This window comes from Medicago sativa, chromosome 1 (assembly GCF_051527215.1).
Source record: "Medicago sativa cultivar Bolivia chromosome 1, Bolivia_mono, whole genome shotgun sequence".
Lineage (NCBI taxonomy): Eukaryota > Viridiplantae > Streptophyta > Magnoliopsida > Fabales > Fabaceae > Medicago > Medicago sativa.
Genome location: NC_140749.1, coordinates 78,843,311 through 78,983,279, shown reverse-complemented (window position 1 = coordinate 78,983,279; position 139,969 = coordinate 78,843,311). Strand labels below are relative to the sequence as shown.

At 32.6% G+C, this 139,969-nt stretch overlaps 9 protein-coding genes and 5 long non-coding RNA genes across 18 annotated transcripts; 8 read left to right on the top strand and 6 right to left on the bottom strand.

Annotated features, from left to right (window-relative positions):
- Nucleotides 1-30,152: 30,152 nt before the first annotated feature.
- On the bottom strand, nucleotides 30,153-38,397 carry LOC146957830 (uncharacterized). The gene is made up of 6 exons (XM_085739416.1): nucleotides 38,278-38,397; nucleotides 37,958-38,063; nucleotides 37,807-37,874; nucleotides 32,946-32,992; nucleotides 32,695-32,853; nucleotides 30,153-30,638 (listed from the first exon to the last, which is right to left on the bottom strand). The coding sequence occupies exons 2-6, from the start codon at nucleotides 38,008-38,010 to the stop codon at nucleotides 30,621-30,623; spliced, it is 345 nt and encodes a 114-aa protein (XP_085595542.1). The 5' UTR covers nucleotides 38,011-38,063; nucleotides 38,278-38,397; the 3' UTR covers nucleotides 30,153-30,620.
- Nucleotides 38,398-43,087: 4,690 nt separating this feature from the next.
- LOC146957829 (Transducin/WD40 repeat-like superfamily protein) lies at nucleotides 43,088-49,945 on the bottom strand. Its single transcript, XM_085739404.1, has 8 exons — nucleotides 49,772-49,945; nucleotides 49,475-49,540; nucleotides 49,281-49,370; nucleotides 48,245-48,377; nucleotides 45,839-45,957; nucleotides 45,384-45,451; nucleotides 44,766-44,814; nucleotides 43,088-44,279 (listed from the first exon to the last, which is right to left on the bottom strand). The coding sequence occupies exons 1-8, from the start codon at nucleotides 49,826-49,828 to the stop codon at nucleotides 43,251-43,253; spliced, it is 1,611 nt and encodes a 536-aa protein (XP_085595530.1). The 5' UTR covers nucleotides 49,829-49,945; the 3' UTR covers nucleotides 43,088-43,250.
- Nucleotides 49,946-53,050: 3,105 nt separating this feature from the next.
- Nucleotides 53,051-57,252, top strand: LOC146957828 (uncharacterized). The gene is made up of 4 exons (XR_015024224.1): nucleotides 53,051-53,663; nucleotides 53,792-55,273; nucleotides 55,777-55,860; nucleotides 56,589-57,252. It is a non-coding gene; the product is annotated as an uncharacterized LOC146957828 (long non-coding RNA).
- Nucleotides 57,253-61,597: 4,345 nt separating this feature from the next.
- On the top strand, nucleotides 61,598-65,366 carry LOC146957827 (uncharacterized). Its single transcript, XR_015024222.1, has 2 exons — nucleotides 61,598-61,649; nucleotides 63,478-65,366. It is a non-coding gene; the product is annotated as an uncharacterized LOC146957827 (long non-coding RNA).
- A 2,298-nt stretch (nucleotides 65,367-67,664) lies between these two features.
- PHF1 (phosphate transporter traffic facilitator1) lies at nucleotides 67,665-73,079 on the top strand. Its single transcript, XM_085739370.1, has 10 exons — nucleotides 67,665-68,063; nucleotides 68,913-69,013; nucleotides 69,715-69,847; nucleotides 69,964-70,055; nucleotides 70,303-70,402; nucleotides 70,517-70,589; nucleotides 70,711-70,831; nucleotides 71,711-71,830; nucleotides 72,017-72,087; nucleotides 72,658-73,079. Exons 1-10 carry the CDS (start codon nucleotides 67,887-67,889, stop codon nucleotides 72,846-72,848), a joined length of 1,179 nt encoding a protein of 392 aa, XP_085595496.1. The 5' UTR covers nucleotides 67,665-67,886; the 3' UTR covers nucleotides 72,849-73,079.
- Nucleotides 73,080-73,818: 739 nt separating this feature from the next.
- Nucleotides 73,819-74,832, top strand: LOC146957825 (uncharacterized). The gene has a single exon (XM_085751176.1). It carries the CDS (start codon nucleotides 73,819-73,821, stop codon nucleotides 74,830-74,832), a length of 1,014 nt encoding a protein of 337 aa, XP_085607302.1.
- A 4,601-nt stretch (nucleotides 74,833-79,433) lies between these two features.
- On the top strand, nucleotides 79,434-86,257 carry SEX4 (dual specificity protein phosphatase (DsPTP1) family protein). The gene is made up of 14 exons (XM_085739394.1): nucleotides 79,434-79,554; nucleotides 79,629-79,731; nucleotides 79,841-79,885; nucleotides 80,830-80,935; nucleotides 81,424-81,500; nucleotides 81,597-81,673; nucleotides 81,779-81,859; nucleotides 82,261-82,393; nucleotides 83,196-83,255; nucleotides 83,752-83,808; nucleotides 84,254-84,349; nucleotides 84,723-84,782; nucleotides 85,407-85,514; nucleotides 85,783-86,257. The coding sequence occupies exons 1-14, from the start codon at nucleotides 79,523-79,525 to the stop codon at nucleotides 85,912-85,914; spliced, it is 1,167 nt and encodes a 388-aa protein (XP_085595520.1). The 5' UTR covers nucleotides 79,434-79,522; the 3' UTR covers nucleotides 85,915-86,257.
- Nucleotides 86,258-90,084: 3,827 nt separating this feature from the next.
- On the bottom strand, nucleotides 90,085-91,929 carry LOC146957823 (uncharacterized). 2 transcript variants are annotated; one of them, XR_015020069.1, is made up of 4 exons: nucleotides 91,423-91,929; nucleotides 90,609-90,703; nucleotides 90,447-90,516; nucleotides 90,085-90,339 (listed from the first exon to the last, which is right to left on the bottom strand). It is a non-coding gene; the product is annotated as an uncharacterized LOC146957823 (long non-coding RNA). The 2 variants fall into 2 exon arrangements; XR_015020054.1 differs by lacking the exon at nucleotides 91,423-91,929 and adding an exon at nucleotides 90,975-91,013.
- Nucleotides 91,930-92,747: 818 nt separating this feature from the next.
- Nucleotides 92,748-94,592, bottom strand: LOC146957822 (uncharacterized). 2 transcript variants are annotated; one of them, XR_015020030.1, is made up of 4 exons: nucleotides 94,086-94,592; nucleotides 93,272-93,366; nucleotides 93,110-93,179; nucleotides 92,748-93,002 (listed from the first exon to the last, which is right to left on the bottom strand). It is a non-coding gene; the product is annotated as an uncharacterized LOC146957822 (long non-coding RNA). The 2 variants fall into 2 exon arrangements; XR_015020018.1 differs by lacking the exon at nucleotides 94,086-94,592 and adding an exon at nucleotides 93,638-93,676.
- Nucleotides 94,593-95,194: 602 nt separating this feature from the next.
- LOC146957821 (UDP-Glycosyltransferase superfamily protein) lies at nucleotides 95,195-104,964 on the top strand. The gene is made up of 14 exons (XM_085739361.1): nucleotides 95,195-95,877; nucleotides 97,635-97,721; nucleotides 97,953-98,056; nucleotides 98,248-98,298; nucleotides 100,035-100,206; nucleotides 100,338-100,658; nucleotides 101,038-101,241; nucleotides 101,334-101,840; nucleotides 101,996-102,205; nucleotides 102,655-102,843; nucleotides 103,183-103,355; nucleotides 103,670-103,822; nucleotides 103,936-104,017; nucleotides 104,088-104,964. The coding sequence occupies exons 1-14, from the start codon at nucleotides 95,404-95,406 to the stop codon at nucleotides 104,475-104,477; spliced, it is 3,117 nt and encodes a 1,038-aa protein (XP_085595487.1). The 5' UTR covers nucleotides 95,195-95,403; the 3' UTR covers nucleotides 104,478-104,964.
- A 1,515-nt stretch (nucleotides 104,965-106,479) lies between these two features.
- LOC146957820 (uncharacterized) lies at nucleotides 106,480-107,615 on the bottom strand. Its single transcript, XM_085751170.1, has 2 exons — nucleotides 107,202-107,615; nucleotides 106,480-106,485 (listed from the first exon to the last, which is right to left on the bottom strand). Exons 1-2 carry the CDS (start codon nucleotides 107,613-107,615, stop codon nucleotides 106,480-106,482), a joined length of 420 nt encoding a protein of 139 aa, XP_085607296.1.
- Nucleotides 107,616-114,748: 7,133 nt separating this feature from the next.
- LOC146957819 (DNA binding protein) lies at nucleotides 114,749-118,186 on the top strand. 2 transcript variants are annotated; one of them, XM_085739351.1, is made up of 5 exons: nucleotides 114,749-114,852; nucleotides 115,153-115,325; nucleotides 116,190-117,363; nucleotides 117,690-117,799; nucleotides 117,919-118,186. In XM_085739351.1, the coding sequence occupies exons 2-5, from the start codon at nucleotides 115,189-115,191 to the stop codon at nucleotides 118,025-118,027; spliced, it is 1,530 nt and encodes a 509-aa protein (XP_085595477.1). In that variant the 5' UTR covers nucleotides 114,749-114,852; nucleotides 115,153-115,188; the 3' UTR covers nucleotides 118,028-118,186. The 2 variants fall into 2 exon arrangements, with proteins under 2 accessions (XP_085595477.1, XP_085595472.1); XM_085739346.1 differs by lacking the exon at nucleotides 114,749-114,852 and having other exon boundaries at nucleotides 115,136-115,325.
- A 3,150-nt stretch (nucleotides 118,187-121,336) lies between these two features.
- Nucleotides 121,337-125,930, top strand: LOC146957818 (histidine kinase CKI1-like). Its single transcript, XM_085739336.1, has 7 exons — nucleotides 121,337-121,372; nucleotides 121,476-121,712; nucleotides 121,829-122,476; nucleotides 123,095-123,461; nucleotides 123,567-124,150; nucleotides 124,230-125,327; nucleotides 125,463-125,930. Exons 1-7 carry the CDS (start codon nucleotides 121,337-121,339, stop codon nucleotides 125,655-125,657), a joined length of 3,165 nt encoding a protein of 1,054 aa, XP_085595462.1. The 3' UTR covers nucleotides 125,658-125,930.
- Nucleotides 125,931-130,638: 4,708 nt separating this feature from the next.
- Nucleotides 130,639-133,886, bottom strand: LOC146957817 (uncharacterized). Of its 2 annotated transcripts, none has more exons than XR_015024120.1 (2): nucleotides 132,893-133,886; nucleotides 130,639-132,734 (listed from the first exon to the last, which is right to left on the bottom strand). It is a non-coding gene; the product is annotated as an uncharacterized LOC146957817 (long non-coding RNA). The 2 variants fall into 2 exon arrangements; XR_015024121.1 differs by having other exon boundaries at nucleotides 130,639-132,503.
- Nucleotides 133,887-139,969: the final 6,083 nt, after the last annotated feature.

Genomic DNA, 139,969 nt, shown 5'->3' with positions numbered 1-139,969 from the left:
CAGTTGGTGTCTAGGTGCTCTGATACGTAACGGGATGGGGCTTGCTTTTACTTCTATTCCTTACGTGTCTCTTTTATGAACTAATTTATGAGATTTTTTCAATAAGGCCTGCGTGCCAAGACTTTTAAATGTTGAACTATTTTCCGCTGCAATAGTTTAAGATTTTTCATGATGTTGAATTTGAAGGATAATTATTATTATCCATTTTATGATTTAAATGAAGTATGTGACATTCCGTTGTGATCAAAATACTCTGATTTTAAATGAAATTTTTATGTTGGGAAAACGGGGTGTTACATTTAGGAGGGAAAAATGCTAGGGAATAGGGTAAATTAGGGAAACATGTTTACTAACCAAGTCTAGCTTTTATAATAAAGGATATATATGAAACAAAACATAAGAGATCAAGAAAGGAGATGAAACATAGTTAGATTTTGTTGTGTTATTTGTAACCTTCAAGCAGTGCAAGGCTAAGTGAGTTTGTGCATCAATTTCCATTGTTAAGTCTAAACTGTTTTGACGTAAAAATGATGGCAGGAGAGGATAATGGGAATGCAGTCATTAATATTGAAAGTTTCGTAAGTTAACATGAGAAGAGGATATGGTTTAAAAGTTTGTAGGGGGTTGCTAATCGAATTGGCATTAACTACGTTTTCAATTGTCATTAAAAGTGTGTTATTTGTTTTCAATTGCATTAAAAGTGTGTTATTCGTTTTCAATTAGCATTAACTAAGTTATATGAGAGAAAATGAGGAGTTTGAGAATAGAGATCGAATCAACGGGTGAGATTAGATTAGCGGCATTAACTACGTTTTCAATTGTCATTAAAAGTGTGTTATTCGTTTTCAATTGCATTAAAAGTGTGTTATTCGTTTTCAATTAGCATTAACTAAGTTATATGAGAGAAAATGAGGAGTTTGAGATTAGAGATCAAATCAACGGGTGAGATTAAATTAGCATGTTTAGGAGGGAAAAATGCTAGGGAATAGGGTAAATTAGGGCAACATGTTTACTAACCAAGTCTAGCTTTTATAATAAAGGATAAAAGGAACGGTAGGGTTTAAAAATAATGATTAAGGAAGATGTATTCTTTTTTTTGTAGTGGTTGGGGTTTGAACCGCGGACCTTGCATATTTTATGCGTTGTCCCAACCAACTGAGCTAAGTTCACGAGGATAAAGAAGATGTATTCTAATAGTGTCAATTTTATTTTCCTCAAAAAAAAAAAAAGCGTCAAATAATAACCGGGGCTCTAGTTTTTTTTTTTTTTAGGGGAGTTGTTAAGAAAGTAATATAAAGCATATAGATCTTTCTAGGGGTGTATTTTCTTATGCAATTTTGTCGAAAGCAGGGTCAAAATCCTTTATGGCATTGATACCAAAATTAGATCATCCACATGAGTTGAATGATCTCATTTGTTTGGTGGGTTTCACGCATAAGGTTCTCTCGAAAATAAGAGTATGAGCTTTAGATATAGAAATTAAGGATGAATGTAACAGTTGTTAGCGAGTACTTCATAATTTGATAGATTCTTTTCTTCATTCTTTTCCTTATATCATTTGCTTCTTTTTGGTTATGTTTAATTCTCTAGCTATATATCAATAGTACACTATGCTAATTCTAATATGTTGCATGATGTTTTTTTTTTTTTTTAATTCAGTTTGGCGCATATAGCACAATATTGTCTGCAAAATTTATGCGAGATGACAAAGGGATAAGCAAGGGGTTTGTTTGTGTCTGTTTCTCTACCGGAGGTCGTTAACTCTAAACAGTTTTAATGGTATAAGTTGAGTTGCTTTGAATTTGTAAGCCACTAAGGTGGTGTTAGTGTAATAGACTTGGAGAGGCATGAGACTTTAAACAATTGAGTATTGGAGGTTCAACTATGAAGAGTTGTGTTTCTTTTAATTTTATTATGTTGTATGATGAAAGCAATTTTTAAACACTCTTCTGCATAAAGACTATAATGAGGAGTTTTGAAATGGTATCAATTTTAAGGGTGAACTTCTTAAGAGTTAGAAGCTATCTTTACCGTGTTCCGTTGATAAAATGTCATTTCGCTTTTTGAATAACTGGTATGGGAGTGCTGTCAAATTTAAAATGAGAATGGAAGTTTTGTTTGAACAAGGGACTCAAGATGGCTGAAGGTGCACGAAGAATTGAAGACTTTATTTAATAATAATGTTTCACCCAAAATTAATGAGAAAGATTCCTAATGTTTGGTTGCCAAGTAAAGATTCATTTTTAACTGTAAAATCGTGTTATGAATTCTTGATGCAGTCATAGATTGAGACTAAATTAGAGAGCAGGTTTGTGCAGGCTGCACAGTGATTATTATGGGCAAGCTCAATTCCATCAAAAGTGTGTGTTTTTGGGTGGAAATTGCTTCAAATGAAGAATTCCAGACTATAGCAAAGATGAATTATTACATCAACAAAGTTGTGTTTTGTGCTTTGCAAATCATAGACAATTTTGAAGCATATATTTAAGTAGTTACTGATTAGGATGACAGCTCAGGAGCTTGAACAATAATATAGTGGAAAAAATGCTAAGACATTGTCTCTCGTTTAGTTTGGTTAGTAATTACTTGGTGCATTTGGTTGGAGAAGAATGACATACTTTTTAATAGAAAGGTGGCAAATGTGTTGTCTTCGTTGTATTTAATAAGTTTTTTTTTTTACTCAGTTGTACTAGATGTAATTTTTAGTTTAAAAAAGTTAGATGTGATTTTTTTCATATAATTAATGAGTTTATATTTTTTTAATAGAAGAAATGACAGATAACTATTAAAACTCTAGCATACAAGCAAAAGGATCGGGATTCGAACCTCAATCCCGGTGTCTGGTCTAACAATTTCTGGGCTTCAGCCCCATATATAATAAAAAAAAATAAAAAAAATCAGTAGTGTAAACTAATCTTACATCAACATCCTTAAAAAAAAAATCAACATTAATATAAAAAAGTATTATTTTGCAATTATTTTTAAATTGCGGCTACAAAGTAGACTAAGTTATGCGGTGTATAATTATTAAATGAGGAGTGTTATTTGAACAATCAATTTGGTTGACAACTTACTTGACAACCATCATTTACAAAGCAAAAGTAGATACTTGCACGAAAACCAAAGCAGTAGAGAGATAAAGTAAAAAACAATATGAGTATGAGAGAGAAAGTTGTCATCAAATGGATGTTCAAATATCATTTCTCTTATTAAATTACGACGATTCAGTAAAATTTATTAGATTTGAGTGTGTAATAAATTTAGAATTTTTATGGTACATTCAACAATTCAACATGTACTAGTATATTTGGTCTTTAAATTGATAGCAAGAGTTTTATTAATAAAAAAATTGAAAAAGGAGAAATTTTATTATAAAAAAGACACTAACGGTCGGAGAAAATCTTCCTTGCACACAACCCCAACACGTCATCCTTGGACACAACAAGTAAAAATTTGACACATGTCAAAAACTTCTAAAACCAGTTCTTGCAAAAACCGGCTTAAAAAGTCTCAAAGAAAATATTTTAAAAATCCAAAAGGAAAAATAGTCTTGTTGCCATTCATTTTGAATCCTAATTACCAAGAAATATGTCTGGTTAAAGCACAGATTAAATGGTGCGATGAAACAGCTACTTATTATCTAAAAGAGAATTTTGACTATCATCTCTTTTCAAGATACGTAGTTAAAGCTGAACAACTCAGAAACAGTCTTAAAAAACTAGCAAGATAATCTATGGATGGATTAATAAACCCATTTGGAAAAATAATACCACAACCATTTATATTAAAACCTAATTATAATAATATAATTAAAATGAAAAATCAAATTAGATGGTTAAGAGAAACAGCATTCTGGTTTCTTATAATAGAAAATAATTACTCTTTATACTGGGAATATGAAAATTTTGCAAATCTTTTAAGTATAAAGATACAAGAATTCCTACATGGCTAATAAAGGACTTGGAGAAAAGATACAAGATATTTATGAAAAAATAGTTGTTTTACAAGAACGACTAGAAAAAATAGTTTCTTTTATAGAAACTTCAACAGAGTACTGGATAGATAAAGAGTTCAAAGAAAAACTCGATGAAAAATTATTTAATTTGGAAAATATTCAAAAAGAGTTAGATGAAAAACTCTGCCTAAAAATAGACGATCTAATTGATCTAATAAGCCTTTTATCTAAAAAAGATAAAAGTCTAACTTTAGAAGATCTCCAACTTCTTTTCAAGGAGGGGGATGATGAGGTAAAAGAAAAAGAAAAACCCTCGCAAGAAATACAATTTTTCGCTCCCAATTATTGAAATGGACGAAACAGAGGAAGAGATAGCTAACCAGCTACAAGAATTACAAACCCTAATGGCTACACTAGACATTAGCGAAAAGAATAAAAATATTGAAAATCCAGAAGACGGATATAAATTTGTCTATGATTTTAATTCAGAGAGTGCAGATTCAGAGAGTTCAGTAGAGAGTTTTGATGAAAATCCACAAGTAGGATTTGTTAAAACTGATAATGCAGAAACATCAGAACAAGGACGTAAAAGAGGACGCCGTGATGGTAAAGAAGAATTTATTGAACAACAGATAATACAAGAAAAAATAAATGAAAGAAAATACAAAAGTATACCACCAAAATATATTCCAATTGTAAACTCACAAAATGAAAATGATGTCCTTAATCTTGATTGTATCACAGATAGAGGGAAGGAATTAAGAGAATGGTATCGAAAACATAAAATAAATGTTCAAATAGATGTCCAACTAAAGGCCTTTGGCCCAAAAGATATTTTTAATTATCTTAAGACTAAGACATATGGAAATGTTATGAATTTTATACATGAATATCCAGATTCAGAATTACCATCTACGGGAAATGAAACTGTAGACTATATGTATGAGATCCTTAAGAAGGAATTCATAGGATATGAAAGTATCGATGCAAAGAAAGAATTACAAAACACATTAATTCACAAAATTTTTAATTTAAGAATGTGTGATATGTGCCAAATAGATCCATTTATATGTGAATTTGAAGAATATTACTATGGTATTCACCCAACAAAAAGAACAGAATATAATTTATTAAATTTATTTTATACTAAACTCCCAAGTGGATTAGGGATAAAAATGCAAGAAATGTTTGATGAAAAAACAAATAATGAAATGGGATTAGAAAATACCTTAGGGGCTAGGATAACTACACTAAAACAATGGATATCTGAACAATGCATGAATAAAATTGCTAAAAGAGAAGCAAAGATAAACTATTGTTGTGATAAACTACAAGGTAAAGTAGGAAATTATGGTTGTAAAAAACCTAGAAAAAGGAAAAGAAAGTTCTTTAGAAAAATTGACCGATCAGAATATAGGAGAAAAAAGAAATTTCCTAAGAAATTTAATAAACAAAAATATTTTAGGAGAAAGAAAAAATATCCTAAGAAGACTTCATGCCCCAAAGGCAAGAAGACATGTACATGTTGGCTATGCCATGAAGAAGGACATTATGCAAATGAATGTCCCAAGAAGAAAGAATCTAAAAAAGAAACCTTAAAACTAATCTGGCATGTAGGTTTCGAACCAATAGAATCAGATATAGATTCTGATGAGAGTAGTATTTTTGAATATACTATTGAAGAAGAATTTGAAGAATGAGTAGGAAAATCCTAAAAGAAGGAAATCCTAATTCAACATTTATTCAAGTTATATTAAATAAAAAGAAAATCATGGGTTACATTGATACTGGTGCAACCCGATGTTTTGGAAGAAAATCCATATCCAAAGGTTGGATTGAATTAAAAAAACCAAAAGAAATAATTATTGCTGACAAAACAAAACATAAGATATGGTTTGTTTTGAAAGATGTCTTTATAAAAATTGAAGATAAATATTTTTATGTAAGATCAATTTATGAACATGATTCTGGAATAGACTTGATAATAGGAAACAACTTTTTGAAGTTATATAGTCCTTTTATTCAAAAGCTTGATACTATAACATTAAAATGGTTTAATGTAAATAACCCAGAAGAAAGTGAACTTGTTACAACAAACATTATAACAAAAAATGAAATTTTAAGGGCAATAAAAGAAAATCTCAATGTACTTAGATGTATGTGGGATAAAAGAAAGTTTTACTTAACTACTGAACAAAATCTAGAATATCATCTAGATCAAGTTTGTTCTGAAAATCCATTAGATTCTATAGTAAATAAAATACAGGATTTAGTTGTTATAAAACTTAAAGATCCTAAAAAGGAAGTTAAAGTATTATACAAAATTCCTTACTCAGGAGAAGATAAGAAAGAATTTAAAAAAGAAATAGCAGAATTATTAGAAAAAGGTCTAATAAGTGCTTCTATTAGTCCACATTCAGCACCGGCTTTTTATGTTAGAAAACACAATGAGATAAAAAGAGGAAAAACTCGGATGGTGATTAATTATAAAAAACTTAATGAAATGACTATAAGTGATTCTTATAAGTTACCAAGAAAAGATTACATTTTTGAAAAAATAAGAGGATGTAATTGGTTTTCATCTTTAGATGCAAAATCTGGATATTGGCAGTTAAGGTTATCAGAAGAAACAAAACCATTAACAGCTTTTAGTTGTCCGGAAGGACATTTTGAATGGAAAGTTTTACCATTTGGTTTAAAACAAGCACCATCAATATATCAAAGATTTATGGACAATACTCTCAAAGGTCTTGATCATATTTGCTTTGTATATATCGATGATATATTAATTTTTACTAAAGGAAGTAAAGAACAACATGTTAAGGATGTTATGACTGTCCTAAACAGAATAAAAGACAGAGGAATTGTTCTATCTAGAAAAAAGTCAATACTTTTGAAACAAGAAATTGAATTCCTTGGTCTTATTATAAGAGAAGGTGGAAAACTCGATTTATCACCACATGTTCAAGAAAAAATTTTACTTTTTCCTGATCAATTAGTGGATAGAAAACAAATCCAAAGATTTTTGGGATGTTTAAATTATATTGCTAATGAAGGATTTCTACAAGATTTAGCAAATGATAGAAAAGTTTTACAGAAGAAGATATCTGAAAAAGTGTCATGGTCATGGACACAGAAAGATACTGAGGCTGTAAAATCTTTGAAAGAAAAATTAAAAGTTTTACCACAACTATACAACCCAACAGAAAATGATTTTTTGGTTGTAAATGTTGATGCGAATCAGTTTACTTGGGCTGGAGTTATGAGAGCTCTACCTAATGGTAACCAAAAATTAGGATTAAATCTCAATGGATATGTTGAGGATGAAACCCCACAACAATCCTATACCATTGTGGGCGCAACTCCACAGTTAAAATCAGATATCCCTAATGGGCGATCAGACAAAACATCAGTTTCAACTGATACAAAACTTGATTATTCAAGTAATAACATCCGAATTAAGGATAAAGATCTTGTTTTATGCAAGTATGTTTCAGGTTCTTTTAAAGATGCTGAAACAAGATATCATATCAATGAGAAAGAAACTCTTTCTTGTTTAAATGTTTTAGAAAAATGGAGAATGGATTTAATTCCATCAAGATTTCTACTAAGAACTGATTCAACTTATGCTAGCGGATTTTGGCGCTACAATTTAAAAGTTGATCATAAACAAGGAAGACTTGTTAGATGGCAAATGCGCATCCAACAATTCTATCCTTATATTCAACTAATAAAATCAGAAAACAATTGTTTTGCAGATACATTGACAAGAGAATGGAGCAAGCTCTAAAAGTTCTCTACAATAGCTTAAAGCAAAAGGATGAACAGATTGAAATCCATAGCCAAAAGCTAAAACAGCTCTCTTCAGAGAGGGGGGAAATGATTAAAATGATTGAAAGTTTAACCAAGATAATAAATGTTGAAACTCCAACAACAACAGAAGAACCAACAAAAAAGACTTTGAATGAACAACAAAGTTTTTCTTCAACATCTTCAGCGGGTTCTATGCCAGAGGAAGATATGAAAAAGTCATGGGCTGAAAAAGTTGAACAAGAAGATGAAGAGTCAAAAAATGGTCCAGACCAACCAAGCGATGCTGTCGATCCACAACCAGAAAAGAATGTGTACGTCATCTTTGATGGTCCAATGAAAGGCATCTACAACAATTGGGCAATCGCAAGCCTTCACATTAATGGCAAAAATGTCAGACACAAAGCTTATCCAACAATGGAAAAAGCAAAAGAAGCTTACAAAGCCTCCTATAAAGAAATGACCATTGCTAAAGAAATTGGCCAACCATCAAAAATGGAGTCAAAGAAAAAGATCTCAGTGGGATCTATAATAAATCTCCAGAAAGAAAAAAATAAGCCAAAAACCCTTGATGATTTCATGGGAAAGTGGAGATGGCTAGCAAACTTCAAAGAAGAGTTGGCAATTGAATGTTTTTACCCAGTTAATACCACACATGGGGTAAAAGCTAATACAGTTCCAGGAATATCCAAGGAATTGATTAAAGAATTTTATGACTATGGAATGCTTAAGACCGTGTATCTTGAAGAAGGAGAAGGTCGCAGGTTCCATGAATTGGCTGATCTTCCAAAAGAAATTGGTGATACAGCAAAAAGATTTAATGACTTCCTTGCTAAAGGAAGGGAAATATATCTCCAGTTTGAACAAACCTATCCATGGTTTTTTGAAGAAAACAATTTTATGGCTGTAAAACCAAGAACAGTCATCAAAATAGGAATATCAAATAAAACTTATCTACCTCCAAATTCAGAAAGTATTGGTTGGACAGTAGATTCGTTCATTTATCAAATGAAACGTTTTTACGATAATCTTATTAGATATGGTTCTACCATTATTAATTATAAGGTCCTCTATACTACAGAAACCTGTCTTATGGTCTGTGATTCGAAGAAGAAGGTTTCAGAGGAACACCTCAAGCAGACACTTCATTATGAAGAACTATTCTCAAGATTTGAGAATTCTCTTTACCAAATTCCAGATGAAGTGCAACAGGAGTGTTGCCAATATTTTTCAAAATACAAAGGGCACTCATGTAAATGGTGTGCAAAGGGGAAAGTGTCGGCAGAAGAAGACAAGATACCGACAATCACAGATAAGGCAAAAGAAAAAGTCTAGACACGCGTCATGTAAATGACCGTAGGAAAAAAGATGTAATAATGGAACCTTATCATCTGAGTCAGATGGGGTCCATTTAGTTGAAAATCTTATCACCTTATGTGATAATGCTTTTACTTTTTCCTTTGCGTGTTTTGTTTGTTTTTCTTTTGAGCTGGAAGGAAAGTGACATGTGACCTACTCTGTAAGTCCTTTCCTCCTATAAATAAGAGCCTCGATGCTCACTTGTAAGATACAACTAAAATCAATGAAGTAAGTACCTTTAGTTTGTGGGAAAGAACTTCGCAGGATTAGGTTGTCATAAGAAAAAATTTTAAGTTTTTAATATCAATAATCGAAAGATTATTTCAAGTTCCACCAATAATCGAAAGATTATTTCAAATTCCAAAGGATCGAAAGATCAGAATCATCAAAAATCCAAGACGAAGTCAGGTATGATTTTAAATAATTTAAATATTTTATAATTTTTACATTTCATAATGGAATTTAGCATGAAAAAAGAAGGTTCATCTGGTTTTATAGCAGATGTATTAATAGATCATATAGAAAAGGTAGATTTTACCTTAAAACCTGAAGAAAATTTCAAACAAAAAAGTATTTTTTCCTTGATAAAAGAAAAATTATCCAGAGAAAACATACTAAAATATGGAATGATGGTAGGAGAAGTTGCCATACCAATGGAATCAACAGACGGATCTGTTGTAATATCCTTAATTGATAACGAACAAATTAATAATAGACTAAAACATCTATCGTTAGAAAAAAGACAGAAGATAGGATATATTCATATATCAACTATTCAAATAATCATAAAAAGTACTTTTATGAAAGGAATAGATGCAGAACTAGAACTTCTTATCGAAGATGCTAGGATGAATGAAAAACATTCACTAATAACCCAAGGTGAGGGAAATTTAAAGTGTGGAAAATTAAAATTTGACATAAATCTACAGATAGGTTTAAGTTTAAATGATATAGATCTAGACAGATCTCTAGTAATTCATTATAAACTTAAAGACCAAACCCTCATGAGACCAGGAAATCATCCTTTTAGTGTAAGTTATAAAATGAATTATGCATTAAGTAATTCCCATTACAGTATAGAATTTAGTGGAAAAGAAAAAATACAAATAGATGAACTATTTGCCCCACTAATAAAATTAGAATCACCAATTCTAAAACCATTAAAAAGGTCAAAATCTATTATGACTATAGAAAGAACACCTCTTCTAAAACAAGATGAAAGTACTAGTGAACCAAAGTTTCTACCAGCAAGAACTTCATTAGATAGTAATGAAAAGAGGAAGCTTAATAAAACTTTGTCAGAAATAAAAACTGAATTGTTAGGCATCAATAGAAAATTATAATGCCAGGAATAACAATAAAAAATGAGTTATGTTTATTCAGAAGAAAACTGGATAACCTAGTTAATAAAATAGAAGAAAATTTTTTAAGAATAGAAATGAAAAATACAATTTGGGGAATCCATGATCTAATGATTTTACAAATCTCATACATAGATGAAATGATAAAAGAATTAGAAGAAACAGAAAATATTTCTGTTACACAAAAAGAAAGAGCCACAACCCTGTTATGGCCATCTCAAAAATTAACTGAATTTGAACAATCTTTAGAAAAAATTATATAATGCCTGGTTTAGGTCTTATAACAGAAGTAAAACTCTTTAAAGAAAGATTAGAGAACATAGTCTCTGATATAGAATTTTATCATAGAAGAATTGTCTTAAGGCAAATACTTTTTCATTCCAAAGAATTAGTACAATACCATATAGAATATATTGAAGACTTTCTAAGAGAAATAGAAGGTTTAGAAAATCTTACAAACACACAAAAAGAAAGAGCTAAAACACTCTTAAAACCATTTCAAGGTTTAATTAAAATCGAACAAATGTTAAATCAAGTTCGAGAAAATTCCGCTGGCGACCCTGCGCCCAACCTGGTATCAGAGCCAGTATTACAATCCTAAGGGATGAAGATAAAAATGAAAATAAAAATATTATATTTTCAAAAAAGACAAAAACTTATCAAAGTCGCTCTTTTACTTAACCGACTTAGTAGAATCTTATATGAAATCAGTTAATCCTTTAACCGATTTAAAAACGCATAAACATGAATTGTCAAAATTCTATTGGCTGTGCCCAAGAGACAGGTGTTAGGCCTGTGTCTATGCAAGTGTTTCTCCTAACGGTCGTACTACAACTCTTAAAAAAAAAGTTCATACTACAATTGTTCAAGGTGGGATTCAAACTTTTTTTTAGGTTACAAAGTCAATCTTTAACAACTAAGTTGACACCTCTTGAACAAATTTTTTATTTTATTTTTGAAAAAAACTATTTCCTATCATTTAAAGAATTATAATAACAAAATACTATTTACCTCGTTTAGTATAGAAATGAAAAAGTTTTGTATGATGTTTTCTGCATGAAAATATTCACATATAATTATGTGCTTGTCTTGTGAAGGTGGTGCACGCTGCACACTCCCTAATTTCTAGTATTGATAATCATTTAGAATGTGATTTTGCTTCTCCTTGTTTGGGACACGTGTTAAATGTTTCATGTTAGGCCAGGCTTATGTCTGTTAGGTTTTCATGATGTTAATTAGATTTCACAACTCCTGCGATATAGCTCTGGGAAAAGCCAACAGATACAAGTCAGGCCTATTTTGATGTATAAATGTATGTAGTTTTCTCAAATTCTGAAATTTTGTAATTCCTCTTTCGCAATTCGATCAAAATAGACTTAGAAAAGTCTAATATATGCTCAACTTATCTAAAAATATTTAGGCTTAAATATGTAAATCGTCTTTGTGAGTTCGCGTGTTTTAGGTTTTCGTTCCTGTATCTTTTTTTGTTCTAAAACAAACCATGTAAGTTACATACGTTTTGATTTTCGTCCCTTCCATCAGCATTTGTTATAAAAACGCTGATGTGTCTAACGGTGACTGACGTCTCATTGTTTGACGTGGCAGCATAACAGGCTTATGTGTCCTTCCAGGCAAGATTACAGGGACCAAAATAAAAAACGAAAAATTACAGAGGGACGAAAATGAAAATCACTAAGTTACAAAATTTGAAATTAAAAATCCTTGATGCTTCCATCTTCTTCCTCTCTCTTCAATATTATTATTCTTCTTCTTCTGCTCAGACTCTCTTCACTGTGAAATTGTAAAGATACCATTTGTAGCTTCTCCTGACTTTGTATCTTGATTTCTCCATTCACCAAACATATACTTCATCATTTTGAGGCCAAAACTTGTCCCATTTTATGTCCTACGTCACATGAGTAATTACATGTTTATGGGAGCAAATTTAGAAAAAGGTGATAAGTTGGCTTTGAATTTTCTTTTTATTCTCGGTTGGCAAATCAAAATTTCAAACAGTCTTTAAGAAATATGATTTCTCTCAATAAAAGGAACAAACACAAATTCCCACCCATAACAAATAACCAAATGTTGTTGCGGCAACCCTGTTCCATCCTCTGTATAGTGAACTTTGTAGGATAATCAAAATCTAGTACCTAACAACATAAATCAACATAGGTTATTGGTTTTTGTGTACTGATTAGGTATAATATAAGGAATTAAATTATTTTCCTTTGTTTATGTTGTTTTTTGATTTCCAAACTGTTGAATTTGGATTTCCAAATTCTATTATCTATCGAAGTTGTTACTAGGTTGAGTCACGACCAGGTCGCTCTCTTTAAGACGTTTCGTGGCACTACCCAAAGTTGTGCAAGGTAGACTATCAACCACGCCGCCTCCAAGATAAAACAAGCCCATGCGGTTAACTACTGCACCGTAGAAAACCGTTCGAGAATTACACCTTCAAATATGGTACTAATACCACTCTTTAATACTGAAACCACTTTAATATGGTATTATTACCATTCTATTATGGTGCTAAGACCACTCAAATATGGTGTTTCCACCATTCTAACCCTTAAGTTCTTCAAACTATCAATATGGTACTATGACCACTCAAATATGGTGTTACCACCATTTCTCCTCAAATAGAATTATTGAATAATTTTTATATACTGTTAAGATCATTCTTGATTCCGACGGGACATTGTTTATTCCAAATAGGGACTATGATCTTAAAAGTACTCTTTATTCCGAAGGGACATATATTATCGAAGGGACTATGAACTTAAGACCATTCTTAATTCCGAAGGGACATTAAACCGAAAAGGGACTAGGGTCTTAAGAACACTCTTAATTCCGAAGGGACAGAAAGGAGTAGAAAAAGGAGAAGGACTTGTTAAACAAGTCGAAGGAGGGAGAAGAGAGAAAGAGTCGTCAACACAAGTCAAAAAAGGGAGAAGAGAGAAAGAGTTCCCGACAACTCAATGAAACTCTTTGGTGTGTGGAATGCACTGTGTGAGCTCTCTATTTATAGAGAAAATTCACAACTAATAAGTGAGAAACTTTGGGAACAAGTAATATGATAAACTTTGGGAACAAGTAACATATTACTTTGCGATTAAGTAATTCACATATTAGATCTAGTACAAAAATATCTTAATTGAGTACTAAAATATATTAAATTTAGTACAAAAATATATCATATTATGTACCAAAATATTTTAGCAAAACTTGGGGACTAAGAAAGCACTTTCCAATAATGATTAAATTAATTATTTAATTTATTATTTCCAAATAATAAAATATATATCAATATATAATTTTTTTTTCTCTAGTGCTTATGTACCCCTATTAATTAGAGGTACACCCCCACTATATAAACACTACTAATGTGTGTGTTCCATCCGATGTGGGACTTCCACTTTTTTCAATTCACACAACACTAGTTCTACCCCACATGGGAATTTGTGTTTAGTCTTTTTTACTCAATTTCCACACATGTTCCAACAATCCCCCACTTGAATTTAAAAAATGGTTTCAGAAATAACGTCAAAGACATCTCCATAAGATTTGCTAGTAAACAAAGGTGTCGCCTACATCTTGAACCTCTGCATAGCGAGTAAAATTCTGATTAACAAGAGTTGCTTACAACATTGAACTCTATCTCATAGATAGAACCCACACACAAACCTTTTCATAAGGTGTATTCTAAAAGCCCGTGCGTTTATGGCCTTGCACGTGTATCCCGGTTTTAACGAACGCTCTTGGTATTCTGCCCCGAATTCCATAGGAACCGGCCCTTAGTTCCACATTCGCATAGGTGAGTCTATCAAGAGTACTCCTGTAGCTATGTACTCCACTCCAAATAGAATATAGATCTCATTAAGAGTTTCTATTATCTCATCCTTCTATCGCTGCAGGAATCATGCTTTCTTACTTTTAACATAGCATGTTCTATCACTTGTGACTTGTTATTACCTATTGAACCTATTTCTTGGGATCTCCAGTCATGTAGGTCGGGTTACCATCACTTGTGACCTTTGGGCATTAGTCCCATCCTATTGGATGTGTTTAGGACTTTCTTTTTAGTAATTCCTTTCGTCAAAGGATTGACTAATTCTTTATCAGTACGTACATTATCTACTTTCACCGTTCCTTTTGAGAGTAGCTAGCTCTCTAATCCTTTATGTGTTCATGCCTTAATTATCGTCTCTAACGATTCTCAATTTTTGTAATAGCTGCAGACTATCACAATGATTTAACACTTCTGGAAACGGTTTTAACCACTAAGGGATCTCAATTAGCAAGCATCTTGTCAACTTGCTTCTCCACTAGTTTTCTCTAGTGTTCTCATCTCAGATTCATTCCATAGTGGACTGAGTCAATATCATTTGTTTTAACAAACAACTCCTCTAGTGATGCTCAATATACAAACACTAGTCGCTAAATATTCATCTGAAAGATGTTCTATTTTATATCTTGTACCATTTAAGTACAATAGGTTACTCCTAGTGAAGTAATCTTAGAGTCATAGTTTTCTTAAGGCACTTCATGACTCTTTCTATAGCATGGCAATGCTTCTCATCCGTCTACTAGTAAACTTGCACAAGAGTTTCACGACATTAGCAATGTCGGGTCTAATACATTCAGTGGCTTACCTAAGGACTGACAATGATGCTCGCATATTCTGTTTATTTAACTCCATCTCAAGTGTTCTTACACTTGGATCATAATATATGATTGCAAGTTTACGGTGAAATAATAATATTTCCTTAAGAACTTATTTTAGACCATACAAATAATTATCTAACTTACAGACCTTGTTTTCTTGTCCATGAATCGCAAAACTTTCAGGTTGTTTCATATAGATTTCTTCTTCTAGTTCACCATAAAAAGAGGCAACTTTCACATCCATTTGGAGTACTATCGAGTTATGAACGGCGGCTAAAGGGACTAGTACTCTTATGGATATGATTTTCGTGACTGGTGAATGAATGTCGAAGAAGTCTATATTTTTCTCTTTCTAAAACCTTTTGATTACAAGGAGAGCCTTGTATTTATCAACCGTTCCATCAGGTTTTAGTTCCTTTTTCCAAAATCCAAATACAACCGATTGATTTTGCAACTATGAGACAAGTCAACCAAGTGTCATGTTTTGTTAGACTCTAGAAGATTCATTTCATCGTTTATTGCTTTTTGCCATAATTCAGCATCCAATGAGGATATAACTTCTTTAAGGCTTAATGAATCTTCTTCGAATGTATAAACCAAGTTCATACTCTTTAGCATTTTTAGCTCTCTTACCTCCTCGAGGTTCTATAACATCTCGTATGATGTTTTCATAACTATTTCTAATTACATGAATGTGATTAGATATAGTGCCCCCACTAGTTCTTAATTTTTAGAAGGCCCCCACTAGTGCCCTCACTATTCTTTAGTTAAAGGGGTAAACATTTACATAGAAATCGACATCTTTTAAATTCTATGATCACTTTAACATTTAGGTCATAAAACCTATATGTTTCGTTATTTATCGCATACCCGATGAATACACATTCATAGGCTCTACTAGTGAGTTCAACTCTCTTGGGGTCCTGAAGCCAAATATAGTCCGGACAATCCCAAGTTCAAAAATAAGACAAGTTGGATTGTCTTTTCTTCAAAAATTTCTTAATTAGAATTTTTGTCCTTAGACTTGGGTACTCTATAAATTTCAATTTTCGTTATAAAAATTGAACATATCAAGCGTATCAATTTTATTTTCCAAAATTTACAGTCATCAATAAATATGATAAAATATCATTTTATCATTTCTAGTTTATGTGTCATCGAGTTCACACATATCATAATTTATTTAAGTTTTAGAGATTCATATTCTCTAAATTCATTTATATGAACTTTTGGTTCATATATCTTGACTGCAACAAATAAAATTGTCTAATTATAACGTTGGAATTAAATCCAAGTTACTCAAATTTAAAATTAAAAGCTTGTTCACGTGATAAATTTTGATATGTCACATATTAAAATCACACAACTAGTAAAATAGAAGGAGAATTTAATTTTTAACATACCATCAAAGTGCAGTCTTTTCCCACAAGAATGCATGGTACACAAGTCTCTCTTTTTTAAGTCTGAGTCAACTCAGTCTTATTCAATAGAAATCTGAAATTCAGATTCTTTCTTATTTTTATACAAAATATTTGGAAAAATATCTCATATAATTTCTAGTTAGAAACAAAATGACCGATCAGCTTTAGATAATTTGTTTCTTATCATGATGATTATATATAAACTTTACATAACCATTTCATGTTACTGTTTCAAAAGAAAACAACACGTAAGCATGTGTTGCATTCGAAAGACTTTTGAGTTCATCAAAATAAAATAGCAAACCTCACATTATTTTATTTTTCGGTCCATGCCTTTTCTAATGTTGTGTAACAAACTCGTCTTGTTTGGTTCTGTAACAAATAATTTGTTTTGTAACAAATTATTGTTTCACTATATGGCTCTGATTTCGAAACCATATTTCAAACAAATTCAACGTATTTGAATTTTTTGTGTTTGTTATTTAAAACAACAATCACTTCATCGTTTCAGTCAAAAGATGTATTTCTATAGCTTGATTTATCCTTAATGTATTTAGGGACAACTTAACCTCAATAAGTAACTTCTTCGGTAGACATAGCAGTACCAAACGTCTTAAAATTGTTGTTTTTGGATTTCCAAACTGTTGAATTTGGATTTCCAAATTCTATTATCTACCGAAGTTGTTACTAGGTTGAGTCACGACCAGGTCGCTCTCTTTAAGACGTTTCGTGGCACTACCCAAAGTTGTGCAAGGTAGACTATCAACCACGCCGCCTCCAGGATAAAACAAGCCCATGTGGTTAACTACTGCACCGTAGAAAACCGTTCGAGAATTACACCTTCAAATATGGTACTAAGACCACTCTTTAATACTGAAACCACTTTAATATGGTATTATTATCATTCTATTATGGTGCTAAGACCACTCAAATATGGTGTTTCCACCATTCTAACCCTTAAGTTCTTCAAACTATCAATATGGTACTATGACCACTCAAATATGGTGTTACCACCATTTCTCCTCAAATAGAATTATTGAATAATTTTTATATACTGTTAAGATCATTCTTGATTCCGACGGGACATTGTTTATTCCAAATAGGGACTATGATCTTAAAAGTACTCTTTATTCCGAAGGGACATATATTATCGAAGGGACTATGAACTTAAGACCATTCTTAATTCCGAAGGGACATTAAACCGAAAAGGGACTAGGGTCTTAAGAACACTCTTAATTCCGAAGGGACAGAAAGGAGTAGAAAAAGGAGAAGGACTTGTTAAACAAGTCGAAGGAGGGAGAAGAGAGAAAGAGTCGTCAACACAAGTCAAAAAAGGGAGAAGAGAGAAAGAGTTCCCGACAACTCAATGAAACTCTTTGGTGTGTGGAATGCACTGTGTGAGCTCTCTATTTATAGAGAAAATTCACAACTAATAAGTGAGAAACTTTGCGAACAAGTAATATGATAAACTTTGGGAACAAGTAACATATTACTTTGCGATTAAGTAATTCACATATTAGATCTAGTACAAAAATATCTTAATTGAGTACTAAAATATATTAAATTTAGTACAAAAATATATCATATTATGTACCAAAATATTTTAGCAAAACTTGGGGACTAAGAAAGCACTTTCCAATAATGATTAAATTAATTATTTAATTTATTATTTCCAAATAATAAAATATATATCAATATATAATTTTTTTTCTCTAGTGCTTATGTACCCCTATTAATTAGAGGTACACCCCCACTATATAAACACTACTAATGTGTGTGTTCCATCCGATGTGGGACTTCCACTTTTTTCAATTCACACAACACTAGTTCTACCCCACATGGGAATTTGTGTTTAGTCTTTTTTACTCAATTTCCACACATGTTCCAACAATCCCCCACTTGAATTTAAAAAATGGTTTCAGAAATAACGTCAAAGACGTCTCCATAAGATTTGCTAGTAAACAAAGGTGTCGCCTACATCTTGAACCTCTGCATAGCGAGTAAAATTCTGATTAACAAGAGTTGCTTACAACATTGAACTCTATCTCATAGATAGAACCCACACACAAACCTTTTCATAAGGTGTATTCTAAAAGCCCGTGCGTTTATGGCCTTGCACGTGTATCCCGGTTTTAACGAACGCTCTAGGTATTCTGCCCCGAATTCCATAGGAACCGGCCCTTAGTTCCACATTCGCATAGGTGAGTCTATCAAGAGTACTCCTGTAGCTATGTACTCCACTCCAAATAGAATATAGATCTCATTAAGAGTTTCTATTATCTCATCCTTCTATCGCTGCAGGAATCATGCTTTCTTACTTTTAACATAGCATGTTCTATCACTTGTGACTTGTTATTACCTATTGAACCTATTTCTTGGGATCTCCAGTCATGTAGGTCGGGTTACCATCACTTGTGACCTTTGGGCATTAGTCCCATCCTATTGGATGTGTTTAGGACTTTCTTTTTAGTAATTCCTTTCGTCAAAGGATTGACTAATTCTTTATCAGTACGTACATTATCTACTTTCACCGTTCCTTTTGAGAGTAGCTAGCTCTCTAATCCTTTATGTGTTCATGCCTTAATTATCGTCTCTAACGATTCTCAATTTTTGTAATAGCTGCAGACTATCACAATGATTTAACACTTCTGGAAACGGTTTTAACCACTAAGGGATCTCAATTAGCAAGCATCTTGTCAACTTGCTTCTCCACTAGTTTTCTCTAGTGTTCTCATCTCAGATTCATTCCATAGTGGACTGAGTCAATATCATTTGTTTTAACAAACAACTCCTCTAGTGATGCTCAATATACAAACACTAGTCGCTAAATATTCATCTGAAAGATGTTCTATTTTATATCTTGTACCATTTAAGTACAATAGGTTACTCCTAGTGAAGTAATCTTAGAGTCATAGTTTTCTTAAGGCACTTCATGACTCTTTCTATAGCATGGCAATGCTTCTCATCCGTCTACTAGTAAACTTGCACAAGAGTTTCACGACATTAGCAATGTCGGGTCTAATACATTCAGTGGCTTACCTAAGGACTGACAATGATGCTCGCATATTCTGTTTATTTAACTCCATCTCAAGTGTTCTTACACTTGGATCATAATATATGATTGCAAGTTTACGGTGAAATAATAATATTTCCTTAAGAACTTATTTTAGACCATACAAATAATTATCTAACTTACAGACCTTGTTTTCTTGTCCATGAATCGCAAAACTTTCAGGTTGTTTCATATAGATTTCTTCTTCTAGTTCACCATAAAAAGAGGCAACTTTCACATCCATTTGGAGTACTATCGAGTTATGAACGGCGACTAAAGGGACTAGTACTCTTATGGATATGATTTTCGTGACTGGTGAATGAATGTCGAAGAAGTCTATATTTTTCTCTTTCTAAAACCTTTTGATTACAAGGAGAGCCTTGTATTTATCAACCGTTCCATCAGGTTTTAGTTCCTTTTTCCAAAATCCAAATACAACCGATTGATTTTGCAACTATGAGACAAGTCAACCAAGTGTCATGTTTTGTTAGACTCTAGAAGATTCATTTCATTGTTTATTGCTTTTTGCCATAATTCAGCATCCAATGAGGATATAACTTCTTTAAGGCTTAATGAATCTTCTTCGAATGTATAAACCAAGTTCATACTCTTTAGCATTTTTAGCTCTCTTACCTCCTCGAGGTTCTATAACATCTCGTATGATGTTTTCATAACTATTTCTAATTACATGAATGTGATTAGATATAGTGCCCCCACTAGTTCTTAATTTTTAGAAGGCCCCCACTAGTGCCCTCACTATTCTTTAGTTAAAGGGGTAAACATTTACATAGAAATCGACATCTTTTAAATTCTATGATCACTTTAACATTTAGGTCATAAAACCTATATGTTTCGTTATTTATCGCATACCCGATGAATACACATTCATAGGCTCTACTAGTGAGTTCAACTCTCTTGGGGTCCTGAAGCCAAATATAGTCCGGACAATCCCAAGTTCAAAAATAAGACAAGTTGGATTGTCTTTTCTTCAAAAATTTCTTAATTAGAATTTTTGTCCTTAGACTTGGGTACTCTATAAATTTCAATTTTCGTTATAAAAATTGAACATATCAAGCGTATCAATTTTATTTTCCAAAATTTACAGTCATCAATAAATATGATAAAATATCATTTTATCATTTCTAGTTTATGTGTCATCGAGTTCACACATATCATAATTTATTTAAGTTTTAGAGATTCATATTCTCTAAATTCATTTATATGAACTTTTGGTTCATATATCTTGACTGCAACAAATAAAATTGTCTAATTATAACGTTGGAATTAAATCCAAGTTACTCAAATTTAAAATTAAAAGCTTGTTCACGTGATAAATTTTGATATGTCACATATTAAAATCACACAACTAGTAAAATAGAAGGAGAATTTAATTTTTAACATACCATCAAAGTGCAGTCTTTTCCCACAAGAATGCATGGTACACAAGTCTCTCTTTTTTAAGTCTGAGTCAACTCAGTCTTATTCAATAGAAATCTGAAATTCAGATTCTTTCTTATTTTTATACAAAATATTTGGGAAAATATCTCATATAATTTCTAGTTAGAAACAAAATGACCGATCAGCTTTAGATAATTTGTTTCTTATCATGATGATTATATATAAACTTTACATAACCATTTCATGTTACTGTTTCAAAAGAAAACAACACGTAAGCATGTGTTGCATTCGAAAGACTTTTGAGTTCATCAAAATAAAATAGCAAACCTCACATTATTTTATTTTTCGGTCCATGCCTTTTCTAATGTTGTGTAACAAACTCGTCTTGTTTGGTTCTGTAACAAATAATTTGTTTTGTAACAAATTATTGTTTCACTATATGGCTCTGATTTCGAAACCATATTTCAAACAAATTCAACGTATTTGAATTTTTTGTGTTTGTTATTTAAAACAACAATCACTTCATCGTTTCAGTCAAAAGATGTATTTCTATAGCTTGATTTATCCTTAATGTATTTAGGGACAACTTAACCTCAATAAGTAACTTCTTCGGTAGACATAGCAGTACCAAACGTCTTAAAATTGTTGTTTTTGGATTTCCAAACTGTTGAATTTGGATTTCCAAATTCTATTATCTACCGAAGTTGTTACTAGGTTGAGTCACGACCAGGTCGCTCTCTTTAAGACGTTTCGTGGCACTACCCAAAGTTGTGCAAGGTAGACTATCAACCACGCCGCCTCCAGGATAAAACAAGCCCATGTGGTTAACTACTGCACCGTAGAAAACCGTTCGAGAATTACACCTTCAAATATGGTACTAAGACCACTCTTTAATACTGAAACCACTTTAATATGGTATTATTACCATTCTATTATGGTGCTAAGACCACTCAAATATGGTGTTTCCACCATTCTAACCCTTAAGTTCTTCAAACTATCAATATGGTACTATGACCACTCAAATATGGTGTTACCACCATTTCTCCTCAAATAGAATTATTGAATAATTTTTATATACTGTTAAGATCATTCTTGATTCCGACGAGACATTGTTTATTCCAAATAGGGACTATGATCTTAAAAGTACTCTTTATTCCGAAGGGACATATATTATCGAAGGGACTATGAACTTAAGACCATTCTTAATTCCGAAGGGACATTAAACCGAAAAGGGACTAGGGTCTTAAGAACACTCTTAATTCCGAAGGGACAGAAAGGAGTAGAAAAAGGAGAAGGACTTGTTAAACAAGTCGAAGGAGGGAGAAGAGAGAAAGAGTCGTCAACACAAGTCAAAAAAGGGAGAAGAGAGAAAGAGTTCCCGACAACTCAATGAAACTCTTTGGTGTGTGGAATGCACTGTGTGAGCTCTCTATTTATAGAGAAAATTCACAACTAATAAGTGAGAAACTTTGGGAACAAGTAATATGAGAAACTTTGGGAACAAGTAACATATTACTTTGCGATTAAGTAATTCACATATTAGATCTAGTACAAAAATATCTTAATTGAGTACTAAAATATATTAAATTTAGTACAAAAATATATCATATTATGTACCAAAATATTTTAGCAAAACTTGGGGACTAAGAAAGCACTTTCCAATAATGATTAAATTAATTATTTAATTTATTATTTCCAAATAATAAAATATATATCAATATATAATTTTTTTTCTCTAGTGCTTATGTACCCCCATTAATTAGAGGTACACCCCCACTATATAAACACTACTAATGTGTGTGTTCCATCTGATGTGGGACTTCCACTTTTTTCAATTCACACAACACTAGTTCTACCCCACATGGGAATTTGTGTTTAGTCTTTTTTACTCAATTTCCACACATGTTCCAACAGTTTATCAATAAGTAGTTTTATGAAGGATCGTAGTTGTGTTCATATATAGTGTAGCATCAATTTATAATCCAACAGAGGTCTTTATATACATTAGGTCAATTCTGGAACTAGTAAATCTTAATATGCTTTTTCCTTCCTTTTTTTAGTTAACTTACTTAAATCCAACAAGAACTCAACAATTTTATTTAGCCATGTGAAGGAATTTAACAAATGAATATTTGATGGTGTAATATAATGTGTTTCTTAGAAGTTCATTGATAGAGTTATATATGTAGTTGTACAAATTGGAACATTTTAAGTGATGATGCAATTGGTTGAAAAAAACATGTGCTCTGGCGACTCTGTTTGCGATATTGCACTGTTCATCTATCACTTTCTAAAACATTTCATCTAACCTAGGAAACCTCCACCAACCACCACCGCCATGCCTCAATCTTCCACCCCCCCTCCAGATCCTTTCATGATTCCTTGGCCATGTCTTTATGAACCCCCTCCTAAACCAAATTCAAAGCCTAATGACCCAAAACCCCAACCTAAACCTGCTAAATCTTTTGCACAGGCCCTCACAAATGTTTGTGACATCCCAACATCACAGCTACCACAACCGATAATCAAGGGTGACAGAGTTTCAATTGCTATCCCTGATGATGATTATGTCATAGGTATGGAAACTTGCAAGCATAACTTACATGCTAGAATCATCTACCCTAAAGGTTCAACGCCCCTCTCAGTGTTCTCCTTGCGTGCTAAACTCTCTTCTCACTGGAAAGATCTTGGACGCTGGGGAGTGCAAACCATTGGAAAGGGGTATTTTGAATTTGCTTTTTCAAGTCTTGAAGACCTTAAAAGGGTCAGATCTATTGGTTCCTGGAATTTGAATCCAGGTTTCATTAAGTTCTTGTCCTGGACTTGTGATTTTAGCCCTAATACCCAGCAAAACACCTCTGCTCAGGTTTGGGTGAGGTTCCATGGAGTTCCACAGGAGTATTGGCGCAAACGCATTCTTTTTGCAATTGCTAGTGCAATAGGGGCCCCTATCTGCACAGATGCTAATGCTTCAAAACCTATTTGGGAAAGAACTTTCGGTCAATATGTAAGGATCTTGGTTGATATGGATATTTATCAACCTTTGAGAAATAAAGTTCTGGTTGAAAGAAAAGGGTACGCCTTTTTTGTTGAAGTTAGTTATGAGAATATGCCTGATTACTGCACTCATTGCAAGAAGATTGGCCATTATATAGAAATATGCAACAATGTAAGAAAAGAGGAAAGAGATGAGCCTGTCAAAGCTCCGGTGAAGAAAAAGAAACATGCTCATGTGGTTAAACATGTTCCAAAGGGGCAGGGGACAATACAGAAAACTCCAATTATCATAGCTAAAGAAGCTGAAGATATTCCCTTGGTTAGAGACCAGAACAAAGGGAAAGCTCCATTGGCAGAAGAGTATGAGAAAGAACTGATTGATTCAAACAATAACTCAGAGGTTGGAGCAGAAGATGCTGATTCAAACTCTGATGTCTCTGAGTTTGTTGACAACACTCAGTTGGAAAACATCTCTAAGGATACGTCCTCAACTGCAGATGTCTCAAAAGAGGGTGATGTAAATCAAGAGCTAGTTAACATGGAGTTCTTGAAGCATTCATGGGAAAATATAGCAGCAAATGAGGATGCAAATGCCAGATTCTTAGCAGACATTGAGAAAGACCATGAAGATGATGTTCCAATGAATGTTGCAGACTTTGAATTGGTTCTCAACAAAAAGAACAAGAAGAAGCATAGAGCAGCTCAGAACAAGACTGTGATTGTGTATGGAACCAGATCAAAGACTGGTAGATCAAAGTCTTTGAAATGAAGAGCCTCTACTGGAATGTTAGGGGTTTGGCTAACACCTCAACAAGGTTAGCTCTTAAAAGGTTACTTTCTGTAAATAAACCTGATTTCTGTTTCATTAGTGAGCCTTGGATAGATTTTGAGTCTCTTCCTAGAGGTTGGTTCACTAGACTAGGTTATAAGCTTTTTGCTATGAACAATAGAGATACTCTACAACCTAATCTTTTGTGTCTGTGCACACTGAATTTAAACCCTACCATTTTAAATACCACTGATCAACTTGTTTCCTTCTCTTTTGATTACAACAATACTACTTCTGGAATGGTGGCTATTTATGCCTCCACATGTTACATTAAAAGAAGAGAACTTTGGTCCTCCTTGCAAACCTTACACCAATCTTTCCCTTTACCATGGAGTTTTATTGGTGACTTTAACTCTATTCTGGGTGCTTTTGAGAGTAGAGGTCACTTTGCTCCCTCTAGAATTCCAATGGAAGATTTCCAGTTTTGGACTGATTCTAATCATTTTATTCACCTTCCTACTACTGGTGCTGCTTATACATGGCAAAATGGTAGAAGTGGCAGAAGATTTACTGAAAGGAGGTTGGATAGATGTATATGTAATCAACTATGGTTAGATATGTGCTCATCTATTTCAGTTTCTACTTTGTTAAGATCCTGCTCAGATCATTATCCCTTATTACTTGAGTTTGAAGCAAATCAATACAAATTCATTTCACAGTTCAAATTCCAGAAGATGTGGACCCTTCATGAAGATTGCAAAAATGTTGTAGCATCTATCTGGAACACAAATATTGTTGGTTGCCCAATGTACATTCTTTCTAGGAAGCTTCAGATGCTCAAAGTTAAGCTTAGATCTTGGAACAAGGAAACTTTTGGAAACATTCATCTCATTGTCAAAGAAGCCGAAACCAAACTTTATGACATTCAACTTCAACTTCAAACCTCAGGTTACAATGAAGCCAACATCCTTCTTGAAAAACAAGCACAAAAAAACTTAGAAATTGCCCTGAACAAAGAGGAAATTTTCTGGCAAGAAAAATCCAAAGTGAAATGGCATTTAGAAGGTGATAGAAACACTGCATATTTCCACAGAGTTACCAAAATTAAAAATACCACCAAATTAATCACATCAATCAAGGATGGTGATATTACTCTCACGGATCAATCTCTCATTGCTAATCATGCTGTCAATTATTTTAAATCTTTGTTTTGCACTAACATTGTTTTGCAGGATCACTTGCTTGTTGAAGAAGTCATCCCTCACATTGTCACAGACAACACAAATCACATTCTCACAATGCTTCCTACATCAGAAGAAATTCATAGAGTTGTGTTCTCTCTCAACAAAGATAGTGCTCCAGGTCCTGATGGCTTTGGTGCAGTTTTTTCCAAACATTTTGGGACATTGTTCAGACTGATGTTGTTAAAGTTGTTCTTCAATTCTTCACCTCAGGATGGATTATGCCTAACTTCAACTCCAACACTGTTGCTTTAATTCCAAAAACTTCAAATGCAGATGCCATGAACCAGTTCAGGCCAATTGCCATGGCCAATTTCAAATTTAAAATCATCTCCAAGATTTTAGCAGATAGATTAGCTCAAATTATGCCTGAGTTAATCTCTAAACATCAAAGAGGATTTATTCAGGGTCGAAAGATCAGAGATTGTATTCTTATAGCTTCTGAAGCCATCAACTTACTGGATACAAAGTCTTTTGGGGGGAATGTTGCTCTGAAAGTGGACATAGCCAAAGCCTTTGATACTTTGGAGTGGAGTTTTCTAATCCAAGTTTTGAAGAAGTTTGGTTTTAGTGATTTGTTCTGTGATTGGATAAAAGCTATTCTTGAGTCAGCACATCTTTCTATATCTATAAATGGATCTCAACATGGATACTTTAAATGTACTAGAGGAGTGAGGCAGGGGGATCCTCTTTCCCCATTGCTTTTTTGTATTGTTGAAGAAGTGCTCAGCAGGGGCATCACGCAGCTAGTGGAAAATGGTGAATTAGAGCTCATGTCAGGCACAAGAAGATGTAAGGTTCCATCACATACTCTTTATGCTGATGACATAATGGTTTTTTGCAAAGGGAAGCTTTCATGCATCAATGCTTTGATCAAGCTCTTTACTAGGTATGCGCAAGCTTCAGGTCAGTTTGTCAGTGCAAGCAAGTCAACAATTTTTGCTGGTTCTATTTCACAGGCTAGGATGGAAAACATTGTTGATCTTATTGGTTTCAAAATAGGTTCCCTCCCTTTCACTTATTTAGGGGTACCCATCTTTAAAGGGAAACCTAAGGCCAGGCACCTTCAGCCTATTGCAGACAAAATCAAATCAAAAATGTCATCTTGGAAAGCTTCTTTACTTTCCATAGCTGGAAGAGTTCAACTAGTGAAACCCATTATTCAAAGCATGCTTATTCATACTTTATCTGTTTATGACTGGCCAGCGTCTTTGATCAAGGATTTAGAAAAATCAATAAGAAACTTCATATGGAGTGGCAGTATTGATAAAAGAAAACTAGTCACAGTAGCTTGGAAGAAGATTTGCAAACCAACTGCTCAAGGTGGGCTTGGAATCAGATCCTTGAACAAGTTAAATCAAGTTGCTAATCTTAAATTGTGCTGGGACTTGTTTCACATGAAAGAAGATTGGGCTGAGCTTATTCTTAATAGGGTTCTTAGAAATAGAAGAATCATTTCACACCATATTTCTTCTTCAATTTGGTCTAGTATCAAGTCTGAATACAATGTGATGATAGATCATTCCAGTTGGCTTCTTGGTGATGGTACTAAGATTCTTTTTTGGACTGATAGTTGGTGTGGGCCACCTTTAAATCTGCATCTGCAGGTTGATGAAGTTGTTGATGAAACAACTTTAGTTAGTGATTACATTAATGAAACAGTTGGGCTATGTCTCATAACTTTTCAACTGATTTCCCTGTTATTTGGAATCTTGTGCAGCAAGTAACTATTTCTGTGCAATGTAAAGAAGTGGTAGTTTATCCTTCAAGATGCTTATTTATTCAAGACTTCTTCTTCTGTTCAACCTATCCATCGGGCCAAATCTATTTGGTCCCCCAACATCCCTCCTTCAAAATCATTGCTTGCCTGGAGACTTATGCAAGACAAAATTCCTGTTGATGGGAGTCTAAAGCAAAGAGGATGTGCTTTACCATCTATCTGTAATCTTTGTATGAAAGCAGAAGAAACTACATTTCACTTGTTTTTTGAATGCTCTTATGCAACTCATCTTTGGTGCTGGTTAGCCTCTGTGCTCAATCAGCCTCTTCACTTCGCAGCTTTGGAAGAAATTTGGCATCTCAGTGAGAAAGGTTGGTCCCCACAATGCAAATTAGCTATCACTGCTGCAATTATAAACATTATGTCTGCAATTTGGCATGCTAGAAACAACTGCAGGTTCCAAAATAGAAAGATTCATTGGAAAAGTGCAATGTCTCAAATCATTGTAAATGTTTCCTTGTCTGCTAGCAACTCTAATCTGCCTGCTAGTTCTGCTATGAAAGAATTCACAATTTTAAAAGCTTTTAATGTTTCAATTAATCCTCCAAAGTTGCTGTTTGTGAAAGAAGTGTTTTGGTGCCCTCCTATTGTTGGTTGGATCGAAGGAAACTGTGATGGCGCCTTTGCTGCTGGTAAGGCCTCTTGCGGTGCAATTTTTAGGAACTGTTTTGGTCATTTTTTGGGTTGTTTTGCTGAAGGGTTAAACTCTGGTAACTCTCTCTTTGCTGAGCTTATTGGTGCAATGAGATCTATCGAATTTGCTAGTTCTAAGAACTGGAGAAATTTCTGGCTAGTGACAGACTCCATGCTAGTGGTTCAAGCTTTCAGAAATCATGACATTGTTCCTTGGCAACTAAGGAACAGATGGACTAACTGTGTGAATATAACAACTAGGATGAATTTTCTTGTTTCTCATATATTCAGAGAGGGCAACGCCTGTGCAGATGCTCTTGCTAATATAGGTTTAAATTTAAGCACTTTTGTATATTATTACTCTTTGCCCTCACAAGTAAGGAGTGATTATGTTAAAAATAGGCTAGGTTGGCCTAGTTTTAGGTTTAATCACCCCTGAGAAGGTTTTGGTTTGGTCCCCCTTCTCTTTTTTTGTAACAATCTTTTTTGGAGGTATATATTTGGGGTAGTAGCACCTTGCTTCTACCTTGTTTAAAAAAAAAGTACAAATTGGAGTCTAATCTTGACTTATGAAACTGCAGTTATTTGTATATAAAATAATTGAAGACCTTCAAACCATAGTTGTTTACAAATTCAATTTCTCTTCTGGAGAAATCAATTAGCAAGAGATTGTAGACTTGAACAAAATATAGTATGATTTTATAGTATATGGAATTGCTTCATCTTGTAAGAGAGCCAAGGTTTACTGCTGTGTGGAAGTAGATTAATGTTTCTAATTATCTCAAATGCATCATGTAGTTGGTTTGTTTTAATCTTCTGTGGTTTAAGTTATGTTTTCTTGCCATTAACCTTTGATGTTTTCCATTCTCTTATTCTTCCTCTACATAGTGTTTGAAAACCTAGCTGGTTTTCCATGCACAGATTTTGGTTTTAGTATTCAAGTTATTTTTTGGTGAAAGTATCACTGCTGGAAGTGTCACTTTAGTTCCAATGTTGTACTGTTGTCCGCAAATGAAACAGAATGAGTTACCACAATGGAATGCAAGGAAATAATGTTACAGGCTCATGCAAGAAGAATATGGAAGAGAGAGGAAGAAGACACACACAGAGAGGAAGAAGATGGAAAGGTTTTTAATTTCAAATTTTGTAATTTAGTGATTTTTAATTTCGTCTCTCTGTAATTTTTCATTTTTGATTTTGGTCCCTGTAATCTTGCCTGAAAGGACACATAAGCCTGTTTTACCACGTCAAACAACTCCACGTCAGTCATTGTTTGACACATCAGCGTTTTTGTAACAGATGGTGATAGGAGGGACGAAAATCAAAACGTTTGTAACTTACAGGGTTTGTTTTAGAACAAAAAAAGATACAGGGACGAAAACCAAAAACACGCGAACTTACAGAGACGATTTACATATTTAAGCCAAATATTTATATGGCAGCCATTGTTGCTTCGATAAGCAAGATCTGCTTTCATCTCATTGGTTTCCTCTCATTTTAATGGTAAGAAACAACAGAAAATGGATAAATTAACTTATAGTGGGTGAACTTATTAGTTAATAAGCTAGTTCATTGAATGCTATGTTTGTCATAACTAGTGTTTGAAGTAAATCAAACCCAATATAAAATGACAAAAAAAAATATTTATATTAATATTTAATTTTTTTTTCAATGAAGATCTTAATGGTAAAAATGAGAGAAAATATGATAGGCCATAAATTGGCTCAAACTCTACTTGAAGTAGCATTTCAAAATATGTAATCATCTCGTGACAAAACGCCATCAGCTTGTACGATAAATTTTTTACCAAACAACTACTTTTTTTGTGTTACCCTTTCGATTCCAAGAGGAAGGGGGCTCGTAATTCAGAGTTCAACATAAAGATAACCAAACAACTACTTTAATCATACAAGTAACGAGTTTGTACGCGATAGTTTGGCATTGCCAATCGACTCTAAATAAGTACTAACAAATAAGCAATTGGGGTATTTTTTTTTTTTTAGCAATTGGGGTATTCTAAATAAACTAGTTCAAAAAATGAGGTCCAGGGGTAGTCACATTAATAAACAAAAAACGTGTTCTATGCAACAAACCAATTTGGTGCTATAAGTTCTGATAACTAGATTAAGAGTGTGGAGTAGTCTTGATTAAATCCTTGACATCCAAGTAATCATCAAATTGAATTGATATCCTGTAACAAATATTGAATAATTAATTGTAAGATTATAAAAATAAATATTAAATATCTCTATATAATATTTATTAATTATAAAAAAAAACACCATATTCCCGTTGTTTCAAGTATCTGAACATCATTCCAAGTCCATGATCTGAATTGCTCATCTCCATTCACATTTTCCCCCAAGCAGCATATAATTAAAACTCAGGGTAATACCACTACCTTATATTATTTTCCTAATCAGTATTCAAACTAACCTACTTAGACTGTAATTATACTAATTTTCTTTCCAATGTAACATGTAATTATGATAATTATAATAAATTCCAAGGGTGATGGTTCAGCTACAGTGGGTATTGGTTTTTCAATTGGTGCCGGAAGAAAGAGGCTTGTGTAATTAATATACAGCTTGCTCAACCAACAAACATGTCTCCATGTTGAGGAAGGGTTATGCAATTTAAAATTTAAAAAAAAAATCAAGTGAAATTGACAAAACTATCCTTAAATTTCAAGTGACTTTTGTCAAAATCAAGCACGGGTAGGTTGCTAACTTACATAAATATTTTTAAACATGTGTAAATTAGCATCCCCTTGAGATTCACTAGAATAGACCACCACTAGTGTTTTTGTGGAGGTGTTTTCAGCAACATGCACCTTATGGTGTATTTAACAAATTTTTAGCTATCACTTGCTAACTTACTCCATTTAAAATTGAGTGAGTGTATTTTAACAAATATCTACAATGTTGACTTACACCCACTTATTTGTTAAAAGGAGTATTTTAACGGCATGCACATGTGCATTTAACCGCTTTTTAGTTGTAACTTGTAACTTGTAAAATACTCCTTCATGAAATTTAGTGGGTGTTCATTAGCATATATTCAAGAGATATTATGTTGTGTTAAATTTCGGATGGCCCCACCCAGCCCGAGTTTCCAACCTCTTCGGTTTTTAAATTTTTCTGCATGTAAACGATACCAAATATTATGTTTAGAATTTTCCAACTGATATACGACATATAATTGCTTTGTGTATTGTCTAAGGGGGCAAATAAAAAACTAACAAATTATATGGAGGAAGTATATATTGACTCCAAGAGTAACTCAAAAGAGTTACTCCAAATCTCCACCCTTCATTTGGTTTTAATCTAACGACTTTAAAATTAATTTGAAGTTACACACCTGATCAAAATTTTCTGCTGCCATGTGCCTTAACTCCATTCTATATGCAGCTTACCCAATTGATTTTTTCACACCATCCATGCTTCTTTTGTTTGGATATAAATCAGAGCAAACATAAAAGTGATGGAGTTGCACTTCCAGGGCCTTAATTCTACACACTCATTTTTTGCCATTGATTTTTGCATTTTTCCTTTGTTTTTCATTTAGATTTCAATATTTTTGTTTGTTTGCTCTTTTGAGTTACACTTGGAGTCAAAAAGACTTACAAAGTGTTTCAATCAATCATTTATTTCCCTCATGTGACAGAAAAGTATGCAGACAACTGTAGGTTTCTGAAAAAACAAAAAGATGTTCTTCTCTGCCCTCACTTTCCTTCTAGCAAAAACTATCAGCTAACTTATCAAAAAAGAATTGGCTTAAGCTGATGAAAATTATGAGGGGCTTATTTACTAAATCTATGCATTGCATCGTTAACATCTTTCAATTCAAAATAAAAAATCCCAAATCAAGTATGTCTCACCATCCTTTCCGTCCCACACGACACAACACTGTAATCAGCGATTAATGCACAAAATTTTCAAAAACAGATTGAACGTTTTGTGGGTTAGTGCTTGTGGTGGTGGTAGTTTTTGGATCTATAGATCTATAACAGATTTAGTTGAAGTGTACCAATACTACTGTTTTGTTCATAAACTTGATTAGTCTTTAAACTTACTCTTGAAGTGATAATTACTAATAAATCACAGCCATTAACTAATAACAAAATCAAGATCATGATTTGGAGTAAGTCTTTAAACTTACTCTTGCAGTCAATATATCCCTCCTATATATAATCAGGTTTAACATGGATATTTGTACAAATGTAGTTAAAAAAACTTCATACACACCTCAATGGCAAGATACGAGAGTTTCGGAGCATTCTGTAGAAAGCTAAGGAGTATATTCCAACTGCAATTCTCAGATATTTCAACTGACAAAAATACTAGATTGTAAAAAGTGAGAAGATGTAGGCTGTCAAGAATGTCCTCCTCCTCCATGCTTAGAAACTGCATAACAAAAAAGAAATTGCATATGGGTAGCTAAATATGGAACTTATCAATGTTATCATTATAAAGGAAAAAAAGATTATGAAACTTACATGAATAGTTTCAGAACTGATAGTCAATGACTTGACATTAGAAAATCCTTTCAAGAGTGTATACAAACTGTTAAAATCTGGATGCTTACTAATGCGAAGAGTAGCTCGTTCAAGATTGGACAAGTTTGTAAACTCATATTTGCTGGGAGACAATGAAGGATCAATAATAGAAAGAACTTCAAGCAAAGGGGCATTAATTTGCAGTGGACCAATGTTAGGCGTAAAACTACTATAAATATCATTTATCTTGTTGGGGTTTTCCGTTTTATTTCTTTAGTTTTAGGGTTTGTGGTTTTTTTAGTGCATTTTTAGTTTTGTGGTTTCTCATAGTTCATTTTAATGGAAACTATGATTGATGATAAGTATAATAGTGAAAAGGAAAAGTGACTATAATGGAAATTAGTTAAATTTGTTTAATAAAGTAAATTCTTAAAAGGAATAAGTTTATTTTTTAAGGAATTAATAGGAATACATTAAATATGCATAAAAATGGAAAAAGGACCTACGATGATGATAAGTATCATAGTGAAAAGGAAAAGTGAATATAATGGAAATTAGTTAAATTTTCTTAATAAAGTAAATTCTTAAAAGGAATAAGTTAAAAAAAATTAGATTTTTTTAATAATATAACATAAATAAGTTTTACACTATATTTAACTATTTTATCATACCATAATATTTGGATTGTGTTATAAATATTTTTTCACTGTCAAAAATTCAAGAAATTTAAATTCTTTAATAGGAATAAGTTAGAGAAAAAAACATATTAAGTTTAAAAATTTAACAAAAATAATTTTTATTTTTCTAACCATAGTATAGTATTGAAGTGTATTATAAATATGTTTACACTAGTTTTATTAAACTTAATTAGATTTTGTTTTTCAATTTTTTCTTATTAAGAATAAAGATTTATAGATTTTTTTATATCAACAATTCTTTATTCCTCAATACATGGAATACAACCATTTAATAAAGTGTCATTGCTTTAAAAGTAAAATGCAACAAACTGACCTTATATTCAATTTTTTATTTTATCACATTATTATATTTGTTATCTTATCCTTTCATGATGTGTGAACAATTTTTCTAAATAAAATCAGTGTAAACATATTTATAACACACATTTTATCATATTAAGGATGCAACGAGAACGTGGTCAAGGTCACGGGTTTCAAAATAAAATCAGTGTAAACATATTTATAACACACATTTTATCATATTAAGGATGCAACGCGAACCTGGTCAAGGTCACGGGTTTCAAAATAATCATCATAAGTAGAAGCAAGCACATTTTATCACATGATTGATGAAACTCTAAGAAAATGTGTCAATAATTGCCCATTTCTCATGTCACTAACATGGTCTTCAGAGAAGTTTGGGAGTTTTGCAAAGATTTCATGGTCTAGGATTTTCCTGATAATAAATCGACTAAGCTAATATATCAATAATTATAATTAATATATGAACAATAACGAAACATTAACCATATAGAAGAAGAAAAAAAACCCTTTCACAAATTTAAATAACAATAAGAAAAAAGTGGTGGACATGGTTCTTGACAGAATTTGATATGTTCGACTACTAAACTTGTTAGCATGAATAAATATATTAATGGCATACTCATGTATTTAACATGGTCTACTGAAAAATCTAGGCAACAAAGGTTAACTTGGTGGAAAAATCTTAATTGATTTTGTTGCCATTAATAAATTTATTCATGCTAACAAGTTTAGCAGTCGAACAGATCAAATTCGGTCAAGAACCATGTCCACGACTTTTTTTTATTGTTATTTAAATTGTCTATGATTTTTAGACTCTGAAAGGGCTTTTTCTTCTTCTCTATGGTTAATGTTTCCTTATTGTTCATATATTAATTATAATTATTGATATATTAGTTAAGTCAATTTATGATCGGAAAAATTCTAGACCATGAAAATCTTTGCAAAACTCCCAAACTTCTCTCAAGACACTAAGAAATGGGCAATTATTGACACATTTTCTTAAAGTCGCATCAATCATGTGATAAAATGTGTCTGCTTCTACTTATGATGACTATTTTGAAACCCGTGACCTTGACCAGGTTTGCGTTGCATCCTTAATATGATAAAATGTGTGTTATAAATATGTTTACAGTGATTTTATTTAATAAAATTGTTCACACGTCATAAAAGGATAAGGTAACAAATATAATAACGTGATAAAATGAAAAATTAAATATAAGGTCAGTTTATTGCATTTTCTTTCTAAAGTAAAGACATTTCATTAAATACTTGTATTTCATATAGTGAGGAATAAAAAATAATTAATATAAAAAAAATTAGAAGTTTTAATTTTTGATAGGAATAAGTTGAAAATAAAATCCGATTATGTTTAATATTTTAACAAGTATAAGATTACTTTCTATTTTCTAAATAAAATTAGTGTAAACGTATAACACACTTCAATACTATGGTTAGAAAAAATATTTAAAGTCTTCGTGAGCTTAGCTTAGTTGGTATGGGCAATGCATAAACAAAAAAATATTTAAAGTCTTCGTGAGCTTAGCTTAGTTGGTATGGGCAATGCATAAACATAAAATATGCAAGGTCAGGGGTTCGAACCCGACCACCACAAAAAAATAAAAATATATATATTTAATTTAAACATGACAAAACTTATTTTTTTTAAATTTTAAACATGACAAAACTTATTCTTTTTAAATTATTAAATTTAATATGATTTTTTCTAATTTACTCCTATTAAAGAATTTAAATTTCTTGAATTTTTGACAGTGTAAAAATATTTATAACACAATCCAATATTATGGTAAGATAAAATAGTTAAATATAGTAAAACTTATTTATGTTATATTATTAAAAAAAATTGTAACTTATTCCTATTAAGAATTTACTTTATTAAGAAAATCTAACCGATTTCCATTATAATCACTTTTCCTTTTCACTATTATACTTATCATCATACTTTATTAAGAAAATCTAACTGATTTCCATTATAATCACTTTTCCTTTTCACTATTATACTTATCATCATCGTAGGTCCTTTTTCCTTTTTTTTTGCATATTTAACTTATTATTTTTTTTTGAGGAAAATTAACTTATTCCTATAAATCCCTCTAAAAGAAAAACTTATTCCCATTAAAAATTTACTTTATTAAGAAAATCTAACTAATTTCCATTATATTCACTTTTCCTTTTTACTATTAAAGCCCTTATACATATACCACCTTAGGTGTCATACACCTTTCAACACCCACACACAATTGTGACACGTGGCAAAAACATTGAAAGAAGAGAGGAGAGAAGGTGATGATGTGATATGAAATTACTAAAATATCTCTGGCACATGGGGGTGTACATGAGAGGTGTATGAAAAAGGGTGTCTACCTATCTTTTTCCTTACTGTTATACTTATCATCATAGTTTTTTTTCCATTTCTGTGCATATTTAACTTATTCATATTAATCCCTACAAAAAACTTATTCCTATTATGAATTTACTTCATTAAAAAAATATTATATTAGTTAAATTATTAAACATAATCAAATTTTGATTTCAACTAATTCCTATTAAGAATTACAAAATATGATTAGGTTTAATAATTTAACAAATTAAAGGTTTAACATATTTAATTATTTTCCTCTTACCATAGTATTGGATTGTATTACAAACATGTTCACACCGTCATAAAAGGATAAAATAACAAATATGTTCATATAATAATGTGATAAAATCGTAAATTGGAAAAGTAAATATAAGGAAAGTGAGTTGGGTTTTCTTCCAAAACTAAAGTCATTTATAAAATGGGTGTATTTCAGTGCATTGAAGAATAAAAAACTATAACGCCAAAAAAATAATTAAAAAACAATTAATAAAAAAAATATAGAAGTTAAATATTTTTTCATATTTAACTTTAATGATTAACTTTAAAAAACAGTTAAAACAAAATATGATTAACTTTAATGATTCAACATAGATAAATTTTATCATATTTAACTATTTTATCATATCATAATATTGGATTCTGTTATAAATATATTTACACTTTTATTTTGAAAAAAGGTTTACACTGTCGTAAAATGATAAAACAAGAAGTCCAATATCGTATCTCTATTAAGTTCGTTTATTTTAATATTGAAATTTAGCAGTTCATATAAACTAAATGGATCATTGATTCAAAAAAAAAAAAAAAAAAACTAACTGGATCATTGGGCATGATTGTCTTTTTATGTGAAATGTATAGTTTAAGAAAAATTAGATTGGCCTTTCAATGGATCATTAGTATGGTTATAATTATTTTAGTGAAAAGACTAATTTAAGAGAAAATAGTTTGGCAAAAAAAAAAGTTTGATTATCTTTATTACACCTCAAGTTATCCATGTCAACTGAAAGTAGAGATACTACCACGTATTGAAACATTAATTCAAAAGTAAAAGTCAATGATACAGTAGTAATAATAAAATTTAAAAGTAAAAAACAATAAAATATGTATGCAAGAGTGAAGTATTAAGCAAAAGCAAAACACAATAAACCATGTATTCATAAAGTATGCATTCTTGTAAATCTCAATTTCTAACATGAAGGCATCAAGGAAAATACAACCTAACAGTAAAAAAACTAAGCTCTATCAAATGTCTTTCTTAGTAGCGAAAAATCTAGACACATACTTCTCGATCCTCTCAACTTAATCTCAAGCAAAAAATATTATTAACAACTAAAGGGAAGAATCTCATGTATTATCATTCAAGGTTTATTGTCAATAGCTTTGATAGTTTTTATTTTAAATAACCAATTGCCCCTATAATGCTAGAAAAGGTGAATAAAACATTGTTTAAATATGATAAAAAAAAATGAGCAAATAATACCTTCTACCTTGAGAAGCTTCAAAAATCTTGTTGAACCAAGGTAAGCATAAGAAATATAGCTGGCAACACTGAAGAAGAAAATAAAACCCAGCATGACTGAAAATGGTTTAGTTAATAAAAAGAATGGAATGAATGAAGGAATTGAGAATACCTTGCACTTGGAGGGAAGTTTATGAGTTTCTTTAGGAGTGTGGAATCTTCCATTAGTGTAGATTGCACTCTGCAACTTTGATGAAGGGTTGATAGCAACAAATTTTCTGGAAAAATACATATTGTTTTAATATTAAGAGAGAGCAATAAGGTAGAAAATATGTAAGATAGAGTAGAATAAAGAACATTGGATCACAAAACATAACTTAACGAATGATGTTTGCAGAAAATTGTAGACTGAATAGTGCTATAAACAAAATTAAATAGGAATTTGAAATTGATTTAATGAATGAAATAGAAAATGAAGAAATGTGAAGGTACCAAAGTGACATGGAAGTTGAGTACCGAGTTTAAGAAGAAGAAGATACAAAGAAGTAATTAAAGAAGATGAACATGAGTGTTGAAAAGAAAAATGAGTGAGAAGGGGAACCGGAACCGGATCCTCTCATGCTCTTTATAGTCTGCCAGCTCTTAATCCAATGGCTGAGAATTACAAAGAGAAATTAATTAAAAAAGGCACTATTGAAGAGAGAGAAAGCAAAATGTGTGTGAACATAAATGAAAAATAATCAGGGTTAAATTTGTTTTTGGTCCTTATAAATATACTAATTTTTTCGTTTTATTTTCTCTAAAAAAAAATTTTTGAATTTTAGTCCCTATTAAATTTTCAATCACCACTTTTGGTCCCTTTTTTTAAGTCGATTCATGTGTAATATTTGTATTTTCTTAATGAAATTGTGCAAAAACAAATGTAATAATATAAAAAATATCTCCAAAAAATTGAATTGTTACACAAAACATGAATTAAATATGAATTTTTAACCTAAAAAAATTTAAAAGTTTATATTTAATTCATGTTTTGTCAAGAAAAAATATTTTTTTAGGAGAGATTCTTATAATATTATAAACTTTTCTTCAAATTTTTATTCAAAAATATGAATTCTACATATGAGTTTACTTAAAAGGAGAGGCCGCAAGTGAAAATGGAAAACTTTTAGGGGACTAAAAGTTGAAGAAATTTTTTAGAGAGACTTAAACCAAAAGTTTGTGTATTTATAGGGTCCAAAATCATATTTAATCTAAATAATTAAAACAAAACTAAATTAGAAGAGAGAAGAAACGAAGGAACTATAACAAACAACCAAAAAAAAATTATAATCTCAAAAATCAAATTTTCCGATCGAATCCTTCTTTCCAATACCCCTTTTCACCCATCAAAATTTTACCAACACAAAACGAAGAACCTGAAAGTGGGGAAAGGAACATCAAAGAAACTTAATGAATTTGAAGGGAATGGCGACGAGTGTGGAAGAGGTGAGCAAAGATAGGGGATAAATTTCCATAAACTGAAAGGTTATTATAAAGAGCTATGTTGGGAACTTTGTCTATGAAGTTTTAGTTATGGCTTCCAACGTTGCACCCTATTGAAGCCTGTCATCGACTGCAACAATAAAAAAAAATCAGGATGACTAAAGTTCTGAGAGGTATTTTCTGTTTGTGGTTGCTCTATTGAAGTTTCATTAATCGTGTGTCACAATCGAGGTTTCGAAGAGTGCTTTTGTCTTTAGAATTATTGTTTTCTATCGATTTGTGTGCACTTTTGTTATTGCAGGGAAGTGGAATGATGCGTTTAGCCAGTGATCTTGTAGGGTGGTTGGGTTTAGTTGAGACCACTGTTATGTAATAACTTCAAATTGAATTAATGAAATGTTGATGTTCTCATAATACTTTGAACCTTGTTGATGATTTTTCATTCACATTCATAACTAACTAAGATGGTGTATTGATATGGTATTACACATAAAAGAGTTTGTTGTGCTATTTTAACATTTTTATATCGCATTGTCTAAGTGGCTTTCTTTTATGACATGTCATTGATAATGCCTAAAATTGTCATTAGTTTAATAATTTAACTATTTTTCTTAATGACAAATATATATATATATATATATGTGTGTGTGTGTGTGTGTGTGTGTGCGCGCGCGCGCGCGTGCATGTGGTTGTGTGTGTGAGATAAATCTCCCAAAATAGTTTAAACTTATACAAATAATGAGTGCAAGAAGAACTCTAGCCAAGCGATAACATAACAAAAGGTATCCCTCCCAAAGAAACAAAAGGAAGACTAGGAACATAATCTCATAATCAACTAACCCTTAGACAAATTCGTCACATGACACTATCGATGCCACTTGGTTTATTTCATGAGTAACACTTGACTTCATGCATGTATTCCTATTGACACTTGGCTTGTTGCATGTATTCCTCGTGAGTCATGATACTTGGTTCAATGCATGGGTAACACTTGGTTTGCTGCATGTATTCTTCTTGACACGTGTTGCATGTATTCTTCATGATTCACGACGCTTGGTTCATTGCATGGGTAACACTTGGCTTGTTGCATGTATTCCTCTTGATACTTGGTTTGTTGCATGTATTCCTCAAGGTCATGACACTTGATTTATTGCATGGGTAACACTTGACTCAATGCTTGTATTCCTCTTGACATTTGGTTTGTTGCATGTATTCCTCTTTACTAAAATACCCTTATTTTTAATTATTATACTTTTATTTATTGAATTTCATTCAACTTAACTACTCTACTACTACAATTAATAAGGGTATTTTAGTAAATAATATTAATTTCATCATTGAAATCAACACAATTAATCATTTCCTTCAAACCGTGCAAAAATCTTAAACGACTATTATTTTGAAACGGACGGAGTATTTAAAAAAATGAGCAGTTTTCTTTGTAATAACATCTTCATCGTTTTATGGCATTTCTTCCTCCACATGATAAGTTATTAAGAAATAATACTTGTACAACTATTTTACGACAACTTTTGAACAACTCTTTTATACTCACATTATATTTTTACTTTTTGTCTCTTCATTTTTCTTTTTCTATTGTTTTTTTTTGCCAATAAAAAGATAGAAAAATAAGGTTGTCACAAAAGTTATTACCAAATGGTTTTATGAATAGGGAAATGTTAAATAGTGTCCTTGGGGCATTGGTTAAGATAACATAAATAGAAATAATTTATTGAAAAATAGTGAAAAGTGTTGAATTCAACTTTCTAAAAGTCAAAAAGTTTTGCTTCAAAAAAAAAGTCAAAAAGTTATAATTTTCAATGTAAAATTACTATTTTAGTTTCCTTAACCATTGCTCCGAGGGCACTGGTTAGCAAGACCCTTATAAATAGGGTCTTGTTAATGAGTGCCCCGGGGCACTCTTTAAGGATCCTAAATTTAGTAATTATTCTTTTGAAAAAAATCAACTATTACAATTTCCAATGCATTAAATACACAATTTTTCATAAAAACTTTTCATTTAAAGTTCAGAGTGTTCGGGGACACTTGTTAGCATTTCCCTTGTAAATATCATTACTTAGTTATTGTGGTTTTTTTTTTTTTTTTTTTTGTTTACAAGTTATCGTGGTTTTATCTTCCCCTAAATAAGAGGGCAGGACCGGTTCTTATTCTTCCTTACCATTTATAGATGACACTGCTCCTTCGAATTCCTTTTCAGTGTGAGCAGTTAACTTACCTTTTTGATGTACAGTCCATTTGGTTACAAGTTTTTTAAGCGAGATAAAGATCCAGCCGATCACCTACTCTTCGATTTAGAAATCGAGAGAACAACAAGAAAAAATCTCAAACAAGCCTGACTCAAAGCTATACATGGTGAATCATCCATTTTAATCACTTCAGAGTCAACAACAACCAACATAGTAGATCATAGCGTTCCTCCACTGCTACAACAACCACAAATAATGCAACCAACAAGAGCATATGGTAAAAGAATTCAAAGAAAATAAAGCAAATACATCCACAAAAATAAAAATGAGAGAAAAATAAATATTCACTAAATAAAAAATACAAAACTTGAAACAATCAAAGGTAACTGTGTTGTTCAGTTGACTCAAGTCCCTATCAACGACGCCATTTGAAAAGTTGCATTTAGTAGTATCAAAGATTACCATTATCGATCAACAGGGACTTGTTAAATGAATTGTTCACCTATTTTGATTGTTAAAATTTATGGTTATAAACACATGGTTGTTTGTTAAGTGACAAAATATAAAAGGGGATGAAACTATGAATTAATAAGTTGCGCTGGGATTGAATTTCATTATTTAGTTCTCTGATGTCTTTTCTTAATCGAATGACTGTATCTATTTCAATTATACATTCACGTATGTCCTAGATAGAAATTTAGTTATTCGCCGTTGAAAAGAAATATAGGTATTCAATAAATGACAGCTCCCCCCATGTCACCTACCTTGCTATTCAAATACTCCATCCGTTTCAAAATGAGTGTCGCTTTAGCCAAAAAAAATTGTTTCAAAATGAATGTCACTTTCGGTTTTCAATGCAATAATAACTTTTTCTTTTCAATTGTACCCTTCAATTAATACTATGTTACACTACTTCCAAAGTATTATTTTTTCTTTAATGAAAAATAAACCAATAGTTGATTAGGATAATTTGGTAAAATTGCTATGACATTTGACTACTTTATTCCATTCCTTAATATGTGTATAATTGGCTAAAGCGACACTCATTTTGAAACGGATGGAGTACTTAATATGGCAAATTGTTTAGTTGAGGTCTAGTGTTTTGAGAAGATCCGCTAATAATACTTGCTTGAGTAGTTGCACATTTACGTTGTGACTTGTGTTGTTGTTTTGGGCATGTTGAGTATTGTGCTTGAACAATTTATTATTACTAATATATTTTGATCAGACATCAGTTAAACATGCACTCAACATATCTTCAATTTCATTCAGTTGAAGAATTAACGCCAAGAATTTTGATCAGAGACATCGGCTTAACATTGTTAAATTTTAATAAGAATAAGAATGAAAATGAGTTTTTTTTTTTGTTTAAATACTATTACGTGACAGAATGGTTTACGCACAAGACTTAACATTTTTTGTAACCAAAAAAAAAAAAAAACAAGACTTACCATTTTTTTTGTGAAAGAACATAAGACATACCACTAAGTTTAGACGAATATTTTTCTAATTGAATTGAATTATTAGTGGTGTTCAGTAAAGTTTTTACGTTTTCAATTTTTCATTTATGGTTAAAGGTGTAGGAATGTTGAATGCAAAAATGAACAAGGAAATTAAAACCAAAATTTGATCTGCCTTACCTGAAAGGCAATAATAAAAATCGATTTCTAAGGCCAAAGGCTACAAATATCAAAACAACACAGCAAATACAATAAAAGACTTAGAAAAAAACATGAAAAGACAAAAACAAAACTGAATTAACTGGCCAAAATTTAGTTATGATGATGGTTTCTTATGAACAAACCGCTGTAAAGATTTTGGCAGTTCAACTCCCTCATTAGTTTTCTGTTTCTTTTTAGCTATGTTTTTCTCTTCTTGAATTTTCTGCTCCAAGTAAGGCCTCTTTGCATTGGCAATTGCATCTTGCTTTTTAGGCATTATTTTACCAGCCTTGCTTCTTCCTTTTGTTTTCTTTTTCAGTTTTTTACCCTTGACAGCTTCCACAGCAGCTTCCATCTCAGCCTCTATCTCTTGTGCAGTTAGCTTCTCTGTTTTAGAATATCTCACCGTACCGATCTTGCTGGGATCCAGCATGATTGTCTCAGGTGGAAGCTTATCAAGAAGAGATCGTATTTCCTTTTCTCTTCTCTGTTTAGGTGTTTCAAATGGGTTTGCAACCCATGAATCAAAGTTGGGTTCTCCTGCTCCTGGAATAAGGATACTAGACAAACCCATTGAATGTCCTATGCCTAGAACGTCTTCGTATGGTCGAAAAGCTAATTTTCCTATCTGGTATCCCTTAACCATTGAATGAGTCATGTACCTTGAATAGTTCTGTGCACCAGAAACATCCCTCAGAACCTGGATATATGAACCATTACCACACGCAAGCAAGCCTTTTTGACTAAACTCCAAAGTATTTGCATGGCTTGGTAATGTTTGAAAAGCCTCAAATTTCCTCAAGTCCCAAAGCTTAATTTTTTTGTCTACCCCGGCAGTAGCCATTAAGTGGCCATTTGAGTGAAATGCCAGAGCTGAGACTGGCCCTTGATGACATAGCATCTTGACAAGGGGAGACGAACTGGTTGGCTTCCACATAGTAACTGTACCGGCTGAGTGGCCTAAAGAAACAACCCCGTTGTAACGGTTTAATTCCATCACATTTGTGCGTCCTAAACCAGTTCGAAATTTCCCAGCTATTGTACCCATTGTAACATCCTGATAAAGAAGCATCCCAAATTTGTTGGTAGAAGCCAGAAGAAAATGGTTTTCCAGAAACTGAAGCCTCAACACTGAACCATGCTCCTGGAAAAAGAAAAGAAAAACACAACTCAACTCCTTAAAGATGCATCCAATATATTTAGTTTTAGGATACGATAAATGGCAACTATTTTAACTGTTTCAAGAGTTCGAAGAATTAATTAAAAATTAATGAAAAAAAGCACACTGTAGGATATGTATGCTATATGAGCCGAGTGTTCCACTAGTGGGCACTCCTCGAGCCAGTATTCAGAAAGACAATTGACGCGGAACTAATATACATTTGATCCACACATCAAAATCAGGCTTGTGAATTGAGGATAATATTACTAAAAAATTAATGCAACCTCGGATGAATGGTGGATAATACAGGAAATCAGATAACCCGTCAAATAAAAAACCCACTAGCACATATGTAACTGGATGGTTCAACTCTAAAAGACATAAATTCAGTCTCAAAGTATGCCGAGAAACATTTCTAGCATCATCAATGGCTAAGATTGAAAAATATTATACAAGCAGTTAACCAACCTTAAGGCAATGAAGCTCTGTGCCGTCCCGATTATATATGTATGGATACCTGTGAAATTTTGAAAATTTTGAAGTCACTCGACATGAAGAAGAATATGGCCCCACATATATAATATTTTACTGGGGGAAAAATATTCTAATGAACTTTTCCAAGAAAACATCAAGCCGCGAACAATCTCACAGGGTTTATATTGATTATTAAGTTTTTCATGCTACCACAAAATAAGAAAGACAAGTAAAATCATAAAAATTAATAACCCCTGTAATTGCATTTTGAACTTTGAAGTAAAAGAGGAAGCAAATGGAGTTACATAAGAAGAAACATAAAAGATACTTTAATGATGCGAAATGTGGTATTTCGGGATCTAAGACACAAAGTCGCGTACAAGTGTCAGAAAGCATGAATAACAGGCAGAGAAGTGGCATGTCATGTGCACTGAGAATTGAGATCCTCTGCCCCCAGACATTTTTTTAAGTGTAAGTAACATTCTATTTCAAATCTTCACGCATAAACTCCCTAAGCCACTCTTATTTCCCTAATTGTACTGATCCATTCTACAGAGAACAAAAACATTTATAGATAAATGGTAGAACAGCAAACCAGGAAGGAGAAATTACTTTCTCTGGGCAGCAGCAAAGAAGAGCTCATTATGTAAGAATACCACATCACGCACAGTTTCTCTTACCTGAAAAACCAAATATTAAAATCCAAGAATAATTTTACGAAGCACTCAATAAATACACAGTAACTGTAACAATTTCTCTCCGACATTAGATGTAAGGCCCATTTGTTTCCTGTGTGTGAAAAAAGTGAATTTTTTACTTAATTTTTTTTATTAAAAGTAATTATAATAATTAGATGTTTTTAAATAAAGCTCAAAAAAGTTGTTTTAGTGCTTCTCTCGGTAGCTTAAATTAGTAGCTTCTGAAGATACGCAGCTCTAAATGGTCCCGTCCAAAGAAGGCATGATGAGTATCAGTATTAAGAAGATAAAATCAAACAAACATTTTTAAACTAAACTATTAAATTATTAGTAAGTAAAACCAAACAAAGCAAGCTTGGTTAAGCGTACCTGAAGCTCCCTGATCAGGCTCAGATTCATCATGCCCATAATTGCTAGGTGGCCCTTACGACCACCAATAGCCATATACCGGCCACTTGAAGTAAAGTCTATTGTATACGGACCAAGCTCTGCAAATATATTTTGTAAAAAAAAAATACAATAAATGACAGAAGATAAGAACAAAATTGTTTCCAGTGAAGAAAGGTTATGTGCATCAGTATATTGTGTAATAAAATATTCAATAAAGAGATGCAAATCAAACTAGTACAAAGTTACTCCAAGGATAAAGTCAAAGGAAAGGAATATCATCTTTATAAAAGCATTAAAACTAGGCATATATTAAGTAGACATCAACTTTTCTGCAATAAACAATTACAACCACAGTGCTTCAACAATTTGTAGTGACATTAAAATCATCTTTTAAGTATTTTAAGTGAGGACTTATCAACAATAGGAGTCAGCATTTACGAGAAAATAACCTATGAGATGATCACTTGGTATCTTGAAAAGTATACAAACAACTACATGGAAGTTAAATTTGCTTTCAAATTCTTAAGCACTTGAACTGGTAGTGGAGGGTCTATCGCACCTTTTTGCAGCTTGATACTGGATTTTCTAACATTTGAGTACAGAAAACAAAAATAAACTCCATATAACATTCTTCTAATATCATGTGCCAAGCAATTCAAGTTATTGAAATTAGATCTACTTTAAATTCTTATGTGCTTGAATTAATCAAAAAATGTGTATCTGACCTCCAGTACAGTGGTTTGGTTTTGCAGCCAGATAACTTGGGTTCGCCATAATTTAAGAACGTAAAAGGACATTTCTATCTGTTCATTTTAAAATTTTGATATTTCATGCTGCATTTCATTTAATTGGTTAGTTAGTATTTTCCAGCGTTTATTTAAATTTATGTAGGTAACCTGTGCTCAGGCATTTATTAGGGCAAAAAAAAAAGCTTCTGTCTACTTCTAGCAGGAGCTGGGAGGCCAATGTCTGAGCACTGGTTGATCAAGAAATGAGATTTGAACCCCAAGCACTCACATTCCAACATCCAAAAGCATTGGATAAATCAACCACTCACCGAAGCGCTGGCAGAAAAACAAAAGGTCGCAACAAGCAAAGAACCAGTGGTTATCTTGAGAAATTAAAGAGAGAAAGGGGCTCTTTTCAAGGGAGGAGGCAGAGGAAAAAAGCTGGCTGGAAGGGAAGCTTAAAAACTTCATTGCTCTTTCTTTCTTTCTTTGCTTCTATTCAAACATGGTTCTAGATTTGTGAAAAACAAAAACAGCACTGTTTGTGGCTATAATGGAAAGGAGCATGATCTGCTTGCCTCTATTAAACTGATTTCTGAATGACAGCAAGAAATTGGGTAATTTGTTGTAGTTTGGAGGGTTGTTCTACAGAAAACAAGCAACAATGATAACAACCAATGTGTGTGTGTGTGTGTGTGTGTGTGAGACAGAGAGAGAGAGAGAACTACACCACATAATGAAAATCAATGAAAGGGTGACAACTTATAAGAAGAAAGAGTGCATGAGAGGACATCACGGAAAAACTGCTCACATGAGATTTTAACTTTAAGTGAATAGATATTAACTTATATATCAACAAAAATAAATGGATTGGATTTATGGGATAGGGCTATGATTAAATGTGTCAAACTTTTACACTTACACAACTTAAATAATCTGGACAATTGTAGGTATGTTAACCAATACTCCCTCCGTTTCAAAATGAGTGTCGTTTTAGCCAAAAAAAAAAAAAAAATTTGTTTCAAAATGAATGTCAAGTTCTGTTTTCAATGCAATAATAACTTTTTCTTTTCAATTGTACCCTTCAATTAATACTATATACACTACTTCCAAAGTATTATTTTTTTTCTTTAATGAAAAACAAACCAATAGTTGATTAGGATAATTTGGTAAAATAACATCTCTCTTTCTTTTAATCAATGCATTTCTTAATATGTGTGTAAAAACCTTAAACGAAATTCATTTTGAAACAGAGGGAGTATAATAATTGAATTCAAAGTCCCAGTTAAGTAGATTAATTAAGTTCATAAAAACTCTGCGCAGATGAAAAACTTCACTGATATTTGGTAGAGGCAAATGTTCATTATTATAATAATTATAATAGATAACATACCTACAATTGTCCTGATTATTTGAAAGGCAATATAAATGACTAGGAGGAAGATAATATCACACATCCAAGGTTGGATTGGTTGATTTCAATTCTACAAAAAGTTATTAAGTGCTAGAGTTGATACCCAATGTTATTGATCTTGTTTCACTCTCTCTATATGTAGACTAAAGAGAGAGAGTGAGAAACTAATATTACAAATTACAATAGAAAGATAATACATCTGACCTAACCTTAGATACTATTAACAAGCATAATTAATAGTACCTGGTAAAGTAATATCATATTGGTTCCTTGAGCTTGAGATATCTACTTCACCGGCTATTGTCTCCTGCTTAATCCTATACGTCTTTTCTATGCCTTCAGCCTCTATATAACCTCCTTCGCTGGGCATAATCCACTGCATAACCAAAATTAGAAAGCCAATACATAAAACATGTAACTATCATTATCGCTATAGCTAAATAACTAATAAAAACTGACATCAATGACCACAAGTTACACAAGATCAAACCTTTTTTCACACACTGTCACTACCAATCCTCAAAAAACGAAATCCAGTAGATCCCTTGGTTCTCAACACTAATTAAGCCGATTTAAAGTAACTCGAATCAATTTAGAATATGTAGTTACGGCATCATGAAGATCAACATAGCGTTAATATTGACAAAGGAATGTACTTAGTATAACAGGCTACCTAGAAGTTACTGAAACGGCTACATAATTCTAGAAGATGATTCACAATTGTGGGTAACTGCAAGGCTAACATCTTTGTTAACTAATCTGTTATTCTGTGTTATCATGAAAACATTCTGTGGTCGTTTGCTATTGTCATCACTCTTCATTTTATATTTCCTTAACTTGTAAAGATGTAGTATAAGGGTAGGAATGACAGTTGACTACAAAAACATCCATCTTGATCACAACCTACAAGGTTAGTTATCAGCCTTGTTTGAGTAATTATCCTTAAATTATATAAATTTGATGTTGTCAAGCTTAATAAAATTCTTTTCGTACCAATTTTCAACTTAAATTTCATGTTTATTTATCATGTAAAGTTGTGCCAGCAAACATCGAGCTTGGCCCGGCTCAACGATAATTCACCACAAAATGAAATATGCAATTAAGTATACCACATCAATTATTTTACACAAATGTATTATCATTTGTAAGCAACACCCACACGGAAACACACACACACACACTGTACAATAATTCACTGGATTATGATGCATAAAATCAAAATAAAACTAAGGATTAGTTGAATTAAACAAAAAGAAAATCTGCATTAAAAAGAACAAACCTTCTCAGCCTGAGCAGCAGCTTTAGCAGATTGTCCATATAATTTCTCTTTAGCAATTAACTGACTCTTGAGCTTTTTATCTTTTAAACCCTGCAAATCAAATTTCACAAATTAAGATTAAAAGATAAAGTTACTATCGAGCAGTGATGTTTCAATTTCAATAAACTCAGTAAACTGAAAGCTTAATTTAATACCTTTAAATTAGCAGCTTCTCCTCTGAGATACTTCTTTGACCTAAGTTCTAGTTCATCAGCAATGTCCTGCAAAACGATGTAAGGAATAATAAGAAGCATTCCGCGTCTTAATGAAATAAAGTTGAATAAAACTATGCTATAAAAATTAAAAATGAAAGCATAAAAATCACAAAATCAAATTTAACATGCGTTCAAGATGTTAAGATCCAATACATTGAAAGACATATCTCAATTTTTGAGCTTTGTGAATTCAGAAGTGATGAACCCTAGAAATTAAGCAGTGCGGAATATATATACCTGTTCGGTGGAAGGTTTGTTATTTGGAGGAGCATCGTTGTTGTGAGTTTCTTCCATCTCGCACCGGTGCAGCTGCAATCTCTTTCTGGTGGAAGACGACGGTGCACAGAGAGAGAGGGAAAGTGCGGCGGTGAAGAAGAAAGGTTTATTTGGGGTTTGAACGATATCTGCCTCCGTCTGTGTTGTGTTGTGTGACTGGTAAACGTAGGTAATTTTGGGGCAATATTGGAATATTATGCTTTTACAAGGATATATTTCTATTTTGCAGAATAGTCCCCTGCTCTGCTCTGTGAGTTGTGAGCCCTAAACTTTGGGCTTAATCTTTTTATTTTGAGAATATCTTTTCTCACCCTTTTATCCTCTTGTGGACACTCCAAATTTCTCCTTGTATTATGTTCAAATTATATATTTTGAAGTGTTTTTATACAATTGTGGAAAATAAAATTTTAAACAACTCAAAACTTGGAAATCTAGGTGTTTTTCTATTAAATTACTTTAATTCAAGTTTCAAAACCTTTCAAAAAATACAATCTTTTTTTGGTGGTGGTCGGGGTTCGAACCCCAGACCTTACATATATTATGCATTTGTCTCTACCAACTGAAACATTTTGGATTAAAAAATTTGAAACATGTTGAACCCCCAATCAGACCAAGTTTTAACAACAACAATGATCATAATTTGACACATTTTAAATTATATAATATGAAAAAATAAATTATGTGTCAATATTATATACCCCTAGCAGCCCATCATCCTCAGGCGATACATCAACCCTCTCTGAGCCTCAATAATAATTCGCTTCGTCACCCTTTCGGTTTTTCAAATCTCAAGTTGCTTGGGGCTCTGTCATGATCCTCAAAAATCCTTCATGTTGGGCTTCACGCCATTTATCAGGGGCTTTTATTGGTCAAGCATATGAATTAACATATGTTTGAGATAGCGTTACTTCACCACCAACGTGCATTCAAAACCATTTAACCGTGAGAATTCAGAAGCTAATAATTAGAGTGTTAGGTTAGACACATGTTTAATGTTGTTTCACCACTAACAAAAACACATGCTTACAATGATGTAATATATTTCAAAACTCTCTTTAGTGTGGAAATATCCTTCGTAATCAAACTTCAAGGTTCTACAAATTTGCTACATTGATCCAAGACATTGAAGATTTAACTTATCAAAATTGACATGTCCATTTTTTCACACTCTTTGAGAAGAAAATCATTGTGTTGAGTCTTTAACTAAGCTAGGTGTTTTCTCTAACATAGATCTCAAGGTCTATCATTCCTCTCCGTCCGACTCCTCAAACCTCCTCGTTACAGTAGAGTGTAGTTTATTTATGTTTCTTTCTCTTTTCTTTTTGTTTTTTCTTTGTGCTCCGTTAGCTTTGACGAAAAAAAATTGGTCGACAGTCTAACCTCCACATTACCACCGTCTAGCAGCATTTTCTTTCAACAATTACTTTTATCATAATCATTTTTTTTTTTAGGGGAACTACTTTTATCATCATGGTTATATTCAAAACTGAAATCAGTCAACTACTCAACTTTAATCAAAGTGGACTTTACAAATTTGAGTCGACATCAATTTTCACATATTCTTTCAAAAAAAAAAAAATTCAATTTTCACATATATTTAGTGTAAAAAGAATCACATAGCATAGCAAAAAGCAAAGGCTTAAACTAGTTCGTTGTACTTCACTTTGTTGTATGGTCAATTTGTCACGATGCGGCACATCTCAACGATCATTGTATAATGCCGCGTAATCTTTAACGAATATCCACACAGTTGACAATGTTTGCCGTACCAATTTATATCATCCCTTTCCACTAAACAAATCATTTCAAATATTCAAACATTTGTTTACATTAAGACTTTTTTGTTGGGATTATTATAATAAGACTTTCTTTGCTGAAGAAATAGCAAATAGCCAGAAAAATATATTTTTGTATAAACTTTTTTTAAGGGCTTTATTGTATTGTATACACATAAACACTACGTTTTTTTTATGATAACTCTAGTGGTGTCTTAAGAAAGATAATACAAGCTCATAAAATAACATTAGCTCATCTAGTATCTTTTTGGTGGTGAGCTCATCTAGTATCTAGTAGTATGACCGAAAATTTTCAACTAGAAAAAGAGGAAAAAATATTCAACTAGAAAAAGAGGAAGAAAAAAAAGGCGATTTGTTTTAGAGATTTAAAAAAAAAAAAGCGTATTTTTAAGATGATTTTGACATTTAATACGGCGATTATAACATGCGTTTGGTTTGCAAAACAGTAAGTACTGAACAGAACAATATAATGCAGAACAACACAACACAAGGCATAATAATAGAGGACAAATTTTTATGGTAATGAATAATTTCTTGTTTTATATGATTTTTGGGGGATGAAATGCTATTTTGGTGTTTTAAACAACTTGTACGTGGGACAAAAAGTTGTGCTGCGATTTGGTGAGGGACAAAAATTTCAGTTTTTGTCCTATCCCTTGCCTCCAGTTTCTTCTGTCCCTGAAACAGTTTTACAAATCAAACACTGAACAACTGGAGTTGTTTTGTCCTGTCCTTCATTTTTTAACAAATCAAGCGCACATTTTAAGGATTTTATTACAAATCAAAATCTATTTTGTGTTTAATATCATGAAAACGGGTTAAGATCCTCACCATTTATTCCATTTAGAGAGATAAAAATACATAAAAAGTTAAAAATAATTAATGATGGTGGAACCTACTTAATGATATGGCCCACCACTTATTTTTTGTGTCTCTCTCTCTCCAAATTGCAACTTCCATTTATCCTTTATTATAAAAGCTAGACTTGCTTGGCTATCATGTTTGCCCTAATCCTCCCTACTTTGCCCTAATTCCTTAGCTTTTTTCCCTCCTAAACATGTACTAATTGCTCGAGTAATCTCATCTGTTCAAGCACTTGATCACATCCGTTTATTCAAACTTGAAAAAAGTTCTCTCATTTCGTTAATGCAATTGAATGCGTATTAAAGCCTAATCAAGTCGGTCAACATTCCCCTACACTAATTGCTAATCAGAAATAACATAAACATCCCTTAGAAAATGACAATTGAAAATGTTTCACGCATACATTTTTTACTGTTTCACGCATACACTAATTCCTATCACATTATTCTACTGACATTTCAATGTTTTACGCATGCATTTTTTACACTATAATGTGCTATCCGATATAGAGTGATAGGAAGATATGCGTTTCAAGGTGAAATTTCCCTCGAATTTTACCACTAAAGTATGCACTAATCACTCTACCAATCCTTTATATCTAATGGTTGCAAACATGCTAACCCTAATTGCCAAACCCTAAACCTAATTTTTTGGCTCCAACTATTTGAAATTTGAATTTCAGATTCCCTCATATCCCTACTGCATTGGAAAGCGCGTATACATTGGAAAAACATATTGCATACTAACCGTGCTCAGTTTGTTCTCAATTTCTCTCACTAACCGTGCTCTCTCTCTCTCTCTCTCTCTCTCTCTCTCTCTCTCTCTCTCTCTCTATGTTCTTTCACTGTTCCGACCTCTTCCTGCACCCTGGTCCTCTCAATCTCCAATTCCATCATCCCCGTCTTTCTTCCACCTACCCGATTTGGTGACCGTCGTCCTCCTCCACCCCGGTCCTTTCAATCTTCGCTCTGATACTCTCCTTCGTCCTCCCACCGACCATCGATGACATGCTCCGATCCTCCTCCACCACAGATTTGTCGGCGACGACGATGGCTTCCGGCGGTGGCGGCGACTGTCATGGCAGACACAGTGAGAGAGAACGAGAGAACTATTCTCCAAAACTCAAATTCCAATATCGAAGCCGTTCCGCCGAGTTGAATCTTCGAGAACGTGTTCAACATTGCAAATATTGGGTGAGTTTTTTTTTATCATTTCCCTTTTTGATTGGAGATATTTGTTTTTATATTTGTTGGTTTACACTTCTCTAATTTTGGGTGTTGATTTATCTCTATTCTTCATGGACGCCTCTTTGTTATTGCAGAACTATCCCCGTACGGTTGCATTACTCTTTTCTAAACCATAATTTCATATCTAGGTAACCAAAGGTTGTTTGATTTAATTATATCTGCATTTTATTCTTATTTTTTTCTTCTTCATATTTTATGAGCCTTACTAACCTAATCTGAGCTTTCCTTCAACAAAAAAACCTAATCTGAACTTTGTGGCAAATACTCATTGATTTGATTATTTCAAAAAAATTTGACTTTAAAACTTCATATACAATTTTTGCATCAGTAATTTTAGTTTGAGTTAATTTCAATCAGAGTTAATGGATTGGAATTATGTTAATCAAGCCATTATTATACACACTGCTCAAACACGACTTTATTTTGAGACTTGAATTCCCCTGTTTCTTTCTCTTTAGTTCATGCCGTAGTGTATCTTTGAAAGTTGTAGATTGATCAGTTTTTGCAGCTGAGATTTAGATTGAGACTTCCATCTCTGCGTCAACTTAGTTCTCCATATTCAATTATGTATTTTCCGGCGACAAGATGTTGTCGTTAAGCAACATTTATCCAATGTCTCCGGCCCACCAGCGAATGTATCCCTCCTCTATTCAAAGTCATTCTTTTCTATGACTAATTCACATTGTGTTCTAACTTATAGATGAAGTTTTATATATTTATTCTGAATTTCTTATAAAATTGCTATTAACAACATAAAGTGGAATCAAATGAGGAAGCGATTGAGCTGCCATCTCACTGCAGCCCCAAATGAATCAATAGACCACTGTGAACGATTCTGATGACATAGAATGATGCTGCTCGGTCCATCAATCCCCCAATCATGTATGCGACATTCCCCTTAAACTATCATATTCTTTTCAACTTTCAACATTTTATATCATATATCACAACACTTATATTGCTCTATGAATAAAATAATTATATTTAACATGTGAAATTATAGACTATGAATATTTTTGCTTCAGTATCATTTGTGTCTTGGACTTTGTTTCAATTTGCTCCATCCAATTTTTATTATTTTTGTAAATGTTTATAGCAGATATCCAAAATTTGCTTATATAGTACACAATTTTGCCATTGTAGATGTGCATTTGTTTTTTTAATGAGTATACATTGCCACATGAGTTTTAGATTATCCATCGTAATCATTGTCTTCAGGAACTTACTCAGTTACACTACTCTAATGTCTTTTAATTTTTCATGTAGAAATTATCATTTTAAAAATCGATCGCGGCATCTAGAAATTATCATGTTGTGATTGAAGTTTCTTACTGTTGTGTTGCATCATCATATATATGCCTTTTTTTTTAAGAATACCTTTTAAATTATCTAATCACCGTAAAATGTTATTAGATTGAGACAATTGAGTCACATCCATCCCTTTTTGTTTTGTTTTCAATCTTATAAAGTCCTGATATGCTCATTTTTGTCAAAATTGTTTCTCCATTCGTATGATCCTGCAGAAGAGGCAGTTCTTTCCCTCACACAGAGTTCAGGTAATTAATTGTCTTAGATCTCATTGACATTTTTTATTCACCTAATGTGCTTCCTAACATGCTTGGTGTATGGACTATTTCATGTACAAGTTAATTTCTATAAGTGAATTACAAATTCTTTTGATTTGATAACCGTAGAGAACCCTTGCCTTTTCGGTTCAACATTTATCTGGCATCTCCATAAATGGATTTAATACTAAACTGTTAATCCTCATTTTGCAATTACCGTTATGGATTTAATACTAGACTGTTAATCCTCATTTTGTAATTACCATTATCATTTAGAAATTTTATTTTATTTTATCTCTAACAAACAAGAGTGCATGGGGACAATATTAACTGAAGTGCTACTGGTTTTGATGTCTTCAGGATTAATTAGATGATATATGGATTAAATCCATATAATTTGCATATTGTCTTAGCTTTAGCACTTGATATGGATTAGTAAGATAATGTATTTGATTTGTTGAGTCCATTGCTCATTTTGTTGTGTGTTGATGAAGCCCATGGCACTGGAACAAGTGTTATCAGACTGTGATAGCGAAGATGAAGTTGATGATGGAGTTGCTAACCTGGAAGATAGAAGGGTAAGCTTAAAATATATTACAAATTCTGATTTTCTTCTTTGGCTTATTTCAAAATAATGCATTTAGATTTTAGATTGTTACTTCTGGGCATGTTTTGTAGAATGAACATGGACATGTGGGTATGACTCGCAGTTTACTGATAAATGGGCAGGTTGCTCAAACTGGACCATAGTATTTAAATAGTTGTTATACTTTGTAAACAACCTTGAATAGTGGATAGGTATTGTAGCCGCTCTTTAATCTGAGTGCTAGGCACAAATTGGTCGAATTTTGTAATAAATAACGTGTGTTCTCTGTTTGCGTTTTCCATGCGTTTTTTAATTTTGCATCAGGGCTGCTGATCTAACTAACACAACATGATCACATATAGTATAGCTGTCCGGCTCTTGATTACAATGTTGAAATTATGTTGTTTCTTTTAACTTCTTAAAATTCCATGTTCATTTTGATCCTTTTCTGTTCTAGATTTATAGAAATTATCATTTTAAAAATTCATTTTAAAAATTGAATCACGACATCTACAAATAGAAATATGTAATTTGGATTTTCAATAGGAATTGGCGAAAGTTTTCTAGGGTTCTCTTTTTATATTGTCCCTCATAATTTCAATAGTTTTTTTGGTTGTGATTGAGTGTACGTCGGCAGAAATCACCACTATGTTTCTTTTGACAATTCTATGACATATCTGTTCATTTAAAATACATGTTATTCACCATCTATTTTTGCAGGTTGAATGGTTTTGCGGTAGCCAAATTGAATATTTTGAAGCTTGAATGAAGACTGATTATTAAGGCTTTGTGATCCTATTGGTTAAGTTATGTGGTTCACATATTCAATTAGAATTTCTGCTCTGCTGCTCCTGTGATTTTTGCAGTGGTTAGGATTGTTGATGTGTCTTGGAATTGGATCAAGCTGCTTAAGTGTTGTGTGGTACAATAAGTGAAATATTTCTCTGCAATCGTGGTGTCGTAGAATCAGCATACATTAGGACTTTTGCTGGTATCTTGAGATTTTTAGGGTCTGATTATTGAAGTATATGATCTGATGTTAATTGCCTTGAAGAATTCATAGCTATTGTGGAATTGAAAGCATAAAGTGATGGTCCTTATTAAGTGATTGAGGTTGGTGGTCTGCTATGGAATGCTTAAGCAGTACAGGAAATTGGTTTTCAAATTAGTCATTTAGTGACATTTTGGAATTGAATTGGTACACTTGGATTGCATCTTAGTACACTTGATTTCATTAGTCTTATATAGTGGTGTAATATGATCTAAATGTGTCTTTGGTTGCCCTTTTGAATTTGTTGGTAGTCATATGATGCACTTAAGTTAAGACCTCATAAATATATTGACTTGAATTGAAGGGAAGAAAAATTCAAAATATGTGAGTGTTCATACACCTAAGTTATTGTCTTTTTTATATTTTTTTATTATCATTCATTTACAAGTTCCATGAGATCAAGGACACCACTATATCACAACTATTTTAAGAATTGATTTATTATTTATTTTTTGTTAGTATTTGGAAGTGATTCTTCAACATAATCAAGTTTTACCTTTCTCACAAATAATCAGTTTCTTTCGTTCTTGACATATTTTAAGCAACACACGAGGAAAGCAATTTTCTAGGATCCTACTAGCTTTATTTACAAAGTTGTTTTCAATACTTATTTTTGAAAGAATTACCAATTGTTTATGTGATTGTTATTATTTTATTTTTCTATGGTAAATTTCTTCATCCAAATGTTAAGAGAACATAAAATTGCTACATATGATAAAATTGCTTCAAGTTAGAGGGTGAAATTGTAAACACTAGACTACTCGACCAAAAAAAAAGCTTTATCGTATCATGTTCAATGATAATTCAATTTTTTAATATGACTTATTTAACATCAATGTAAGTGTATATATAATATAACTTATTTGTGTCTATTGCAGTCGATATGACCCGTGCGGCAGCACGGGTAAAAAGTCTAGTTACTACCTATTAAAAGCAATTATGACCTACTTATTTCAAATATTAACACGTATCAAGGTTGATTTGATTTTAAATATTAATTATTATGTACTGTTAATGGCAATTAAGAACGTAGTTAATGGCTTGAAAACGTCGTTAATGGTGATTAAAAAAAAATCCTTTATTATAAAAGCTAGACTTGCTTGGCTATCATGTTTGCCCTAATCCTCCTTACTTTGCCCTAATTCCCTAGCTTTTTTCCCTCCTAAACATGTACTAATTGCTCGAGTAATCTCATCCGTTCAAGCACTTGATCACATCCGTTTATTCAAACTTGAAAAAAGTTCTCTCACTTCGTTAATGCAATTGAATACGTATTAAAGCCTAATCAAGTCGGTCAACATTCCCCTACACTAATTGCTAATCAGAAATAACATAAACATCCCTTAGAAAGTGGCAATTGAAAATGTTTCACGCATACATTTTTTATTGTTTCACGCATACACTAATTCCTATCACATTATTCTACTGATATTTCAATGTTTCACGTGCATTTTTTACACTATAATGTGCTATCCGATATAGAGTGATAGGAATATATGCGTTTCAAGGTGAAATTTCCCTCGAATTTTACCACTAAAGTATGCACTAATCACTCTACCAATTACTACCTATTAAAAGCAATCATGACCTACTTATTTCAAATACTAACACGTATCAAGGTTGATTCAATTTTGAATATTAATTATTATGTATTGTTAATGACAATTAAGAACGTAGTTAATGGCTTGAAAACGTCGTTAATGGCAATTAAAAACTTTTAAGTCGCATATTTTTGTATAGGAATTACTTTTAATTGTTTTTATGCATTATGCACCAATCACTCTACTGATTACTACCTATTAAAAGCAATTAACTACGTACTTATTTCAAAAATTAACACGTATCAAGGTTGATTCGATTTTGAATAATAATTATTCCGTACTGTTAAAGGCAATTAAGAACATAGTTAATGGCTTGAAAACATCGTTAATGACAATTAAAAACTTGAAAGTCGCATATTTTCGTATATGAATTACTTTTAATTGCTTTTATGCATTATGCACTAACCACTCTACCAATTACTACATATTAAAAGCAATTATGACGTACTTATTTCAAAAAATAACACGTATGAAGGTTGATTCGATTTTGAATAGTAACTATGACGTAGTGTTAATGGCAATCAAGAACGTAGTTAATGGCAATTAAAAACTTTTGAATAGTAATTATTACCAATAGAAGACTATGATTAATCACATTTGAAACTAACGAAGAGAATTGACAATTAGCTATTTAAATACCACTTAGTTGTGCTAATACAACCATTCTCGACTTTAAGCAAATTTAAGCAAATATAACTCTTCCTTGCACTTGCTAATATGGCAAACATTTTCACCCCCATTTCAGCTGTGACAGGTGGAAAGAAGGATTTGAAGTTGATTGTCCGTGTGGGCCATATATGGCTGATCTGTGATAAGGAAAATCCAGACGATATCATCTTCATGAACATGATATTGGTTGATGAAAATGTATATTATATAAATCGATTGTATAAATAAATGATCCTTTTTTCAAGTTGCCACTACGATAACATATACTATGGTTTATGTTAATGACATGCTATTTTTTGTTTAGCGAAGACGGATCCATGCCACTGTTCATAAGTTCCTGGTGCCAATGATTCAAGGAATGGTTGAAGAAGGAGGAACATATAAGCTAGAGAATGTCATGGTAGGATTTAATGAGAGGAATTACAAACTCTTGCCACACAAGCACAAACTTAATATGGAATTGGTGTAAGGCTTGGATCAAGTTTCAAAGGAGTCAATTTTTGTTTGTTTTATTTGTAATGACTATTAACAAGAGTTACTTTAAGAGATGGGTTGAATGAAAAGAAAAAAAGGGTTGATGATAACCAATGGTGAATGTGAAAATACGAATGTCACTTCAAATGTCGTTTTTATAGTATTTCGTAATGTATGATAACTAATGTAAAATGTACGGTTTTCAAACTATATTAATGTCAAGATGATATGATTAATGTAATACATTTTTATCATGTGAATATTTCATTTTTTTTTATTATTATGATATAACTTATTCGTACATATTTTAGTCGGTAGGACCCGTGCGGAGCACGGGTCAATTGTCTAGTCCTTTATTATAAAAGCTTGACTTGCTTAGCTATCATGTTTGCCCTAATTCACCCTTCTTTGCCCTAATCCCTAGCATTTTTCCCTCCTAAACATGTACTAATGACTAATCTAATCTCATCCGTTCAACCTCTATTTTCACACTTGATCACACCCGTTGATTCAAAGTCTACAAATTTTCTCTCATATTACTTAGTTAATGCAATTGAAGACGTATTTAATGCAATTAAAGTCGGTCAACAATCCCCTTCACTAATTGCTGATCAAAAGGTGTTCTTCGTACGGACATTACAATGTTTCACACATACATTTTTTTCACTTTAATTTGCTAAAGGTGAAGTTTCCCCCAAATTTTACCACTAAAGTTAAATGTTCGTTCTTCACAGTGCATGTACAAAATCAGGTTTGTTTCACTCGATGATTTAATCTTTTTCTATTTAAATAAGATGAACGGAGTCCGTAAACTTCTAAGATGAACGGAGTCCGTAAATTAAATCCGCTTTTGGTTGGATTTAATATTTTTTGTTGTTGTTTAAATCAGCTTGCAGTTGTTTTTCATTTTTTTAATACACTGTCTAACTTCTAGGATGTCGGAGAACTACAGCCATTCTTTGTTGCTGAATATTTCTACGAGCTATCGGAGCAATGGCACTTGCTAGATGGTGGTGGGAATACTCATAACGTCATGTTCAACAAATCAGTTTTTTCTTAGTGATAGTTTAAGTTTTTCTTTGAAAGAAAGAATAATTTAGTTTTTATTTTCAAATATTATCAGCTTAGCATCAGTAAAAAAATGCAAAAAAAAGTACGTAATGCGGTTTATGTTATTGTCTTTTCAGTTTAGTTTGCACTCTTTTTCGTGCCGTGGCATCTTTAATTTTCTGTTTAGTGGCAAAAAATATATTGCATCACGAAAAAAATTGATGCAAAATAAATTTGTTGTTAAATTTAATGTTTCCATTATTTACGGTAATGACACTTTTTTTTATTCTCTCCGTTTGTCTTTGTGATGTGTCTTAAGATCAAGCAATTCAGGGCTATGTGCAATTTTGTTAACAAGTATTTGTGACACCCTATTTTTTTTATGCATTATTTAGTGTGTTTTTGCGGTATTTTACTCTGAATTGACTGATAATTAAATTCTTTTCTAGAGAGTGAATTTAGGAAAAATAATGTTATATATTAGTACTATAATATCATAACAAGCTATGATAAAAATTGCAGCTTAAAATTCTACCGAATTTTGGACAGCGATTTGCTCGACTGTATAAATTTTATTACCGAAATAAATAAATAAATATATTTTTGAAACCAGAAAAAGATATATGATAGAATTGTATGATTAGTATATTATTTATAATTTTTTAAAAATAACAATATTGGATAAGAATGTACAGTAATATTGATAAGAATTAGTAACGTGGTGAAATGGCGTGGCACTATATGCATGAATTTTACTGAATTTGAAACATGAGTATATCTCTTACATTCATTTAACCAGAAAACGTGGCACTCTTTGCACCACAAAAGACTTCACTTGTTTTGCTATAAATAAGCACCTTGCACTCTTTGTTAATCACAAGCCTGCAAACACACAACTATCATTATCTATCATTATCAGAGAAGTGAAAACTCAAGGTTTATACTCTCTTTCCTTCTCTTTCTATTCTTTGTTTTTGTTTTTACTAGTTTATTCATTGTCAAACCTTTGACTACTTAGAAGACTACAAGTCCTATTCAATATCACATTCAATAACTTATTTTAGTTTGGTTTGCTTTTATTAGATCTAAAACAAGAACTTTCACCAACTTAAAGTCCTTATTTGTTCCTGAAAAATGATTTCATAGGCACATATACACTGTTGAATACCAATCTGTACCTTACATGAGTAATCTCTACATAAATCAGTTTTATTTTTTTAGCGTGAAAAACCCATGTAAAAAGAAGGCTATCTATAAAATGATGTTTTGGAACTCCAAAAGATTAGTGATCATTAGGGGTGTGCAAAAAATTCGGGGGCCCTTAACCAAACTACAACCGATCCATTCCACATTTAAAAAACCCAGTCCATTTTAGAAAAAACTTAAACCGATCCATTAGAATACAAAACCAATAAAACCGTAACCGTATAAAAAATTCTGGATTATAACCGGTTTCTCATTCACGCACATGATTCTGATACACTCACTTTCCAGTTTCGTTTCCTATTCTCAATTCTCTATTTTGATTCCCATGTAATTCCTTGAATGGTTTCTCTCTTCTGAAGAACTCGTGTCTATACAACCGGATCTGGATTTTGAAACCGTTAGCAACAACGCAGAGAGAGAAACGGCAACAACACAAAGATGTCAACAGCGACGGCGAATACGGAACACGGCAGCTGCAAATACCAAACACGGCAACCGCGACGGCAAACGCACACAGATGTAAACCGCGTAGATGGTGAAAATAGTTGACAATGCGACGCAAGGCCAAACACGCGTAGATGGCTATCGCAACGGCGAATTCACGTCGTCGGATATGGTTTTCTATGGTTTTTTTTTTTTTTTTAACTTTGAATTAAAAAACTAGTTTGAATTTTTATAAAAAAAAAAAAAAAAAACTAGGTTTCAATCATAAAAACCGAGTTTAAAAAAATTGGATTAAAACCGGTTTAATTAAAGAAACCGGTTACGAACCGGTTCTGAACCATTTCTAAACTGGTTTTGTGGTTTTTAGTGAAATGGTCTCAGGAACCAAACCAAAACCAATATATGGTTCCAATTTGGTTTGGTTTTAATCCATGCACACCCCTAGTGATCATGTTTGACATACTAATTTCTATTAAAATGAAAACATACCGTGCATGTTAATATATATAGAAGAGTAGTTATTTTCTGCATGGCTATAAATGAAATGAAATAAAATAAGATATTTCCTTATAGCTACAACAACACAGTAGAGTATTATCACTTGATTCACTAATTTAGTCAAGTTAAGATGCCTATATTTCTAGTAATAAATTGGAGCTACAGATCTGACTTATATATATTTAATTTTTCTTTTAACTAGGAGGTACTCATGTGTTTGTAAAACAAGATTAATAAATCTAAGTTAGAAATAAGTTTAAACTGTTTAGAATATTTGTTAACATAGTAGTAGCTATTAGAAGTTATTTTTAAAAGTTTTATTAGCTCATAATTATTTATGGAAGTTTTGGTTAAAACTAGTAGAAATTCATCATGTTAAAATTTCTAAAGTTATTCTTTTAAAATAAGAAAGAAAGAATAAACTGATATCACCACTTGTATTAACTAGTTCATTGTAGCTATTGGAAAAATTGTCTTTAGAATTTTTTTCAATGTTCATGCTGTTACGTTCCAAATATATAGTTAACTCTATAATTCTTAAATATTTAGCATTTAATAATTAGTGTTTATTACAATGATAGCTAGTTAAGAGATAGTTATTTTGATGAGTAATTAGGTGTTGAAGAAGGTGATTATTCAAGATTTGAAAAGCTCAAAGGTAAGGGGATATACTTTAGAGAACGCCCAAGATATATATGTATATTATCACATGAGATTAAGAAAATTTGTGTATTTAACTGTAGTATTAATCTGTTTTAAATATATATTATTAACGAGCAAATTTGATTATTTATATTATTGATTGAAATGGACAGTAAGTAGAAAGAAGAAATTCTAGAAAACATTCTAAATATTATGCATACATATATATATGATAAGTAATCAGTTAAACGTGGTATTGTAAGTATATATAATATATTTTTCTTAATTTATTTATCTTATAACTAACTCACGGTTATTATTATTAATTTTATTTGAAGAAATTTCTCTTAAGGTACATTTATGGCTTTTGAGAATTAAATTGTTAAGTTGATTGTTGATGAAAATAGTTGTGTTGAAGATTTACAAAAATAATAATTTTTGTAAAGAGTAATACAGGTTGTTTCTTATAATACGATAACGTATATAAGACTGAGGATAGGTTCGGTTGGGTCGACTACAGACCTTCTGGGGATCACATGCGTTTTGAACTCCTACCAATAGTTATTGATAGCTTCTCTAACTGGAGGAAATCATAATACCCGACGCAGTGATACCTGACTGTGCAGGACTATCTATAATAAGGTGCAGCGATCGGGCCAGAATGGTTGGAGTAGAGATTATATATCTACTCATTGCAAACAATCATGTTATGGCAGTTGAGACGGCCTTACACTCATAATAGAGGTCTCCATGGAGTAGGTTTAACCAAGATGCTACTAACAAGTCAAAACTATAACCTTTGTATTGATTATGATAAAGTGTTAAGTGATCTTTGTTTTGACTAACTTTGATGTGTGTGGTTGCCATAAATTTTTGTGTTCTCAATTGATTTATATTTTCTTGTGATTATTTAATTTCTATGTGGTTATATTAATTTTTGAAGGATTTTATAGTGAAAGAAATTACATGTATAATTTTGTTATATATCTCTTTATTTGAAAAACATTACATGTAACTATAAAATATTATATATCATCATGTAATATTATTAGCATTTAGTTAACCTTGTGTGCGAGTATTTCACCCTTACAATTTGCAGATGATGCCGGGAGAGTCACTGAATCACTCGGGAACCCGCAAGATTGAGTGTTTGGAGGAACAGGGTGACGCGGTTTGGGAGTTAGATAGGACATCCCAAACACTGACTTTCACAGGGCTGGTTAGGACAACCGAAGGAATAGGAGGTTTATTAGTGTCATCTGTCATCCATCATATTACCTTGGAGATAGTATTGCCATTAGAGAGGATGATTAGTACTTTGGGTCTTGATAGAGCTAGGGAGGATTCGACCTCTGAGAGGGCTAGGGGACCAAGGCCTCGTTTTTGCCATACCGCTCGCATTAGTGTGCGTCCCCCGGTTGTTTATCATTTTGAGGATGATCCCGAGGAGGATGGAGCAGACATGACCGTGACTGATGTGGGTGTGAGTAGACGTGGTGAAGATGAAACGGATCCCTTCGAAGACCTTGGTGTTGGTGGTGCTAATGGAGATCTCCCAAATGGTCGTTAGAAGATTTTGTCCAAATATGTAAATATTAACTTTTAGTGGGTTAGAGTTGTGGAGCTAATTCTAGTACTTAGTAAACTAAATAACTCTACGTTCATGTGACCTCCTCTTTTGTGGTAGTGGCTTCTAGGTGTCAAGAAGTATGACAGATGATTATGTTTAATTAGGTTGACTTAAGTAGGAAGTACTAACTTGCAGGTGTTGTAAAATATTTAACTACCCTGACAAGCCTGAGTATGTAAGCCTAAGGGCAAGATAATTAACGTCGTGTAGAATATATTGATGCATATTTTATATCCTTGTGTTTTATTTATTTTTATGTCATATGATCAAGAGCTAAGATTTTTTTAAAAAAAAAATGCAAGAAAGATATTTATTTAAATTAAATTTTTAGTAACCAAATTAATTTACTAGTAAAAGTAAGATTTATGAACTTAATATCTTTTTAGACACTCAAGTATTAAGACGTAACACCATTTTCTATCGTTACGGAAAATGGGGCGTTACAGTATTCAATTTTATTTTCACCAAAGGAATTGCTTTTAATTGCTTTTAGTCTCACTCGTTGCTTTTAATTGCTTTTATGCATTATGCACTAATTACTCTAACAATTACTACCTGTTAAAAGCAATTAAAACGTACTTATATCAATTTGTCACGAAAAACTTAATACACGGAGAAGTTAATCTATGCTCCAATAACAAAAAATAGCCACGAAAAATATATTAAACACATTTGTCACGCTATATGGAAAAGCTTTGCATCAATATGCACAGAAAATTTACCAACAAATATTGCATCACGAAAAAAATTGATGCAGTATATTTTTTGTTAAATTTTCTGTTTCCATTCTTTACGGTAATGACACTTTTTTTTATGCTCTCCGTTTTTCTTTATGATGTGACTTAAGATCGAGCAGTGCAGGGATATGTGCAATTTTGTTAACAGGTATTCAATTTTATTTTCGTATAGGAATTGCTTTCAATTGCTTTTAATCTCACCCGTTGATTCAATCTATATTCTCAAACTCATCATTTTCTCTCATAGAACTTACTTAATGCTAATTAAAAACGAATAACACACTTTTAATGCAATTAAAAACGAATGACACATTGTTAATGACAATTAAGAACGTAGTTAATGACTTGAAATCGTAGTTAATGGCAATTGAAAACTTTTAACCTGCATATTTTCGTATAGGAATTGCTTTTAATTGCTTTTAAAAGTGTGCACTAATTACTCTACCAATTACTACCTATTAAAAGCAATTATGACGAACTTATATCAATTGGTCACGAAAAACTTAACACACGGATAAGTTAATTGAATATGCTATATATCAAATATGCTCCAATAACAAAAAATAACCTCGAAAAATATGTTAAACACATTTGTCAAGCTATATAGAAGAGCTTTGCATCAATATGCACAGGAAATTTAGCAAAAAAAATATTGCATCAATATGCTAATCAATTACTATTGCTCTAATTGCTTTTATGGCTGCAATGAATAGTAATTATTAACAATAGAAGACTATGATCATTCACATTTGAAACTAACAAAGAGAATTGCCAATTACCTATTTAAATATCACTTAGTTGTGAGAATACAACCATTCTCTACTTTAAGCAAATATAACTGTTTCTTGCACTTGCTGATATGGCAAACATTTTCACCCCCATTTCAGCTGTGACAGATGGAAAGAAGGATTTGAAGTTGATTGTCCGTGTGGCCCATATATGGCTGATTCGTGATAAGGAAAATCCAGACGATATCATCTTCATGAACATGATATTGGTTGATGAGAAGATATATTATATAAATCGATTGTATAAATAAATGGTCCTTTTTTCAAGTTGCCACTACGATAACATATACTATGGTTTATGTTAATGACATGTTATTTTTTGTTTAGCGAGGACGGATCCATGCCACTGTTCGTAAGTTCCTGGTGCCAACGATTCAAGGAATGGTTGAAGAAGGAGGAACATATAAGCTAGAGAATGTCATGGTAGGATTTTATATGCTACCATTTCATTTTGTTATGTATAATATAAAACTTCTATGGGCTATGTATGGTTACATTATTTTCATTGATTCGATTAACTTCTACGCACGGGTCAATGGTCTAGTTTTTATAAATGGAGAGGATCTTTACCCCATGAAAACCCTAATATGAGAGTTCAAGATCTTCTCCATTTTGTATCCTCTTCATTTCCCCATGCTAGATGACCTCCTAATATGGACCCAAAACAATATCTACAAATTTATTTATTTAGGTTTATTTTGGTAGAATGATCTAAAAAATTATTATCTTCCTATATAACTACTCCCTCTGGTCACTATTATAAGCAAATTTCTACTTTTTAGATTCATTCAATAAATGACGTATGTAGTCTACAATGTAGACTACATACGTCATCTATTGAATGAACCTAAAAAGTCAAAATTTGCTTGTAATAGTGACCGGAGGGAGTACACCATAATCACAATCATTCAATCAGCGACTTCAAAGCACATGATCAAACAATAAAGTTGAGACATGTCTACCTCGTGTATATGTCATTAAATAACGCTATTACATTGTTTGTTTCATTAATCAAATCAATAAACAAAAACAAAAACAAAGCCACTATCCAACAACAACTTGCGCTCATTGACCCTCTCTCTTTCCTCTTCGGATATTTCTATATAACTTTGCATTTTACAGAACAAATTCAAATCAACGATTTTCATCAAAAAAACTTGATTTTCAGTGACCCAATTGGAAAAAGAACCGAACTTTGAATTCATATTTCAAATTTCTGAGAATTTGGATGGAGAATGATGCTGGATCACCTCAGGGTCCGGTTACTTGCGGGTCATGGATTCGGAGACCCGAAAATCTCAACCTAGTTGTTCTTGGAAGGTCCAAGCGTGGAAATTCTTGTCCTGCTTTGCTTCAGATTTTCTCCTTTGACCCTATAACCGTTTCTTTGTCTACTTCCCCTTTGGTATTCCTCTTCAATTCTCAAACTATATGTATATGTATACGTATGTGTGTAGAGAGTGAGCTATTTGAAATATTAATCTGTTTTGTGCATACCCTTTTTATTTTAAGTTTAGAAATTGTTTTTTAATGTGCTAGATTGTGTCTGTATGTTGCAGTTGTATACAGACTATGGCCATGTTTGGATAAACAACTTAACTAAACCCTTATAGCATAAATACTTATATATAAGATATTTCTATAACAAAAGATAAAATAAAGTCTAACTGTTTTATTATAAAGCAATAAGTTGTTTTGATAAGCTATTATGAAGAGCTTATAGAGATAAGTTGTAAACAGTTTATGAACATGCCATAGGCTCTCCTAATAATCTCACAAATGCTTATGCCTGTATATAACCTATAGGCTGTATCATAAGCTATTCTGGAGAGCTTGTAGATATAAGTTGAAAACAGTTTATGAACATGTCATAAGCTCTCCTAATAATCTCACAAAAGTTTATGCATGTATTTAAGCTATAAGCTGTAAGGTATTCTGGAAAACAGTTTATGAACATTTTATAAGCTCTCCTAATAATCTCATGAATGTTTATACAAGTAGGTAACCTGAAATAAGTCGATCCAAACAGGTCCTATGTAGAGTGATGCATATGCAAAAAGATTTATTTTGTGCATTCCCTTTTGGTTTTAGCTGAGAAATTGTTTTTTCCTGAACAAGATTGTTGGTGGAAGTAGTTATTATGCAATAATTCTGCTTTTGAAGAGTGGTTTTAATCTTGAGTTTTTGGATCATGTAATTGGAAGTGTGGTTTTACTTTGATTCTCATGAGTTTTTTGTCTGACTAATCTTTCAGACCAATTTTGTGTTAGAAGCTGAGGAAGGTGATCCGGTTGCTATTGCTGTGCACCCTAGCGGTGATGATTTTATGTGCTCTTTGAGTAATGGTAGCTGCAAGTAAGCTTCTTTTCTAATAGCCATGGGATTGAAACCTTGCTCTCTTTTATGAATAATTATATCTATTGAAAACTAGTTTTGTAATTTGTTTCAATATTACATTTCTCAAAATAAAAGCTACTACTTTCAGTAACGGACCAACATTTTCTGTTCCTTTAACTTTTTAAAGGACAATATAATACCGCATGCTCAGTTGTACCAAATTTTTTTGCACAGTTTTTTGTTCTTATTTCCTTGAGCTAGGAGAGTGTATGACATAATAGTTTTAGGCTCAGTTTGGTAAAACGTAGTAGATGACTGATAAGCTAGCGGATAGTGGATAAGCTAACAAATAACTAGCAAATTGAATTTGAATTGTTTGGTAAAATAAGCAGTTGAACCAACTGACAAATATAAAATGACATAAAAATTAATTTTTAACTTTTATTTTTATTTTTTCAAAAATGATATTGAGGGTAAAATTAGAGAGAATATGACACGTTATAAGCTCAAACGTTACTTGACGTAGCATCTCGAAAAACACTAAGTTTTTGAGAGAAGACCGTTACTAACAGTTCTACTTCAATCATTCGAGCTTATATGTTATAAGCTAGCGGTTTGGCATTACTGAACAGAGCCGTACTTATTTCTTAAGAGTAGCTTGCAGATATTTTGCCTCGAGTTCTATGGTTTAGATTGAAGTATTTCTTCATGTCTTGCAGATTGTTTGAGCTCTATGGTCATGAAGCAAACATGAAACTGTTACCCAAGGAACTAACCCCTCTACAGGGTATTGGTTCCCAGACATGTATTACTTTTAGTGTTGATGGATCTAAATTTGCTGCTGGCGGGTCGGTAAGCATCACTTTAGATTCCAACAAATTGTTTTTATGTTGTGTGTGGTACTTTGATTTTTTGTCCTCTTTAGAATTGTGTCCTGTATGTTTGACTTCTGTCTTTAACACGTGTAGGATGGACATCTCAGAATTATGGAATGGCCTAGCATGCGCATAATTTTGGATGAACCAAGAGCACACAAATCTGTCCGAGATATGGATTTTAGGTACAAAATTACTAAGCAATTCTATCTAGATCCTTCTAAGAGATACATTCATCTAAGCATCCAGTAGAATTCTAATAAATAATAAATTTTGCAACTAGAATTATCTTGCCGTGCCTGCAATAATTAGACTATGGAGATAAAATGTTTTAGACAATAATAGTGTGCTTATATTATAAGCATCTTAATCCTGTGAAACTTTGATGACATTGATACTGACCGTATTGTCTTTCGTTTTGTCATACTTCAGTCTAGACTCAGAATTTCTAGCTTCAACTTCTACTGATGGTTCAGCGAGAATCTGGAAGGTTGAAGACGGTGTTCCTGTGACCACTCTGTCTCGCAACTCGGTATAGTCTTTTTTATTTAAGGACCTTTGGAAGGATCTGAAGAATTTTTTTTGACAAAGAATCTGTGACTTTACTCATACCCCTTTATCCAAAATTTCCTTTTTGTCTCTTTAGGATGAAAAAATTGAATTATGTCGATTTTCCAAGGATGGAACCAAACCATTTTTATTTGGCGCCGTTCAAAAAGGTATGAGTATCTTGTTTTGAGTATATTCTATAGTATTAGTGTTGTATTTGTATATCTGTCAAATTTCTTTTGATCATGATCAAGTATGAACTTAATCATTGGTACCTCTAATTTTGATTAGGGGATAAGTCTCTTACAGCGGTTTGGGACATGAGTTCATGGAACAAAATAGGGCACAAGAGGCTGCTTAGAAAGTCTGCTTCAGTAATGGCTGTTAGCCACGACGGGAAATACCTTTCTCTGTAAGAACCTATATTTACCTTGTACATATCAATTGTTTTGTTAAGCATATTTAAGTCATTTGGATAGCAAGGTGGATTTTGATTGTATTGCCAAAACTGTGAAGAGTGGAGAAAACAATGTTTTTGAACTGATCATGATTAAGTCATCTAGGTCCTAGAGATTACCAAATCATTTTCTTAAACACTTATTATTCTACCTTATGATGCTAATTTCTAATTTATGTCTTATACAATTTGCTTTCCTAGCGGGGTATCACATTTGTGTTTTTAAGGGTTTTATTGTGAAACTTCTAGAATTCCTTTCCTTACAATTACAGTTTTGGAATTGTTTCCAAGGACGAGCTTTTAAAAAAATGCAATGTATTTTATGTGTGTTTTTTAAAAAGGTCTTTTCGAGAAAGTTATAGCTATTTTAGGTTTTCATGAAATATTTGATAAAGGCTTTTTTTAAATTCTATGCTGTTTTGTCCAATGCCATGTTTGTCATATCTCAGAACTAAGGCTTCTCTTTTGGGCTGTTCAATTTGATATGGATTTGAACAAATACTTTTGGAAATTAAGTTTACAATAATAAGACTTGAATCAAGAGCAACTTTTCTGCTTAAAATATCATATTTAATTTAATTGGTGAAAAACACTTGAATTGACTGCAGACAAACTAACTTGTTATAAAAAAAGTCTGTTTTTAAAATTTGCCGGTCAATTCGAACGTAGATCCTTTCAGAATCGTTATAGTCAACATAGGTTTTGGATATATTAGTGGAGTCTACCGTGCATCACAGATAAAATTAGTCCAATTATTTTAAAAGGTAAACTTGTGTGATATGATGAGCTCCTTGCTTGTATATTCTTGAGCTCATCGGATTTCTGTAATTTTAGGGCAAGTAAAGATGGAGACATATGTGTAGTTGAAGTAAAAAAGATGCAGATACACCATTATAGCAAGAGACTACACCTCGGCACAACTATCGCAACATTGGATTTCTGTCCTAGTGAAAGGTAAATATCCACACTGGTACCTTTTTGATTAATATCAATCATTCATGAACACACTTTTGGGGTTAAGCTATTTGTTTCAATGTAAAAGTTTAAAAAATGCAGTGGCCTAAAATTTCAATCTATTGGCCTAATAAACCAGTTCTCTTGGTCTTGGCTATTCACATGAGCTTTTATTATTTTATGCAGGGTTGTACTTACAACCTCAGTAGAATGGGGAGCATTGGTCACTAAACTGAATGTACCTAAAGATTGGAAAGGTTATCTCTCTTCCATATGCTCGCACACATCCATAAAACACATTCACAATTGTCCTTTCTGAGACCATAGAATATAACAGAAATAATACTTTGACTAAAAAATTTAACAAAAATCAACATCAATTCGGATGGATGGCTAATGTCGTTCAAATATGTGGTTAATTACGCTCAGTGAATGGTTAATGAATATGACATGGTGTTGCAACTTATTAACTGTCCATTGAAGGTGATTAAACACGATTCTGAAAGTCATTGACCGCGATCCTCACGTCACGTGATAAAATAAACATGATATCCATTAACCACAGTTTGTGTTAAATAAACATCTGAAAAATCATGATTAATGATGTTTAAAATTGTGGTTAATTACATTTAGAGGATGATTAATGATTGGTGCACCTTGTTATATATTCATTAACCATCCATGAAACGTAACTAACCACATGTAAATTGCACCAACCATCCATATTGTTTTCGAAATTTGTTGTCAAATTTGCGTGTTAAAATAGCACAGCTCAGAATATAATGTTCATTGAATTTGACATTTTATGTTTGTTGTGAAACCTGCAGAGTGGCAGATATACTTGGTGCTTTTAGGACTATTTTTAGTGTCAGCAGTTGCATTTTACATATTCTTCGAGAACTCTGATTCATTCTGGGGATTTCCAATGGGAAAAAACCAACCAGCTAGACCAAGGTTTAAACCAATGATGAGAGACCCTCAATCATTTGATGATCAATGGGGACCAGTAGATATGTGACCGCGTCTATGTGTTGTTGTTCCATTGGAAGTAGTATCAGTAGTTGTAAGTGGTATCAAAATTCAACTCAGGAGAGACTGTTTACACATGTAGAATTAGGCAATTGATTGCTATTACAAGAATTTTTACTTTTGTTTCCTTTTCTTTTTGCTGAAAATTTTAAACCCAAAAGGCCATTATTGTGATGTGTAATTGAATTTTAAAATAGAAATAGTCAAATTGTTTCTTGAACTTGAGGCTGTTATGTAACCTTGGTTGGATTTACGACTCAAGACATTTGGGGCATGTTTTTTTAGCTTATAGTAGCATTAAAAAATGATTCATCTCACACTGATTTATTGTTTTATGTAAGTTTACATAATCTTTTTGATTTCATACTAAATGTGTGTATTTTCTAAAGTATCCTTCATAAGAATTTGCTTCACAAGAAAAAAAATCATTGAAAAGTAAATTTAGAAGTATTTTATTACTAACATTAAGGAAAAGGAAAATGCTAACAAGTGTTCCGGAGACATTTGTTAAGAAACCAAATATAATCCTTCAAAAAAAAGAAACCAAATATAATAAAATTATTTTCGAACTTGTGTAATAAATATCTTAGAAGTGTAAACAATGTTGTTTTCAACATAGAATTAACTTCTTTTTTTTTCTTCATAACAAGTGTCACGAGACACTAGTTATAGTTCTAGTTGATTAGTGTTTGTTGATAGTTAGTTGATTTTCTATTCTATACAAAGAGCATGTATACATTATACATGTTTTTTTCATTTGATTTCTTTTGAGAATTCTCTTTCGTTTTCATGTTGATTTTTTTTTTTTTTTGGGGGGGGGGGGGGGGGGGAGTTAGGTTCTCAGTAAAATTCATTGGATTGGTTGGCAAACTATTTGCCTTCGTAGGGAGGATGGTGGTCTGGGGGTTAGACAGTTGCGGGAGTTTAATTTATCTCTCTTAGGTAAATGGTGTTGGCGGATGCTGGTTGATAGAGGAGGTTTTTGGTATAGGGTGTTGGCTGCTAGGTATGGTGAGGAGGCAAGGAGGTTGGAGGTTGGGGGCCGGAGTGCTTCTTGCTGGTGGAGGGAGGTAGCTAGGATTAGAGATGGGGTAGGCGAGGAGGGAGAGGGTTGGTTTGTCGGGATGGTGTTGAGAAAGGTGGGTGATGGGGAGACCACCTCTTTTTGGCTGGATAGATGGGTAGGAGACGTTCCTCTTTGTCGGCGCTTTAGCCGTTTATTCACCTTAGCTGAAAACAAGTTGGTTTCTGTTGCCACTATGTGTTCACTAGGGTGGGAGGTCGGGGGTGGAGCGTGGCAGTGGAGGAGGAGGTTGTGGGCGTGGGAGGAGGAGGTGTTAGCAGAGTGTAGGCTTTTGCTATCTAATGTCTTTTTGCAGCCTAATGTTTCAGATACTTGGTTGTGGCAGCCTGATCCCGCAGAGGGCTATTCAGTGCGTTCAGGTTACGAGATTCTCTCTGCTCAGGAACACCATGTGTTGGATGCGTCTCAGGATCTTATTTGGCATCCTCAGGTTCCGCTGAAGGTGTCTATTTTAGCTTGGCGTTTGCTTCGAGACAGGTTGCTGACAAAAATCAATCTGCTCAATCGGGGCATTATTAATGTCGCAGACACCTTTTGTGTGACAGGGTGCGGACATGTTGAATCTGTTGGTCACCTATTTTTACATTGTGATTTTTTTGGTGCCATCTGGTATCATGTTCGGCTTTGGCTTGGATTTTCAGGAGTAGATCATCATATTATTGGGGATCATTTTCTTCACTTTACTCATTATTTAGGTGGTAGAAAGAATATGCGCTCTTTCCTTGAGCTCATTTGGCTTCTTTGTGTTTGGCTATTATGGAAAGAGCGTAATAATAGAATTTTTAATAATACTACCACTTCTATAGAGGAGCTAGTGGAAAAGGTTAAATTCCACTCGTATTGGTGGTTGCGTGCTAATAATGCCGCTTTTGTGTATGGTTGTCAGTAGTGGTGGTCGAACCCGTTACTTTGTTTGGGTATCGACTAATGCCTGCTTTTGTTTTTTGACAGACTAGTTGTATCTTCTGCGCTTCTTTGGCACGCCTTGTGCTAAAGGGGCGTTGTGTTTATTGTGAATATATATCATTTTAGATTCTTAAAAAAAAAAAATCAATATCAAAATTTAATACTATTGATATAAGTACTACCTATTGTTTTTGCTATATTGGAGGGGGAAGATAGGGGATAGGATTCTCTACCTTTTAGTTTTAGGTGAGAAAGGCACACTTTCTATCTATCTCTCTCATATTTCTGTTTTGTTTTTCTCACATCTCTTTCCTCCATTTTCTCCAAATTTTTCACACTCTCCTTTTTATGCCTAAAGTTTTCTAAAGACAGAGAACTCAAAGTTAGACGATCTATCTCCGAAAAATAAGGCTACTTGCCTGCAAAATTCAAAAGAGCATAGTTAATACCCCTATCCCATTGTTTCGAAGCACTCTATCACTTGTTTTTATCGTTATCAACTATAATTGAAACATCGTTAAGGATACGTAAGAGTATTGATAATTTTATGGAGTTCTTTTCCTAAATCGAGATGATAGCAAAAATAATTAAGATAAACCTAATGTCAGCTACAATTGGGATCTCTGCACATGTATGTAAGAATGCTATTCTTTTCCTTTGTACTACTACTAACTCTAAAAACTTCACTCATTAAAGTAAACCTCAATCTCTATATATTACGATATTATTACCAATTGAATTTTACTCACGGAAACTTACCATTAATTCTTAAAAAAAAGTCTAATATATTATTAGATATAGTCGATTCGGGTCATCTATCATTTATATCCACGCAATGATCCCAATAGTTCTGGGTGTAAGAGATGTATTGAGCAAAACCCAAGTTTCATGTTGAATAAAGATAAAGTTTTATTAACGCTTATAAAGAGTTGCATCATTCAACTTATAAATCAATTTTGTAAATATATGTTAGATCTAGGTAGATCCAATAAAACCTATTTTGGTATCAACAACCTATCGACTTGGATCACCCGCCATTTATATCAATACATCAAGCCCCGTAATGTTGGATGTGAGACAGGGTATTGAAAAAAACTCAATATAAAAATCATGAAAATATCAAATGAGTTTATAAAAGATAACACCTCTAATCATATAAGCTGGTTTTATAAAAAGTAACACCCACTATTAAAATCTAATATCCTATATATGTTTCATAAGAGACGTTTTGTATGGGCCAAATTTTTTCAGTAAATAATTACCACAAGTGAGAACCTACTCTATCCTTTCACAACTTAGTATCCAAACTTGAGTGCCAACGAAAACCATGGTTACAAGTCATATGAAACAATTTTCTGCCATTTTAGTCATATCCACAACTCTGTTTCTCTTCCTAGCACCCAAAGTAAACTCACAAGCAGAACACAAAGTTACCTTCAACATCACAAATTTTGGCCATTCCAAATCTAGAATGTAACTGGTTGATTTACTAGCACATAAAAAAAATGAAAAGTTCAAGGCGTTAACATATACTCTCTCTGGTCACTATTATAAACAAAAAACTACTTTTTAGGTTCATTGAATAAATGATGTATGTGATCTATATTAATGACCACATACATCACTCATTCAATGAACCTAAAAAGTTGTTTTTTGCTTATAATAGTGACCAGATGGAGTAGTTCGATTGGTTCAACAAAGGGTGGGAGATTTTAATATTGGGGAGACAATTTGTCTTGTTTGACTTGCGCAAATGCCAAAGTTCTAAGAACCTTTAAATTAGAGTAGTGTATCGGTTTTTCACTTCACGCTTCCATAGTTGTCTTGAAGCTTATTCATGTTGACGGGCATCCATTGATCAAGCATGCTGTGATACTAACAACTTCTCTCCAAAAAATCTTGGCAGCCTAGCTCCCAAAAGCATACATCTAATACACTCTCTAAAATGGTTACATTCATACGTTTAGTTAGACCATTTTGTTGCGGTGTTCCTAACACAATTCAATGCCTATCAATACATTATTTCGTGTGAAACTCATAAAATTGCTCTGAAACAAACTTCAAGTTATTGTCAATCTTTAACACTTTCAATTCGGTTCCATGACCTAGCAAACCTCGTTTAGCTAGTTCAACTAAACTTATTTCATTGACTCTAATCACAAATGCCATAGTTCGGTTTTACAATGAAAATTTTGACTAGCCAATAATGCATAACCAGTAATAGTAGAACCGTATGATATTTGCAACCCACACATTTTGATACCTTGCGCTATTATCTTTGCAACATGCGAAATTTCGATCATGTCATGAGAAATTCTAGTGTCATAGTCTAATCCATCAAACATGCTTTTGGATGACAAATTTTGCTTAAGTTTGGGAACATACCTCACATCTTGTAAAATGAATTCATGATTGTCAAACATCCTAAGACATATTAAACATGTACCTTGAACCTTTAATGCTTTATCATTTCTAAGGTGAACGACTCCACCTTCTTTTAACTCTAAAGTCTCAAAGTACTCTTTCATTAGACACATGTGGTAAGAGCGTCGAGAGTTCATGTCACAACTCTTTTTCATTTCTCAACATTTCACCACCAGTGTACCCTCACTCTCATAATCATCCTCGAAGGCAATCAGAACTTACACAAAATCATCATTTCTCTATTCTCAGGACAATCCTTCTTAAAGTGGTTGGTCTTGTGACAATTGAAGCATTTGTACTTCAATTTTGTTGTTCCCCCCTGATTTTAATTTAACCAAGTATCCTTTACCCACACTTCTTCCCCTTGATATACTCACGTCTTCTCCATTATCTCCCACCTTCAAGTTTTGAAGCTTGGTTAGCTCTTTTGTCTTAATGGATGATAGGACCGCTTCCAAGGTAATAACGGATTCATTTCAAAAGCTGAAGAGATCTAGGCAACAAACTAAATAAGAGTCTAACTTTTTCAAAAGCTTTTATTTTCTTGAACGTATTTTTTTTTTTAAATCTCAACATAAAAAGCTTTTTAAAAACTAAAATTAATTTCCAAATTACCTAACCCTTATAATTCAGAAGGCTAAAACGATGTTTCACACAATTTTTTTTTCCTTTCAACCGGTAGGCTCGTGCAACACGAGCTATCACACTCTATATAAATAGAGAAATCATTTTAATTTGTATGCATACTTTTAAGGGTTAATTAAGTAAATAATCTCTGAAAATATTCATAATTTTATTTTTAGTCCCTACAAAGTAAAATTGCATTTTTTAGTTTCTGTAAAATTTTCCATCAGAAATTTTTAGTCTTTGCAACAAAAAAAAAATTGTCAACATTTTTAGTCCTTAAAATGCTAAAAGAAAATGTCACAAGAACTAAAAAGTGTGACTTTATTTTGTAGGAACTAAAAACAAAATTCTTAATATTTATAGGGACTGTTTATTTATTATTATTTTTATGAACCAATCAAAATGATATATATATATATATATATATATATATATATATATATATATATATAACAAAAAATAGTTTTGCTCCCTAGCACAAGGAGTGCCTAAAGAAGCAAAAAAAGTTACATCAAACAGTTCTAAGTCAAATGTTTATAAATGAAAATAAAACATCAGTCAATCCTTAAACAAACAAGGGATGTTGCCACCACATATGATAACCAAAAGGAAAACATACATTTGTAGCTTTCAACCACCGAAGGGAGTACATCTTAACCTTTTCCAATAGCGTCGTATTTGCTTTGTTAGCAAAAAGTCTATGGTTTCTTTCATTTCAAAGTACCCAAATGCAACAAAGCCAAACCAAATGTAAGAATGACCGATGCGGAGCATAACCACCTGAAGAGAGTGAACAAATTGGTTGAAATGATTTGTAACATGTGGGAGATCCACTGAATACACACCAATCCAAGACTTAATAAGCTTTCATAGGTCGCCAAAAATATTACAATGAATTATTAAGTGATCTATAGTTTCTTGTTGGCCACATCCTAAAATAAAACACATAATTGATTGTCACTAATAATAACGCCTCGTCGCATCAAGTTATCATTTGCCGACCATCTATTGCATGTATATTTTGATGTTCATATAACATTATTCGTATTTAAATAAAAAAAATGTCATGATAATGTGTTTTTGAAGTTAAATAAAAAAAATGTCATGATAATGTGTTTTTGAAGTGCTAGTTGAAAAAAAATCGTCCATTCAACTAAAGATACCATTAAAAAGAGTATCTTTTTGGTTCAAAAGAGTCTGACTACAAAATTGAATTCTTGATCATTTGTTAGCAGAAAATGACAGGAGTGATGTACGTAAAATGAACGGAGCTTATGGTCTGAAGTAGTAAGTCGGTAGTGAATTAGAGAGACAAAGTGATGGTAGGGAGATGATATGTTGTCCTGTCTTGTACAGTTACAAATTAATGGAGTGTTTGAAAAGGGTGTTGTCTTTTTTCTTCTTGTCTCTTAGTAACATGTTTTGAATCATACAAAACTTTGAAAATTAATAAAAATAATAATACTAAAAAATAAAATAAAAAGGTAGGAAAGAAAAGAGATCTTAAAATATCCTTCAAACCATCCCAGCCCCACACAACACAGTTACACAGGTGAACTCAACTGAACTGAAGTGAAACTGAAATTTGCTCCATCAGCAGCAACAAGAACAGAATCATAATCATGAACTGTCTTCAGAATCTGAATCTTCCCAGGTTTGTTATTCTCTATGATCACTATCAGATTCAGATTCCATTGCTGCTTAGTAATTCTTTATATTAATTTACAGATCCTCCTCTGTTTTACAATTCCACACACTATCTGCTCCTCCTCTTCCTGCTCGCCACCACAATATCTTTCTTCCTTCATCTTCTTCTTCTTCTTTATCCCTGGTATGCTATATCTCTCTCTCTCTCTCTCTCTTAATGCATTAACTAATAATCACTATGCTAATTCTCCGATCTTTTTTCTTCTTCTTCTTGTAATGGTGGACATACACAGGGAATCATAACTAAATCTCATCACACTCCAACCATGCTACTTAAGGTAACTTCAACATTTACTTTTTTTATTTTCTTCTTTCAACTTCATCTATCAATTTCAATTTCAATTTCAATTTCAATTTCAATTTCGAGGACCTGTTTGTTCAAGTAACCTCTTCAAAGTTAAGATATAATAATATCTTCAATGACAAGGATTTATTTGATTCTGACTAAAATTGAGTTCAAGATAAAGTGATTTATGTTTGGTTTGTAAATTGAGTTGAACAATATCTTTTAGTGTAAAAGTCAATTCTACAATCAGAATCTACAATTTCTAGCTTCAAGTAGAATTAGTTCTAGAACCAAAATCAATTCTGCTAGAGAAGAACCAAACATGTCAAAATCAATTCTGCATTGACAAGAATTGATTTAAGGCTAAAATCAAATGGTAGAAGTTTCAAGTAAAATCAATTCTCCTTTAAATCATCCAGATATGATAAAATCAATTCTAGAACCTTTAGAGTCACTTTTGGCCCTCCAAAATTGAAAACTAACATATGCTTAGTAGCCTTTTAGATTTCTCAATAGCATTGTCTTAAAGCTGAATGAGAATACTAATTAGATAACCTATGTATGTGTATTGAAGGATCCGAATTCCCTGTTTTAAATTATCTCAGCTGTTAATTTTGGATCTCAGACGACTTTTATTATATAATAACAAAATCAATTTGGAATTATCTCTGCCATTTATTTAGATTGGACAGTCGATATAAAAAATTGAGTGATGTAATTCTGTAGGCTTTAGCAATCAATGATGTTGATGGCTTTTGAAACGTTGCACATTTTGGTGTATGCTAGAGAGGAAAAAATGAATATAAAGAAAGCTAGCTAGAAGTAGGAGATATCCCCATAAGAGAAATTAGAACCCAAAAACAAGAATGTTTGATTACCTAATAACTTCTACTTCATGTGTTCTCTGGGGAACATGATTGACATTTTCTTGTGCAGGCTGCTTCTGGTTCTATACCGAGTGCAGAGACAAGTAGCTCTGATGTCGAGGAGGAGGTTAAGTCTGAGATATACAGTAATAACATGACAGAAGCCATGGGTGCTGGTATGTTTAATCATGTTGTGCTTCTCATTTACAAACAACCAAAGCTTTATTTTAATGTTAAATTGATGAATATTGATTAAACAATGATCTTACTTAATTGTTTCTCCTAACACTTTCTTCAGTATTCTGCTGCCTCTTAAATTAGACTCTTTCTCATTTGATGTAGTTTACACCTACTTTGTAGTTCTAATTTGAATACCAAAAACAAAAAACTCAGAAGCATTTTGGGGAAAAAAGATATTTTCTTTTATGTGATGATTCACGTTGATTGTATTGTTTGTTGTGTGCATAAAATGCGCTAAAATATTTCAAATTGTTAAAATAACCTTCACATGTTCGCTAATATTAATTGTAACAGCCTTGTGTTTATAATATTTGCATTCGACTCAAATTTGGACTAACTAATGGTTCACTTACGTTATTAGCATGATTCTTTTGTTCTTTGAATATTTGATTTTGTTAACCCTTTCTAACAATGTGCTAAACAGTTTTGACTTATAGGCATGAATTAGGAATGAACTACAACTTCATCCTTCCGGACTTGATTGTTGGATCATGCCTGCAGGTTTCATTTTGTTTCACTTATGGATACCTGATGATTCAGTTCTGTCACATATAGTCTGGTCCTCTGACTTCTTTTATTTTTATCTTAAACCACCAGACTCCTGAAGACGTTGATAAACTGCGTAAAATCGGAGTGAAAACTATATTTTGCTTGCAACAAAACTCAGATCTAGAGTATCCTAAACAATTTTGTTTATTATGTCACTTTCAGCATTTGACACATGATGCACATATTTTATCTATTAAACAAAACAATTGTATTTCTTTAATACTAGTTAGATATTTTGGAGTTGATATCAATGCCATACGAGAATATGCCTACACATGCAATGACATTCAACACTTGCGTGCTGAGATAAGGTTCGTAATGGCATGACTTATTATTATTACTATTATTATCATCATCATCATCATCATAATCATTGAAGAGCTTATCGGGTTTAGATTGACTAGGAGTAAAAGAGTACTACCGCGCAAAAATCTATTAATTTGTTGCATTTTCTAAATATATTTTACTTCTCACAGCTTATGGGTTTTTGGGTTAAACGAGTTGATAATGATACCTTGCATAGACAGTTTCTGATTTCGTAGTACCGGATGGGTAAAACTTCAGTCATTTCTGCATCTTGTGATTTCATGTAATATTAACATTTCTATTTACTCATGGTATATGCAACTAAACAGTGATGTCTTTTTGACTTACACATTCCGATGCCATTGTATGTCATGCACTTTTTCACATTATATCGTGGATGTTGCAGGGACTTCGATTCATTTGATCTACGAAAGCGGCTTCCGGCTGTAATTAGCAAATTATATAAGGCAATTAATTCTAATGGAGGTGTGACATATATACATTGCACTGCTGGACTTGGAAGAGCTCCAGCTGTTGCGGTATGTCTCTTGGTTTCATTTCTGGTATACATGTTACTAGCAGATAATCATAACTATTCAAGCTGATATGTTTTTGAGTTAATTCTTGGTATACTGAAGGAAATAATTTCTCATTTAATATGTTGTACAAAGAAAGGACTGATGCTGAATGTTTTCGGTGATCTCTCATGGCGAATGGTTTCAGCAGTTTGTCGCTTAATGTGAAAAATACACTCATATATCATTTTCAATGCTGAAACTTTTAATTTTCGTCGCTAATTGAGTTTTCTAAAAGAGCATAGATCAAAATTATAGCACACAATAGCAATAGAGAGGTGGGAGCTGAGGGTGGCCGCTAGAGTATCCTCTGCTGCTCCGCATTTCAGCTTAGTGGGAATGCCAAAAAGCCCTCGGTAATTACACATTAGGGCTTTTATGGTTGTATTTAAGGGATTTATCCTTAAAACACACAAGAAATTTTCTGGAGATTTAGAGCTTGTTTTTGGGTCTTGTGTTAGTTTTGTTTATATAGAAAGATAGGGCTGAAAAGAAAATCGTAAAATTGATATTTTTCTTATTTTCTCATTAGAGAAGTCTAAACACAAAGGTTGAGCTTTGTGGAGTTTGCATCATAGTTAACCAATCCAAAATACTATGAAGATAGAGTTCCACGAGTTAGTTGGGTTGAATTTTCTTTTTCTCTAATACTTACGCACGCATACCACGCGTCGTGGTTACAAAGTTTTCTAGCTAGGCCAAATTTGAAGTGATATTTATCAGTTTATCTCCATTGGCCATTGTCTAACAGTTTGTTTTGTTTCAGTTGGCATATATGTTTTGGGTTCAGGGTTATAAACTCAATGAGGCTAATACACTACTTCTGGTAACTCTACTCAGTACTTGTTTTTTATTGTTTCACATTTTAGTATGTCTATTGAGGTTCGTGGTAGATAATATGTTGCATGAATTTTCATATTTCCAATTGCCTGAATTAAACTTTAGTGACTTTTCCATTTTTTTTTTCTTTCTGAAATTGATTTTACAACATTTATAATTTCTATGTATAATGATTTTGTTGCAACTATCAATGCTACAACGGTTATAGTTGCATCACTATCAAATTGGAAATCTGGAATACAACAACTTTGCAACTTAGTTATTTGTGAATTATGGAACAGGACAATTAACCAACTGATAGATTGATTTTCTCACATATAGTATTTTTCCCTATTATTTAATATCATTTTCCCTTTCTTTATGTCATAGAGCTCTCATTTCTGCAATTTGATGATTAATTCTTCTTGGCCAGTTTCTTTTGCTATTGGAGGGAAGTGAGATTGAGTTATTGCTGACTTCTCTTGACCTTTTTATTCTTGCAGAGCAAAAGGTCATGCTGTCCAAAGCTGGATGCCATAAAAAGTGCAACAGCCGATATTGTGAGTCTATTTATTTCTCTATGTTTATATGTCTTTGCTATACCGTGACTTCTAATGCTGGATACCATAAAAAGATGTCCAGATGTTGCAGACAATCTCTTCGTATAAAATGAAGACTTATTATCTTGAATTTATGTAGCAAATTTGTCAAGGGACCTAGAATCATCTATTGCGTAGGTTAAAACGAAAATTCTTATGTACTGCTTCATTCAAATGTCAATTGTATATTACCAGTAAACAAATGTTTTCCTTTGAATAGGAATCATGGTCTGAGATATTGCATGGCATTTAAGTATATGATTGAATAATATATACCGTATTGTCTGTTAGTTGTCTGTATATCTCTCCCTTTTTATATCAACTCGAATATTTGGTTATCGTATATTTACATACTAATTTTATTTTGATCATATCATTAACCATTATTTATCTTTGGTCCTTAAAGCTTACAGGCCTTAGTAAGAAGCCTGTCACTTTGTCGTGGGGACACCGCAATTGCTCTACGGTGGAAATTTCAGGACTTGATATTGGATGGGGGCAGGTGAGTATTGAGATTTCTTGTTTAGATTTAAGAAATGACTCAGCTCCTTTTAATTTAGAAAGTTAATGCTGCAGTACATGGAGATATTTTTTAAATGGCACCATCATCCCCATTAACTAGTAAACTGCTTCAGACTTCCATTACAACATTTATCATGTTTTGGAAATGTCCACATGTAGGCCTTTGTTTTTCTGTTGGAATTTTTATGCTGTATCATATAGCCTTCATCGTAATATTCTGATACTTTTGTCATTCAAATATTCTTATTCTTTAAAATAATCTGATTTATCTAGTTTGAATTATTTACTAAGTTTAATATATGCTAATATACTCGTGAAAAAAACTTACTCAGTTTCTTCTGATCCCTTTTCAGAGAGTGCCCTTAAATTTCGATGACAAACAGGGTTCATGGTTTCTCAAGAAGGAAATGTTTGTAAGTGCACTTCACTTATAAAACTATGCAGTTGTTAATTTAGAAATTGTCTCATATTGACGAATGATCAAATAACTTAAGATCAACATTACAATAAAATAAGGGATTATTGAATAATTTGTTTAAAACATTTTATAGGATCTTGTGTTCATTATTTCGTAATTTTTGCACAAATGTTCAATTTCAGAGGATTTCTTTTACTTTTTCTTGCTTCTTTTTCTCTCCCTGTATCTGGTTTTCTATCTCTTATATATTCATGCAATTCATCTGGGACTAAATAGTACAGCTTTGAAACGTGAGTTTCATACATCAAATCATCTAATAAAGTAGTTTTATGGTACACAACTGTATGTATATGGGTACAACTGGTATTAATAACCAAATGATATAATAGCGTCATTCATGTTCCGTTTAATGTAAAATTACTATTGTCACTTCATATCCAGACAAAATTTGCATTTCAGACTGTTATGGGAATAATTACAGGATTGATTGAGTAATTTATTAAACACTTATCTAGTCTGTTAAGAATTCTGATGTCGGAATGCATAATCTGTATACAGAAATCATAGTTTATTTCAATAAACCTGTGAGAAATAAGTTTCTTCTTATTCTATCTACCAGGAAGGGCGCTACGAGTACAAGTACATTGTTGATGGAGAATGGACATGTAATAACGATGAGCTTGTAACCTCTCCCAATGAAGATGGCCATGTCAATAATTTTATCGAAGTAAGTTTGAAGTTTCAACTATGTAATTTAGAAAAAAATTGTTATTGTTAACTTCTTACACCATACAATGTACCACAGCATATACTGCTCACATTGATAATTTCTATTTATTAATCTACTAAAGCCTCACCATAGGGAGGGATTTTCAGTACATATATGTTTAATTTTACCATCCGAGTTTGTGTCCGTTATTCTTTTTTGAGTCATTAGAAGTCTCTACTATACACTGTTAGTTCTTGATTTCACATATCTCATGCTCTTTGAACAGGTCCTTGATGATGCGGACAGTGGCCGTGCCTCCCTTCGGGAGAGAGTGACTGGTGATGATCCTGATCTCACGAAGGATGAACGAAACAGAATAATAGAGTTTCTGGAAGCTCTTCCCAATGAGGATCTCTGAACCATCAATGCACTTGCTTGTTGATGTGTAAAGTAGTAGATGCAAGTATATAATGTACTTTATCTAATAAAAGATTGAGTCTGAACCTTACTAAGCTCTCTGTTACAGTTAGTGTAAATTTAGGATGCGGCAGCTTTATTGAGTTTCGTAGCAATCAAATGTCTGTAGCATTCTTTAACTAGTACAACACTTCCAATAAACCATGCACAAATAAATATGCACAAATGTCTGTATCATAGTGCGGTGGCTAGATTCGCACACTTTAAATGTGGAGAATTGGAGAATCATGGGTGCGAACCTAGACATCTGCAAATCAATGTTATTTCAGCTATCAATTGAGTTATACTTATGGGTACAATATATATGATTTTTTTATAGTAATAATTTATAGGATTTTAAGTAACAAAAATGGTAGTTATAATGTAAAAAACGGTGGTTATAAAGAGTATAGAAAATCTTATTATAGAACATTATTACAACGTTTTATCCATGTTTCTGATCATACTTGATGGAATAAGATTTTGTTGTTGTACATATACGATAAAAAGTATAATAGCCTCATCACTACTTCACTTTGTTATTGGTTTTTGTTCTGACAGACAAATGTTAGTTAGTATATGTTAATTGTTATGTTACTGTTTTTCTCCTTACTTGAACTTGAATCCACGACCTCCAACTCATTAATTAGCTCAAACCAATTGAGCTACCCAATCCCCGCTTCACCTTGTTATTGGTAAATACTTTTAATGGTACTTCTTTTATTGAATCATATTATCTTTTTGGAAAATTACACTCTCCTCTCTTAATAAATTAAAATGTCTTTCATTTTAATTCATTTTATCATGTCGTATTTTATTTTTTTTTGCGTTGATTTATACACGACGCGGATAGATACAAAAATAGAAAATGCGTAAATTTATCTCATAAAAAAAAGTTGTAAATCTTTTAAAAATATATTTTTTATAACATCTTTTTTTTAGGGGATATTTTTTATAACATGTTAACCTTTCTAAAATATCCCTTTAAAAAAAAGGCTTTCTTAGTTGATTAAATTTTTTTTTTTACTTGTCTTATTTAGTTATAGAGGCTAAAAATTCTAAAATAATTTGAATTAAATATGTTTATGAAGTAAACTATAAAATTAGTCTCTAACTTTGCAGAACACTCTCAAATAGATAATTGACTTTATGAATATTTTAAAAAGATCTTTTTTATTTTTGGTACAATTTTAAAAAGGTCTTTAATTCTAGTAAATTATTAGATTGGTCTCTATATTTAACCACTTATTATCACTTAAGTCCATGTATTTTGATAACTTACTATCGATTCGGTCCATAAATTTATCCACTTACTATCAATTTAGTCTCTAGCATATTCTTTCAAGGACTAATATGATAAAAAAAATTAACATAACCAATTTCTTTTTAAAATATTCATAAAACGTATCACAGAGAGTAATTTAATAATGGAGAATGCTTAATATCGCGAATCCCATTTCGCGAGTATTTTACGAATGAGACAGCAACGGTCTTCCATTCCTTTATTCATTCTGTTTCTCTCTTCAAATGACCAGTTTGGTCTCTCTAATATTATTTCTTGCCTTCTACGTCGAGAAGATCATCACCACTGCGACTCACCGTGGATGGTTTATTGGAAGCTTCCATGGCGTGCATAACATGCTTGTTTTCTAGCTGGACCAATATATGAACTGCTAATGCTTATGAAGTTGAATCTAATTGGGTCAATCTGCTACCGCTAATGTCATGGTATAGCATGCTTGCATTGCAATGGAGTGAGTTATATGGATGTAGTTCATAATGTGTTCGGTATTACGATTTTAGGATACATGTGGTCTCTTGTTTTCACCATGTTTATCGCTAAATGCTGATTTATCATTGGCCAAATATGATTCGTGATGCTCTCATGAGTTTTTCTCTTGCGTAGGGCTGGAAATGAACCGAGTCGAATCGAATCTGTCTGAGCTTGATTCGGCTCGATAAAAATTGGCTCGGCTCGAAACTCGACTCGAGTTCAATACGATCCTTATTTTTAACTCAAGTTCGACTCGTTTAAAATTCACGAATAACTCGATTCGGCTCGTTAGGTTCAGTTCATTAGCTCGCATTATTTAAATGTGCGCATAGTAACCATGGTTACATAATTTTCTGTAACTACTTCCAAACCGTCAATATGTTTAGCAGGAACTTACAAAAATTAAACTAATTCAACCAACTATTAAACTACCCCATTCACATTGGAAAATGGAACGGCACAGGCACAACGTGCAAGGTTGAATTGCAAGACTCTTTAATTTACCAATTGCTCATGTTGTACACATATTTATAATCTAGTTTACCCCTCCAAGCTTACAAAACTTCCGATGTGGGACTTGTTTTGTGGTAACTCTCTATGTTTGACAAAGCATATAAATATCAATTTGTTTTCTTTTACTATTAGTAAATAACACTGCTTCAAAAAAAAAAAAGATGAAGTAAATAATATAAAGGACAATCTTTTACCTTCTGTGTGAGTGTGAGATATGGTCCCTCTGTAAAGTCAATAAAGCTACGTCTTTCCAATTTCCGTTTAACATGTTAGATTTAGATCCACATGTTCTGATGCATGTTTTTTTTAGTCACTGATGAATTTTTTAACAATATTTTAATTTCACCATAAAAAAAAAAAAACAATATTTTAATTTGGACGGGAGATTGAACTACAGAACTAGTAAAAACTAAAAACTGTAAAATACGGTGAGAAAATTTATCGTTTTCAATGTTTTTAAAATAAAAAAAATATTCATTTATTCAAACCATTAGATCTAATACAAAATCAACATTGATAAAAATAAAAAGTATGAATTTATAGACTCACAACATTCAAGTAAATACTTTGTCAAAAAAAAAAAAAAATTCAAGTAAATAGGATAAAATTGAAAAAACGACTATAAATAACGTGGCAAAATAAAAGTGACCAGAATAATCCTGTCTCTGAATTTGCAACATTGAAAATCAAGTTATTTGATTAAATTTAATAAATAGAAGTTGATTTGTCAATCCAAACAAGACTAACATCACAGTAAATTGAGAAATCAACCAACGCCGTACCAATACGATGAACAAAGCAACGTCGCATTAAGACGAAATCATGAAACAAAAATTTAGAACAGTGTGAAAACTACTTATTTAAATTAGAAGAGGGGAAAAACATATGAAGAATGGTGATTTAGGATAAAAAAAAACTACTTAACAGTTAAAACCACTCATTCAGCGAAGAAAAAACTAAGGTTGACTATTTCTTATCATTTCAATGTTTTTATTACACGAAGCATGTCTCAAGTCATATAACTTTAATAAACTAATGAAAAAGTTCGATCTAGTGGTAAAGAAATACATACCTTGGATATGGAGGTTTCAAGTTCCGCTAGTGTCTTTTGAGAAAGGTAAATGTAAGTACATTTGTAAATACTCTTTGAACCATAAAGTCTTCTATACCTTAGAACGAAGCTCTATCTTCTTACCCTATTTTTTTTTTACCGATGCTACAAAATAAATGATGATGATGTCCTTTTATATATTTTTTGTTTGTTTTAAAAAGGGACATCTTGCTTTTCTTAAATATAGTTTTATTAAACTAAGTGGTTTCGCTCAAGTGGTTAGTAAACTTTACCAAAGGACGAATCATTTGGAAGAACCAGAGTTTGATTATTGGATGGAATAATTCTCGACCAGACCGTACTTACCTTACGAGCGAACTCTAGATTATTAGAGCACCATTCCTCTTGGAACCTAGGGGTGGACAGTCGGTCGGTTAGGTTCGAAATCGGTTTCAAAACCTGAAACCGTTTAAACCATCGGTTCCATATTCCTAAACCATTTCCGACCAACTTAGGCATCGGTTTAGTCGGTTCGGTGTAGACGGTTAAGCCGGTCAAATGTGCGGCTTAGTTCGGTTAATTCGGTTTTGTATATATCAATCCCTGCTTAATATATTTTAAAGATTTAACATAACCAAATTATAAGCTGAAATTTGGGTTTTCGATAAAACCAAGAAGAATAAGATGGCTAATCATATTAATCTTTATGGCCTGTCAGTTTTTAGTTTAAGTAAAAATCAAGAGCAATTTTTATGCCATAATATATATCATAGAACTTGTTTGCACCAACACCATTTGTAAACTTGTTCCAAATATAAATTATATAACTTGTTTGCATTGACTAACAGCAAACATGCACAACACAACCAATATTAGTAAATATTACAGTTGTCCAACAGTATCAACAGTATAAGTATTATAATATATTACAGTCATCCAATATTTGAGTAAAAGATGAAATAAATTCCACTGGCTTTAAAAGCACAGGCTGCTTGCAATTGCCGATGCTACAACATGGTGAATCATGGAGAATGATGTTGTAGTTGATGCTGCACAACAAAGGAATGAATATAACTGTTTAAAAAAAAATCCTAAACAACAATATGTTTAATGTTCTAAATTTACAAATATGCATGAATGATATTTGAAAACAAACCTGAACTGCAGCCTTAGAAGTCTATAACAGCCAGTATCCCACTTAAATTGCAGCAACCATTTATGATAAACTGTAAATTAAAATCATATAGTAAATCATAATAATTTCACTAGATTAAAGAAAATTTCATTATAACAAAGAAAGCAAGTTTTATCAGATTACCTGCAAAGGGACATGCCATAGATAATACTTCATAACTCTTCATTCTCTACTTCTCTAATGGCATAGGCATAGGTTGATAGCTTCACAACTCAATCCTAATAATAACCAAATTGATGAAATCTCAACTCAAATGAACAAAAATTAACTAGTATAACAATTACAACAAGTGTTTGTTAAAACAATTACATAAACTAACTCATAGTTTACTATTCTGTTCTTAATGTTGATCATGCAGTTGCTTTTATTAATTAATTTTTAACTTGATTGCATTGTTTTAAGAATATATACAATCAGGTCCACAAGCAGATTTTTTAAGAATTGATAATAATATAAACAAGCAGCTCAGTACCACATATAGTTGCTTACCAATAATTAAGCATTAATCAGTTTAACATGCGGCTGAAAATACATAAATTTCGAAGCTTAATAATACGGAAGCTTAATCGCCATGCAAAGCACAATTTCGAGATTAATAAATAAATACTATAAAAGCAACATACAAGCGAGCTTAAAATACATAAAATCCAAACATCTATTTACAGGAACAACATTCTCATTCACACGACTGGATCAACCACAAAAACTCGCAACTTTTTCACCATAAAAAAAAAATCGAATCATAAAAGGAAAACGAAAAATAAAATTGAAAAATCTAACATCAGTTACGTAAAATCAAAATGAGCCAATGAACCCTAAACATAAACAAGTAAAAAAAATAAAGATTTAATTAGAAACATATCGGTTATTTAAGGGTGAAAAATATTAATAAAAAAATGTATAAAAATATGAACAAATGTGATTGGATCTTACAAACCTTTCAGAGATCTTAGAAACTTGATTGAGATTCGGATTTATGTGACAAAAAACAAAGGAAGGTTGAAAATTTTGATTAACATAGTTGATTTTTGATTTTTGTTTGAAGTTTTTTGTGGAAAATGGAAGAAAAGGAACGATTTTGTGATCAATGATATGTGATTTGTGGGTTTTTTTTGATGATGTTTTGATATGAAGAAAAAACGATTCTGTGTGTATGTAGAAGGAAAAGCAGCCGCAGCAGACAAATGAGAGAACTAGGGTTTCAATGTTCTCACACTAACTATATATATGTGGGCTTATTGGGCTGGATCTTAATGATGTTATTCTGGGCTGTATACCGGTTCGGTTCGATTTACCGTGGGTTGCAAATTACAAACCGTGACCGACCATGTATAGTCATACCAAACCATTGAAGCTGAACCGGACTAACCGTTTAACCGACCGATCCGACCCGTTATGCTTCGGCCCACCCGGTTCGGCCGGTTTGGGCCGGTTTTCAAAATCCTGTCCAACGCTATTGGAACCAGAGGGTTAACACAAACAAGATTCATATTTTCATTTCCAAAAATATTTGTTTGTACATAAGAGATCAAATCTTCAATCTTAATATATTCAACCGTACAAATGTAAGATGTCATTGATCAAAGATAACGATTAAGAAATATAAATTTTATATAAAGTTTGTCAATAACACATCTTCACCATCTTCTCACAACAACATACATATTTTATCCAAACTATTCTCCTAAAAACAAGGATTTAATTTACATGTATCGTAAGTGTAAAGTAAGTGGTTTCGCTCAAGTGGTTAGTAAACTTTACCAAAGGACGAATCATTTGGAAGAACCAGAGTTTGATTATTGGATGGAATAATTCTCGACCAGACCGTACTTACCTTACGAGCGAACTCTAGATTATTAGAGCACCATTCCTCTTGGAACCTAGGGGTGGACAGTCGGTCGGTTAGGTTCGAAATCGGTTTCAAAACCTGAAACCGTTTAAACCATCGGTTCCATATTCCTAAACCATTTCCGACCAACTTAGGCATCGGTTTAGTCGGTTCGGTGTAGACGGTTAAGCCGGTCAAATGTGCGGCTTAGTTCGGTTAATTCGGTTTTGTATATATCAATCCCTGCTTAATATATTTTAAAGATTTAACATAACCAAATTATAAGCTGAAATTTGGGTTTTCGATAAAACCAAGAAGAATAAGATGGCTAATCATATTAATCTTTATGGCCTGTCAGTTTTTAGTTTAAGTAAAAATCAAGAGCAATTTTTATGCCATAATATATATCATAGAACTTGTTTGCACCAACACCATTTGTAAACTTGTTCCAAATATAAATTATATAACTTGTTTGCATTGACTAACAGCAAACATGCACAACACAACCAATATTAGTAAATATTACAGTTGTCCAACAGTATCAACAGTATAAGTATTATAATATATTACAGTCATCCAATATTTGAGTAAAAGATGAAATAAATTCCACTGGCTTTAAAAGCACAGGCTGCTTGCAATTGCCGATGCTACAACATGGTGAATCATGGAGAATGATGTTGTAGTTGATGCTGCACAACAAAGGAATGAATATAACTGTTTAAAAAAAAATCCTAAACAACAATATGTTTAATGTTCTAAATTTACAAATATGCATGAATGATATTTGAAAACAAACCTGAACTGCAGCCTTAGAAGTCTATAACAGCCAGTATCCCACTTAAATTGCAGCAACCATTTATGATAAACTGTAAATTAAAATCATATAGTAAATCATAATAATTTCACTAGATTAAAGAAAATTTCATTATAACAAAGAAAGCAAGTTTTATCAGATTACCTGCAAAGGGACATGCCATAGATAATACTTCATAACTCTTCATTCTCTACTTCTCTAATGGCATAGGCATAGGTTGATAGCTTCACAACTCAATCCTAATAATAACCAAATTGATGAAATCTCAACTCAAATGAACAAAAATTAACTAGTATAACAATTACAACAAGTGTTTGTTAAAACAATTACATAAACTAACTCATAGTTTACTATTCTGTTCTTAATGTTGATCATGCAGTTGCTTTTATTAATTAATTTTTAACTTGATTGCATTGTTTTAAGAATATATACAATCAGGTCCACAAGCAGATTTTTTAAGAATTGATAATAATATAAACAAGCAGCTCAGTACCACATATAGTTGCTTACCAATAATTAAGCATTAATCAGTTTAACATGCGGCTGAAAATACATAAATTTCGAAGCTTAATAATACGGAAGCTTAATCGCCATGCAAAGCACAATTTCGAGATTAATAAATAAATACTATAAAAGCAACATACAAGCGAGCTTAAAATACATAAAATTCAAACATCTATTTACAGGAACAACATTCTCATTCACACGACTGGATCAACCACAAAAACTCGCAACTTTTTCACCATAAAAAAAAAATCGAATCATAAAAGGAAAACGAAAAATAAAATTGAAAAATCTAACATCAGTTACGTAAAATCAAAATGAGCCAATGAACCCTAAACATAAACAAGTAAAAAAAATAAAGATTTAATTAGAAACATATCGGTTATTTAAGGGTGAAAAATATTAATAAAAAAATGTATAAAAATATGAACAAATGTGATTGGATCTTACAAACCTTTCAGAGATCTTAGAAACTTGATTGAGATTCGGATTTATGTGACAAAAAACAAAGGAAGGTTGAAAATTTTGATTAACATAGTTGATTTTTGATTTTTGTTTGAAGTTTTTTGTGGAAAATGGAAGAAAAGGAACGATTTTGTGATCAATGATATGTGATTTGTGGGTTTTTTTTGATGATGTTTTGATATGAAGAAAAAACGATTCTGTGTGTATGTAGAAGGAAAAGCAGCCGCAGCAGACAAATGAGAGAACTAGGGTTTCAATGTTCTCACACTAACTATATATATGTGGGCTTATTGGGCTGGATCTTAATGATGTTATTCTGGGCTGTATACCGGTTCGGTTCGATTTACCGTGGGTTGCAAATTACAAACCGTGACCGACCATGTATAGTCATACCAAACCATTGAAGCTGAACCGGACTAACCGTTTAACCGACCGATCCGACCCGTTATGCTTCGGCCCACCCGGTTCGGCCGGTTTGGGCCGGTTTTCAAAATCCTGTCCAACGCTATTGGAACCAGAGGGTTAACACAAACAAGATTCATATTTTCATTTCCAAAAATATTTGTTTGTACATAAGAGATCAAATCTTCAATCTTAATATATTCAACCGTACAAATGTAAGATGTCATTGATCAAAGATAACGATTAAGAAATATAAATTTTATATAAAGTTTGTTAATAACACATCTTCACCATCTTCTCACAACAACATACATATTTTATCCAAACTATTCTCCTAAAAACAAGGATTTAATTTACATGTATCGTAAGTGTAAAGTAACTTTACACGTGTCGTCATATCGTTTCACTGCATTTGAAAACACATGACCTATCATATTTAATAAATGACGTGATAACACATAATTGAATACATGTGTAAAATAACTTTACAACAATATATAGAAATTGGTCTTTTAATTCTCTATGTAAATTTTTATTTTTGGAATAATAAAAATGTTTTTATTAAGAAAAAAAAAATTAACGTGCATATTATGATTTAATAAAAAATCACATGAAAAGGACATGTTCCTAGTTTTTTTGTGCAACACATGGGACATAGGAGTGCAATAAAAATAGAGAGAATCTGGTTGACAAAATAGAGCATTCAGACGAAGATAGCAAGACATTGATAAAACCAAACCAAATCTTCCAAATATGAAATCAAAATATTACTAATTCATTCATCCATCCATCATCATCTTAACAAACCAATGCTTCACTCGTTTTCATTCCACTCTCCAAATCAACAACAAAAATTTTCCCTCACTTTCCCGGGAAAATCCATTCACCACTAATTTTCTATTTCTATGGGACTCTCTCGCACCTCCTCGTCGCAACCGGAGATCGACGACACCGGCGGCACCGACGTCGCATTCTCTTCGATCCGTGGTCGATTTCCTTTCAAACGAAACCCTAGCCACCACCGACAAAAATCTCTCTCCTCCGATCGTCAATTACCTCGTTCCTCCACTCGATCTCATCTCCATAACCGTTTCTCTCGCAAAAGCTTACTCTCTCTCTTCCCTAAGTCCGGTTTCTACGCATTGATCTTCGCTGTTGTGTTTCTCTTCGCCTTTGCTTCAATGGTTATGCAGAGTTCTATTACGTCCGTTTTTCGACAGAGGAATGAGCGTGGTAGGAATCTTCGTGAAGGTCTTGAGTTTGGTAGTACGCTTAAGTTTGTTCCTGGGAAAGTTTCGCAGAGGTTTCTTTCTGGGGATGGACTTGATCGCTTGAGGGTTCAGCCTAGGATTGGTGTTCGTGCTCCCAGAATTGCTCTAGTGAGTTTTCTTAACTTTCTTCTTTTTCGAATATCTGTATGATAGTGATATCAAAATGAGATAGATAAATTAAGCGTAGTATCGATGTAGATGTTGCATTGGATGTGTGGTAACATTAGACGAGATAGGATTAGAAATTACAAGTTGGGGTAACACCTATAGTAGAAAGCATTTTGGAAACTACTAGGCGTAGATGATTTGGGCATGTGGAGAGAAGACTTGTAGTTTCCGAACTTAGGAGAGTAGATCAGATGAAGAGGATAGACCTAGAAAAACTATAAGTGAAACTAAGATCTAGAGATCAATGAGTTGGATAGAAATATGGTATATGATATAACATTATGGCGTTGTTTGATCCATGTAGTCGACCCCCACTTAGTGGGATAAGGTTTGGTTGTTCTTGTTGTTGTTGCATTCTTTCTTTTGTTTTTATATAATGACTGTCAGTTTCTTTCTTTAGACGATGTTTATTTCATAAAAAGTGGTTTTTTCTTCTGCCAGTTTTGTCAGATGTAAAAAAAGAATGGATTTAATGGGCCAAAGTTAGTTACTGGGAAATATATTTACTATGGACTTATTTCAGTTATCAAATAATTTGTATAAATAATTTAAGGGAAATGCTAAAGAGTAGGGCATTGGTTAAGAGGATAAAAATAGAAATACTGCATTGAGAAGTGGTGAAAAGTGATTAAATTAACTTTTTAAAAGTTATAATATTGTTGAATCCAATGCAAACCTACTACTTTTGGTTTCCTTAACAAGTGTTCTTTGTTAGCATAACCCATAATTTAATTGGCCAATGAGCATAAATAATTTGCATCCCCCGTTATCAACTAAATTTTCCCGTTCAATTAAGGCTAAGAGGAACAGAAATTGTGCTGACATGTTGCAGAAACTGAATATCTTGAAGAATTCTGGCTACTTAGTTCACTCGTGCAGGGGGAAAGAATCTTCATCATTTAGTTTCCATGCAACATACTTTTAAAATATATAATTTCATAAGTGTTATAGTTGATGTTTGGAAATTCTTATGTAAAACAAAAATGTCAGACAGAAGTGAAGGTTTGCTTCAATAAACTGGTGGTCCTGTAATGAAACATGGCACAAACTTCTTGAAAATGCAACAAACTTCTAGTTTTAAGTTTTTTTTTTTTTTTTTTTGAGTTATTAAAAATGGATAATTATGAAAAGAATGGATAAAGAAGATTTGCTATTTTCTATTAACACTGGATGCCCACAGTCATGATGTAATTCCACGACAAAAGTGCAAAGTCTATCTGGTTTTCTTATACCAACATTCACTAGGCAAATCCTTATTCCTGTGCTGTTCAAACTGAAAAAAGATGAAATGTTACAAGTTGTTATTCAGAGAAGAATCCCTGCATATGAACTTGGGTATTCATCTTCATGATTATGAGTTTGTTAATTGTTAATTAATTGAGTAATGAGCACAATCACTGCTCAAAGAAAAGACTGTTTGCTTTTCAAAAACATATGGAAAATCATAACTTCTTTGCGGCTGTGAACCTGTACTGTAGCCCTTGGGCAAAAAATGCAGGCCCTAAAGGTGTGGGCTAGCCAATTTAACTTTCTATACAAACTATTTTAAAAGAAAGTTAATGGGCGTCACTTAGCATAGTATCATATATGTAATACATCTTATTCACATTTGTTTGAATGCTTTATGTGGGATAAAGATCGGTTATTTTTCATGTTAAACGCTTAATATAACTATAAGAACTTGTTTTGTATGTCAGATTTTAGGGCACATGACGGTAGATCCCCAATCATTGATGTTGGTTACTGTAATTCAGAATCTACAGAAGTTGGGTTATGTTTTTAAGGTAAGTCATTTGTATTTTTTGTATGATATTCTCTTAACTTCTTTGTAGATGCTGCTTTGCTAAAGACTTGGGCCTTAGATTCAACTCTCCTAAAATAAGTGTACTTGAATCATTGTAAAAATATGTTTTCTCTAACATTGATGCTGTAGCTTGTTAAAATATTCGTCTGGTGTTGTAATAAAGTAAACATTTTGTAAGGCCCCTGATTTTTTTTTCCGCGTCTCTTGCCAGATTTTTGGAGTAGGGCGTGGGAACGCTCGCTCCATATGGGAAAACATAGGTGGTGGCCTTTCTCCTTTCAGTACAGAACAGCAAGGCCAGATTGATTGGTCAAAGTATGTGTCTTTTACTAAATTTATTTTTTATGTTTTATGTTGGGGGCAGTACAAGTTACCTTCCCTTGTGTCATTTTTAATGTCTTAACATGTTTTTTCTTATGGTAAATCTGCTTTTGGCACAATTTCTTGTTTTAACTTGTTATGGTGTTTAACTTTTTTCCCCTCTTTTCCGTTTGGTTTCCCCGTAGTTTTGAAGGTATCATTGTTGACTCCCTAGAAGCAAAAGAAGCCATTTCAAGGTGGGTTTTCTTTTATTTATTAAACTGTGATCTATAGTTGCAAAATCTTTGAGCTTTGGATTAGCATGTTAGGCTTGTGGTGGGTTTCTGATTTGGTCTCCAAAAGCTGAAGCAGTGTTGCTATTTTTTGGGTGTTTTCTTGTAGTTTTTATCAGTTTGCCTACTTTTTACTTGGGAGTAAGCACTTGAAGTTGAAAATTTGTTGTATGAACTGTAGGTAACTCTGGCAGGTAGGTTGAGCAATTGAAATTATTCTGCAGATACCGTGAATATGTTTTTATGTCGATGGGTTCAACTTTTGCACTTCGTTTGAAATGCTTGATCAATAGGGATGTATTTTGTTTGAAATGGAAATTAGTGATCAATGTTTGTTTACCTTCTTTGGAAACAGAAAATTTGATAGGAGTGAAATAAAACTGGACAAGTAATAGTAATAGGATGAACAGATAGATTTTATTGTCGATACAGCCCTGATCAGTGTCAATGTGATGCTTAGGCCAAGAATGATTCAATGAAACCCTCTTTGTAATTCTCAGGTATTTGAGAGACCTGGTTTTCTCTTTCCATAAATCTAATTTTAATTAGCTTGCTGATTATATCGTTGTCAACTTATTGAACCTGTTCAATTCTAACTAACTTATTACTGACATTTGGGGCAAATATCCTGCCGAATGAAAATTAGAAGATTTGTAGTTTCCTGCTTTCACTCCCACAACTTCCGTTTCTCTCTGACCATTTTTACGTGAAATGTTTTGATTCTACTATGTCGTAACATTTTTACGAGAAAAGTTTTGATTCTACTTATGTCCTAATTATATGCAAAAGAATGAATTGTTAGCTCTCTTTGCTTCCATTAAGAGTTAGGTTTTTTTTTTCATTTTAATGTTGATTGTTACAAGTTAAAATTCTTGGAGAGGCTTGTAAACAGAGTAAGCTTTTTATCCACGTCTTGATATGTAGACCCACATTAGGGTAGGGTGTATGTTAGGATATAGAATAAAGGGGAAGTAGAGTAGTTAAGAGTTGTTTGAGACTTAGACAAGTTAGTTAGTTTGTTATGCGGTCGTTCTGCAATAGTGTATGATATTTCTGTTGTTTTTTCGGTTACTCTTAGCAACTCTTTAAAAAGCCCTCCATTGGTACAAAGGAGGATATCTCTGAGTAATTGAGTTTTATGACTGGTTAATCCAGTGTGAAAGGAGAGTGCTCCTTTGAGAGTCTTCTGTACTTTCTTTCCCTACTGCTGTTGAATAAAGAGTTCTAGTCATTCTTTTGACTACTCTAAGACTGTTCTGTTCTGGGAATTCTTTCTTACTCAAAGAAAGGGTCCTAACAGTTTCCTTGACCTTTTTCTTTGCTGAACCTGATTGTTTGAATTTTGCTGTCTCTAATATGCATTCTTGTTTTTCTCCCCTTGTATGTACGAGTACACATATGGAAAAAACTTATTTTGAGCAATCAGTCTGAGAAATGAATTAGAAATGCAGGATATTTTGTTGGTGGTTTAGGTATTAAAAAGGTAGAGTCATATGCTTTATTTAACTTTGAAAGGTTTGTTTACCAATGCATAACCATCCCTGCTTTAACTCTGATTTTGAAAGATTATATAATTAGGATTTGAACAACGAAGCAGTGAGCATTATATGGCATCTTTCTGTCTCTTCACTTTGGTTGTAGGAGATGCTTCTTCTTTGAAGTTTTAGATTCTATGATTAGTGAGTTTTATATTTGTGCAGCCTTATGCAGGAGCCTTTTTGTTCAGTACCATTGATATGGATTATTCAAGAAGATAGCCTTTCAAATCGTCTTCCAGTTTACAAACAAATGGGTTGGCAGCATCTTATTTCTCACTGGAGAAGTGCTTTCAGCAGAGCCAGTGTCATTGTCTTTCCAGATTTTACTTATCCGGTAAAGATGTAGTTACGTTTGCACAAAGACTTGGACATTATTAGTATTAGGAATTAGGATCTCTTCTTAATAAGATCTGTCTCAAATGTTTTGAAGCTAGTGCTCAAAATTTGTTTTTCTTCATGTATCAGATGTTATATAGCGAGCTTGACACTGGAAACTTTTTTGTGATCCCTGGATCGCCAGTAGATGTATGGTCTGCAGAAAGCTATAGTAAGACCCACACCAAGGATCAGCTCAGAGAACTTAGTGGATTTGGTAAAAATGATATGGTGGTTTTAGTTGTTGGGAGCTCAATCTTCTATGATGACCTATCTTGGGAATATGCTGTTGCAATGAATTCCATAGGGCCTCTGCTGACAAAATATGCAAGGAGGAATGATGCAGCCGAGTCATTCAAGTTTGTTTTCCTTTGTGGCAATTCAACTGATGGTTATGATGACGCTTTACAGGTAGTCTCTCTTCTTAAGATGTACTGTGCATTATATGTTATTTTAGTGCTCATGCTATCAAAAGATAACATTAGGCTGCCGTTATTATCAGATTTTGATAAGAAATTTTAACCCTATCTCCAAGAAATAATTGAGTACAAGAAGAATTTCTCATTACATGGGAGGTAACAGTAAGAAAAGTGGCAGGATAGGAATAAGTCGGTAATGAAAGGACAAAGAAACTAACAACGAGAGAAACATAAAACTTAAATATGGTCTCTGTAAATTATACTGATGACATTCCTTTATTCCGTTGTGTTCAACTTGTCTTTAGCTAATTGTCTCAGCCTTCAGTATGTTGTATTTGAATTGTTTACTGATCCCATATCTTTTGGTGTAGGAAGTTGCTTCACGTTTGGGACTTCCTCATGGTTCTATAAGACATTATGGCTTGAATGGTGATGTGAATAGTGTGTTACTGATAGCTGATATTGTCCTATATGGTTCTGCTCAAGATGTACAGGGTTTTCCTCCATTATTAATCAGAGCAATGACTTTTGAAATCCCTGTCATTGCACCTGATTTTCCCGTGTTAAGAAAATATGTAAGTTTGTTCTTGTTCTTCTTTTTGTCATTCACCGATTTCTGTAACCATAGCCACTGCTTCATTTTCATTAAGTTTTTTTCAACTCTCAGATTGATGATGGGGTTCATGGGGTTTTTTATTCTAAACACAATCCTGAAGCTTTGATGAATGCTTTTTCGCTTTTGCTTTCAAGTGGAAGACTTTCTAAATTTGCTCAAGCTATTGGATCATCTGGAAGACAATTTGCTAAAAATGTGCTTGCTTTGGATTGCATAACTGGCTATGCAAGACTTCTGGAGAATGTACTAAGTTTTCCTTCAGATTCTTTACTACCTGGTCCTGTTTCTCAAATCCAACAAGTAGCATGGGGATGGAGTTTTTTCCAGAATGAAATAGAACTAGATATTGACTTGCTAAAAATGGATGATGATTTTTCTAATGGAAAAGCTACCGTTGTCAATGCCGTTGAGAAAGAGTTGGCTAGTCTTAATTATTCAACAAACTTCCTTGAGAATGGAACAGATGTTCCAATACAAGACGAACTGACCAAATTGGACTGGGACATTCTTAGAGAAATTGAAATTTCTGAAGAAAGTGAAATGCTCGAAATGGAACAGGTACGATGTAATATTGAAATTGCTGCAATTGGTTTCAACTTTTATCTTCTATTCTACCCTTTTTACTACCCCTTTATTTATTTCATCGATTTGGAATTCATGATCAGTTTATTTTAGAAACACCTGGTTCTAAGAATCATTTCTTTCTGTTATAGGTTGAAGAGAGGTTGGAGAAAGATGTTGGTGTTTGGGATGAGATATATCGTAATGCTAGGAAATCTGAGAAACTGAAGTTTGAAGCCAATGAGCGGGATGAAGGGGAGCTTGAGAGAACAGGACAACCTGTGTGCATTTATGAGATATACGGTGGTGCTGGAGTGTGGCCATTTTTGCACCATGGATCTTTATATCGTGGGTTAAGCCTTGTGAGTATCTTTCTCTGAACTTATGATAATTCATAACTTTGTTCTGTTTTAGTCTTATCCTTCCCCCCTTCTTGCAAGTATATCTAAGATTTTAATCTATATGTCAATCTTGTCTCTAAATAGAGTACTGTTACAAAAGAACTGTAATTCAGAGTACTCATCTTTTATTTATCTGCCTCTTTTATCCCTTAAAAAGCAAGAGAAAAGCATGAATTTGCTATTATCTTATACTGCCTCTGTCCCCTAATTATAAGGTCATTTTGTTCAGTGCAAAATGTTACTTATAAAAAGGGACGGAGTACATTAATTCCTTTCAGATATTTTTTTCTCTATTTCCCTTGGGGGGAGAACCACATTGTTTGAATTTAAGTTTGCTTTTATTACTCTTACATGTTAATCTGCTGGAAATATTTTTTTCCATAATAATAGTAAAATATCATTTGTGGCAGTCTAGAAGATCCCAAAGACAAAGCTCTGATGATGTGGATGCTGTTGGTCGTTTGCCTCTTCTGAATGACACATATTACCGTGACATTCTCTGTGAAATGGGAGGAATGTTTGCAATTGCAAATAGAGTGGATAGTATTCACAGGAGGCCTTGGATTGGGTTTCAGTCATGGCGTGCTGCTGGTAGGAAGGTATTCCTTATGATATATTTACTTTGATGAGAAGTATAATAGATCTGTTTTTATGTTAAACCATGTAGGTTTCAGAATTTAAAATTTTAAATAATCTTAGTTAATATAGCCTTCAGATTTAGATTAGTTTTCTATACAAAAGTTACCTCTTTTGATTCCTTAATCAAAGCACTAAGCGCACTTGTTAGCATTCTCCATATTATATTTCTAAGTTATTATGCATCAACTGACGCACGCAGATTAAGTTTTGTTTTGGGAAAACTTGGTCTTCATTTCTCTGTTTCATTTTTACCCTTATTGCACCTGTGTTGCTTGATTTGAATCATTTTGGAAAAGCAGGTAGCATTGTCAGTGGAAGCTGAAAGGGTTTTGGAAGAGACAATGCATGAGAATGCTAGAGGGGATGTAATATATTTTTGGGGACGCTTGGACCTGGACGGGGGTGCCATAGGAAGCAACAATGCACTTACTTTTTGGTCAATGTGTGATATCTTAAATGGAGGGAACTGCAGGTATATAATATGGAACATAACAATGTACTCTCATTTTGTCCATTGCTATCTTTCCGCTGCCTGAAAATTGCAAAGCATCCCAGCCTTCCCTGATACATTCTATTCTATTCTAAAGTTGCATCTAGTGTTCTTCCTACGCATTAGAATGTTTGGAATCAGTTGGCTTAATTAAGTAGAAAGTTTATGTTGAAAATATGAAACTTTCTCTATATTAGATAATGTTTGGAAGTCCAAAATGGAGTTTCTGGATGTTGGTCTTTGAGTAATATGATGTGTTTCAAACTCATCTGATATTGTGCTTCCTATTGCATTAGGAATGTTTTTCAAGATAGCTTCCGCCAGATGTATTCATTGCCCCCCCATGCTGAAGCGCTGCCCCCTATGCCTGAAGATGGTGGTTATTGGTCAGCACTGCACAGTTGGGTGATGCCAACCCCTTCTTTCCTGGAGTTCATAATGTTCTCTCGGTAATTAATTAATTAATTAATCAATGTTGGCTTTCATCAGTCAATTAATAATTAAAAGCACTTCCTTGAAGCGAATGAAACTATAAACCCACAATGTTATCAATTGAATGCAGGATGTTCGTTGATTCCATTGATGCTTTTCACAGAGACTCTGGTAAATACAGCATGTGCTTGTTAGGCTCTTCAGAGATTGAGGTAGTTAACTTGCTTACTGCTTGAGGTTTCATAATTTATTGGTTTTCTTACTTTTGCTCGTCCCACTTAGGAAAAACACTGTTACTGTCGAATGTTGGAACTTCTTATCAATGTATGGGCTTATCATAGTTCACGAAAGATGGTATATATAAATCCTAATACTGGCTCTTTGGAAGAGCAGCACCTAGTGGAACAACGGAAGAGTTTCATGTGGGCAAAATATTTCAATTTTTCATTGTTAAAAAGTATGGATGAAGATCTAGCTGAAGCTGCAGATGATGGTGACGATCCAAGGGATAAGTGGTTGTGGCCAATGACAGGAGAGGTGCACTGGCAAGGGATTTATGAAAGGGAGAGGGAAGAAAGGTACAGAATAAAAATGGATAAAAAAAGAAAAACAAAAGAGAAACTATACGAAAGGATGAAGTATGGTTACAAGCAGAAATCACTTGGACTATAACAAAGCTCAGACTTGAAATTTACACACACATGCACTTATGGACCCAATTTTGCTTCATTCGGGAAAATTGTCTAGCGAATTGGAGAAGCTTGGAGTCTAACATTGCCACATTGGCACATATCATAGAGACAGTATTCTGTTTCTTTCTTCATTAACTTAATACGTATACTCAACCTCCCGTCTCAGAAAAGCTTGAGACAGAGAGCAAAGGAAATGAGTTTGACATCTGCTGTTCCCTAATTTCAAGACCATTTTTCATGGTCAATTAAGCAGCATGGAAGATGCAGGTACTTCTGCTTCGAAGTGTACTCAATAGTCTATAGAAATCATTAATCAATTACATTTGATTTAGCTCAAATTTTTATTCTTTCATTTTTGTATAGTCAGTAAACATTAGTGGCAATTTTGAGTAGAATAATAGCTGGTTTTCACTTGAGTAGTTTAATTATTTTCATTGTTATTATATTTATTATTGTTGTTGTTAGAATTGTTGTTGTTGTTGTTGTTATTATTATTATTATTATTATTATTACCTAATCAGTGTACTCTTGAGCTTCATTATCACTAGAAATTGATAGAAGAATCTTGAGTTTTTTATTTAGTGTTGTTTTTTTAGAAATTATATCATAAGGCGATTAATAAATAAATAAATAAATAAATAAATGAAAATATTTGATGAAATCATTTGAAAACAGTCTGAGTTGAGTAAACAAGAAAAGGCGTTTGATAAAAATTTGTTTAGAGCATGATCCCTCTGTCTTATATTAATTGACATAATTTGACTTTTACACATATTAATGCACAACTTTGATCAATAATATTTTAGTTATTTATTAAAAAAATTATAAAATTGATATTTTAAAAATATTAATAAAGATAAATCGAACATATGATATACTAACATTCGTCTTGATAAAAACATATATTTCAAAAGTAGGTTAGTGGATAGTGTGCATGGGAGGGAGTGTTTTTGATATCGTGGGTGTCGGGGTGCTATAATAGTGTGGTAGACGATGTTAGCAAAGCTTGATGATGGCAACATTGATGGAAGGTGTTAGTGTTAAGATGGAAGCAAAGTAAATTGTACCAAGTGTTGGAGGGTGATGATTGAGCAACAATATCAGCAATGGATAGGGGCGGAGTCAGGGGGACCGAGTATAAGAAATATAATTTGAGAAAAAAATTTATTTAAATACCAAAGGTATAGGAGAGAAAATAACATTGTAAAAAGTTAGAGAGAGAAAACCTAAAAACATTGTAAAAAGTTAGAAAAATAGTAGTGCATTTGTTCTAGGGTCAAACATGTTTGAGATTTACTTTTCCCACCCTACTGCTTTCTCGCGCGCCCTGCAAAATTCCAAAAATACCCCTGGTACGGATTACATTTTCCGAACCAGATTGTTAGTGTTTCCGGATTATAAAATCCCGACAAATACGATATGAATATTTTGTGTCTTTCTTTGATGTCAAGGGTCTCTGTTGACCGTTATACGACCCCCGCATAAGCTGCAATGCAATTGCAGGGGTCGTATGAGGGTCAACAATGACCATGACACCACAAACACTCCTAAAAGCTACCTAAAAAACTTAAATTTTTTGAAGAAATGTAAGAAAGGAGGTGAAGAAGAATGAAGAAAAATGTTGAAGATCCAAGCCTTTTTATAGCCTAAAACAAGTCCTAGGTGATTTGGAAGTCAAAGAAAACGTGTTTTTTATTCAAAATCGTCCAAAAAACGCTTTAAAACTCCACTAACCGGCCAAAGCTTTGGTGAAACGTCACCGATCAAATTATTACTGAGTGGTTCCGGATTGTATACTCCGGAATGCATGAAGTATTTCCGGATTATATAGTCCGAACTGCACCAGAATAACATAAATGATGAATCTTTTGGGAAGGTGGTTCGAAGAGGAGCTTTTGAACTCGATCCTGCCGGCTTGCCAACTGACATGTTACGATCGGCAGGCCGACATGATCGAGTTCATAAGAACCTCTTCTTTGGAGTTAGATCTGCAACACAATGAAGAAAGCCAATGTGTTTTCAAGAGGATTTCTTTGAGTTAGATCCTGCTGCCTTGCCAAATGACATATTCATCTGGCAGGCAGCAAGATCTAACTCATAGAAACCTCTTGATATTTTTAAGTTATCTATCTATCAAGGAGACATCAAGGACTATCTATATATTTTTGACAACATGCTGAGGATCTTCATCATGCCGTTATATAGAGATCTATATATTTAAAACAGCATGAGAAAGATCCTCAGCTTGATGACAAAAATTTGCATGGTTTGCTTTGGTGTGTTTGTGTGTTTTGATGGTATTAAAGGTGAAAACCGGAGAGGATGTATTTATAGAGGTCCTTGGATGTTGTGGACCACATAAACTCTTAGTGCAATGTGGTCCATACAAAAGAATCCTATGGTGAGGCATTCCGGATTTCATTTTCCAGAATACACTTAAGCCCTATGTTTTTCCGGATTTAGTAATCCGAAAAGCATATATTTGTTTATTTTATCGATTAAAAGAACATCTTTGCCGTAAATTAAAACATAATAAAACACGCAATTAAATTCAACAACACATAACTAACACGCAATAAAACACGCAATTAAAACATAATGCAACAACTTAATTCAACAACACATAACTAACACGCAATTAAAACAACATAAAACACGGGATTAATTAAAACATAACACATTATCACGGATCATCTAAACTAACTTCTTCCTCCTCTGGTCCCTCCAGCAGAGCCCTGATCTCTTCGTAGTTCCTGGGCCGGTGCAAACTTTTCAGAATTTGTTCAGCAGATCTAACCAACGAAGCGTCCAACTCGATCGGTCCTCTAGCGTTGTGCTGACCAAAGATAGAGAACATGGTTTTCATGTCGCCGTCGTTTGTGAGTTTCATCCGGCTGAAGCGTAGAGATCCGGCTGAGTCGGACAATGGACATCGATATTCAACACCGACCACCCTCCTCGTGTCTCTGTGGTTGAGTTGACGGTTGATTTGATCCAGCTCATCCTTCAACCCGGAGAGGGTGACATCATCGCGAATCCTAAACAGATGGGGTGGTGTTCCACCGTTGTAGTAGACTGCCACTAGCTTGGTGTTTGGATCAAAGCTAGGGAATTCCATGTTGCAGAGGTATCTGGGCGTTGTAGTTTACTTGTAATGAAAACAGGGACCCCTATTTATAGAGGTATATGAGCGTTGTGGACCACGAAAATTGTCGGTGCAATGTGGGACACACAAAAGAATCCAATGCTGAAGCAATCCGGATTTTAAAATCTGAACCAAGCATCGCCATACACAAAGTCCCAAAGTTCTCCTTTGATTCACCCCATGATCGTATCTTTCCGGAATATATAATCCGGAATGCATGTGCATTCCGGATTATATATTCCGGATTGCACCAGAAGCTTTGAAAACGTTTTTCAAACGTTTTGAGCGGTGATCAACGTGTAAAAACGTGTTTTTACACGTTTTTTGACTGTAATTATGGCCTCCCACACATTTTTTATCCCCCCTCCCCTATAAATATGGTTCATTTTCTCAAAAAATTTCACACCTTCTTCTTTCTCCTCTTCTACAACGATGTGTTTCCATCGTTGGCCTTTCATAGAAAGAGGCCCCTTTGGAAATCCATCAGGGGTCATATGATCGGTCAATAGGGTAGGGGTCAGTCTGAATCTGAGGTTGGTTTGCCTGGGTGTCATGTTGACCATCATGGTCTCTTGTTCCCTAGAGGCACCTGTGCCCCCTCTGTCTCCCCACCAACAGCTTTTCTTCTTCCCCGCCATCTTCTTTCCTCCCACCCTCTTTCCTCTCCACCAGTGGTTGGAGCTGGAGCTGGAGCCACTGGTATAGCTTATGTAATAGGATATGATTAGAAATAGTTTTAGGATGTAATAAGCTTAAAAAGCTTGAAAATTATTGTAATGTATTGTTCATATATTAATAAAATGATTTCTTTTTATTCTTATGTCTTTTTATTTCTGTTTATTATTTTTATTCGCATTTTATTTTATTTTTACTTCTGCTAAAACACTATTCCGGATTTTAAAATCCGGAAACATCTGAAAAATACTAACAATCCATTCCGGAATACGAAATCCGGACCAGGGGTAAAATTGGAAAAAAAAAAGGGTGCGCGAGGAAAGGCATAAGGTGGGAAAAGTAATACTCAACATGTTTTTAGTACCTACACAAAATTATACACTTTCAAGTCCTTGTTTTCTTCTTTTGAACAAGATTGTATTCCTTGTGTTCATTACGGTGGTGATACTTGAACCACCACATGTGGCAAATCATCATCCTACACCCCTTATGTGGCACGCCCATGTGACAATAATAAATAATAAATGTTCCAGCTCAAAATAAAATAAAAAATACAAATGAGAGAAGTCATCTCTGTTTCCTTACTCTCCCTCCTCCTTCCTGGTTTTCTCCTCCCCACCACACTTTCTCCTCCGCCTACTTGGTTTTCTCCTCCTCGCCTTCCTCCATCTTTCTGACGTCGTCCTCACCGTCTCTGTCCACGGTCTTGCCATCTACGCACATGGTCTCGCCGATATTCGATTAGTTCGTCTCAGGTCGACCCGTAAATGCTAATGGTTGTTGCCTTTGAATCTCACTGTTGCGTCGCAAACCACGACGTCGTCGAATTGCTGTACTCAACCATGTTTTCAGAGAGAGAAAGATGGCGAAGGAGAGACAAAAGTGATGTGAGACAGCTGCGAGGGACAATGGCAAACAAGGAAAGGGGTGGCGGCGGCAAGAAGATGGACGGCGGGGCAAGAGGGGGCTTAGATGGGAAGAGAGTTAGAGAAGAACGCGGATAGGAAAGTTCAGAGGGTGAGAATACAAATGTGAAATTTCAATCTTACCCCTTGCTTTTTAACAAAATTACAAAGTTGTCATCCATGTTTGCAGGTGTACAAGGGAGGTATTGAACAAGGATGTCTACCAATAATTATCCTTTTCATTTATATGGACAAAAATTAAGATTAAAACTTCATATGAACTAAATTTGTAAGCTCTTGATTTTGTAGGAATTAAAAACATATTTAAACTTATATTATTCATGTATCTTTGACTTTACTTACCTCCATAATGTAAGATCACGATGGCCCATTTACCCTAAAAACCAAAGGGTTAACACCAAAAAAAACCAACACTTGACTAAATTTAAGAGCGTGAAAGACATAGATTTTTGTCACAAGAGAATATAAGGGATAATACATTAACGACCAAGTTATACTATTTTTATCCCCTACTTTTATTTTAGGTTTTAATTTGTTTTCTTTTGAGGGGTTTTAAAACAGTCTTTTATTTTGCAAAATCATATCATTGTGGTTCATTCCATTTAAAATGTGTTATGGAGAGGACTATATCAATATATTTTACAAAATATGAGATAATTTAAAATAATATAAAGTATATGATATCAATTGCCAATTAATTTAGTAACATGATAAAAAAACTTACATTTTTTTTATAGAACAAATAAACATAATAATTAAATTAATTGGGGGGACCATCGCCTAATATATATTTTACCAAGTATTTTAACATAGTTAGTTTAGCATATAAAAAAAAATCATTAAAAATGTAGTGGGAACCATGGCCTCCAAAGGCCCCCCACCGCCTCCGCCGCTGGTAGTGGAGAGTGTTGATGGTAGTGCATTGCGTGACGTGAATGAATTTTTTCATGTAAATATTTTACATAGTGATAATTGTGACCTCGTACTATTCAATAAGAGATACTCCCTCCGTCCCAATTTATAAGAAAAAAACACAAATTCACACTTATTAAGAAAACAAAAACATAGTAGTTTGAGGTATAATTTTTTGTGTTCATCTTGGAATAAGTTTCATAGAAAGATGTAAAAACAATTCTTATTGGTTAATGATTATGGAGAGTATAGAAATGAAAACAAATTGAATGCAATTTGCATTTAATTTTACTTTGGAAAAGATGATTTTTTTGAAATAACATAAAAACTGATCTTTTTTGCTTATATTTTGGGACAAAGAAAATGAAATTTTTTTGCTTATAATTTGGGACGAATGGAGTATAAATGAGTGATAGTCGAGAATGTCAATTTACTACAACGGAGGTGTAATACCAGGTGACAATGGCATGCTATAAGTATAAAGTGTCAAGTGTTGATGATGACGGCGGTGGAGATACTAGTAAGCATTACCAACTCAACAATTACCTCATGCAAGATTTGTATCTAGTTTTTCGAGTAAATATGCAATTACCTCCTTGAAATTGTAAGTTTCGTTAATTACCATCCTGAAATTAACAAAACGTTAATTACCCTCTGAAATTGCACAACATTAATCAATTTACCCCTTCCGTCAAATTCTTCTGTCAGTCAACATGAAGTTTTGCAAATACCCCCTAAAGTTTTGCACTTATATGCAAAATGCCCCCCAAACTTAAAAATTTATATGTTTTTTTTCTTATCTTGACTCAAAAGATATTAAAGACAAACAATTAACGGTTAACTTTCATATTTAGCTTACAATAATAATATATCCTCTAAAAATAATGCAGAATTAATAACTTCATATTACTTTAGCAAAATGCATGTTTAGTTCAAATTTTAAGATAGAATAATTTTATTCAAACTTATCTTAATAAACTGCCAGAATTAATTATTCATGAGGAATGAGTGTCTCTAGCTTACTTTGTTGTGAATTGGCGTGTCTCTATCTAAATAAGTCATAAGTTATGGAGAATTGAACAACCAAATGACATAATAGAAACAAAATAAAATAACAGACCCCTTTAAAAATGAAAGAGTCATGTAAAGTATTAAAGTTAACTGTTAATTGTTTGTCTTAAATATTTTTTGAGTTAAGGATAAGAAAAAAATATAAATTTTCAAGTTCGGCGGGCATTTTGCACATAAGTGCAAAACTTCAGGGGGGTATTTGCAAAACGTCATGTTTACTAACAGAAAAATTTGGCAGAGGGGCTAAATTGATTAACATTATGCAATTTCAGGGGGGTAATTGACGTTTTTTTTAATTTCAGGGGGGTAATTGACGAAACTTACAATTTCGGGAGAGGGGGGGGGGGGGGGGGGGGGGGGGGTAATTGCCTATTTACTCCTTGTTTTTCCCCATAAGTATTAATTATTCTAGATATTCTTTTATTATAGTATTATCTCTCAGTTCTAAGAAAAAAATCATCTACTGAAACAATTGAATTAGAGTATTTTCTCTTGATTCTTGAGGTTAAAATATTTGTGCTTATTTAAAAAAGAAAAAAAAAGGGGAAAGGAGAGTTTATTATTAAAGTGACGTTACTGACTATTTTATTACAGGGCAGACCTTGACATGATGGTTTGATGTGGCAAAATTATAAGAAACTATTTAGTGTACATTTGATTTATAATACGATATATATATTAGTAATGAGAAAATGAAACAAAAAAAATACTACAGCAAAATGACTAAGGCAGGTTTGTTTCACCTCTATGTCTCATGTTCGAATCCCATCTGTCTGGGGATGTCAATGGATATCTATAGGTACATGTTCGAATCCCATCTGTCTGGGGATGTCAATGGATATCTATAGGTACATGTATGATATTTGTCCCCGCCCTGTTGGATAAATATTGTACCCGTGCAGGTATCTCTATACGTGTAAAGGAGAGTTTATTATTAAAGTGACGTTACTGACTATTTTATTACAGGGCAGACCTAGACATGATGGTTTGATGTGGCAAAATTATAAAAAACTATTTAGTGTACATTTGATTTATAATACGATATATATATTAGTAATGAGAAAATGAAACAAAAAAATACTACAGCAAAATGACTAAGGCATGTTTGTTTCACCTCTATGTCTCATGTTCGAATCCCATCTGTCTGGGGATGTCAATGGATATCTATAGGTACATGTATGATATTTGTCCCCGCCCTGTTGGATAAATATTGTACCCGTGCGGGTATCTTTATACGGGTACCCATGGATTTTTGAATTATTTTTTTTTCAAAGAAAAATATGATATTTGTCCCCGCCCTGTTGGATAAATATTGTACCCGTGCGGGTATCTCTATACGGGTACCCATGGATTTTTGAATTATTTTTTTTTCAAAGAAAAATACTTTTTTAATTACCTACAAACTTCAACTTTTAAACATTCATACATAACATATTTCATTCAAATTTCATACTCCATACCATAATCCAAACAAGTTCATCTTATATAATCTCATGCAAATTCACCATACCATAAAGCATACAAAATTCATGATTCTTACATAGTTCTTGAAGTAAAATAAAAGGATAAAAACATCCAAAATCTTATATATATATACACATATATATATATATATATATATATATATATATATATATATATATATATATATATATATATATATATATATATATATATATATGAGGGTGTATCAAATGAGAGCACTATTTACAATGAGAGATGAGAGGGTTAAATCACAACCCTTAGATCCATCTTAACTGTGTTACTTCATTTTTAAAACTGCAGTCTATAATCTTTTTCTATTCCTTTCATTTTCCTCATCTCCTACCCGCGTTTCATTCATCTCTAAAACTGCAGCCTATAATCTTTGGCAATTTTGATGAATCAAATCTTATTTTTAATTAAAAAAGAATCACACGTTTAGAATTACACAAAAAGAAGTTGGGATAATATGAATTTTTCCATACTAAATTAATTAAATATGAAATCAACTCCAATTTGGGACCTGGGTTCTCATGAAAGCAAGACTTGAAAAAAAGTGGCAGTGATGATTCGGTGAGATATCCATAGATAATTGACTAATGACCTGGGTTGTCATATTCTTATTTAATTTCGGTGTATCCTTCAGAATCCTTCAATCCACGCGCAACTAGCCATTATTATTTTTTATTTTTTTCACAGTTATTTTCCCATCTGATTTCAGTTTCTCTTCAACAATCATCCATTAAATATTGTACAACATCTTCCATTGAATAATCGTGTTATTAGTTTTGATTATTCAGACTTTATTTATTTATTTTCTTCTTATCAATGCATTGGAAAAGAGGTGAATTTTTACAAAATCCAAAAACTGGGTGTTTATGATTCGCTTTTCTCTTGATTTTGGATATAATTGTGAACTGAAATTGTGTTTTAGAATAGAGATGCAATTTGACCCTGATGCAGCTAAATTGCTTGGATTCACGCTTTCCAGTCAAATCACAAACCTATTTGTCTTAAACGTTTTCAAGTTTCCACACCTCAACATCTGAAGAACCCAGATGCCACTAAATTGCTTGGATTGTCAATCATAAAGGTGTGCACAAAAGATAAGTGGAATTGGAAATAATGCAAACAAGATGGAAAAGGGAGAATTGAAGGTGATGATAGAAACGCGATTTCATTAGCGCGTGAGAAAACAAAGGAACACAGAATACACACTAATAACTAAAAGTGGATCTGAGCGGTTGATTTTAATCCAACGGCTGTCCTTTAATGCTCTCATCTCTCATTTTAACACTCCTCTCATTTGATATGCCCTCATATATATATATATATATATATATATATATATATATATATATATATATATATATATATACACATGGACAAACCTTTGGTTAAGGGACAATCTACCGCTGGGCTCTGTATTGAATTGTGAAACCTTATCGAATTATATGATATGTATTACTTTTTCGGTCTACTATATTATATAGAAAAAAAATGGGCAATATTTTGGTGTGGCAGTTGCCACACCGTATCTTATGGTGGGTTCGCCCCTGTTTTACGACTGTCGTTATTGGTGTTTAAACTTTGTCATTTGGGGTTACACAACAAAGCTCTAGCCACTACCGGTATCTCAGTTCTTGCATAACTATATATACTATTTCATGACAATTTTTATTTTGAATCAAATGATTATGCACAGAGAATGAGATTTTTGATTATTAAATTTTGGCAAACGCTCAAGTGTCTTTAAAATGTTGTTTAAGGATTCAAAAATAGTTTATATTAAATATCGTATAGTTATGATTTTTATATATTTTTGACCAAAAGTTTATTTATGTTTTTTTGGCTTGAATACTTAACAAAATCCTATCCTACTATATTTCATTTTATTAATTTCGATAATTTGTTCTTAATTTTATAAAAATAAAAAAAAAAAAAAAAAAGATGTCTCCCGCGCCCTGACATGGACCAATCACAATCGTAAAGGTATGAAACATTTCATTTCATTTTCACCCCCTTCTTTCTTGTACCGTCACTATTGTCGAGTAGCGTAGCGAGGGTTTGGATTTTGGGGTTTAACCTTCTTCACACTGATTTCACACTCTTCCCTCTTCTTCTTCTTCTTCTTCTTCTTCGAGGTATGTTATGTTTATCAACACTTTCTCTTCTTCATTTCAATTTCCCATTTTCTTTTTTATTTTCGCTTTAATTCTTAATAATGTATCTGCAGTACCCATTTTCATTCAACTAACCTAAGTCTGTCGCCCATAATTTCTCTCTTTCATTTTTCTTTTTAGTAATTATTACTACAAACTAACCCAAGTCCCGGATACTTATTTAATTGAATTTCGCTGTTTCTATGCTAATTAATATTAATTTTAGTCAAGTTTATATGTTAGATATGTTATGTAACCACTCTGGATACTTACTGTATGCAGGTTACTTTGTATTGTAGAAACTTTGTTGTTTTCAAAATGATGCATTCTGTTGTAAAAGGTGGTTGGAGGCCAACATTTGCTCTTGCCAAGCAAAATGATTCCGAAGGGAGAAAGACTCGGATTCGACGCTCTAAAGAGGAAAGAAAGGCAATGGTCCAATCCTTCATTCAAAAGTAATTTCTTCATTCAATTACTCATGTTTTATGCTTGGTTGTTTTCATGTTATTTATTATACATGCTACTTAACTTAAGACCCCTTTTACTTTTTAAAATTTATGTTTTTATATTGCTAACAAACGAATGGAAGACTACATAGTGAACAATTCTGATAGATAGAAGAAGATGGGAGGCGGTGTTTTCAGAAACAATGAAAACTTTGTTTTGGCATTTTCAAAATTTATTAAAGTGCTAGATCTATTTTCAAAAATTGTACAAGAAAACAGTGGGAAAAATACTGGGAAATGATAACAGGAAACATGAGAAATAAACGTGCCTGACTTATTGTAGGGGGTATTTATTACATATCTGTTGATAGTGCAAATGAATTGAAAGAAGCAATACTGGCTATGTTTTAGCCTAAGTTTGATATATAGGAGTGATAAGTTGATAAATTGTTTTCATTACAATTTTACTAGCAAAACTGATACATGATTTTTTTTTTTTTTTTTCCGTATTTGCTAAACGTATTCACAAATAAGACATTTTGTATTTGTGTATGCTTGCTGTTAATTGATCATTCAACTTCTTTTTTACCCCTCCCATTGTGTTATTATTTGTGTAGAGAATGTAGATCTGTGTGAATGGTTGTGTCTAGACAGAGCACACCTTATTTGTATTTATAATAGAAATAAAAACAATTACAATTAATGCTAAATAAAACATAATTGATACGATAACTAGCAAATCATAAACATTTAATTCCTAATTGATTTTAACAATTTGTTTAAAGGTTGAATACTTCTTTATTATGATTTAAGTCAAACTAGAAGTCTGTTGAATGTATTACTTGTATTGACTATATAGTTACTTGTCTTCAGGTACCAAGAGTCAAACAGTGGAAACTTTCCATCAATTACTCTTACACATAAAGAAGTCGGTGGCTCTTTCTACACTGTAAGGGAGATTGTACGGGATATAATTCAAGAAAATAGAGTGCTGGGTCCTGCTAAATTCAACTTGCAGGAGTTCAACACCGATCAATTTTTAGAACAAAACCCGTTGGGTTCAATTGCAAGTTGCCCTGAACATTTTCTCAGTGCATCATCAAATGAAGGCCATCCTGAACTCAAGAAAGTTCCAGATACAAATGACCCACTGCTTTCTGTTTCTGATAAGCATTATACTGAAGCTGAGCATCAGGTGGTTGACGATGGGCATGTCATAGATGTTGGCCATTTAGATTTGACTAACAAGGAAGCCATTGAAGCCACTGTTGTCGCTGATGAGAGTTATACTGAAACTGAGCATCAGGTGGTTGACAATGGGCATGTCGTAAATGGTAGCCATGTCGATGTGACAAACAACAAATCTACCGAAGCTTCTGTTGTTTCTGATGGGCATTATACTGGAACCGAGCTCAAGGTTGTTGACAAAGGGCGCAGCATAGATACTAGCCAGGTAGACATGACAAACAAGGAATCTGTTGAAGCTTCGGTTGTTTCTAATGAACATTATTATACTGAAGCTGAGCTTGAGATTGTTGACAAAGGGCATGGCATCGATGGCAGCGCGGTAGATGTGATAAACAAGGAACCCATTGAAGCTACTATACCTGAGATGCAGGTAAGTAAACCCACAGAACCCAAACTGAATGTCGAACAAGAGTTGGCAGCTACCACAGTACCATTGGCTAAAGTAAATGCTCTGACAAAAGACTTGATAGTAGAGACATTTCCATTGAGATCTGTTGGTAGGAATAGCAATGGAATAGAAGGTTCAGGAGAATTGAGGGACTCTGGTAATTCCTTAGAGAAGGATATAAAGAAGTTGGCAATTGTAGACGACAAGAAGTCTGAGTTAAATGATATAAAGTCCGCAGATAATTCTAATTTACTGGATGAGAAATTTGAGAGTCCCCTTGGAAACAAAAAGTTAAAGGAAATCTCCAACCCTAGGCATGATACGGAAAGTGCAAATCATTCTACCCACAAAGAACAAGTCAGTGCATCTCATCAGAAAGCTACAACTTTTGAAACATATAACCAAAGTCAGGTTAGCCTTTTTATCCATAATTTAGTTTTTAAAATTATCACCACTAAGAAAATTTGGGGGAAGTAGTTTATATGCTTTTGGTTAAATTACTGTTTTATTGTCAGAAAATTTGATATTGCTTAGAATATGCCGATTTGTGTTGTGTTTTCTTGATCCTCATACCTCAGTAACTGCATCAATTTATTTGCATCTGAAAATATTCAGACTCATGGATCCCATACAATACAGAATCGTTTATAAGAAACAATAATTAATAATTACTTTCTTTCTAGTTATGGGAGGAGAAACTCTTGCGACATTTACAATTTTTAAATGCATTTTGACAGACTAATATTCACGTTGAAGACCTGCATGAAGCTGATAAATATAGGCTTGATGGTCAACTTGGTGGCAATTCCCAGAGAAGAATCAACACAACTGTAGATAGGATCAATCTGTAAGCATATCTAAATGATTTGATCTCAAATAGTATGCCATTTAGTTTAATGAAGTAAAGTTAATTAAATTGGTTTTCTCTCAACAGCTAACTTGACCTTTCTAATGGTTTCACTGCAGAGAGTCATGGGACAGAAGATCCAAGAATTCAGCAAAAAAGGAACCCAATCCTCTTTTCGCTCTATTGAAAGCCATTGTCAATGCCTTTGGGAAATTTTTGTCAGAATGATTTTAGTACTTGTTTCTTTTTCTTTTCTACTACGCTATTATCTACGCTGATTGTGGAGTTCATGTTTTGTGCCTGCTGAAGAATAACTTCACATGGTCAATGTACTCACCCCTTCCCCCTTTCTAAAATTTTAGATTATTGTGATCTTGTTTTGATTGACTTGGTTGTGTGGTATGACTATGAGGGCAGGGATCCTCTCTAGTTAAAAGAAATTGAGAACTATATATATATATTTTTTTGTCAAGTAGTCTATTGACTAAAATTTCAAGTAGGGAATCTAGAGTTCGAACACTGCCCTTCATATATAATGCAATATAGACATTTATTCACCAAAAACCAAAGAAGATGAAGAGGATCCCCAAGTGTGATATGTGAGTTTTGTTTTGTAAGCACGAGGACTATATAAGATAGTACTTGATGGAGAAGGGAAAGAAAATTAACAAAGCTGAATAAAATAAGAATACTTGAATCACAATTTTTCTCGAGACACTTATTAATTCAAATCAGCTATATTCAATTTATGTGGGATGAGTTTTAAAATAGTGTGATTTATTTGAAATTTAACTAATAAAAAGGAGTTGTACATAATGTTTTTTTACTAGGGTTGAACATAGTTTTTTTTTTTTTGGCTAATAACATAGTGTGTTGTTAAGAGTCGTACTCTTTGTAAATAAATAATCTTTTATTTATAGATATTTTTAAGAGGGAATACATTGAAATTGTTTTCATTCTGTATTGTCTAAATTTCAGCAGAATATGTTAGGAAAAAAAATTAGAGCTGAAGGATTTAGGGAGCAAAAAAAGTAGTTCAACATTAAATAATTTATGTTGACTGTTATGGTTTTAATCTGCTCATCAGAGACGACCTTATTTCTCAACACAATACTAATGCCAAGTAGCGAGAATAGGGGAAAATGGACCAAAATCAAAGGAAGAAAAATATAATAGGGAAATTTAAAAGAGGAAGGATGAGAGTGAATATGGAATGTGTTTTTATTGAGGAGCGAAGTTATTGTGAAATTGAAAGGAATCATTTGAAAATTCCAGAAATAAAAAAGGCAAGGAAATATTAAGGGAATGGAGCTTGATATGTATGGAGGTCTTTCAGAATCAATCAGTATTAATTTGAGACCAAAATTAGTGGGATGTCGCAATTGTGCAATGTGTTACAAATTAAAATTAAAATGTCTAATTGTGGATTTTGATGATCGAATAAAGGCTCTACCTATATGCAATTGCTTGAGAATTGAGAGTGTAGAAATATTGGTTTGATAAAAAGATAGGAGCTACTTCAGGTTAGTACTACTATAACCACCTTCATCAAAATATTCTCTTATGCTCTTGAAGCTTTGTTGATAATATTTGTTTGACTTTTAAAAAACAATGGGTTTAAATAAAGGTTTTAAATATAGGTTGCCCTGTGAATTGATCATTCATATGCAATTAGATTGGGCATGTCAAAGAACCATTGAGAACCTTTGTAAATAGGCCAAAGCCGGTGTGAACCGGGGGTTTCTGCAACCCGGCCGGTCTAATGCTTACCTTTTATTTATTTTTTATATTTTTTTGGACCCAAAACTACATTGGAAATAGGATTCTGAGAAACATGGAGTGTGACGACTGTGTGACTGTGAGACCGAGAGAGAAGAGAACCCTACCAGTGCTCCTATGCGAGTGTTAAAACATTGATTACTAGGATTTTATTTGATTTAATTACCTAAAAATATGGAGTATGATTTTATTATTATTTTTGTTACAATTTCAATGTTTTTTTTTATGCCATGAATCAAGTAAAATAGGAGAGAAATTTCGGTTGGAATTTGTTACAATTTCAATGTTAATATCTGAGTATTAGAGACGTCTTTTATTTTTTTTTGCTAATACGAGTACTAAGGACATTTTTTTTTGAACAAGGAGTACTAAGGACATTGATTGCTAATGATTTTCTTTGATTTTTATTTCTATTTTTTTTTCAACTTTCATTGTATAAGATTTGATTTAAAGATACAACTTTGACTTTGGTATTGAATTACTAATTGCATCTATTTTGTTATTTCAATTTATGTTGCAATTAGAATTCATAGAAAACTTATTTTAAAATTTAACTATTGTACTTATATTTATAATTTGAAGAATGAACTTGAAAAATTATGATAATTTGTCAAAATTTTTTGACATTTTTCAGGTGTCATGATTTTTTATATAGATATTTTAAGAGATTGGATCATTCGTCTCAACCCAATTTAATACATATATAATTTTATTATAGAGACCGAGTTATAAGACCGAGTAATTCGAATTTATCCGGATTAGTAATGTGGTTCAACTAATGATTATGTGGTTCAACCAAAGAACCCATGATCTTATTGGTTCGATGTTCGATCCGGTTTTTAAAACACTCTTACTATCTTATAATGTTTCTTAATAATTTAATTTCTTATTGTTTCTTTGTAATGTCGTAACGGTAATTCTTCTCTTTGTTTATATGATTTTTGTTCACTTTGTTGAAACGAAGAAAAATGGTAACAGACACGACCTAAACGGACCGTTTTTAAGAACCTTGCACTCTGCTCCATCAAAATATTTTTGCCTTTCTTCAAAAGTTTGAAATAGGAAATAGGCTACCAATGTCTTGATGACCCGAGTAATATAAAATCGTCTGATGAAACATTGGTATCCTGTTTCTATTCTTGAATTGTTTGCTGTCTTGTTAAGCTAATCATTTCTAGTTAAAATCAAATTCATGGAGGTTAAGGATATATGTGTGAAATTTGTTTACATTTTCAATATATAGTTATTAAAATCAAATTCTAGTTAAGTTAATTACTCAATATAGAGGAGCTAAATCCATTTTAGGTTGATGCTCACAATAATACAAAATCAACCTATTAAATTATTTCATTCTAGTCCAACCTTTTATAGTCTATATGGATAAAGAACTGCATTTTTATGGTTTCAATATCATTCTAGCCAAATGCTAGGCAATTCTAAAGTTTTGATCATCACTAAATACGAAAGGAGGCCATAGTAATTCGGAGTTCGGAAGGGAAGGAAGTAAAACCCGACAAAAAATTGTTCCACCAAAAAATCAAACTAGGGCTCTCAAGTATTATTAATATTGAGTTCCGATTATGGAGAAATATATTGTGCAAAGAATATTTAAATTTTTTGAGATAAACTTTCTCTTAATGTCATGCCATGTATTATGTATGTTAATACCTTTATAAAAACACTAAATTTTTGTTTGCCAATGCAGTTATCAACTTAGCAGTTGATCACATCTTCAAGCCTCAATAACTAAGCTTTTCAATGGCATTACAGCCTTTGTCTATCGTGATCTTACTGGTATATTTATTAGTTCATGTCATTTCATGCATTGCTTCTTATTGTTAATATTTGTGCCATTAATCCTTATACACTGAATGTGTTTAACAAACATTTGTTGTAGGCATATGGGGCACTGATAACGCTTATCTCGTTGACACCATGCTGGTATGTCATGGTAACACATATCGAGAAACAAGCGAATTTGAGCTCAGAAAATATTGTAACACAACTGCAATCAGAAATTAAGTACTCAGCTGAACTGTTGCATCCAATGAAATCATCATCAATAAATTTAGCAAGATTGTTGAGTTCAAGACTTGATTCTACTAACATCTCTTTCTCTGATATTGAAACCAAGGTTCTCTTCAAATATGAAAATATATTACTATACTATTTGATTATTTTCTATTTATATGAGTCTATATATTATATAATGATAATGATTTTCTTATGATTTTAATGTTTGTTTGGTAGGTTGCTCCATTGTTATTTGAAGCATTTGAGACAGTTCCTCACTTAACTCAAATCTCATACATTGGAATGGAAGGTCTCTTTTTCTCATATTGCAGTGATCATGATCAAGCTCTAGCAATATACTCTAACTCATCATCAAATAAAATCTTATACTATGTCCATCCTGTGAATAATGAAACTGGAAAGGTTTTTGGAGAAGCCATAATATCAAACTCTTCTATCAGCACAAGTTGGATTAAGAAAGCAGCTAATATTTCAAATGAATTTGCCTCATTGGGAACCAAGTGGACCAATGGACATGATCTTTTGTTTCTGAATTCTGCTAGAGTCGACAGAATAGGAGTGATCTCTCTAGGATTTTCAGCAAAAGCAATAACTGATTCTGTCACTCGTGTCAACCGTTTAGGAACAAGCACGTATTTGGCTACAAAAGATGGACAAATTCTTGTGGAAGGGATTCAACATATTCGTTTGGTTATTTCTAATGATTCGGTTTCATTTCAATCAGTGAATGCAAATGGCGATGTGATAAAGAATTATGAGGGCACTGTCTCATGCAAGGATGAAGCTACTGCTTCTAGTTTGAATATTCAAAATACTCAATATCTAATCCGCTGCTCCCCGATTGATATATTGGGAATAGAATCAGTAAGTTTTAGTATTGAGCGAATAGGCACTTTAGTCCTTGAAATTGTATCCATCGGTCAAATTAATCTATGATTTTGAAGAATTTGCAATTTTGTCCCTAAAATTGTAATACATCAGTCAAAAAGTTACTTCTGTTAAGCTCATACTTTAGAGAGCATGATATGATACGTTAAATGAAGATGTGTCAGTCCACATGGACTTCACATCACGTCTCCAAAGAAGAAGTTGTCTATTATAATTTGTTGGGTAAAAGCCTAGGAGTTACTTTCTCAATGTTTTTACCCTAACCAAAATCCAATAGAAAATCACGTTAAGTAATATGGAGACGTGACACTTTCATCCCTATAGATGCAGCAGTGATGTGGAGTCCACATGAAGTGTCACATCTTCATATAACATGTCAAATCACGATCTCTTAACTATTGAACTTTATAGAGGGATCTTTTTAATTTCCTATTCATTCTTCTAATCTTTTCTGTAACTATGCGACTAAAATAGGTTATAAAGTGCAGTAGTGTAGGTCTCCCCAAAAATGATTAATCATTTTATATGCCATTTTATTTAGCACTGGGGGAATGGATGGTTTTTTTTATTGTCTCTAATTTGATTATGTTTCAGGTGTATGTTTTGGCTGTACCAAGAAATGGATTTGATGTGAGTTACAAGAAAATGGGATTGGCTTTATTGAATGTAATGTTGGTAATGATACTTGTTGCTGTCTTAGGTTTTCTATTTATAGATGGTAGAGCCATAAGGAGAGAAATGCATTTGTGTGCCTCACTTATCAAACAAAAAGAGGCCACTCACCAAGCCGAGAGAAAAAATATGAACAAAAGCCTCGCCGTTGCTAGTGCCAGCCATGACGTTCGCACTTCTCTCGCAGGCATTACTGCTCTCATAAAAATTTCATCTAAGTTAGTTCCCTCTGGTTCAGAATTGGCTTCCAATTTAATCCAAATGGAGGATTGTACACAAGACTTACTAGGTAAACACTGCACCTGGAATACTTTAAATTAAGTTAAAGGACTAATTTGATACTAATAAATGATACATCACTAATTTATTTTACTTTGTGTACGATTTTGCTTAGGACTATTGAACTCTATACTAGACACAAGCAAAATTGAGGTAGGAAAAATGGAACTTGTGGAAGAAGAATTTGATTTATCTCATTTCTTGGAAGAAGTGGTTGATATATACCATCTTGTGGCGATGGAGAAAGGTGTAGATCTTGTATTGGACCCTTGTAATGGTTCTGTTATAAAATATTCGCGCGTGAAAGGCGACAGGGGAAGACTTAAACAAGTTTTGTGTAATTTACTGAACAATGCGGTCAAATTTACAAATGAAGGACACATTACGGTTCGAGCTTGGGCTCGGAAGCCAACATTAAGTAGCTCAATAATCAAGACCAACCAAAATAGTTTCATGAAACAATTGTCATGGTTATTTTCTAAGAAAAAAAATGAAACAGATGAGGACAAAGAAAAAACTATGAATTCAATTCAACAAGATCCAACGCGTTCTATGGATTTCACATTTGAAGTTGATGATACAGGAAAAGGAATTCCCAAAGAGAATTCCAAGTCTGTGTTTGAGAATTATGTTCAAGTCAAAGAAACTAATCCTGTTCAAGAAGGAACAGGCTTAGGACTTGGAATTGTGCAGTCTTTGGTAGGTACTATGACTTATTTGTTAATATTACAACATAATTGTGAATTGTTTTATTTTATTTTCTTCTTATTTTTTGTAGGTACGTTTGATGCATGGAGATATTGAAATTGTGGACAAGAATATTGGTGAAAAAGGAACATGTTTTCGGTTCAATGTGCTCCTCAGTTTATGTGAAGGTGAAACAGTGACAGATTTTAGCACAAGGGAAGGTCTTGAGTATGGAACAAGTAACAGTACTCAAGCTCGAGGGAGAACCACTCATGCTACTAGTTCTAGTTCAAACATTTGTTCCATGAGTCCCATGTATCATATGTGCAACTCTAGTCCTAGGCTCGAGGCATCCCGTGTTGTTCTTTTCATTGGAAATGTGGAGCGTCGGAGGACTTGTAAAAGGTTTATGAAGAGCTTAGGGATTAAAGTTAAGGTTGTGAAGTGTCAAAAAGATCTGTTTGATACTCTAGAGGAGATCAAACAGAAGGGCCGCCGTTCAAATGGCCCAAGTTCTCCAGAATCCTCTTCCAATTTGAGTTCTTCTCATTCCACATCTCATAATTCATTTTCTAGAGCTAAAGGTGTTCCCTTGAGTTTTATGGATGGAACTGAGTATATGTCTCCAGTGTTCAAAAAGATGAATTTTGGAACTGTAGCATGCTTCGTCTTGATTGTCATCGATGCAAATGCAGGATCATCATTTTCTGAACTCTTTGGAATTGTATCCAAATTCAAGAAAGGCCTTTCAAATTCTTGTAACGTTGTTTGGTTGGATAATCCACATATGCATCGTATTGATTCCAGAATAATTGATCAAAATGACATTGTCATATCGAAACCATTTCACGGTAGTCGTTTGTTCCAAGTCATAATGCTTCTTCCTGAGTATGATAATGGTAGTGTTTGGCAAAGCATTAAGAAACCTCACACTAGAAATTCTCCTGTTCATCAAGGAGAAATTCAAGAATGTGAAGGCTCAAGCTGTTACAAACCTTTGCATTGCAAGAAGTTTTTGGTTGTCGAGGATACTAAAATTTTACGTGTGATAGCGACAAATATATTGGTTTCGCTTGGAGCGACTGTCGAGCAATGTGAGAATGGCAAAGAAGCTGTAATGCTAGTTGTTGAAGGTCTAAAAAGGGATGATCCTAATCCTCCTTATGATTACATCTTAATGGATTGCCAGGTATAATGACCATGGACTGTGGTTTGATTTCTTCTCCTCTTCTTTTGTTATCTTTATCAAACTTGGGAAATAATCGATTTTTCATTGTTAGAAAAATATGTGCTTTAATTTTTATATGTTAAACGAATTCAACAGATGCCGGTGATGGATGGATTTGAGGCAACAAGGCGGATACGAGAGATGGAGAAGCCATTTGGTGTTCGCATTCCTATCATTGCATTAAGTGCAGATATTGATAGATCGACGACGGTGACTGGAATGGACTTTTATATAGAGAAACCACTTAGAAAAGAGCATTTACTTGAAGCCGTCAGAATCTTAAACAGTTAAGAGTAACATAATATAGAACAAGTTTTTTCTGTTATGCATACTTTTTACTTCATTTTAGCATAAATATTGGTATTAGGCTATTAGCTGTTGTCTACAACATCAACATAAGTAGTGTTTGTCTTGATATCCAATTTTTACTGGCATCTGAAAAGGTTGCTCAATCGATTATCCGAAATTTCCAATCTGGATAGCACTAGTAGTAATGCAGAAAGATCATTTTGTGGATTATTGAACATGTTCCAGTGATAAGACAAATCATGCTGGATACTTTGATGTTTTGCGTTTAGTATCAAAACATTCACCTTTGAATTTATATTTTCTTCAATCCATGCACAAGAGTGAGTTGTTTTTCATAATTTTGAAGAGAGTTAAACTTTCAAATAGTATTAGTCATGTGACAATGAAATATTCAGATCATAATCTTTGAATGGTCTGTTAACCTTGATCAGGATTTTTACTTGCACATACAATTTGTTGTGATTGCATTGCTTCTTTAATCTCTTTCTTTCTTTGTAGTGATAATGCTACTACTCACACGTTTGTATTCTAAGCGTTACTATGTTACATTGCTATTCTTACAATCTGCGACACTTGGTTAATCACGTTAAAAAATGTAGTTATTTTAGTTGAATAGATGGTTAATTTAATTCACAGTCAAATTTTATGGTTAATTCAACTACATAATTAACCGCAATTTCACAATTTTCTAAGTGATCTAAATTAGCCATATACTTAAGGGAATTAACCAGAATTATACATGTGATTGTGTAGGGAAAATTGGGTGTTCATGAAATATTTTTGTATTTTAAAACATTTTGTTATAGGTCTCAAGATATTATTTAACACTATTTTTTTTTTCTTCAATTTTTTGTAGGTTAAGTTAGTCTTCTTGCATTCTAGAGTTAACTTGTTGTACCTAATTTTATGATTTTTTTTAACAATCTGAAATGAAATATATCATACCGAACAATGAATTCTATCCGGTACAAGGAGTGTTAGGAGAGAACTCAGAAATTTAAACAAACAATTACAAAAGCAAAACTGACAAAACAGAAGCAACAAAACTAAAATATTAAGTGAGAAACCCCAAGCATGTTAGGGGGTTAAGCCACCAATTATGAAAATCAAAAGTAAAAGTAACATTCTTCCTTTTCAACCACAAAAAAGGTAAAGTTTAACTTTGTCTAACAAGTTTTGTAATGATTCCTCCTTATGTTGAAAAATGCAACTCTTGATTTCCTTCCAAATTAGCCAAACGCACCATAACCAAATCAAATGTAAAGAAGACCGTAAAGATTTTGAAAAAACCTCCAATAACCATAACAAATTTATTAAAAAGGGCATATCCAATGTCGAAGAAGATGCCAGATACTCCCAAAGAATTCACATCCCAAAAACAGATGTTTGTTGCTTTCCTCCATACCACAACCACTCACACAAAGCTGAGAAGTAGACTGGATGATACCTTGCTAGTCCTAGTTATCCTTGATATAGGAATCCAATTTTGAAGTGGACGCCATGCAAAAAGAGAAACTTTTACCCCATACTCAATTTGAAAGGTGGCTTATTGATATGCAGATAGTAAATTCTGCATTGGCCTCACGTTCTATTTTCTAAGAGTATTTTGCTCTTTATTTTTTTTTTTCCAGAAAACTTTGGCAAAATCGCAAGGATTAAATATATTTTTAGTCTTTATAAAATCTCGACCTTCCAAATTTAGTTACTCGATAAATTTTATTTACTTTTGGTCCCTTTTTTCATTTTATAAAGACTATTTTATGCACTAAAAAAACATCAATTGTTTTTGAAATAGGGAGCTAAAAGTTAATATAAATTATTTAGAGATTAAATTTAAATGGTCATGATTTTACAAGCACTAAAAATATATTTAATCCAATTTATTCTTATAAAAAGCAAATTTTGCAGGTTTTGTAGAAATTACAAAACCTGCTACCTGTTTGAGCAGTGATAGTTGCTTACTTTCTTTTTGTTATCTTTGGACATTATCTTTGTGATAATACAATGTTTAAATTAGTTGTAACACACCATCAAAATAACATAAGGGCTGAGGCTGAGGGGGCAACAATAATGTAGCATGATAACACATAATACACGAACAAAAAAGTGTTGGAGCAGAAATTTTTCAACAAAATAAACCAGTCAAGTTTCAAAAGCAACAAAACCAAAATATTATTCAACAACCTTTCATCATTAATAAACCAAGTACAAATCTCATGGGATTTCACATCACAAACTCTTCCACAAGTGATTTCACCAATTTAATTTGTTAGAATACTTCAATTTGCCTACGAAAACTAACAGATAGTATCATCTAACCTTGATACATGAACATGACATGTATTCTTGCATCTAATTAAAATAAATGATGGATGCCTCCAATAACTATTCATGTTCATGTTCATGTTCACATCACACGTTATGTCATCTGTGTCCCTCATAATGAATGTTTTCATTTGGTCCCATCTTTATCCACTTTATTGTATATCTTTATCAATCGGGCTTGGGGTCACTTTCAGCATGTGCTAAGTTTGATGCTGAACCAACTACTTACCCTGCATTTTTAATTCTATCCCCTCATTAATGTTGATTTTGTTGCCCAATATTTAATTGAATGTAAATTATATGAATATTGATTTACTTTTTTATTTTTGACGAAAAATATTTATCAATTTCATAAACAACTCGATTTTGGAGTTATTTTGTATATAATCTATGCATATAATTTCAACAATTTAGAATTGTACAAGCTTAACATCAGTTTGAGTAAAAAAAAGCCTAATATCTCAAACCAGTTTCTGTCTAGTAAGTAAACTGTTACAACACTGCATATTTATTTACACTCACGAATAGGGATGAGAATATATCAACCATAAAAAATACTGAAACTTAATTTTACCACTTAATGTATACAAGTTTTTCTCCCTGTACTGAAAAATACATCTATTTCTTTCTTTTCAAGTAATTCAAACAAGAGTGAGTTATATAATAGTAAGACTCATGCGAATTTGATTTGAGAAGCCGCTAAATAGTAGAATGCAAAGATTAATGACCAAATTTTGCCAAAAAAAGCACATATGACGAACAAGTGATCCACATCTTCATGCATTCCGCACCCTTCAATCAGGGCCGTTCCGACAAATCCGGAGGCTCTGTAAGTGAAAAGAGGTCTGTAATAAAATAAAAACGTATTTTTTTTTTAAGAACAATGTTCTATTTAAAAATTTTAAAAGATAAATACAAGGGACCATATATATGCGATACACCGAAAAGTGAAAATCACTACCGTATACATAAAGAACCTCAAACCACCCTCCCTGAAAAACACCCACCTAACACCAAAAGCAAGATGACTCAATTCTAATAGGCCTAAAACAAGACAACAGAAGAGGAAAAAGAAATCAAATCAGGTAAGAAGAAAAGGAAAGTCCGATGGAGTGATGGTGATGGAACGCGTGGTGTGAGAAAGAAAGAGAATAAGAATTTTTTTTAATGGGGTAGTACTACTGGGCTATAATTTATTTTTTTTAGGCTCATACCTTGAAAAGGCCCGGTTCCATTGAGCTCCTTGCACACCCAAGGTCCGGCCCTGCCTCCAATACACTAATAATATTATTGATTACTAATATTATTATATTATATTTTGTTCCTTGAATTAAATTATAATTTTGTTTGCATTTTTAGTAATTTAAGATTATTAGTATACATTAATAGAATATAATATACAATTAAGTTCTATAAAAATTTATGTTAAATATCAAAAGAGAGTTTAATTTCATTGATGTATTAGTTAGATAGTCTACTAATTTAAATTTATATCACATTATTTACTCAAAGATGTTTATATGAAATAGACTTCTAAACAAGCTAGAATGTCATACTAGCTTTCAAAAGGTCAGACTCAAACCTAAAAAATAAGCCTATGACAGATTGCATATCAGACTTAGGCTTTAAATTTTTTAAAAGGTTAGACATATATGTCTTGTAAAATCTAACTCGACATAACTTATTTCCACCTTATCCATGGTACATACTTTTTCCGTCTCTAACTATAAGACTCGCTTTTGATATTTTTGTTTCCTTTTATATACAACTTTCTCAAAATTATATATACACTAATGATTTCTCTACAAAAATATTTTTATTTAATTTAAAGTTGGGAAGTTAATTTTTCTCTCTCTTATGATATCAATGTAATTGTAAGAGCAAGTATGGAAGAGAAATTATTTTAGACAAGTTAAATGTTTTTTTTTTTTTGTAAAAAAATGTAGACTTTTAATTACTTTTTTTTTTAATATTGTAAATGAATCATATAACAAGGTAAGGAGAATTACAAATTAAATCTTAGTATATATTGTGTGGAAGTTATTTGGAATCCACTAGCTAGGAAACAAAAGTACGTGATGATTTAGGCTCTGTTTGGTAAAATTAGCTGATAGCTGATAGCTTTTAGCTGATAAGCTAGCTGATAGCTTTTAGCTGATAAACTAGTTGAAGTGTTTGGTAAAATTAGCTGATAGCTTTTGCTTTGAATAATAAGGGTAAATATGGAAGAAAAAATGAGAAGCTAAAAGCTATAAGCTCAAAAGCTACTTGAAGTAGCTTCTGAAAAATAGCTTATAAGCTCCTGAAATAAGCTATAAGCTCGTTGTACCAAACAGAGCTAAAGCGTTACCAAACAGAGCTTTTTTTGTCAAATGAGCTTATAAGCTAAAAGCTAAGAGTTAAAAGCTCTTTTTTTGGGTTTACCAAACAGAGCCTTAGTTTCATCGTATTAATCATCCATCATGGACCAGCTTTTAGAACCCATATCCACCTAACAACCTATTTCGAACCCAAATAATGTCGATTTATGTAGCTGGACAATTACAAGTGAACAACCTGGGTAAATGTGTTTTTTTAAGCAAAACCACTTTTTAAATGTCAATGCCACATAATACAAAAGTTTCCTTGATTGCCAATCTTAAACAAAAGCCACTAATCTTTCATTACATGACATAAAAACTATCACATGGTGAATTATAAATTAAATTGCTCTATAAAAAATATATTAAATTGTCATAGAATACATTGTCTATGATTTGATCTATGCAAGTGATGTAACAAGATAAGGAATCACATTATTACTTGGTTGGAAAAGTAAATAGAATGGACAAAATGGGAATTAAAATTCGTAAGTTCATTGAAGTGCATCATGTGTCAAGATTAATTGCTAATAGTCATCCATCCTTGTCCATTCGTGCTACTTTTACACCTACCAATCAATTCATCGTTAGAAATAAATTGCTTCCCTTTTGAAATGCCACCATACAAGTGATTAATTAAATCTTGTAACAAAAGTATACTGTACCATTTATTTTTCCAGCCTCTTCACTTTAATAGATTTAAATGTACACAAGGTGCATCCAAAAAATTGAGTTAGAGTATTTCTTGTACTGTAATTACTATTTATTTGTCTTTGGAAGAGAAAAAAAAAACATTAGAAGATAATAGACTGACCTATTTAATATGGGTCATGTTAATTTGTGTCCTTAGGGCACATGTTATGCTTTAATTTCATTCCATTAATGGTAAGAATTTAATGAAAAAAAAATGGGAAATGTTAACTTGTGCCCTCAAGGCACAAGTTAATGATTCAAATATAGAAAAAAACTTATTGGAATTTGTGCATTGCATTCAATATTTAACTTTTTAATCATTTAAATGCACAAAATTTTAGATAATCTTTCTTCTTTTTGGTTTCTTAACATGTGCCCTAAGGGCACAAGTTAACACTAACCAAAAAAAATTAATAATAAACATTTTGAGCAATAAATTAACACAATTTCCGATACATAAATTCTATTAGTGGAATTTTTAACATGTGCCTTAAGGGCATAAGTTAACATTTCCCATTTAATATATATGTAAAGATATGTTGTGTACTAATGAATGATCGAAAATATGATGAGCAACACTTGTGTCCATGTTATAAATGCTTCGGGATTTAATAAGTACATCTTGCTGGTTGTTTCGACTTGAAATGACTTACTAGAAACAAAATGTCCTTCAATTACTTGGCCCATTTTAAATCGCTTCACTCAAAATCACTGTTTATGTTAGTATTTATTTTCCCTACATCAACATGTCCATGTGAAACCTATAGAAGAATCTTCAATTTCAAATGAAGTTTTCAGTTTCTATAACTTCATTTTCGTATTTACATTTACAGACCTGACTATCTTCAATTCTTCATACATCAATACTTAGGGATTAGCTAGGAAGCACTCAGATATTTTTTCATACGCATCAATTAGGGATTCGCGCACTAGATATGCATTATGTTTTTATCTGCGTTGTTAGGTAACTCATGTATCTGTATAGCTAACTAAATATAATCAATTATGATTTTAATAAATTTTAGGTACTATCTGATCTTGTTTTTAATATAATAAAAAATAACTGTTCTCATCTTTATGTTCCTTAGCTACATGCAGATTGTGTTTTCAATTGTAATTAATTGGATCAAGAACTGCACTGTCTGCATTTTCATAATTATATTTACAGCTGCACTTTTTATCCCACCACCATTTACAGCTGCAGTTAAGTGAAAATTAACCAATGGTGAAATGGGCTAATATTTTTTAAATGTGAACTAGCAACTAGCAAATATGTTGTGAAATTAGAGAAATAAAAAAATAAAAAAGAAGGTAGAAGTTCTTACTTTTTCTATATTTTGTGAATTGGTGGTTTAGCACTTAAGCATGCAAAGACTTTGTAACCTTTTAGTTTTGTTTCTTTCTGCCAAATTGATGTGGGTGTTCATAGTCAATGATACAGTTATCTAGGCTTCCATTCCCAAAAAAGAAAAAAGAAAAAGTTATATAGGCTTACATGAAATGCATGAGTGGAGTATAAATTTTTTTCCTATTTTTTTCTTAAGAGTTTAGCGGTAAAACTACGACATACTAAATGTTTAAAAGCAAAATATTGTGGATTTGAACCCGCTTCAACATAACTAGTATTCATCCAATTTTTTTACCATCTGAGTTGCACACATGGGACGAAGACGGGTCCTTTCTATTAAATTCAAAAAGAAAATTAGAGATGTCTATTATAGTTTTGAGATATATACATAATATAATATAAAAACATACACATTTTTAAAATTACATATATAGACACTAAAATTATAATAATAGAGATTTTATTCTAGTAACAAATAAGAGGATCTCTACCTGAATGAGTGTGACCTTGATTCATAAAGTCTGATGTATAACCAACAAACAAACCAACATTATCACTTGTTTGATTCATAAAGTCTAAACTAAACCCGAAGATTAGGTTGAAATTTCTTTGGCTTTTGTAGTTGGTGTTAGACGCACGTAACTTCAGGTGGAACAAACCTCTTCTATATATATATAGTTGAAGACTTGAAGTTGATTTGGCTGTATATGATCAAAAGAAAATTCATTATTAATTGAAGAAATTAATTAGGATAACTGTTGCTGTTAATTTCTTGCACTCCACGGCACTTGCTATACACAAACCTCTTTGAAAATCTCTAGTGGTTGATTATAACAACTATTATATTTTATCAAAAGATAATAACAATTTAATATTTCTAATCCAAGGTCCAAGGAGTTAGCTAGCATTGGAAGTGGAGACTGGAGGGCGATTATCACCCATGCAAAACGTGTAGTCACATGAGGTGGATGGGAAAGCGACTCATTTGTTGGGTTGATGTATTATCTTAGGAAGTTTCTAATGTGGTTGATTAGTGATCAATATCCACTGAAAAATGTGTGGACACACAAAGTGAATTTTTCTATTTCAACTCAATTTTTTTTCATACACAAGAGTTGGCCATTTTAATACAATCATCACGGACTCTTATGCAACATGTTAAGCACATGGATGGATGGAAACAAATCAGTGTACAATGATTATTTTTGTAATAGTAAAGAGATAAGTAGTATAAAACGAAATGCCCAAAACAGAGAGCCTAAAACGCTTAAAGAAATATAAGAGATTGGCATCTAAGTCAACTACATAATCATACATGCCACAATAACATTCATATAGGAGACGATGACTTGAGTTCTTTTTCCAAGAACTGACAAATTGTTTCATACAGACATGGTGGTGCCTTTCATTACCATGAGCAAGAGGTAGCCTTTTGGCTAAAATTCTCTCTAATAGAAATGTACATTTTATATATTTGTTATCTTAATGTTGTTAGTATTATACCTTTTGCTACTTCAAACAAATTTGATGGTCCAATGAGATATAATATTAAAAATGACGTGGCAAATCGATTTATTACTACATAGTTGCTTATGGATGAGTTTAACTTCTTGAAGTGTGGTCGAGCTCAACTTTCTTAAATAATTATTGTCGGTTTTTATTTCTTTGTTCCTCATTCTTTTTATATAAAAGATAATGCGAACAAATGTCTTAAACATTGTTTAAGGAATTCATATAAAAAAAATATTTAGAAAATATAAGTTAATCATTTATTGAAATAATAAATACATTATTTTTTATACAAAATTTATCTTTTTGATTCCTTAAACTATGTCATAAAAGGACACTTGTTAGTACTTTTCTTATATAATTGAAAGTTGTGATTTTCTCGCTTGTTGATTAAGTTTAATACACTATTTTAATAATATATTTTCTTTATATTTTGCCCCCTTGTACATATTATACTAGCTTCGTCACATGATACAAAAATCATATGTGGAGGTGATGGGAGACATGTTGGTGTATTCCCAAATGAATTGTTCTATTAGAATGTCATAATACATGCAACCGTATCTGACATCGTGTACATTTATTTATTTATATAAATAAATATATATGGTGTAACATATGGTTGCATGTATAAAATATATATATATATATATATATATATATATATATATTTATATATATATATATATATATATATATATATATATATATATATATATATATATATATATAGGGTTATGTTACAAGACACCTTCATAAAAAGTAGTGTGGTGTCTTTTATCAAGTCACACCTCAAGGTGTGATTTTCACTTTTTTAGTTATAACTTTGATAAAAGACACCTTCATAAAAAGTAGTTGGTGTCTTTTAACAAATGCTCATAGAGTAACTTGATAAAAGACACCTTCACAAAAGGTGTCTTCTATCATAACCCATATATATATATATAAGAGAATATATTTGACATCAAAATTGTCAATATATCATTTCTCTTCTCGATTAACTCAATTTATACTTCCTTGTGTGTTGGTAATTTCTCTCAGGAAGTATTTACTCTAATTTGTACCAAGAGCGATAGATTCATAAAATTATTGGCTCAATCAGTAGAATTTAGGTTTTTCGGTTACGGTGGGTGCGTGGTATTTTTTCAAACCGCAAAATTAAGTTTATTAAGTGGAATGAGAGAAGTATAATTAGTACTTGATCAACCAAACCGTAAGCATTACCTCCTAAAAGAAAAGATAAAGAAGCGGGTTCAAAAATCATCCATATTATAAGAAAAGTATAATTAGTACTTGATCAACCGAACATCATACGAAGATTTCACATACAAAATATCAAATTGATCAAAAACTCAAATCCACTTACCAGCATTACTCACTTTACATCCCCCAATTAAGCCCAACGATCATCAAATATATGTTTTTTCCATTCGAAGAAATTTCTCCGCCATTTCAAATCCCAACTCCAAGACCTCTCCACCATGAATCCCATCTCATAAATACTACACGATTTTTGAAGCGACATAGCAAACAATCTAGGAAAAACTTCTCTAACATTCGCTCTTTTATTTGATGAAATTATGTATGTCCCACCATTTTGTGTGGATTCTAGTTCTAATGCATAAATACACAATTATTTAAACCAATAAAAAAGTGAGTAGCGTTCAAAAGAGAGAGTTGCTAGCACTACTCAACCTAAATCATGCCAAAAGGAAGTAGTTTTTTTTTTTTTTTATTTTGTTTTTTTTGTGTCACCAATTGCAAAAATCAACCTTGATCCTCTCCCTTCACCTTACCAGGCTCGCAGAAGTATTTCCACCAAAGTGAAATTTGAGCAATATCCTTGGTTACGTTGTATGTGTTTTTCTCCCTTCTGTGTTTCCGTGTGGTTAGGATTGACATGCACTAATCTCATGGATTGGTATTGTTAACTTTTGTTGCTTTGTTATTTCAGGTTAGAGTACTATTTATACCTTCTTCATGTATTATTGTCTTTGTTCTCCATAAAAAATATCAATAATGCAATAGTAAAAAATATCAATAAATAACAAAGGATTAAAAGAGTGTGTAAAAAAAAACCTAGCATATTATTCCTTAGACTATATTATTTAAACCCTAGTGATCATATATTATTATTGTATGTAACCCATGCTTGGATCCTATGCATTATCATATATTGTAGCTATAGATGATCCAAGTTCTATGTAAAATTAACCCCAAGACGGTTCAATTATTGCACTCTTTGACAATTTTAGTCCTTTCCCCATCAATATATACAGATGCTTACCTTGATCACTATCTCACAAAACGTCATTTTGATTTAATGGGCTTCAAGATAATGTTTACATTTTTTAAGTATTTTTTTAGCAACTAGTTCATTGGATTCCTTTTAAGTGACGTGTCAATATGTATTAGTTTTGAGCGTTGAATACTAGATATAGCCTACAAGATGAAAAAACAAGGTGAGACGTGGCTTAATTGAATACACACTTGCGTGTGTCCATTATTAGTTAAATAATAGCTAAAAGAAATACAGAGAAAAATTACTAAATATAGGAAATAAATAAAGAAATTACTAGAAAACTGTGATAGAATAGAAGAATTAGAAGAAGAATTAGAGGGTTCACCTACACATATACTGCAAAGAATGGTGCTGAATGTTGTGTCTAAAGTTCTAAACTCGAGGTTGATAAACTCTGTCCCGAAAAGGATATGTTCAGCTGAATAAAATACTAAGCATTAGATAAATTAATTAAATTACATTATACTAGTACTATAGAATAAATTCGAGCTTATCATCATTCACATAAACCAGTGGCTAAAGTGTTATTATCTTTCAAAATCTATGATTCAGTAAATTTTACAATTAACAATTTGATCCCATATGGGATTAGCTTGGTTCTTGGAAACAGAAATTAGAAAAAACTGTGATTTCATTTATTGTGAATATTAAACCTTTTTTTTTTTTTGAAAGAATATTAAACCATTATATGAACATGTCTACCGGTTCCGGACAATTACCATATCTTCCATTATGTAACTTTGTTCATATTAATTTGGATGTATTCAATTTTATGCAGGCCTGACACATGCAAGAACATGCAGTTTTTCAATTTTTTTAATCACAAGAGTAACCTTTTTATGACGGCCAGACAATTGTTACAATGTGAGGAAATATAATTATAATAAAAAAATTGACAATTGTAATTATTTTAACTATTCTGAACAACTATAGAGTCAAATATGTTTCCCTGTAATATAGCTCTGTTTAAATTGGGAAAGTATATCTTTATGCAAATCTTTGTAAAATACAGACACTCCCATATCCCTTGTATAAAAAAAAAAAAAAAAAAAAAACATGACATTAATTATCTCAGATTTAGGTGATGGTGGACCTTACTATATATATCCGATTCCAAACCAATATAGTAGTACTATACGGTAATCCGATTATAGATACATCTATATTTGACTCGATTGCCAAAAAGATGTGGTATTAACGTTGAAAGATATTTGAGAATCTTTTAATTATGAGGTTATGGTCAATTTTTTTTATGTAAATCAGGTATCTCTGTGTGTAACTGTAGAGACTAATGTCACAAACCTTGTGGGATTTAAATGGAGGGAAAACTCTTCCTATAAGTTTTAACGTTGGTGCATTCTTTGTTGGATTCAAATATAGGACATTGATTAAAGTTATGGTCAATTTCTGATAAGTGTATGTTAACCTCTTAAAAAAAAACTCTTACAAAAAGAATGAAAAAATAAATGTTATATTGAAAAGATAAGTTTTTAGGATTATGAATGCATAATTTTTAATGTTAAATTTTCATATTTAATTTCTTATCTTGTGTTCTTAGGGTACAAGTTAGCAAGTCTTTTTTAAATATTAGCTCTACCAAAATAATTTGCTGTTTCGATAGCTTCAAGAAAGTGAGAATTCGGGTGGTTTTTCACAATAGTGTTTCCGACACTCTCATGCCAACAAATTATTACGATAAGGGAAATGTTAACCAGTGCCTTTTGAGATAGCTAGTTAAAAAACTAATATATAAAATTTGTATTGGAAAGTAAAGAAAAATTTAATTGTTCAACTTTATGAAAGTCAAAAAATTATTGTTTTTAAGGAAAATTTTCTATTTTTTACTTAAGATAATTATAAATATGAAGTGTATATTTGCATGTTTAAGAAGAAGAAGACGACGAAGAAGAAGAAGAAAGAGACAATATATTATATATCTGCAGGCTAAAATTTACTAAAGCAATTGAAATTATTTATATGTTCAACAGTCAGGAACCTGAGTAATGTGGGATAAATGATACACTAGAAATAACTTCAACATCCACCCTCACGTCTAGCGCGGGCCTGAGTCTAATTCCCGCATTGTAATCTCTAACCCGACTCTGATACCATGTTAAATGAGCTTGATTTTCATCCAAAATGTTAACTCAAAGGATTAGGGTACCCAAACATGTTTAACAGCCTAGAAACATGAATAATGTTGGACAAATAACAAACTACGAACAACTTCAATGAACAACTTCAATGTCAATCATTAATTTTTGCAATCGTAAGCTGCTTTGTTTCGAAAGTACGACTTCATAGTCATGATTCTAAATTTCATGAGTTGAAGTCACGCTATGAACTTAATATTGTGGTCACATGCAGCAAATGCAAGAAATGTAGCCATATTGTGGCTATGAAGACCTCCAAACCAACAATCTTTGTGACGAGGTACTACATGTCTTAATTATGCCCTCGAGCCACACAAAAACAATATTTGTAGACGAGGTGGCAAACAACATAAAACAATTGTCCGGTTTAACACATTGCTAATTAAACTAGGTCTTAGAGACTAAGTCCTCATTTTTAGTACCTTGTATAAGTATCTGAAAATACACATTTACAAAATTACTTTTCCGGCCTTATTTTATGCAATGTAAAGTCTCAACACATAGTAATCGTTGTGGAAACTTGTTCTAATGACATGACATACTGTAAAATTATTACTTCAAATTTTAGTTAATTTTATTTACTGTGACCCACGTTATGTTAATTGTGGCCTGCTACATTATATTTTCCTATGCCTATATTTGCCTTTTTATGCTGTTTTTGCTCAAAGAGTAATAATGGATTAATGTAAGTATGATAGATATATCTGTGGCTAGGATAATTTTAATATAATAGATTCGATAAATCATCATGATATGCATAAGCTTACAAATTATACAAGCGCAGATAATGCCATTTTTCCAGCTGGAGAAAACATGTTGATAAGTGAAGAAGCAATCAACAAAAGGGATATATGGTTCACTAGCTAGCCAAACATGAGTTAATTGTCTTCTAGCTAATTCCTTATTTATTTTCATTCAGAAAGAAAAAAAAAGCTAATTACTTTTTTTATTCATGTGTAATAATTTCAATCGGTGCTTGCAATAATATACCTATTTCCAGGAATCTTCACTAAATAAAATAAGTATGGAGTAACTTTTTTGCATGTATTTGTTTGGAAATTAAAATAAATTATACCACGTTGTTTAGATTCTGTCAAATTCGATTTTTGTTAGAAAAATATAAAATAATGAAAAAGAGATAATAATGTCAATGATATGTATATGTATGCACCGCTTCAATTAATCTAGACATGCATAGGGTTCCTTATTATTATTGTACAGTATAAAATAAGTAAAGGAACAAAAAAATAATAGAACATGGTGGAGAGACAACAGAGCAAACTTGGTGCAGAAGCATGAGATAAAGACAGATTGGAAACATGCAAAGGAAACATTAGCAAACAACAACGAGGCTTCTCCTCAACTCTTCTATTGCGCTCTTCCTTTCGATCTGGCAACTACTTCATCTATCTTAGAAATATATATATACACTAAATATTAAAATTGGAAAAAGTGATAAAGAACTAACAAAAGGTCACACATAATTCTTGATTAACTTAGACGCCAAGAGTTAAAGTGGTAGTTGAGTGTGTAAAAGACTATCACAACAATAGAAGGAACAATCAACATTATAATCAATATTGAACAATATGAAAAATTATTAT

Coding starts and splice junctions, on each gene's coding strand:
- LOC146957819 (XM_085739346.1), top strand. CDS start 115,147: ATGCAGGTTACTTTGTATTGTAGAAACTTTGTTGTTTTCAAAATGATG. Junction 115,326..116,189: donor GTCCAATCCTTCATTCAAAA/GTAATTTCTTCA, acceptor ACTTGTCTTCAG/GTACCAAGAGTCAAACAGTG. Junction 117,800..117,918: donor ACTGTAGATAGGATCAATCT/GTAAGCATATCT, acceptor GTTTCACTGCAG/AGAGTCATGGGACAGAAGAT.
- SEX4 (XM_085739394.1), top strand. CDS start 79,523: ATGAACTGTCTTCAGAATCTGAATCTTCCCAG. Junction 80,936..81,423: donor GACAGAAGCCATGGGTGCTG/GTATGTTTAATC, acceptor TGTGCTAAACAG/TTTTGACTTATAGGCATGAA. Junction 82,394..83,195: donor GAAGAGCTCCAGCTGTTGCG/GTATGTCTCTTG, acceptor GTTTTGTTTCAG/TTGGCATATATGTTTTGGGT.
- LOC146957818 (XM_085739336.1), top strand. CDS start 121,337: ATGGCATTACAGCCTTTGTCTATCGTGATCTTACTG. Junction 121,373..121,475: donor TGTCTATCGTGATCTTACTG/GTATATTTATTA, acceptor CATTTGTTGTAG/GCATATGGGGCACTGATAAC. Junction 123,462..123,566: donor TTGTACACAAGACTTACTAG/GTAAACACTGCA, acceptor GATTTTGCTTAG/GACTATTGAACTCTATACTA.
- LOC146957825 (XM_085751176.1), top strand. CDS start 73,819: ATGCTGGTTGATAGAGGAGGTTTTTGGTATAGGGTGTTGGCTGCTAGG.
- LOC146957821 (XM_085739361.1), top strand. CDS start 95,404: ATGGGACTCTCTCGCACCTCCTCGTCGCAACCGGAGATCGACGACACC. Junction 97,722..97,952: donor AGTTGGGTTATGTTTTTAAG/GTAAGTCATTTG, acceptor GTCTCTTGCCAG/ATTTTTGGAGTAGGGCGTGG. Junction 101,841..101,995: donor AAATGCTCGAAATGGAACAG/GTACGATGTAAT, acceptor TTTCTGTTATAG/GTTGAAGAGAGGTTGGAGAA.
- LOC146957829 (XM_085739404.1), bottom strand. CDS start 49,828: ATGGAAGAAACTCACAACAACGATGCTCCTCCAAATAACAAACCTTCC. Junction 49,371..49,474: donor GAGAAGCTGCTAATTTAAAG/GTATTAAATTAA, acceptor TTTGATTTGCAG/GGTTTAAAAGATAAAAAGCT. Junction 48,378..49,280: donor CTGCTGCTCAGGCTGAGAAG/GTTTGTTCTTTT, acceptor TTGGTTATGCAG/TGGATTATGCCCAGCGAAGG.
- PHF1 (XM_085739370.1), top strand. CDS start 67,887: ATGGAGAATGATGCTGGATCACCTCAGGGTCCGGTTACTTGCGGGTCA. Junction 70,056..70,302: donor GTCCGAGATATGGATTTTAG/GTACAAAATTAC, acceptor GTCATACTTCAG/TCTAGACTCAGAATTTCTAG. Junction 71,831..72,016: donor GATTTCTGTCCTAGTGAAAG/GTAAATATCCAC, acceptor TATTTTATGCAG/GGTTGTACTTACAACCTCAG.
- LOC146957820 (XM_085751170.1), bottom strand. CDS start 107,615: ATGGAATTCCCTAGCTTTGATCCAAACACCAAGCTAGTGGCAGTCTAC.
- LOC146957830 (XM_085739416.1), bottom strand. CDS start 38,010: ATGGAAGATTCCACACTCCTAAAGAAACTCATAAACTTCCCTCCAAGT. Junction 37,875..37,957: donor AACTTCCCTCCAAGTGCAAG/GTATTCTCAATT, acceptor TTTCTTCTTCAG/TGTTGCCAGCTATATTTCTT. Junction 32,993..37,806: donor GAAGCTTCTCAAGGTAGAAG/GTATTATTTGCT, acceptor CACTCTTGAAAG/GATTTTCTAATGTCAAGTCA.